Source organism: Gouania willdenowi, chromosome 10 (assembly GCF_900634775.1).
Source record: "Gouania willdenowi chromosome 10, fGouWil2.1, whole genome shotgun sequence".
NCBI classification, from domain to species: domain Eukaryota; kingdom Metazoa; phylum Chordata; class Actinopteri; order Blenniiformes; family Gobiesocidae; genus Gouania; species Gouania willdenowi.
Window position 1 is genome coordinate 40337268 of NC_041053.1, and position 137218 is coordinate 40474485.

Here is a 137218-nt window from a genome sequence, read left to right on the forward strand (position 1 = left end):
TTAAGGGTTCTATTTTGGCTGTGATTTTTTTGGAACCCCCGATCCACCAATCAGCAGCAGCAGCTTAAGTCATGTGACCAACCCTGAAGCAAACTTTAACCTATGCTTACAGACACACATTGAGTATATAGAAGCATAGTGAGTGTGAGTGTTTTTGAGAAAAACTCTTCTGTTGAGTTTACATACTCCAGTACAGTAGGTGGTGATATGCACCAGTTAAGGTTGGTTGCAACACGCCAATAATCAAGAAAGAAGATGAATACACACTGGGGCTCATGGGGGGTGTCTGGGTGCTTCTACCTGGGCGTGCTGTGCTTCTGGATACACTTGTGGTCCTCGGACTGCTTGGTGTGGGGGGGGGGCTGTACTACACTTCCTGTAAGTTGAGGAAGTGTAGTACAGCCCTCTGCTGCAGCCGTCTCACTGTAGCGGGAGGGAGGGGCTGCCTCCTCGGGTCTGTAGACAGTGACGGCGTCATGGGGGGCATTCGCGGGCAGTGCTCCCCCACTACAGGGGGAGCTTTTAGTCAATCAAATGTATCTGATTGGCTATCGCAATTGACTGTGTCCATCCACTGACAGCGGATGGGAGTCTGCTCCATAAATATAATGTACTGTGGTGTAATTGTTTTACATTTGTGCTATTGAACATACCCTAGAGCTGTTGTTAGGATCAGCCAATAGAATGTGTATATGTCTATGCTCTGTTGATTCACATGACGTCACTCACATTGCTGCATCACGACAAAGCGAGAGCGCGAAATTCAGGGCAGGAAGTAAAGCTTGAGAATCTGGCATCTGAAATCATCAAAATGCCCATATTTTGTCGTTTACGGCTGCTACTCTCGTTCTAACCGAGAAAAAGAAAAGAGATTTTATAGAGTATCGAAGATTGTCGTTCACAAAGGGGAGAAATGTAAAAAACCTACGTCTGGTGTCAGGAGGAGCAGAGTCTACTGATCTCTGTGCCTGTAGCGACCACATGGTCAGAGGTGTGTTAGCTTAGCAAGTTAACTTTGTTTTTGTGGCTGTTTACATAGCATTAGGTTGCTGTTAAATAGTCATTTATTTACCTTCTTTCTTTCACCCCTGCTGCACACTGTGCACATAAAGCTGAACACCCTAATGCTATTTCACTACATGTCATCAAGTACTATTCAGTAGTAGTATATATCTATATATATGTATGTATGTGACAAACACACCTCATGTATCATCAACTGTCAGGCTGACGTCGTTGTTAAAATTATAGCCGTTACTGCTGAGGAGGTTGTGGACCCACCCACTCACTAAACAGTTATATGCCTCCATACTATATGCTGTAGGGTGTAGTAGGATCATGTTTAAATAAATGGTGTTTTATTTATCTATTTTTAAATGTTGGTGCGCAGATTTTGGTAATCTAATTGTTTCAGTCGCATTTGCTGTGAACGCACTGTAAGCCTTTTATGCTAGTCAGCTTTTCAGCTTTCAAGTAACACACAATTGCATCACTATTTCACTAGAGACCTTAATCAAGGTCCTGGAGAAGACATTGCAAAAAGTGAACTTTTGTGTCTGTCAGAGAGAATAAAGGTGATTAACTCCAAGTTGAGTCGTGTCTTCAATTAACGGTTTGCCGAAGAGTTCGCAGCCATTACGCAAGCACACGCTTTTTGTACTGCTCATTTAAAATATATAAATACAACATTCAGAAAACATGAGGAGTTTAATTTCAGGCAAACATCACTCCTCGTGCTTTTCATGTTTCTGCAACAATCTTGTCAACCTGAGCGTGCAAATCATAAGGAATGAAAATCATACCAATCCATTATTGTAAAACGTTAGTGATTTTTCTGCATCTCGTTTTGCTCCAATGGAAAAACGACACAGGCGTTAAATTCCCTGCTTGCATGTTTGACCTTTCTTACTGTAATACCTCAATAAACGCAAAGCTTGGCACTGCTTATGGAAATCTAATGCTTTATAAATACGTGGAAATCTACGCAAACAGCTTTTTCAGAGTAAAGAAGGTTTCATGGTCGTGAGCTTGTGAAGTGTGGCTCTGTGGAGCTTTGAATAAATGCCTGGGGGGCACAGTTCACACTGCACATGATCACGTATGTTTCAGAGGGGATCTTTCCATAAGGGGACGCTGATCACAGCTGGAAATCTGGAGAATTACAATGGAAAACGAACCTGCTGAGATGGACAAATCAAAGCTGAAAAGTGTTGTTTCGTGCAGCTACGTCATACCTGTCAAGTTTTGGATTCAAAAATATGGGAAATTTTCTGGCTACGAGACGTCCTACCCCCCAATAAAGCTCCAGTATTACTTATATTTTAAGATAAGTGTACAGGAAATCTAAAGTAGCCACTTATCAACCACTTATTGAATACAATTATGTGATTAGAATCTGGTAGGTCGACATTTATTAACATTAAAATGCTGTGAACATTCCTACTAGGGCTGGTGATATGGACCAAAACTCATATCTCAATATTTCTTATCAAAATGATGATCTATGATATAAATCTCAATAATTTTATTTCAAATAAAGTCTGACCAGAAAGACAATTCTGGGTTAAATTAGCTGATACAAAATGCTACACAGGCTCATTTATTGATCAATATGTGCCACTTTTGGCTTTTTCACCTGTAAGGGACAGCATGTGTGAGTGAGTTCTGTAGTGTGGCTTGTTATGGGGAAGGTCTGGGTTAGAACACACTCATTAATCATCTAACTGAGCTTTACATGTTGTTCTGAGAAGTAAAAGCAGTGACTCCTAAAACTAGTATTTTTATGCAAAATACGATACACATCGATAAATGCAATATTGTAGTTTTTTATATCGCCAAAATAAAAAACTTGAGAAATCTAGAATCCCGATATATCACCCAGCCCTAATTCCTAAATTATAAAACAGCCTAAATTAAAACATAAATGTGTATATGAAGCACATGTGTTTATATAATATACTTACAGTTTATATACAACACCTTGCATATTTACTGTTAATTTCACATTGTCTTTAAGTTAGACATTAACATTTTATTTTATTATATATTTTATTATAATTTCTCATGATCACTCATATGGTTCTCTGGTATTCACTAATGACTTATTAGACACATTTATTACAGACTTTACATTATTTAACACTTTATAAACAGTGTATATTTGTGGAGCTTGTGATTGGATGATTTTTCATGGTGACTTACGTGGTTCCTTCTGCTGTGGTAGATGTTATAATATCAGTTATTAATCTAACAGAACGTGTAACTGTGTCACATCCTGATGGTCTTTATGAAGATAAACTCTATGTTATATTTTACAACGTATTTACACCAGTTCTTTGTTTTTTTTCATCAGAACGTCTTCATTCATCATCTCTGTTCTGAGTTGTTTCCGGGTTTGTTGCTGATGTCAGCACTAATCTCGCGAGAACTGTCACTCAGACCATTTCAGGTGTATTTTTGCTCCTATTTTGTGTGTTTTTGTGTGTTTTTTGTTGATTTGGCTTAGACCTTTTGTGTATTTTCATTTCATGTCTTCTTTCTTTCGTCTTCTTTCGTATCTTTCTGTCATTTTCTATAAATGTTTTTGTCATTTTTGTTGTCGTTTCAGATTTTTGAGTAAGTTTTATGCACTTTTTTTTAGGGTTAGGGTCATTTTGTGTGGTTTTGGAGGCATTTTTGTGTATATTTGTTACACACAGAAATGACCTGAAATGCACAAAAATGAAAATAAAAAAGCCTTTGTTAATGCTCAGATTGGTCAATGTTATTCTAAATGCTGACGTGAATGTTGATCATGTGACCCTCAGATTAGACACAATCACACGTTTGCTAGGGAGACACTTGTGGTGGAATAGTTGATATCTACAATGGAGATAATATGTTTTTCATTCATATCACATGGTCGTAATAAAGAAGAGCTGATGTTGAAGTGTGACACGTGTCTGAAACATGAATTTAAATTGAAAAGTGAACTGAAAAGGCTGATTGTGTTTGGCTGTGTTATCAGAGCACAGTGAGCCTCTCTACTCCTCCCATTGGACGGTCTGGCTCTGTGAGATAAAGAAACTCTGCCACCTATGATCCCGTGCAGAGGAATAATAATAATAATAATCTAATAAAGTCAGCTTTCAATCATCATCAGGCAGGAATGTCACTTTTAAACTCTAACAAACAAGCAAAGCCTTATTTCCTGAGCTACTGCTTGCATAAATAATAATAAAAAAAAACATGTTTTATTTGCTTTCTGTACATTTCATCCTTTCATTCATCTCATTCACCCTCCTATCCTTTGAAAACACATGTATTCTTGTTAAAACACCTGCTATGATTTTCCCAGAGTAGATATTATTAATACCTGGGTGTAAACGTAACACGTACCGATGAGAACAAACTCAAAGTCCAAACAGTCTCTTCTATTCACATGGAAGCCCCTCGTCTGATTCATCCATAAAAACACATCGCTCAAAAAATGACACAAAAGGAGATAATGATGACAAAATAATTTAAAAAAGACACAAAAAATACTAAAAATAAACACAAAACTTCCAAACATTTACAAAATTACTCAAAAATTGATTTTATAATGGTTTAGCTACACTGATATACATTCATTAGCCTCATTCAGAGGGTCAAAGTGTAAAAAGTTATGTTTCCTCCTCCATTGTTATTCCACATTTTGTAAAAAAATCAGCTCCAAATGGGAGAGTTGGATTTTTCTCACCTTGTGATGTCACAATGCGGAAACTCCTCCTCCTGACAAATCTGACCCTTCCTACACTATAAGAATGTGTGAGCTCCTCCCTCTCAAACTACCTCACAGATAAAACAAACACTGCAGTTTAATATAGAATATATATTATGTTTTATTGTCATATTTGTAAAGCTACATACACTAAATGTGTTCTCTGTATTTAACCCCTCCCTGAGGAGCAGTGGGCAGCAACGGTGTAACAGTTACAATCAGTTCCATTTTTAGTATCCGTTATACTGCCTCGTATCACCTTTAACATGATCAGACATGTTTGTGACCCAATGCGACGCAGCAGTTGAACAAAACAGTGAACTATCGTCTTAAATGCACTATTACTGTAGTTAATAGAGATGAGGAGGAGAAGAAAGTGACGTAGCAGCTTAACACTGTGTGAGTGTTTGAAACAGCTGACTGACCCCGCTGCTGCTGCTGCTGTGATAAACACACCCTGAAGCAGCGCTGAGACGGACTCACAATAACAATAGCCTCTTAAATGTCCATGTGTTTTACTGTAATGTTCAGTTTTTTGGCTGAAAACAATAACAAGAGTGTGTGGATAGCAAAAGAAAATCGTTTTGGTGATCACTGATTTCCCTCGCGATGGACACACCCACCCATGCATATGCACAATGGCCCCAAAACAGCCTGTTTATAGAAGCGTCATTAAAAGGACTTTTCAGAGGCTGAAATCCAGAAAACAGGCGAGTTTGGGAAAATAAACCTTGAATACTGTGTTGTTGGGATTCTTAGAACAAATGGAGATGGGAGAAAAATAGCAGAATACTGTACCGTTAAGAAAACTACGCAAAACACCAAAAAAGGTAAATAAAAGGACAACAAAAATGCACAAAATCACTTAAAACACATGAAAACATTATTTAAAAAAGACCTTTGTCTGTTGCTTCATGTTTTCTTTTTTGTTGTTTTCATTTTTAGTGTGTTTTCAGAGTTGTTTTGTGCATTTTTGTTGAAGTTTTTGTTTTTGGAATAATTTTTGATGTATGTTTGTTGTTTTTTGTTGTTGTCCTTCTGTGTATTTTTCTGTCGTTTCATGGTCGAGTGAGTTAGTTGCCCCTTGAAGTCTTTCTTACATTTTTTAAATGATGGTAACTGTGGAAACAAAATGTATGAATGTACAGTAAATGTAAAGCACAAGCCATATTTATAAAGCACAAAGTGTGCTGAATCATTTTCTTCCTCGTTCCCAGAACTGATGACGTGATTTAATAAAATCAATACAGAGCACAAAAGTTATTCCCTGGGCTGTAAAAAGTTTTCAAATAAAAAGTGAGAGACGTTTCATATCCTGTCTGTGGTGACTTCCACGCTCGGGGTCTCATAGAAACTTTCTTTCTCATTACAAATGATTTTAAAGTGATGAAGAGGGAAAAAGCTGCAAATGTTTCATCCAGTGTCTAATAAAGACACTATGACAGGGGTTCTCAACCTTGGGGTCAGTACCCCATTTGGGGTCACAAGACACTGGGAACTAGGAATATTTTTTGAACAATTTGAGCCATTTTTTGCTTATTTTTCCCCTTTTTTTGCAGCTACTCCCATTCCAATGAGTTTCCTACAAATTCTGTCCTTTTTCAGCACTTATAAACCCTTTTCACCACTTTTCCACCTAATGTCACATATGTTGACCCATTATTGTCACTTTTAACCTCTTTTCACCATATTTCATGCTTATTTTTGTCAATTCAACCACATTCACAATTTATCACAACCAATATTTGCCAGTTTCAACTAATTGTTCCTACTTTTTTTGACTTTTAACCCATTTATTTTCTGATTAAAACAACAACAATAATAATGGCTTATATTTATACAGCGCTTTTTTCGAGGAGACTCCAAGCGCGTTACAGAAACCATTATTTATTCACACCAGTCACTCACATCAATCATACTGATGGTGGTAAGCTACAATGTAGCCACAGCTGCCCTGGGGCTGTCATTTTGTGCCTACGGCCCAACATGAATTATACACAATTCATACGCAGCTATGTGGCCAAAGCGCCTTGCCCAAGGACACAACGACAGTGACTCGAATAGAGTGGGATTCAAACCTCCAACCCTTCAGTTATTGGACGAGCCAGTCAAACACTGAGCCACGGTCGCCCCAAACCAGGATTTCCATCTTTAAGATGACATAATAATAATAAGTGGATATTATTCAGATGAATAAATAAATGTGGTTTTTCTCGCTCTCTTTATTTTGGGGGTCGTGGCTAAAGCTGCAACAATGAATCGATAAAAAGCGTTGGTGATAAATTTCATTATTGATTTGTTGCGTCGTGGGATTAATGTCACTGACCGTGACACAGAGACGTTTGATTCACCTGCAGAGCTTTGTGTGTGTGCGTGTGTGTGTGTGTGTGTGCACAAGTGTCATTGTGTGTGTGCGCACGAGTGTTTGTGTTCATTTGTGTGTGAGAGAAACTTTTTATTTCAGTTTAATCAGCTTAAGCAGGGTTTAAATTTAAATGTGCTTTATAAATAAACTGTTTATAAAAAAAAAATCTGATTCATCGATTCATCTATTAATTTAGTGACCGATTAATTGATTATGAAAATAATCGTTAGCGGCAGCTCGAGTCACAGCCTTAAAAAGGTTGAGAACCACTTGCTCTATGAGACATTTTCTAGATTTATGCACTGAGATTGAGCATTTACACACACACACACACACACACACACACACACACACACACACACACACACACACACACACACACACACACACACACACACACACACACACACACACACACAGGTCTGTAGTTCAGCGCTGCACATTGCTCAGATGACTGTGGTTGAGTGAAGAACATGAACATGATGGATCGGTTTCTTTCTGGGGAAGACTGGTGTGTGTGTGTGTGTGTGTGTGTGTGTGTGTGTGTGTGTGTGTGTGTGTGTGTGTGTGTGTGTGTGTGTGTGTGTGTGTGTGTGTGTGTGTGTGTGTGTGTGTGTGTGTGTAGCACAGTCACACATGCTGAACACTCCATATTTCCCAGATGAGACGTTTACCTTTTATCTCAAGCTTTTCTTTTCTTTTTTCCAGCGTTGTGTGTGTGTGTGTGTGTGTGTGTGTGTGTGTGTGTGTGTGTGTGTGTGTGTGTGTGTGTGTGTGTGTGTGTGTGTGTGTGTGTGTGTGTGTGTGTGTGTGTGTGTGTGTGTGTGCGTGCGTGCGTGCGTGCGTGCGTGCGTGCGTGCGTGTGTGTGTGTGTGTGTGTGTGTGTGAACATCCTCAGGTAACACCTGGGGGACGTTCCACGCCCATCGTTCTTAAAGCGTTGGAACAGAAGAAGAACTGTGTAAGAAAAGCAGAAAAGAGAAGCTGAGGTTAAATCAGAGGTTCTCAAGCTAAATTTGTGGGTTCCCCACTTTGAACGACGGTGAACTTTAAAGCCCATTGGCCCTCAAATAATTCTGACACATTTTCTAATTAATTGAACTAACAAATAACGTCACATTTAATGAATAACTTAAAACTCAAAAACTAAAGTAAACTAATCACCTGCATGAAAAACACATTTAAAAGTGTCAAAAATACAGGAAATAAAGAACATTGTTTGCAATCTGTGGCAAAAAGCTTAAGGAAATTAATTTTAAAACATTATATTTCACACTTTAATTCCACATTACATTTTGTTCCCGGTCCATATCTAAAGCAGCCTCATAATTTAATTCTTTTAATTTCTACTACATTTTTATGCTTCTCATTATTAATTTCTTTGTGTGTTGTAGAGCTGGGCAATATATCATGATTGAAGATATATCGAGTTTTCTATTTTGGCGATTTATGAATTTATATATATATATAGCTTTTAGTTAGGAACCAGCTCATAGCTCATAATTAAGATGCAATAGGCATAGACTGCCGGTGGGGGGGGGTCTGGCATGCTCGGTTGGAGAGAGGTTGGAGAGGGCATTAAGAGAGAGGTCATTTAGGTTAGAGAGGGACCGGAGAGGGTCCCATTCCTCTCTCAAACACTCCCTCTATGTCTGCTTCTTCCCTTGTGTGTTTGCTCCTGTTCTCCTTCTGGCTTTTGTCTTGCAGGTCCGTGGGATCCTCAGTGTGGAGTTACAGAGTCTCAACAACTCTGTCTCCACCCTTTCCTCTGCACACACCCAACACAGCATAACGTGGATGGCTGTTCATCATAGGAATGGGATCCACACAAGGTTCCTGCTGCTTAACAGAAGGTTTTCCTTGCCGCCATGATGAATTCATGTTGGGTGTGGGATACATATGTATGTGTATATACGTATATATGCATATGTGTGTATCCATAAAATGAAGAGTCGTCCTTAAGACTGCTCTACTGTAAAGTGTCTTGAGATACCATTGGTTATGATTTGGCACTATACAAATAAAAGATTGATTGATTGATTGATATCTATGTTTTTTACTTGTTTTTATTCATATAATCACAAGTATTTGATATCATTCATAGAGTACAGTCAAACAGAGTCCTTCTTTACAAGTTTAACATATTTCTGAGATATATATTTTTATAGCTTATTTTGTATCAAAATGCAGTTTTTTGCTCGTCTCCGCTTTAGTTACTTCACAGAACTGTATGAAAAGCACAGTTTGATGATCACTGAGTACGTTCTAACCCAGACCTTTATCTAAACAAGCCACACTGCAGAACTCACTCACACATGCTGTCCCTCAGAGGAGAAAGAGCTAAAAGTGGCACATATTGATCAGCTGTTTGTTAATAAATGTGTCTGTGTGGCCTTTTGCATCAGCAAATTTAACCCAGAATTGTTTTTCTGATGAGATTTTATTGACTTAAAAATGTTGAGATTAATATTGTATATCAGCATTTTAAGAAAAAATATCAAGATATGAGATTTGGTCCTCATCGCCCAGCCCTAGTGTGTAGGCGTTTTGTTTAGTGTTATTTATCTCAGAAAGGAATTTGGCACAAAATTGAATAGTTTGTCGCGCCCTACCTGTCGTACCTCTATTGCCCACCAGGGGGGCGCATCCCACACTTTGAGAAGCACTGGGTTAAAGGCAGCAGGCGTAGCGTTTACAGTAACAGTCCATGTTTATTAATTAACCAGAATCCAATTCCAACCAAACCTAAAGGAGGAAAAGTGGAAAAGTGGGATCAGGCGACGAAACGCAGCAGCAAACGAGGAGAGAAACATTCCCGATGAACCAGCCAATCATTCTGTGTCCAAACACTGATGAAATAGTGAGAGAGGCTTGATTGGGAATGAGCCACACATGGTTGCAAAACAGGAGGGAGCAAATGACAACCCACACACACTGGCTGTGTTCAATTAGACATTCTAACGTACGACTCATACGTCTAAATGAGTTTGTAGTGTGTTCACTACACGAGAAATACCCATGTGTATACTAGGGTTAGGGTTCAAACAAAAGCATCTCTTCTTGTTTTAATCAGAAATAAAATGCGTTAAAAGTGACCAAAAATGATGAAAAAAGTGGTGAAATGGGATTTCATAAACAAATAGAAATTAGTTAAAAGTTGTAAATTACAGTGGCTAAAAAGTGGTAAAAAAAAGGGTTAAAAGTTTCTAAAACGACTAAAAAAAATAGGAACAATTAAATAAAACTGACAGATAATGGGTGTGACAAACCATGAATGTGGTTAAATTGGCAAAAATAAACATGAAATATGGTGAAAAGAGGTTAAAAGTGACAATAATGTGTCAACATATGTGACATTAGGTAGAAAAGTGGTGGAAAGGGTTTATAAGTGCTGAAAATGTCTTGAAATTAGAAAAAAATTATTGAAAATGCATTGAAATTTGATGTAAAAGTATCAGAAATGGGAATATTGTAGCGAAAATACATTAAAAGGAGCAAAAATATAATAAGAAAAAATGATGAAAACAGGTTAAAATCTGGAAAGTTTTGTGTAGTTGCAGAAAAAGGGTAAAAACAGACAAAAATGGGCTGAAATTGTTAATAAAATATTGTTAGTTTCTTGAAAGCATCTGGTGACCCCCTCCTAGTGTCTCATGACCCCAAATGGGGTCCTGAACCCAAGGTTGAGAGCCACTGCCTTAATAAAGTGAAACTCATCAGTGTCCGTTTATTCTCCCATCAATTCATATTGTATAATCTCACTAATTTAATCATTAACACTCATCAATTCCTGCATTTCTTCCTGTTTTTTATGCAGCAACAGAATTATGATTTTAATTCTTTATATTAGCAAAAAAAAAACGATTCCTAAATTGTGACGTAAATCTGCACGGTTTCTTTGTGTTTGGTGTGATGCTGCTAACTCCGCCCATTTCACAGGAGCGCACACGTAGCCAGGCTGAAATCACCTGGGTTAGTGAACGTGTTTATATCCTGCTTCATAGTACAGGCCCTAGATGACCTGTTTTTATTACATAACCAAACACATGAGTGTAGAAATATGAAAAGGTGTTTAAAATGGTAGCAAATCCTGGTTCTTTTGATGCTCGCTGTGTGCGCAGCAGAAGGTTTGATGCTGCCACGAAAATGTGATGAAAACAGGTTAAAATAAGTTTGGTGCAGTTGCAGAAAAAGGGTAAAAATTAGCAAAAATGGGTTGAAATTCTTCAGAAAATATTCTGTCTCTTGAAGGCATCCCAGTGTCTCGCAACCCTAAGGTTGAGAACCTGTGATCTAACGTACACTTGGATGAAACACACACACACACACACATGCAAACTCTGCACAGAAACCTTCTTGCTGTGAGACAGACACACAAACACATCCTGTAGAAACCTTGAGGGAAAACACATCATTTAAAGGAAATGAAGCATTTGTCGTACAAAAGAACAGTTTGAATGTGTAAATATAATGGGAACCGTTCAAAGGTCATTTAGTAAAAGTATGAATAAAACATTCCAGTCGTTTACTTCTCCAGATGATGCACAAAACAAAGACAATGATTACGAAATATATAGGATGAACTCAAACTATTGTTTCACTTATAAAAGCTTTTTATAAAACTCTTTCAAATGATTCCAACATTTTATTCAAGGGTTAATTAATGGCATTAATCATAGCGTTTAGGTTTGTTACACTTCATTCTACACTAAATACTTTAGACTCCCATGCTGCGCTCCGTTAAACAGTCAGACATCATTACACACACAAAGACTGCAGAAATGACATAGAAATACACAAAATGTCTGTAGAAAAACACAAAGTGACAGAAAAATAAACAAAATGATTCCAGGCGTGCAAGAAAATAACTGAAAAAAACCCACAAAATAACTTCAGACAAGAAAAGAAATGACTAGAAACACACGACATGATAACAAACATCAACAAAGACTCTTCTCTCCTCTATTAACGTGGGCACTGGGATCATGTTTGGATTTTAGGAATTATATTATCTTTTATTTGGAACTGTATTGGTTTTTTTTTAGTTTTTTGGTCATTTTAATACTTTTCCTTTTAATGTTAACTGTTGTTTTTTTTTTCCTTTTCATTGAGTCTCGTGTGTTTTCTGTTGTTGGCCTTTTAGTGGAAAGTTATGTAACGGTTTTGTTGAGAACATTTGTAAAATGTGTTTCTCTCTGAGCTGAAAACATAACAGCTCTCCACTTTGTTTCTTTACTGTATTTATTGTTCCATGTGTCAGTCGACAGCTCAGAGCTCAAATGGAACGCAGCGGCCTGTGCGACCTCTATTATTGGAGCTTCATATACAGCAGCTGAGTGCTGTCAATCACTCTACACACTGCTGTGTTTACACCAGTGCAAATACTTTTACTTTCACTCACAGAAATAAAGAAAAAAGCTAAAGGTTACGTTATACACAATCTGCCTAACCCTAATCCGTTACTACAGTATTCATTTTACATTTATATGCTTCAGATTATTTAAAAAATCGTGATAGTTACGCTGAAATCACACTTGATTACGTCATAAGAGTAGCGTTAGCCGCACTGCTAACCCTAAGCCAACTTTTAGCGGGAAAAATCCCATGGAAATGTGTGATTTGATCCCAAAATATTATTTATGAAACCTTTATTTACCTCCAAGTGGAGAATCACCACACAGAGGTGTGATCGATTAAATGTTGCAAATTAAAGTGGCCAAAAAACAGACAGAAAAAGTGGTAAAAAGTGTGAATATTGGAGCAATCTGTAGGAACAATTAGTTTAAACTGGCAGTTAATGTGGGTAAATTGGCAAAAAAAAATAAACAGGAAATATAGTGAAAAGAGGTTAAAAGGTACAATAATGGGTCAATATATGTGACATTAGGTGGAAAAGTGGTGTAAAGTGTTTATAAATGCTGAAAATGTCTAGAAAGTGGAAAAAATGTGAAGAAAAGGCATGAAATGTGATGTAGAAGTGTCACAAATAGGAGTAATGTAGCAAAATATACTAAAAGGAGCAAAAATATGGCAAGAAAAAGTGATGAAAATAGGTTCAAATAGACCTGAACCCAAGGTTGAGAACCACTGCCTTAAAAAAGTGAAACTCATCAGTGTCCGTTTATTCTCCCATTAATCTCACTAATTTAATCATGAACACTCATCAATTCCTGCATTTCTTCCTTCCTGTTTTTTCTGCAGCGACAAAATTACGGATTTTAATTCTTTATATTAAAAAAAAAGAAAATTCCGAAATCTGCACGGTTTCTCCGTGTTTGTGATTGGTGTGATGGTGCTAACTCCGCCCATTTCACAGGAGCGCACAAGTAGCCAGGCTGAAATCACCTGGGTTGGTGAATGTGTTTATATCCTGCTTCATAGTACAGGCCCTAGATGACCTGTTTTTATTACATAACCAAACACATGAGTGTAGAAATATGAAAAGGTGTTTAAAATGGTAACAAATCCTGGTTCATTTGATGCTCGCTGTGTGCGCAGCAGAAGGTTTGATGCTGCCACGTCTCCCATGTGACGCTCATCAGCAGCGTTTTTATGGAAATGCCTGGTTTAGTTTTGCTGCAGACCAGTGGCCTGCAGGGAAACACTGGAGTGTTTCTGTTTTCTGCCTCACAGAGAAGCTGAGCCACTGAATGAAGGCTCGATGCAGGATTAGCTTCATCCTCAGGAATAAAACATCCATGTTTTCTCTGTTTGATGGACACAAAACAAACATGATGTATAGGATTATTAACTATTGTTGGGACGTGTTCGAATATTTCTAAATATTTAACCCTTTAATACGTCCACCAAGAGCGAAGCACAGAAGCGACGCTTCGCACGAAGCAAAGAGCGGTAAGGTTATGTTTTACCCTCTGTCTGTTTGTCATTCTGTCTGTCTGTCTGTCTGTCTGTCTGTCAGTTAGCAAGAAAACTTGAAATGTTATGAACGGATTTCTCAGATTCAACAGCTCAATGTTGTCAGGGTAGTCATGGTAATCCTGAGTTTCCCATGTTACCGTGACCGAAGCTTATTAACATTTATTTTCTTAACGAAAAGTACAGACAAATACAACCAAATGCTCTACAGACTTTGGTCTTGTTCCCACATTATTCAATAAACACACGGTCAAAATATAGCTCCACCTACTCTCTCAAAATATAGAAAAAGATCTGCTATACATCATATCTGGTGGACATGATAGACCCTCAAAAATGCGGAAAAAAGAGGGAAATTAAAATAGTTTAAGAAAAAAATATATATGATTTTTTTTTTTTTTTTTTTTCCAGAGTGTTTCACCCTAGAACCAATGCATATCTGTAACTAATCATTAGTGATGTGAACAGTCTATGTTCATAGCTCTAAGCTGATCACATTACAGGGAGCTGAGACATATGCTAAGTAGTTTACTGAAGACCCAAACATGTTCCAGACCCAAACACACACTGACTTAGTGACTATTTAGAGGAGCTGACATGTCCACCAGATAGAATGTATAGCAGATCTATTTCTATATTCTGACAGAGTAGGTGGAGCTTATTACTATACCATATTTACCTTTATATGTGATGGAGTCTCTGACATATTGGAAGATGAAAATAGAAATATAGAGTGTGACGATTGAATAATCACAGAACAATTGGTAAAAAAAATTCAGAAAAGTGCATGTCCTGAAAATATTTATCATATTTATCAGACTATTGATAGCAAACTTGTTGACCTTTTGCTGAGTTTTGATCGAACCATCAGAATCAAGTGTTTGATGGAATAAAAATCAGGTCACATTCACACGTGGAAGGAGATTTTTTTCCAGTTATGGATGAAGAGACAAACTGTCTTCACAGAGTGTTGGAAAGAATGAGTGTGAACGTTCTGCTCTTACTTTAAGACACTTTCAGACCTTTCTGTCACGTTGTTAAACTCACGGAGGACGACGTGCTGTCTGGAGACGCCTCGCTGACTCGCTGAGTCGCTGCGATGCCAAACATTACGCATGAGTTTTGTCACTTGTCAGCGACGCAGAAAATTTTAGTATCAGAAAAGAGAGAAAAAGTTGAAATATTGAATATTTTTCCCTCGTTGTGCCACTGTGACAAGCTGTTTCACTGACAGGATGTGCAAAAAATAAATCATTTCATTTGGTAAAATATTCCAAAATTCCCCATAGTTTTGACCTTAGTGTATATTTGGATTATTCACAGTAGCTTTTTAACTTCGGTTTAAAGCAGAGATTAATTCACAAATAACTGCAACAAAAATGTGATGCCTGACAGCCCCCGACCCCCAAAATAAACGTCCCCGAAATGTGCAGAAAAGGCATTGAAATGTGATGTAGAAGTGTCAGAAATGTGAGTAATGTAGCAAAAATACATTAATGGGAGCAAAAATATGTCAAGAAAAAGTGGTGAAAATAGGTCAAAATATGGTGAGTTTGGTGGAGTTGCAGGAAAAGGGAAAAATAAACAAAAATTGGCTCCAATTGTTTGTTTTTGTTGATGTTTTGTGTGTTTTTAGAAGCATTTTTTATGTTTTCATCCTCATTTTGTTTATTTTTGTGTGTTTTCTGTTTCATTTGTACATTCTATCTTATTTTTTCTGTTTCTTTATGTGGTTTGTGTGTTTTTGTTGTTGTTTTGTATATATTTTTTTCTCATTCTATATATTTCCTTCATCATTTATTATTGTATTATTTTGGTGTATTTTTAGATTTATCCTGGTCATTTTGTGTATTTTTTGGAGTCAAGATGTTGTCTACTAGTAGACAATTTTGTGGTACGTGGTGTCCTTGGAGTAATTTTAATTTTGTCAGTTTGTGGTTATTGTGTGTTTTATTTGTGTAATCATTTTGTAAATATTATTATTATTATTATTATTATTATTATTATTATTATTATTATTATTATTATTATTATTATTAAGGTAATGGAGTTGGTGTTGCAGTAGCTACAGCCTGAATCACTTCCTGTTTGCACTTTTCTTCAGCAGCTGAAACGCTAAAGTTTATCTCACACTTTATGCACTGCTCCTATAAATATAAATATAAATATAAATATAAATATAGATTCATTTATGACGGACACATCCCACCTGTTTGTGTTTATTTACCCTGAAGCAGAGGCACAAGCTGTAGTCATTGTGTGTGTGTGCGTGTGTGTGTGTGTGTGCGTGTGTGTGTGTGTGTGTGGGGGTGTGTGTGTGCGTGTGTGCGTGTGTGTGTGTGTGTGTGTGTGTGTGTGTGCACTCTGTCTTACCTACTGTTGCTAGGTAACGGAGAACTTTCACATAAACTCTGTCTCTGAGGTTTTATGAAAGTTTTTGGTTTTATTTTCCATAGATGTGACAGGTTTAAAGTGTTTTTTTTTATTTCATTATACACTGTGTGTGTGTGTGTGTATGCGTGTGTGCGTGTGTGCGTGTGTGCGTGTGTGTGTGTGTGTGTGTGTGTGTGTGTGTGTGTGTGTGTGTGTGTGTGTGTGTGTGTGTGTGTGTTCTCGCTCTAACTACGAACAACAACATTGTGTTTTTTTAATCTGTTCTTAACCCTTATCAAGAAAAAAAGCCTTGAGATTAAAGTCATAATATTTCAAGATTAAAATTGTAATATTTTGAGAATAAAGTCACAAAATTTTGAGATTACAGTAGCATTTTTTGAGATTAAAGTCATAATTTTATGAGAATACATTTGTATCTTAATAAAATTGTGATTTTATGAGATTAAAGTCACAATATTTGGAAATTAAAGTCATAATATTTTGGGATTAAAGTCGTAATATTTTGAGATTAAAAATCATAATTTTATGAGAATAAAGTTGTAATATTTCTAAATTAAAGTAGTAATAATTCGAGAATAGAGTCGTAATTTTATGAGAATGAAATTGTATCTTAATAAAATCGTGATTTTATGAGATTAAAGTCACAATATTTCTAGATTAAAGTCACAATATTTTTAGATTAAAGTGGTAATATTTCTAGATTAAAGTGGTAATATTTCTAGATTAAAGTGGTAATATTTCTAGATTAAAGTGGTAATATTTTTAGATTAAAGTGGTAATATTTTTAGATTAAAGTGGTAATATTTCTAGATTAAAGTGGTAATATTTCTAGATTAAAGTGGTAATATTTTTAGATTAAAGTGGTAATATTTTTAGATTAAAGTGGTAATATTTCTAGATTAAAGAGGTAATATTTCTAGATTAAAGTGGTAATATTTCTAGATTAAAGAGGTAATATTTCTAGATTAAAGTGGTAATATTTCTAGATTAAAGTTGTAATATTTCTAGATTAAAGTTGTAATATTTCTAGATTAAAGTTGTAATATTTCTAGATTAAAGTTGTAATATTTCTAGATTAAAGAGGTAATATTTCTAGATTAAAGTGGTAATATTTCTAGATTAAAGTGGTAATATTTCTAGATTAAAGAGGTAATTTTTCTAGATTAAAGTGGTAATATTTCTAGATTAAAGAGGTAATATTTCTAGATTAAAGTTGTAATATTTCTAGATTAAAGTTGTAATATTTCTAGATTAAAGTTGTAATATTTCTAGATTAAAGAGGTAATATTTCTAGATTAAAGAGGTAATATTTCTAGATTAAAGTGGTAATATTTCTAGATTAAAGAGGTAATATTTCTAGATTAAAGTGGTAATATTTCTAGATTAAAGTGGTAATATTTCTAGATTAAAGTGGTAATATTTCTAGATTAAAGTGGTAATATTTTTAGATTAAAGTTGTAATATTTCTAGATTAAAGTTGTAATATTTCTAGATTAAAGAGGTAATATTTCTAGATTAAAGAGGTAATATTTCTAGATTAAAGTGGTAATATTTCTAGATTAAAGAGGTAATATTCTAGATTAAAGTGGTAATATTTCTAGATTAAAGTGGTAATATTTCTAGATTAAAGAGGTAATATTTCTAGATTAAAGTGGTAATATTTCTAGATTAAAGTGGTAATATTTCTAGATTAAAGTGGTAATATTTCTAGATTAAAGTGGTAATATTTTTAGATTAAAGTGGTAATATTTCTAGATTAAAGTGGTAATATTTCTAGATTAAAGTGGTAATATTTCTAGATTAAAGTGGTAATATTCCTAGATTAAAGTGGTAATATTTCTAGATTAAAGTGGTAATATTTCTAGATTAAAGTGGTAATATTTCTAGATTAAAGTGGTAATATTTTTAGATTAAAGAGGTAATATTTCTAGATTAAAGTTGTAATATTTCTAGATTAAAGTGGTAATATTTCTAGATTAAAGTGGTAATATTTCTAGATTAAAGAGGTAATATTTCTAGATTAAAGTGGTAATATTTTTAGATTAAAGTGGTAATATTTCTAGATTAAAGAGGTAATTTTTCTAGATTAAAGTGGTAATATTTCTAGATTAAAGAGGTAATATTTCTAGATTAAAGTGGTAATATTTCTAGATTAAAGAGGTAATATTTCTAGATTAAAGTGGTAATATTTCTAGATTAAAGAGGTAATATTTCTAGATTAAAGTGGTAATATTTCTAGATTAAAGTGGTAATATTTCTAGATTAAAGTGGTAATATTTCTAGATTAAAGTGGTAATATTTTTAGATTAAAGTTGTAATATTTCTAGATTAAAGTTGTAATATTTCTAGATTAAAGAGGTAATATTTCTAGATTAAAGAGGTAATATTTCTAGATTAAAGTGGTAATATTTCTAGATTAAAGAGGTAATATTTCTAGATTAAAGTGGTAATATTTCTAGATTAAAGTGGTAATATTTCTAGATTAAAGAGGTAATATTTCTAGATTAAAGTGGTAATATTTCTAGATTAAAGTGGTAATATTTCTAGATTAAAGTGGTAATATTTCTAGATTAAAGTGGTAATATTTTTAGATTAAAGTGGTAATATTTCTAGATTAAAGTGGTAATATTTCTAGATTAAAGTGGTAATATTTCTAGATTAAAGTGGTAATATTTTTAGATTAAAGAGGTAATATTTCTAGATTAAAGTTGTAATATTTCTAGATTAAAGTGGTAATATTTCTAGATTAAAGTGGTAATATTTCTAGATTAAAGAGGTAATATTTCTAGATTAAAGTGGTAATATTTTTAGATTAAAGTGGTAATATTTCTAGATTAAAGAGGTAATTTTTCTAGATTAAAGTGGTAATATTTCTAGATTAAAGAGGTAATATTTCTAGATTAAAGTGGTAATATTTCTAGATTAAAGTGGTAATATTTCTAGATTAAAGTGGTCTCAGTTGTAACTGATTACAGGTTGATTAATGCTCCTGCATATTAATGAGCTACAGCCTCATTAATGACTGATGAGGTGTCTTATACTCACTGGGAAACAGGCTGTGGACAGTCTTCACCCATGGGTGCTGCTGACTGTAAACACTCTATGAAAATAAATCTATCATCACAACATGTTTGTCACCTTTATTTCACTGAATATCTTTATTCCTCACACGTTATAATTACAGCTGACTTTATGTTCGTGAGACTTTTTATGTATTTTTCTTTCACTGTGTGTCATTTTTTACCATATCTTTTTATTGTCAGTTTGTGTGTGATTTTGTGATAAATTGTGTTTTATTTGAGTAAAAATAGACGTTGTCGTGCTGTGAACGTGCACACGCTCAGGCATGTGCACGTTAATCATCCGCCCCCACTGCCATGTAAGCTAATGATGCTGGTTTTTATTCACGCTTCCTGACATTTTAATGTTTTTACGTCTTGGATTCAACATGAAGACTTTTATCAACCTTTAATCTGTAGAAAAATCCCTAAAAAAACTGCGAATTATCCTCGACTCCAGAGGTAGAAATAGTGGGATTACACTAAATGAGTACTAGTAAAGTTGTGTTGTGTGTTTTTCTGTGTGTGCGTATTTTTGTTTTTGTCTTGTATATTTGTAGTTATGTTTTTGGGGTCATTTTGTGTATTTTTGTTGTCGTTTAATTTATTTTTCTCGTATTCTTTTGTTGTCGTGTTGTTGTGTGTTTTTGAATTTATTCTTGTTTTCATTTTGTTTGTTTTTTTTTTCTATATTTCTGTGTTTTGTGAGTAAGTTTTTCCCTTTGGCTTTTTTTGTTTATGTTTTGTATATGTGTGGTTGTATTGTGTGTTTTTGAGTAATTTTAAGTATGTTTTTGTAAATATTGGTTTTTTGGGGATTATTTTGGTAATTCTTGTTTTTATTTTGTGTATTTTTTTTTCTGTATTTCTGTGTATTTTTTTTTTTTAATGTTTTGTATATTTGTTGTCGTGTTGTGTTTAAGTATTTTTCTATAAATATGGGTATTTTGGGGATTATTTTGGCTGTTTTTTGTATAATTGTAGTTGTGTTGTGTGTTATTGAGAATAGACGTTTGGCTCTATATGTGAGTGCACTTGTTGTAGAACTAATAGAGTGATTTTCTAGGGTCTTCTTTTTGATTTATCACACCGTGTTGTGCTGCAGGCTGGTTTGTGATTTAATGTGTGAAGCTTGTTGTTAGCGTGTTTTGTGAGCGTGTTGTTAGCGTGTCGTTAGCGTGTTGTTAGCGTGTCGTTAGCGTGTCGTTAGCGTGTTGTTAGCGTAGAGTCGATGGACAGCCCAGCAGCATCGTGGAGGTCTTCTAAGCCGACTGTAAACATGTGACAAATGGCTCCCTAACCCCGTGGGGGAGCCGGGGCCAGCCCCTGATTGCTTTCATCACTCGTTCCCAAATGAAAATGTCAGCCAGCGTGAAGGAAGCGGCCCACTGTGTTCACTGGTAATTAGAGGATCACTTTTCCCGCGCTGCAGCAAACATTCCCAGCAAGCTTCTTCACTGCCTTGAACCCTTTTTGTTTGTTTTCTTTTCCCCTAAAAACAACGTTTTATACGAGAACGTCTTTTTTCAAATGAAGAAAGTGGGTTCATGCACGACAGCAGCAGATGGCGATGATTGGCTGTGGGCTGAACGTTGTCCCTGAAGGGGTGGGGGGGGTCACATAATTATAATGCAAGCTACGACTGAGACATCCACCTGTAAATACATAACCTGATTATTATTAACAAAGGAGTTTATATTTGTTTTTGGATTTAGAAATTCATGATATACATGAGTATAAGAAGTGGCATACTCGGCAAAATACAATATAATCAATAAATAAGTTGTTATTGTCAATAAGGTTTAAAAAATAATTTATTTCTTCATAACAAAGACTCTCTTCAAAAAAAATCTGAAATCAGTGGCGAATTAATTCAATCACATTTATTATATTGTATAATAACGGTAATTGAATTAAGTAGCCACTGTATAATTTATACACTATATAATAATCTCATAAACCTTTTTAAAAACTCTCAGTTATTGAAACAATGAGAAACATTGTCTCCTACACATTAAAACTAGAAGAACAAACTCTAGGCTTACAGAACATTAAATAATCAATATACACTTCAATGAAACACCTTTTTGATTAAATCAATTGATTTTTTTCTCTTGGACTTTATAATTTCTCTTTTCTTTTCCTCGTGTTTGATCATTTTGTCCAAACAAAGCGATATCTTTAATGATTCCGTCACGTGTGAATGAAATGACTGTAATAACACCATGTTGGCTGTAAAGAGCAACTTCTTAGCTTTCACAAACTGAAATATTTACAAATATTACAGAATTAAATGAACGTGTTCCTGAGATGCGTTCAGGGTCCCTTAGAAACAATTCATTCAACAATTTCATTAATTTGTATAATATCCCTTGACAGCCCGCTGTCACGTACTGAGTGTGCATCGTACTGAGATTGTATATGCGCATGCGCACCACCGGATAATGTATTTTTGCTAAAAGAAAAATAATTCATTTTTGTTTTTAAAGTGAACGTACACGTGTTTTATTTGTTTATTGGATTATGTTAGGGTTAGAGTTATAATCAGACAATTATAAGACATTAAAATAGGACATGTACGGGTAAAACCAGACATATGATGACATAGATATTGGGGGTTTGACTGACTTTATACTTAAGTATTGTTTTCTTCTTTTCTGACTCTAAATTCTTCCTTTGCTGAATTTCTGTTTTGCCATTTCTGAGTTTTGAGCGTGTGAAGATTAAATATTATTATTTATTTTTGATGAGGAATCTCCAATGAATGCAACGAAATGAGAGATTACTAGCAGAGAAATCCACTTTTAAATCATCAAATAGGGTGACCAAAAGTCCGGTTTTACCCAGCCGGACTTTAAAAACTCATGAAAATGTCCGAGTTTCCCTGGGACCCTGAACACATCTCAGGAATAGTTCATTTAAAAGACAGTAACTCTGCTAATATTTGCTCTATCTGAGAAATTCCAGCACAATAACAACTTATTTATCTACTTTATTGTTGTTTTCCATTAAAATGTAGATTTTTGCCGCGGTTGGCCCAAGTCTCCTCTTTTATGATCATCTAAATATGGTCACTTTACGTCAAATGAAACAGCCATCAGCAGTCAGGGTTAAATCTTCTTCATCCAATCAGATGTCAGCTATTTAAGCCCCGCCTTCAAAGGCCCGGGCTGCAGAATGAATGTAAAACAGATTTCTCTTTTTCATTGATATTCATTAACTTCCTGCTCTCAGAGAGAAGTGGATCTGATCATTGTTTCTTTCATTGTAACCGTGCTGCCTTCACAGCACTTTGAAATCATCCCCGTTTGTTTGACTCGCTAAACATCTCTGCATAGTTCATCCAACCAATTGTCTCATTTGGCTGAAATCCAATCCTGTGCCTTTAAATGTGAAACCGTGGCTTGTTTCCACGCTTCCGTTGAGAAGCAGGTGCACAAACTCATATTTAGTCATGGACCAATCAGGATGCAGCTCCTCTGGCAGCCGCTGCTCTCTCACACAGCAGCGTAATGACCTGTTGTTTTCTGAAATCAAGCGCTCAGATTCCCACGTCTGTGCCCAGCTGTAGCCGTAGAGCTAAAACTGTCACAATAAACGGCCATTAGATGATGTCACATCCAATTACGTGGAACATCCCTGTCTCTAATTGCATTCTGCCTGGCAACACGATGCTGAGGGAGGTTCCTTTTTGATTCTGTTAATGCTGTGCAGCTGAAGGACGACGTTGGAGATGAATCCAGACTCTAAAGCACGATGCAGGTCCTGAGGGAAAGGTGAGAGTCAATCTGAGCAGAAGCTTTTCACAGCAGGCCTGGAGCGGCCGCCATTTTACCAGCAGCAGCTCCTTCCTCTGAGAATGACCAGTCAATCACATGAAACAACCATTCAGACATTTAAAAGTGACGTGGGAAAATAAGTCCATATTCCTGAGATCCAGAGGTGAGGAGCAGAGCGGCAGGGATGGATTGGCCATCTGGGTTTTTTGTCGAGTTAGTGGAGGCAAACTTGTGAACAGGAGGCCAAAAATTGCCTAAAAGTGGCAAAAAAAAGAGTGTAAAGTCACTAAAATGGGCCAAAAGCAGTCAAAGTGGGTAAATAAAGAGGAACCAGGCTGTATGGAATGGGTAATGGTAGCTTAAATGGGCAAAACGTGGCAAACAATAGCGAAAAAAAGCAAAAATGTGGAACAAAAAAAGGCAAAATGTTGGGTAAAAAGGAAACAAGTGGTATTTATTGGGCAAAAGTTAGCTTATTTGGATGAAAAGTGGCCAAAAAATGAAAGGAAGGACAAAAATTGGATATATGTGTCAAAAGGAACTCGCTAAAATGGAGAAAAAGGGATATTTATACTTAGTACATTCCAAAAATTTAATTCTCCCTGTAGTGAAATCGAATTTGAGAAGCAGAAATATTTTTAATTCTTGGAATGTACTAATGTACTAATGTACTAATGTACAATTTCAAGTTACTAATTCAGTTTCAAAACAGTAAATTCACTACCAAGTTTCTATAGTGGCACAAATCTCAGCCCAAAGAGGAAGAAACAAATGATGAAGGAGCCCCAGGACTGAGCCCTGGGGGACACCGGTAGTGGGGGGGAGGGGTTTGATTTCAAATATTTGAGCTGCATGAACTGAATGCAGCCTGGGAGGTGGATTTAAACCAGTCAATGGGAGAATGAGTAATGCTAATGGAAGCTAATCTGATCAGAGGGTGATGTGAGACATGGTAGCGAATAGCGGATGCAGCACTCAAGTAAAGGAGGATGAAGATGGTGAAGATGAGGATGGTGAGGAGTCCAGAATCAGCTGCTGATTTCTGTGATCGCTGTTTCTGTTTGATGTAAAGGGGAGGAAACGGTTCATACTGGTATTTTACTGTTAAAGGACAAACTGGAGATGGGACACAAGTTATTGCAATTATGACAAATATCAGCTGTTAAAGCTGCAGTATGTACGTTTTTTTTGGGCGTCCTTTGATCAAAAATCTCTAATCATCTTTAAGCATACTGTAATCCAAAGTGTTCTGAGTGGACAGTGAATCTCATTTCCTTTTCCTGTCTGTAAACGAGCTATAGAAATCATGACACTGAACTTCAGCCAACCAGAGATCTTTCTACCAACAGAGCGATCCATGAGCTGTAGGAGCGGCTGTGAGCCTCTAGTTACTGTCCTCACTGCAGCGAGTGATACATGCTTTCATGTCTCTAAAACATCAGAAAACTCTTCAATAACACAAGACAAAGTCCCTACATTTGTCACTCGTCTCTATGGAAAAAAAAGTCGCAAAGAGTTCCATAGTGTGTGCGTTCGTGCAAGCATTCACAAGAAGACCAGTAAGTTTTGTTTAGGAGGAGAGGGGGGAGAGTGGACCGTCTTACGATATTACATACTGCAGCTTTAATATCGCTCATTCTGGAACGTGTGCTCCACGCAAAAGCTTCCGCAGGATCGAAAAAAAAACGTTTTCCCCATATTCGCTTCATATGAGCGTCTAAAGCGAATATGAAAGCGCCGCCAACCCGACTCACCATCAACTATGGAGGACACCAGTAAAATCGAGGCTCTTTAACTTCTCTGGAAACAGAAGTGTCGTCAAAACGCTTGACTCTGGCGTTCCTGGATTCACCAGGTTAACCCGCATCCAAATCGGTGACTTTCACTACTTTCTTCGGGAGCTGCAACAAATCTTTCCTGGTCCGGTCTGTGTTAAAAACTGTTTGTGTCGTAGAGCTCTGGGTGGTTACACACCATCACCATTATTTTATCCTCCGAGAAAAAGCCGGTGTCCGTGTTGACGGCCTGACGTCATTGTCAACAAGGACTCTGATTGGCTTTCGCGCCTGCACGTCACACAAAACATTCGCTGGAGTTCAATATTTTCAACTCAATCGAATGACAAATGTCATGCAAACTTGGGGGCGCGCATGCCGCGGCCAACGCTCTTGCCGCGCGAATCAAACCACGCCGCCCAACAGGAGAAGAATTTGCCTCTTATCGCGTTTATGCTGCTTTCACGAAATGTCCGTACGTCCACATTACATACAAAGTCAATAGATAAACGCGGCCCAGAAGCGAAATCTTTCCTGTGTGAGGGTGCGGTCCGATCCGCGTGTCAAGAGCGTTGGCCGTGCGAGCGCACTCCTGATTTTTGGTTATATTCGCACATTCGCAAGAGTTGAAAATATTAAATTCCTGTGACTGTTTCGCATGACGAAAGCCAATCAGAGTCTTTGTTGACGATGACGTCAGGCCATCAACACGGACAGCAGTCTGTTCACCCATTCAACCATGGAGGAGGTGGTAGTAGCAGGTAAAAGCTCTCTCTGTAGCACTGCGCTAGCATAGCATTAGCTGTTAATCACACCGGCTTTTTTCACTGGTGGTTTATGTTTATGAGAGCAGAAAAAGGAGCACAACTCTTCGCTTCAGCAGGAAGTGAAACTCAGAGTTGGACGTGTCGCTGGTGGGCGGGGCTTCGCTTCAAACGTGCGTATGAAGCGAATGGATGCATGAAACCTTTCATGCGGCAGACGCGTCCGGTGCCGCAGAAGACGCATTCAGTGCAAACGCAGCATACCCCATTGATTTGTATGTAATCTGGTCGCGTAAACATTTTGTGACGCGTCCGATGTGAACGCAGCGTCATGTTTGTGTTTTTGGCAGAATTTCATCACTTAAATTGACGGCATTTTTACTCCAGTTCAAATCTAAATGCGTTTCCAATGTTCTCGCTCAGAAGTTGGAGGACAGTTGCTACACAACCGTTGAAAGTATCTGAGTGTCAGAAAACAACAATCTGGTCGTCGTCTCCTCCATAAAGCTCTGTGCTCCCTGCAGATGCCCGTGGGATTTTAGAGGCTTTTATTCGATGCGTTTAGTGCTCACAGCTCTCTAAAGTCTGAGAGCAGCACACACACACACACACACACACACACAGGGCTTTGTTGTTGAGGGGATGCTCAGAGCCACAGAGGAAAACAAAGATAAAAGCCTTGGAAACCGAGACGTGGTCATGGATTAGTGGTGACGATGAGGGTCAGGAGATGCTTTTGCTTACAGCTCTCTGTATCTCAACAATAACTCCTTAGAAAATACACGAAAAACTGCTAAAAATCTGATCTAAGCCGTGCTTCTCTTCCCTGTTCTGCTTCATTAAAACCAAAAACGTACATTTCTCCCTACGCAGACCTTTTATTGGTTCTTTAATACGTCACCTTTAGCACTTGTTTGTGGGTTTTTTCTCTTCACACTCACTGTTATTATGAGAATTCAGGAGCCAAACGACTCCAACGCATTCGCTCCAAATAGAGCGCGTCGGATTGCCATCTGCAGCACACGCCCACCCACAGCCATTGGGGGCGGGGCTTGATTAATGAAGCAGCCACCACATCATGCATGACGGATACTTCATATCGTCAGGCTTGGCCAATCCCTGCAGCTGCTTTAATAAAACCAGACTGTGTTTAAACATGGACACACACACACACACGTGTTTCACTGCAGCCGTGCTGTGGGTTGCCAGGTTGGCAGGTTGGCAGCCAGCGTAGACTCCACTTCCCAACTATCCATGCTTCATGTTTTCATTTTTCATTTGGATCACTTTGATCTGAGGAGTCACAACAACAATCCAACGTTACACAACGTGTTGATTTAGCTAGTTTGCATGTTCTCTCTGTGCTTGTGTGAGTCCTCTGCAGGTAGTCCCTCCCACAATCTGAGTCTGTGAATGTAACACATCTCCACCACCATCACCACTCCTTCTAGTTCAGTGGTTCTCAACATTTAAAGGCCGCGACCCCTAAAATAAAGGTCCCAGAGAGCGGGGACCCCCACTGTAGCTGAAGGTGGTTGAACACAGACATGAACATTACAGTCATGAGGAGACAGGACCATCTATAAGGGGCAATAAAGGGGGGAGATTTTTGGGGTTCATCCATAAAATTGGCTAAAAGTTGCAAATTAGAGTGGGAAATAATAGACAGAAAAAAAAAGGTTCAAATTGTCAATATTGGCTTAAAAGTGGCAGAAATGGGGAGTTGAGGTAATGTAATTTATGCAGTGGGAACAATGAGTTTAAACTGGCAAATAATGGGCGGGACAGATTGTGAATGTCATTAAATTGGCAAATGAAATATTGTGAAAAGAGGTTAAAAGTGACAATAATGGGTCAACATATGTGACATGAGGTGTAAAAGTGGTGGAAAGGGTTTATTAGTGCTGAACAAGTCTTGAAAGAGAAAACATTTTACAGAAAATGAATCAAAATTTGATGTAAAAGTGTCAGAAATGGGAGTAATGTAGCAAAAATGCATTAAAAGGAGCAAAAACATGGCAAGAAAATGTGATGAAAATAGGTTTAAATATAGAAAGTTTAGTGTCGTTGCAGAAAAAGGGTAAAAAATAAGTTCAAATTGTTTAAAAAACATTCTTAGTTTTTTAAGGCATCTGGCGACACTTTCCCAGTCTCGTGACCCCAAATGGGGTGCTCACCCCAAGGTTGAGAACCCCTAGTCTTGTCCCAATTGGCTGAAGGAAATGTGCCCCTGGTGGCCAAAGGGAGAGGTACACGGACAGCTGGAGAAATCATGTGATAAATTGTTTATATAATGACGGCCTCCACCATGACACAATAAATAAAGTACAGGAAAGAAAAAAAGGTCATTTTGTGTGTGTTTTTTATTCATTTTATATATTTTCATCTCGTTTATTTTCGTCCTTCAGTCGTTGTTCTTGCTTTTGTGTATTTTTGTATATTTGTATATTTCTATGTTGTCCTGTGTATATTTGTTCTTGTTTTTGTGTATTTTTGTATATTTGTATATTTCTATGTTGTCCTGTGTACATTTGTTCTTGTTTTTGTGTATTTTTGTATATTTGTATATTTCTATGTTGTCCTGTGTATATTTCTTCTTGTTTTTGTGTATTTTTGTTGACAGTTTCTTTTCCAATGCTCATGCGTTCTGTGGGTAAACACAGCTACAGTTTCCTATTTCCTCTCCTATTGTCTCATTAATCATTGAAATGAGACGTTGGGATTAAACATATTCATGGAAAAACCGCAACATGAATTATTAGGAAAGCATGCGGCTGTGTCACATGTAATAAGCAAACATAGTGTTTAGTGTGCACATGTGCAGCAAATTGATTTCTATTTGTCAGAGGGTCGAGTCACACAAAGCAATGCAGCAAAACCATTGAATGAAATAGTGACAGAAAATATAAGGAAAGACCAATAAATACACAATTTAAAACCATCAAAGTCACATTAGCAATGACTGAAATAAAGTCAAATGTTGGACTCTAAAAGCACTTTACAGGTTGTCATTAATGTTACATTTTATGTGACTATTCTGTCCATTTTTATTACTTTTTTCTATTAATCTATCTTCCATACATTTTTCTGCAGATAATAATAATGAGATTAAAAGTGGACTGAACCATTCACACTACAAACTGTATCTTCCTTTGGTAAAGATGAATGCAGTAACTAAGAGAAAAGTCTTTAAATAACATTTTAAATTATATTACATTTCCCCATTTTTTCCTAACAATGTTGAACTCAGCTGTTGCTATGGTAACCGTTCAACCCACATCACCGTGTGATATTGAAATCTGCTCGAACCCTCGATGGAAATAAATGAAAAATTATGTTTAAGGATGTGAAAAACAATATCAGCATTTGTGTATTTTTGTTGTTTTTTTGCTGTATTTTCTGTCATTTTCTGTTTTCTTGGAGTAATTTCTTCATTTTCAGGGGCTCCACAAAATTAGACCAGGGGCCATGTGTCTTCTATCTCATAATTATGACTTCACTAACTCATAATTATGACTTATTATCTCATAAATCCGACTTTCTTTCTCGTATAACTATGACTTTCAATCTCATAATTATGACTTTACTAACTCGTAACTATGACTTGCATTTTTTCAGTGGTGGAAACAGGCTCTGTAGTGCGAAGCTCAAATTTTAGGAACGCGTGGCCTCCGTTCCATCTTCGTTCCGTCTTTGTTCCCCCTCCGTTCTACTTCATTCCCCCAACTTTCCATCTTTGTTCCCCTCCATTACCCCTCCGATCCACCACAGTTCCCTCTACGTTCCACCTTTGTTTCCCCTTCGTTCCACCTATGTTCCACTTCTGTTCCACCGAGGTATGTTTGGGCCTTAAAGACTGTCCCCGTGTTGTTTCTCACCACTGAGGTCAGCTGACCTCCTGTAGAACAATTGTGTTTAGCAAGAAAAGCTATAATGAGAGGGAAACTCGCTCCGTGTGGAAATAAACACACGACTGGGGAATTTAGACACAAATTTGCAGCGAAACCACAGGTGTCACAGCTTCATTGATATCTGCAGCTTTTCATCCATTCTCTGCTTTCTGCTGAGTCATTTACCTGTGAGGCCTAATTATGTGTCTGACATGCTTCCTCTGAGCTGGATCAGAACACATCCACCAACGCCCGGCGCTCATTACAGCTGCAGGACAAGAGTCATGACAGGACTCACGTCCTCCAGACTCTTTTATTCACATCACTAAAGTCATTATCCTCGGCCTGTGTGGCTCCTCTCAGTGGAAGCAGGGCCACAAATAATAAGAGGATCATCATCAAGGTGAGACGAGTTCATTCTCCAACAAGACGTTTGCCTTTTCAAACAGAGAGGGTTCAACACGTCAGAGAGACATTAGTTAAAGGACATATCATGTTAAATCCACTTTTTTAGCCCTTAAATGCATTTTGTTGTATATTTATAGTGCTTAGAAGTACAGAAAAGTTCAAATTAGTCTCTTCAGGTGCTCCGTAGATATCTTTATATTCTGTTTTGGTCATATTTTTCAATCTGTTTTGATTTTTCTATTCTCTATTACGTTTTTTGAACAATAACGTCACCGTATTTTCAGCGGAACTGCCAGATTAAGACATCGACTCCAGGCCCAACACGTCGAGCAATCCGCCATTTTTATTTCTGGCTTTTATTTTGTAGTCCAAGCTCAAGGATGACGAAGTTACGAGAGGATAAGTCAAAATGTTTGGTTGTTGGATGTAGTAACCCACACGCTTCATTACAACATCTCCCAGCATCAGAACCTTTTCAAAGTGTTTGGTTGAGTTTTATTTTTCACGTTAATGTACCCACATCTGTGGATAAGGTCATTTTGTGATTTAATTTAAGTCTAAAGTTTTCATTAGTCATTTCATTTTGCTGTTTTTGTCTCCGAAAAGACTGTATTCAGATGCATTTCGTGACGTTAGCTTGGCGCTAGCGTTTTCCTTGAAGTGCTTTGCCCACAAAAATGACCTTATATATACAATATACAACAAAATGCATTTAAGGGCTAAAAAAGTGGATTTAACATGATATGTCCCCTTAAAGGAGAGGACCACAATTGGGATTGTAATGGAATCATTAGTTGAGGAGATCCTTCCACCCCCACCTACTGTACATGCTTGTGGTAAAAGTTGATCAGTGGAACCCTTGGATTGAGACTGAAGCCTTTGATCCATCCAGCCTGTCACGGTTTGACTGGGATCCAAACAGGCTACAGAGAACAATGGGACGTGAGCCCAGCTGATCACACCATCTGGCCTCCTTCAACGTGCTCCTTGAAACACAGTCAGAGTGTCTGCAGAGGAGAGGGGGGACATGAACGCATCACACTAACATGCAGCTACTATTCAGGGATCCTGGGATACAGTTCTGAAGCTTGTCTTTTAGCTTATTGACCCATAATGAGCCACAACTCTAAAGTCTTCCTTCAACCTTCAAAAGGATGATGGGCCATAAACATGTGACTGTATGTGATCATTAAAAACCATACAGTAGGTCCAAATTAATGGAAATATGGGGTACTGTAAATCTAAATATAAATGTTAAATTGGTTGGTAAGAGCGTAGCGAAATGTTTAGAAATTACTGTATGCAAAGTGGGCAGGTCAGTGCCTGTCGATCACGAGACCCCATTTAGCTTTACACTTGGCTACCGATTTAACATTTAGATTTAGATTTAAAATTTAGATTTAACATTTAGATTTTGATTTAAAATTTAGATTTAACATTTATATTTAGATTTAGCATTTAGATTTAGATTTAGCATTTAGATTTAGATTTAACATTTACATTTAGATTTAGATTTACATTTAGATTTATTTTGTGTACACATTTTTAACAATTTTATCAAATATGCTGTTTTACATGACTTTGTCTCAAATTAAAGAAAAATTAGCTAAATGTTTAAAATATGTCTGCAATGAAACAGTGATTAAGTTTTTACAATTGGCACCCCGTATGAACACACCCATTTTCTAGAAAAACCGCAATAAAACACACAATCAAATCAGATGTGGATGAAATTTACAAACAAAATCTAAAAATTGTACTCAAATTATTACAAGTTTTTTCCTTAATTAAATATAAATTTGTAACAAAATCTAGGACATTTAAAGTGTAGACCCTGTTAGGACTGATATCTGTCACTTATTGCTTAAATGTTCTTGGTTTTTTACATATTTTGTATTTTATGTATACGTACAAGTGTAAACTATAAGGACACAATAATGTTGAAATTACTTGTTTTCCTGCATAAAATCTGTGCACCTGGCAACAAGTTGCAAGTTCAAATATAAATGTTGTGAAAACTTCATCCCAGTTGTTTTTACTTTTAGGTATAATCTTAATATGAACAGTTATGCTAAATGTAAAGGAATCTTCCATGGCCTTTAAGGTCTATCTTTAGTGACAATGTTCTCTGTGAAGTACTTTTAACATAATCCTGTTAACAAACAAACAAATCTCATGGATTGTCCAAAAAAAAAGAAAATGGAAGAAGCTAGACTTCAGTTTGTCTCTGAACAGGTAAAATTGTGAAGTGATGGAGAGACATCTTCAAAAGAACTTTAGAGGGGATCCAGGACGAGCCCCCGTGTGGTTAAGTATAACAACAGAGGACTGTTTCAGACAAAGCTGTCAGTGGAGGTAATAACAGAAAAGCTCTTTGGTTTCAGACGGTCTCAGATGTCTGAGCTTCTCAAAACTTTTTTATTGCTTCTCCTGCTGTGTCGAAACAATGTGTCACCTGTGATGTCACGAGACAAAATGCATCAACACTATATTTATCAGGTGACAGAGGAACCCTGGCCAGGTTGTAGTTCATCAAGATCAGTGGTTCTCAACCTATTCAGCCCCCAACCTCCAAAATAAAGGTTCCAGAGAGCAGGGACCCCCACTGTAGCTGAAGGTGGTTGAACACAGACATGAACATTGAAGAACAGTCATGTGGAGACAGGACCATCTATAAGGGGGAATAAAGGAGAGAGATTTTTGGGGTCCATCCATAAAGTCAGTAAAATGATGGTCCATTGTTCTATGAATCTGTGATAACCACATTTATTTATTCATCTGAATAATATCCACTGTAATCCAGGAATGTTTATTATTATTATTATAGTCATCTTAAAGATGGAAATCCTGGTTTTAATCAGAAATAAAATGGGTTCAAAGTGAATAAAAATGGTGGAAAAGGTGATGAAACCATAGAAATTGGTTAAAAGTTGTGAATTAGAGTGGCCAAAAATGGACAGAAAAAGTGGTAAAAAGGGTTCAAAGCGTCATTATTGGAATAACTAGTTTAAAAGAGTTGACAATAATGGATCAACATATGTGACATTAGGTGGAAAAGTGGTGGAAAGGGTTTATAAGTGCTGAAAATGTCTTAAAAGTGGGGGGGAAATGTGCATTTAAATGTGATGTAGAAGTGTCAGAAATGGGAGGAATGTAGCAAAAATACATGAAAAGGAGCAAAAATGTTATGAAAATAGGTTAAAATATGGAAAGGTTTGGTATAGTTGCAGAAAAAGGATAAAAATAAGGAAAAATTGGTCCCAGTGTCTTGCAAACCTAAGGTTTTAGAACCACTGGTAAAGAATCTGTCGCTGGGGAGTTGATCTGCATGTATGAATGTGTTGGGAGTGGACAGAGACGGTCCTGTTGGAGAAAGGAAACATCAGTGAACATATCAGTGAAGCGTCGGTGCTGCCGTGCTTTGTTTTCAGTCAGACTAACAGTGTTTGATGTTTCTCTCAGAGCGTGGGCGTGCGCTGCAGGCGGGAACACAGCATCCAAACCCAGCATGAAAGAAGAGTGGAATTACCCAGATCTATTGATCATCAAGGAGACGTCTCTGCACTGTTTGAAGGACCTCATTTTGCTTTGTCTTTAGTAGACGAGCCCACTCAAAAAGAAGCTGATGATATTCCTGATTCTTCTTCAGTGAAGATACCATCCTCCAAGAGGGTCAAACTTAAAAACAGTTTGCTTCAAACGTGCTCCGTTAACATTTGAGAACATCACACGTCAGGGCCGGTCACACAGTTTTTGCAGCTCAAGGCAAAAATCCATGTATTTGCAGCGTATCATGATAGCAACACCACAACAAAAACCAATATGTCAGACAAATGAAGCAAAAGCCAGACACACATTCACAACAATAAGCCACACACACACAACGCAGTGTTCTTAAAGTGTCAACAATACACAATATGCTACATTTTAGCATTTCTCAAAGAAAGTACTCATATCACTCATGCCAGGTTAACGTCATCCTAATCAGATCACGGCATCTGATCTTAAACACACCTCCAATCAACCAACAGCCCACATGATTCCCTTCTTGGCTCCCTATTGGCCAAAGCTTACAGGATACACTATTTAAACCCTGACAGCTGCCTCTTCATGCCTCCTCAGCAAACATCCTGCAACCCACCTCCACCCCACCTCCCCCAGGTCAGTATCATGTATCTAACTACGGTAACTGGGTGCTCTGCTCTGTTCCAGGGGTTTCTGCTGACCGCTCTCCTTGCTTCAGCCTCTTCATGAGGGCTCACAGAAGGTCAGGGAGGACCGTCGTGGGACAGTTAGTTTTACCCTACTGATGATGTGTTGTTCCAATAGTAATCCTATTGCAGACAGAGAAGAGGAGTGGGCTCCTGGCCTCTGGCTTTCCACGTAATTACGTGGAAAGGCCAAGGAGGTCCTGGAACAGACCAATACTGCCAAATATAAGATTGTATTCAATAAATCATTTATTTATTACTAAAGCGGTCCTAACTAAACTAGAATTACCTCAATGAATCCCAATAAATTGAGCACGTTTGTCACAAGTTCAGGAAGTTTGGTACATCATAATTACATTTAATTTTAAAAACACTGATTAACGATAAAGATAAGCTAATTAGCAGCTAGACTTTTTGCAGAGCTAATGGTGGAGAGGTTGAATATTGTTTGTGTTCTAATCTTGGCAGTAAAAAGTAGTTCAGTACTAAAAAGATTAAGAAGAAAAGGAATAAACTTTTTTACGCCGCGTCACAAACTTTCCAATGTTACTAAGAAGCGACTCATTTTAGCTTCATACAGCTCATGTAAAGACAAAAACTCTGGAGTCCTTTGGTGAATCTTTGTTGCTTTTTGTGTGTTTTTGTCATTGTTTTGTATATTTTTGCTGCTGTTCAGTGAAAATATTCATCTATCCATCCATTTTCTGACCCGCTTGCTGCTTTATTTTAGGGTCGTGGGGGTCTGCTGGTGCCTATCTCCAGCTCTCATTGGGCGTTAGGCGGGGGTACACCCTGGACAAGGCGCCAGTCCATTAACTGCCTTATATAATATGTAGATGTTAAATGAACTTCTTGAATTACAATTTTTATGGGATTTGTTTTGAGGGCTGCACAAAATGATCTGTGTATAATATCTGTGTATATACTGTATACAATATGTAGGATTATAAATCAGGATTTTGACAGCCCATTCATTCTGTCACATGGTTGATATTTTCTGCCACTCAAAGTTCCATCCACTTCATTCCTGTTCTCCTCTGGATGAGAAGCTGATCTGTGTGCACAGAGAAATGAATCTGGTCCCAGATCAGATCATGGTTTTCTATAAACAAATGAAGGATTTCTGCTCGTTCTGATGCCATTGTTCTTTATCCACGTTTCTCCATTAAACACTGAATAAAATGAGCTCTCAGTGATATGAAGCATTGCTGGTGTGAAGCTGAAATGAGTCCATCCATCAATCCTCAGCTTCCTGTGGGATACTGGACAGGTTGCTATGGTAACCACACTGTGGACAGAGCCGTCCAAGCCTCCGAGGAACCCAAAAGCGAATTTAGACTCATCTAATATTTGTTATTTACATTTAAACACACTAAACCAGACATGGACAACTGGCAGAACTCGGACAAATATTGCACAGCCCCCACAGTAAACGCACAAACTGACAGAGAAATACATAAAGCACAACAATAAATTCCAGAAAAATTTGCAAAACAACAACAAAAATACAGAAAATGACCCAAATACACGAAATTACTCAAAAAATACACAGCACGACGACAAATATAGAGAAAAATAACAGAAAAATATACAAAACAATAACAAACAATACACAAAATAACCCCAAAAAATACACAACACAACTACAAATATAATAAACAAAAATAGCCTAAATTACCCCAAACATACCTATATTTACTCAAAAACAAACATGATGAAAAGTATCAAGAAAAATAAACAAAACAGCAACAAAAAATACACAAATGAATCCCTGAAAATACCCAGAGAAAACTCAAAAAACACACAACACAATGACAAATATAGAGAAAAATAGCAAAAATGACCACAAAAATACCCATATTTACAAAAAAGTACTCAAAATTTTCTCCAAAAACACACAATACGACAACAAATGTAGGAAAAAATAACTGAAAAAAAAAACAGCAAAAAAAAAAATTATTGGTAGATGCCTCTGAGGAAGACTGACAGTTAGGAGATCAAAGTAAATTTCAAAGTAAATTTCTTGAAAAAAGTTTGTCTGAATAAATGATATCATAACAAATCGCCATAACAGTTTGGGGGCTTGTCCGGGATCTAAATAATACATGGAATAACTGGGTGAAAGCTCTTGATTTTTGATTTCATTTAAGTTTTAATCTGCTGAAATTAATGATGTCTGTTTTCTGAGCGTAATTAGCCTGAATCAAACTGATCTAAGTGATAATTGATCACCTTAAATATTCCTCAGAGTTGAAGTGAAGTCGTGCTGCTTAGTAACAAGGACGTTTACATGGTAGTGATGGAAGATGTGGGAGGAGAGGAGCTCATTTATGCTAATCATCATGCAGTGTTTCTCACACACACACACACACACGTGAGCAGATAGTAGAAAGCGTCTGTGGGGAGGATCAATAAATAAACAGCCCAGAGGAGGTGAGCAATGACCTGCTTTACTTTAACACATCAAAGAGTGACAGCTGACATCACATGACCCGCCTGAGGGACCTGAGCTAATGCTAACCGTTAGCTCAACCCTTGTTAATTGTGAAACCCAGTTATGACGAAGCCAGCGTGAAATCCTCCCCAGGGTTATTTGTCATCGTCTCAGTGAAATATGAAAATATTGATGAGACGATGTAATAAACCCACCAGCATTGAAATCCCTTTGATTAGTTCATTTAAAATCTGGGTTTAATAAAAAAAAATGCTGGAAGCACCAAAGAGTCGGACACGTTGATCACAGCCAGGCCACAAACATCTGAACATTATTACCTCCGCTAAGCGCTAAGCGCTAAGTGGAAGGTTATGTTTCACCCTCTGGTTATTACTGTTATGAACACATTTTTATGAGATTGAGGTGATTAGATTTTGGTGATGCTCTGGCTAACAAAAGAAAATACATATATCCATTCATTTTCCTCTCCACACTGTGGAACTTCTTGTTGATGATGTCATAGGTTCTCTCAGAGTTACAGCTCAATGTTGTCATGGTAATCCTGAGTTTACGTAGCGTGTTAGCTTAGCTTGAGCTGCTTGGCGGAGGTCTGCGCTTTACAAGTGCCTTTCTAGTTATTGTATGTTTTTGTTGTTGTTTGTGTGTTTTTAGTCTCAATGATTATGTTTTTCTCCACCTCTGTTTGTTTCTAATGTCATTTTTGCACATTTTCTGTATGATTTTCATATTGTTATCTCTCCGTTCGCTTCACCTATCCAAACATTCACCATCACAGAGCAGCTGTCCTACAAAGCAGGTTAACTTAAGCCTGGGTTTTCCAATCTGGATCAATGTGTGCTCACATAAAAGGGGAGGAGTTTGCAGCGTTTGACCAATTGCAAAACACAGAGAAACCGTGCACGGCAGCCGACGTTACCGTGGAGAAACAGACAAGTATTAATAAAATATGAAGAATTAAAATCCAAAATCCAGGTCAAAAGCAACAGTGTTGCTGCAGCAGAAACAGGAACGATAAATAAAGGTGGTTTAAAGACACAAAACCACCGTTGTTGCCAGGCAACACAAACAGTTTCTAACCAAGGGATGCTTTCAGGGTTCATCTCCGTGTGTGTGTGTGTGTGTGTGTGTGTGTGTGTGTGCAGTGACACGTACAGGTGATCACAGAGATGAGTTACAGGTCACCAGTCAGGTGGAAACTGCTGGGTGTGTTTCTCATTCAGAGGTCAGAGGTCACATAAAGATACACACTGATCTGATGTTAGCATAGCAGCGCTAACTGAAGCCCAGACATGCACATGTGACTTCAAGAACACACAACATGACAGAGATACACAAAACCACAGCAGAAATACATGAAGAAAATGAAGAAAATGAAAGAAAAATACACAAAATGAAGTCAAATTAACAAAATGACACTAAAATATGCAAAACAAAAATACACAAAAGAAATTATAATTAAATACCAAAAACCCACACAATAACTGCAAAAATACACAAAATGACTACTATAATACAAACAAAAAGAAAAATTGTGTAAAGAAAATTACACAAAATGAAAAAAAACATGTCCAAAATGACAAGTAAAATACTAAAACTTACCACAAAACACACACAAAATAGCAATAATACTTCGATAACAAGCACAATAATACACAAAACAACCACTGAAATACACAAAAATCACTACAAAAATACACAATAATTACTACAAAAATACATAAAATGACTCCATAAAACAAAAAATGACAACAAATACAGAAAATTACACAAAATGAAAGAAACGTGTCCAAAATGACAAGTAAAATACAAAATATTACCCAAAAACACACAATAAAACTTACAAAACAACCACTGAAATACACAAATTACAAAAAAAATACACAAAATGACAACATTTTACACAAAATGAAAGAAACGTAAACAAAGAAATGACCCTGAAAATAACAACAACAATTCACAAATCTACCAAAAAAATACCCAAAGTTAACAAAAGATACAAAATGAGTACAAAAACACACAAAAAGTAAATTACAAAAAATCCAGAAAAATGACAAGAAAATTACACAAAAATGAAAGAGTCCAAAATGAGAACTAAAAAACTAAAAATTATTACACACACAAAATGACACTAAACAACCACGGAAATACACAAAAATTACCAAAAAATATACAGAACAACTGCAAAAACACACAAAATGACTCCAAAACCACAAAATTAAAGAAATGTATGTAAAATTACAACTAAAACACAAAGAAATGACCACAAAAAAACAACAATGCACAACATGACTGTATTTTGAATGCGTGTGTGTTTATTGCAGCTGAATGCTGATTGGTCTCACACACACACACACACACACACGCAGTGTGAGCTTTCTCTGATTAGTTTTGTCCCTCCTCTCGACTTCACTGCAGAGGCTGTTTGTGCGTCTCATTCTCTTAAATTGTAGAGTCGGAGAAAAAAGCAGCAACAGCGACTGAAGGAAAGCGTTTAATCAAAACCTCCAACGACGTGTTCCAAAAGGCCACGGCACTGAGACTAATGGCCCTCAGGAACCGCAGACGGATCCATTCAAAGGTCATTTTATTGTTGTTCAACGTTAGCATTTGCATTCAACGCACGTGCAATGTGCAACAGAGCGACCTGACAGTACGTTTCCTAATGTTCTCAACTGAAGGTCTCCAGGGCCACATGTGGCCCTCAAAGCAAATGAAAAATAATGACACACAATATCAGAGAAATACACTAAATAACTCAAAACTAAACTAGAGGTTTTCAACCTTTGGGTCAGGACCCTATTTGTGGTTGTGAGACATAGGAGAGGGTCACCAGATGCCTTCAAGAAACTAAGACGAATATTTTCTGAACAATTTCAGCCCATTTTTGCTTATTTTTACCATTTTTCTGCAACTACACCAAACTTTCCATATTTTAACCTATTTTCATCACTTTTTCTTGCCATATTTTTGCTCTTTTAATGTATTTTTGCTACATTTCTCCCATTTCTGACACTTCTACATCACATTTCAATGACTTTTCTGCACATTTTTTCCACTTTCCAGACATGTTCAGCACTTATAAACCATTTCCACCACTTTTACACCTAATGTCACATATATTGACCCATTATTGTCACTTTTTTACCTCTTTTAACCATATTTCTTGCTTATTTGCCAATTTAAACACATTCATCATTTGTCATGCCCATTATTTGCTAGTTTCAACTAATTGTTCATACTTTACTTATAGTATGTATAATTTTTGTCATTTATTTGAGTTTTTTGGAGTGATTTTGTGAAATTATCTGTTATTTTATGTATTTTTTGTTGTCATTTTGCCTTTTTTGTATCATTTTACGTATTTTCTTATTGTTTTATGTCTTTTTATATACATTTTGTGTGTTTTTCTGTGATTTTGTGGGTTTTGTTGGTCATTCTGTCGATAAGTGGGTACATAATCTCCTTCCGTCTGTGTTGTCGTCTCACTTCACACTCGACAGTGAACACACACTGAGGACCTTTTGTGTCCCCGGGGCCACACGTTGTCAACACAAACACAAACAGAGGAAAAAATGCAGCCGTCATCGTCATGGGAACAATTAGCAGCATCTCAGGAGTCTCTGAGGATGATTTAAGATCACTGTGTGTGGACTGCTGTGTTTACTATCACCTGTGGCTACATGTTAGCATTGTTGCTATATATCAGATGTTTATTTATGTGTACTAGTGTCCCCATCAAAAAACTTCCTGGCTCAAATTAGTCGACGTTAAGTTATATTAATGTATAAACCTACTGCTTTAAAGCAGACATGGCAACCAGCAGCTGGGGGGGCCACATGTGGCCCTACACATGTGGCCCTACACATGTGGCCCTACACATGTGGCCCTACACATGTACACAAAGTGACTTTAAAAACACACAAAATCAAAGAAATATAAAGAAAATAAGAATAATTTGCAGAATTACAAAAACAAATCAACAACAAAAAACACACAAAGTAATAAGTACTTTAAATGAAAAAAGTAAAGTCAAATAAGTACTTAAAGGAACAAAAAAGTAACCAAAGTGATTAAAATAAATATTTTAATGATAGAAGTAAATACAATTAAAAAAAAAAAAAAAGTTTATGGAACAAAAAAGTAACTTAAAAAAATGAAATTAGTAATTTAAATAGAACTATTGTGTTAAAAAAGTGCTTTAAATGAAAAAGTAACAAATGAGTCAAATAAATACTTTAAGGAATGAGACGAGTCAAACACAGGAGAGCAGCATCACCATAGTAACGCCATTTCAAAATAAAACAATAAATTAATGACAATTTAAAGGCTTTAGTTTCTTCTTCTTCTTCTTCTTCTTCTTCTTCTTCTTCTTCTTCTTCTTCTTCTTCTTCTTCTTCTTCTTCTTCTTCTTCTTCTTCTTCTTCTTCTTCTTCTTCTTCTTCTTCTTCTTCTTCTTCTTCTTCTTCTTCTTCTTCTTCTTCTTCGCTACAGATTGAACAATCGTGCTTTTCCTCATTTCACACATGTAAGCTCCACCCACTCACTGAGACTGAAATAGATGCTTCTATTGGTCCTGAGAAAACAAACTGCTCACTGTATGAAACCTGTTGTCCTCTCACATCTCCTACATCACATTTCAGAACCTTCAAAATAAAGCTGTGTTTATTAATTGTCCTAAAACCTTAAAACTAAAGCTGTAAAAAGGATGAAATCATTCATGGATTTTACAAAAACAAGCAATTGATGATAATGTATCTTTTAAATCAAATAAATGTATTTAAATCTCTATTAATGATCAGTTCTGTACGTTTATGATGCGACCGTTAAACTAAAAACAACTGGTTGTTGTTTTATAATGCTAAAGCAAAGATAGAAAACAAACTGTGGTTGTATCTGATCTGAAGACATTAGAATAATGACAAAATCTGAGCATTTATTAAAGGCTTTTGTATATTTCTGTCGTCATTTTGTATATTTCTCAGTATTCTGTAGTCTTCTTGTGTGTTTTTGGAGTAATTTGGTGAATTTAAGATGTCAATCATATATTTCTGTCCAACTATTTCTTTTTGAGGTGATATTGTGTTTTTTGTTTCATCTCTATGTATTTTTGTTGCCATTTTGTATATTTTCCTGTATTTTATGCAGCCTTCTTGTGTGTTTTTGGAATAATTTTGCATATTTATGTACATTTTTGAATTTCTGCTATCTTTTGTTTTTGGGGTCATTTTTATGTTTTTTTCTTACCATTTTGTACATTTTTGTTTGTTTAGTCTTTTCCTGAGTGTATTTGTGTGCTATGAGCCAACATGGATATTTTTTGCATTTTTCTGTAATTTTGTTGTGTTTTTATAAATCATTTTGTGATTTTGAGTCATTCGTGTCTTTTCTGTTGTCATTTTGTGTGTTTTTGGAGAAATTTTGTGTATTTCTATTGTTATATGTGTGATGATGAGTCACTTTGTGTATATTTCTGTTGTTATTTTGTATATTTCTCAGTATTTTGTAGACTCTTGTGTTTTTTTGGAGTAATTTGATGTATTTAAGTTGTCAGTTTGTATATATTTCTGTCTTTTAGAGGTCATTTAGTTTGGTTTTTTTTTTTTGTCAATTATATGTATTTTTGTTGGCATTTTGTATATTTTCCTGTCCTGGAGTAATTTTACATATTTATGTCAATTTGTGAATTTTTGTTTTTATATTTTGTTTTTGGCATCATTTCAAATTTGCAATTTTGTATATTTTTCTGTATTTTTGTCAGTGTTTAGTTCTTTTCCTGAGTGTATTTTTGTATTTTCCTGTAATTTTGTTGTGTTATAAATCATTTTGGATTTTGGAGTCCAAAATTTTTTTCAAAAATCACAGAATTTGGTTAAAAGTAACAAACTAGAGTAGCCAAAAAACGAAGAGGAAAAATCCCTAACAATTAATTTAAACTGGCAAATAATGGGCATGACAAATAGAGAATGTGGTTAAATTTGCCAAAATAAGCATGAAATATGATGAAAAGAGGTTACAATAGGTCAACATATGTGAGAATGGGTGTAAAAGTGGTGAAAGGGTTTGTTTATAAGTGCTGGAAATGTCTTAAACGTGGAAAAAATGTGTAGAAAAGTGTTAGAAATGGGAGTAACATCATAAAAAGGCATTAATGGAGCAAAAATATGGAAAAAGTGATGAAAAAAGGTTTAAATATGACAAGTTTGGTGTAGTTTCAGAAAAAAGGTAAAAATAAGTAAAAAATTACTAAAATTGTTCAGAAAATATTATTCTCCATTTCTTAAAGACATCTGGGGACCCCCTCCCAGTGGGTCCCTAGATGACCCCAAGGTTGAAAACCCCTGCTGTAGACGAATGAATGGAAGTGTTTTTTCCTTCATTAATCATGTGATCAAACACAGTCGACACCAGTAACACTTTCAAAGGCATTTATTGATGAAATACACACTTTGTAGGTTTTGTAAGAAATTCCAGCTCAACTCCAAGACCTTTAAAAATTCAACGTGAATGATAATGGAAACCAGTTTAAATCCATGTGTAATAAATAATAACACAAACGCACCTGAAATGAAAAAAAGGAGTTTTGTTTTTAATGCCTGAGGACTTTGTGAAAAGCAAACACTGTAAAATAACTGCAGTGGTTTGTAGGTTTTTAATTTTTTTACTCACTCGGGACCAGAAGGCATTTAGTGACCTGAGGAAGTGTCTGGAAACTATTAAAAAAAAGTAAAAACACCAAAAGTGGACAAATGTGGATCATGGAAAGCTGCTTATTGCACACGTCCTCACACATACTCGCATTCACACAGAATATTGACGGGAAATCAAGCCTGGTTTGTGTTTCAGGCACAGAAAATCTCACTCTGATCCCCTTTTTTTAGATTTTGACTTTTTGGGGGAAAACCTCTCAACAATGGAGGAGAAAACAGCAGGTTGAGGAGATGTTCACCATGTGACGAGTTAAAAATGAGCAGATTTTTAGCACCAAAGAAGCACCAGAATGATAAAAAGAGACCACGCCCCCCTAACATCACCTTTAGTCGCAGTTAATGACAAAGTGTGAAACAAACCATAACAAATTCAGATATTTTGCAGTTTACGTGTAAAATATTCCAAGTTTCAGATTTGTTTCAAAGTTTCCTTTTGCCCCCAGAAATGTATTCATTCATATTACTAACAGGAACATTTTTTTATTACTAAAAAGAATCATCAAAAGCCGTTTTTTAGCATTTTAGCAATTTGTTCATCGGACAAAAGATTTTGTTTAAAGGGATCCTCCACTGTTTAAACAAATGTGGCCTGAAACCTTTGAAATGTACTAATTAGATGATCCATGTCTAACACATTATTATGCACCATATTCATTGTATTAAAGGGGACATATTATAAACAAAATCCAGTTTTGCAGTTTTGTTTTTATCACATATGAGGTAACTTGAGTGTCACTAAATATGAAATAAATCCATCCAGTCGTTTGTTTATGGCTTGTTTAAGTCTAACAACACAGACAAAATTGCTCCATTTCAAATTTTCTCAGTTTGTGACATCACAAGTTAAATTGGGAAAGAAAATACCCTCCCCTCAGCTGGTAACTCCACCCCCAATCTGATGAAAACTTTTGCACTAGCGAAGGAGTGAAGGTACGTTCTAGTCACTTCAATCACCTTTAGTGTGCCACCCCACGGAAGAGAGGGGAGGGGGAGGTCTATGCAAATCCAGGGACACGCCCCCCAAAACAGAGTGCTCTCACAGAACTCGATAATACAGGGTCTTAAACCTGTTCTGATGCTTAATTCGTGTTATGTTTTGACCAACACCAGCACAGATATGTCATTTAAACCATAGGGAACAGTTTTAAAAGCTGAAAAATTGGTATAATATGTCTCCTTTAACTTTTAAAAATAGGACTACTTTACAGTTTTAGAGCCTGTGTTCCTCCATCTTGAAATCATGTGATTGATGATGTCACACGACCCCACTGCCTGTAAACATCCCATTGTTTTCTATTGGAGTGAAACATTCAGCCTGATTTTTAGATCATTTAGTAGTTTTTTTAGATTATTTAGTTGCGTAGTTGCTCTAAATAATCAGGAAAATTTAAAAATGTCGATTTAAAGTTCTTTTGTTTGCAAAAAGAGGATTAAACAGTTTTATAAATATACAGTAGTTTTTTTTCTCCCTTAAACAGTACGCTGACACGCTCTGGTTGCTGAAGTTAGAAAAGTAGAAAAATCATGGACTGTTGAAAAACTCCCACCCAAAAGGACTTTTTTGGGAAGGTGTTCGTCTTCAACAGTCCGTGATTTACTCACTAACTTCAGTCACCGGAGCGTGTCAGCGCACTGTTTAAGCGAAAGTAAAGGCCCCTGAATAGAGCTCTTCTTCTCTGCTTCATTGTCTCCGACTAAACTACAGAGTTGGAACTGTCGCCCCCTGCGGTTATAGATAATTTTTAAGCTCACAACTGTTTTCATCGACTTTCTGCAACAAAAAAGTGGTTTACATCAACATCTTTAACTTCTCCTGACTGAAAAAGCTGCTAAATAATCTAAAAATCAATCAATCAATCTTTATTTATATAGTGCAAATTACAACAAAGGTCATCTAATAGCACTATCAAAATATAAAATTCATAATAATAAGGAAAAAACCCAACAAAAGCTACTAAATGATGTAAAAATCAGGCTGAATGTTTCACTCCAATAGAAAACAATGGGATGTTTACAGGCAGTGGAGCCGTGTGACATCATCAATCACATGATTTCAAGATGGAGGAACACAGGCTCTAAAACTGTAAAGTAGTCCTATTTTTAAAAGTTCATAAAACAAATACGGTGCAAAATAATATGTTTTGTTAGACATAGATCTACTAATAAGGACATTTCAAGATTTTAGACCACATTATTAAAACAGTGGAGGATCCATTTTAGAGCTTTACGGTCCAAAATAAAGGAAAAGACAAACAAACAGCATAGCAAGCATCCAAATGGAATTTCTATTGCCACACCAGTCATTCCCAGTCATTCCCAGTCATTCCCAGTCTCTAAGGGCGGTTTGTGCAGAATTTTAAACATTTCTTGTGTCTGTAGTCTGAATAAAAAGAGCACCGTGTTGTGAATAAAAGGTCAGACGCCAAGGTCTTACTTTAGCTGAGGAACGATGGCGTCCAACGTCTTTAAAAGGTAAATTTAAGGTTCGGGGGGAGGAGGGGGGGGGATACTGATGGTCTCAAAGAGCCCAGGTTAGTTTTAGCACCATGAAACGCCCAGAACGTTAAGCTCCTCCCACAGGAAACACGGGTTGAGCTGGTTTTGTGGATCTTTAGACAGAAGCTAGCAAACACGTCATGAACACGTGGTCCGATGTGTCAACCGGGGCCAAATGGTCCAACGGGGGGGGGGAGCACCAAACCAGACAACGAGCAGTTGATAAATAAATATCATTGAATGTTTTGTTGAAGGTTTGAGTCGAGTAGCACCATGATGTCACAGTCAGCATGTGATTGGTTAATTCCCCGTGTGTAATTACGTCTCCGTCTGAACTCACGACACCGTCTAGTGTTAGAAGCTGGTATTGCAAGAAAAAAACTCGTCGAAATGAGCTGAAGATGATTCTGAGATGTCGCTCCTTCTTCACAAGACTTTAGAGTTTATTTTGAATAAAATGCTCATATTTTAAACTGTTAAATATTTGTAATAAACGATTCGTTAGCGCACGGATCAACGTTTGTGTGTTTATCTCGAGGTTCGGAAGCTGAAATAAAGACTTAAGTTCTGTGTATTTCTCACATATTTGCACCTCTTTACTTGGATATATCGGATATTCTCAAACAACATAAAGAAGCTTTGATATAATTTGATAGCGATAGCGGATCCTTTCTCTCATCGTTAACAGTCTAAAGTCTCTCTTCAATCTCTGTGTAATGACATTTTATGTACAATATTGGTATATAGAACATAAATTACTACACGGGAAAAAATGTCGCCTATTCACAAATAACAATCATCAAAGGAGAGCTCATGAGCAACGTAAACAGAAGCTGGAAAATAAACCATTCACAGATGATTTATTGGATCATAAAGAGCCTGAATGTGAGGCCTGGTGTGGTCACTTCCTGTTTCTGCTCTCAGCGTTTCCTCCCGCGCTGTGGAGTGTGTGCTGAGTCGGAAAAACAAAACTTTTATATATAAAAAAAAAAAACAAAAAAAATGGTGTCTCGGGGAAGTCTGCGCGCGGCTCGTAAAAGACGGCCACGCCCCCCGTGGAGACGTGGTGTAAACAGAGCACCGGTCAGCGTCTTAATTTCTCCTCTCGTCTGTACAAAAGTATAAATATATGTTCTCTCTCCATCACTTCCTGTTTCCTCCCAGTGTTGGTTCACATATGCAGGATGTCTCCAGCGTTTCTCCGTCTACTGCTGGCGTTGTGTGACTTTGCACCGTCGGCTGTTTGCTCGGCGTCGGCAGATCGTCTTTGCATAAATACCAACGTTTTTTTTAGGGTGGGGCGCCGTCCGTCGGCCTGTGGGGGCGCCCACGGAGGAATACGCACTGGGAAAGAAACGGCACCAACAAAGACCAGCGTCCGTGTGCGTCGCAGCTACAGCAGATCCATCTTAGGTCTGTAGTGGAGCAGGAGCGGAGATTTCTGTAGAAGAAGCAACGAGAGAAAACAACTACTCAGCTCAGCACGCATCACACAAGCACACAACAGACGCACACGAGAGGATGGAAAACACACAAGACGGAAAAAAAAAACACAAACGGGACAAAAAAAACCCACGACAGATGCACAAAATATGATGGAAAACACACAACAGAACAGAAAAACACACAAAATGACAGGAAAACAAACACAACATGAGAGAAAGACAAAAAAACACACAGCGACAACATAAGCACACAATACGACACGAAACGACACACAAATAAACAAAACTAGCACAAAAATACTCAAGATAATAACAAAAACACACAATGCGACAATAAAACACACACAAAATGATTCCAAAAACACATGAATGTTGATCATGTGACCTTTAGATCAGATACAATCACGTTTGTGGCCCCGCCCCTTGTGATGAAAACTAACCAAGACTGATTGATCTATTAAACACAAGCTCTACCACCGCACTGTATCTGACATAGATCTAGAAAAATAGATGGCACACGTTTAAATACCATGAATGTTTAATGATAATTTATTATGAAACTATTAATCACTCAAACCACCGCAGTGACATTCAGACATGTGACTTATACTGGGGTGAGACTTCAGCTGCTGTGACATACATTTTGATAGGAAACTGATGATGACTGTGCTGGACTACCTTAAATCTCCATCTCGTCACAACAACAAATTTCAACGTGTGGTCCTTCCCCAGGATTTCCTCGTTGCATAAAATGTCGAGCTGTGGAGAAGAAGCAGAAGGACAGAGTGTTTATTATTATCTTTTTATTGATATTCAGCTGAGCTGCAGCTGCCAATCAATACTGAAAGAAAAGGGAAAAAAACACAGCGCCCCCCGCTGGACCGCATCAGAACAACCTGAGGTTTGATCCCTCAGTGATGGAGAGGAAGCACACGCACACACGGCCCGCAAGTAATCGTACAAACCCACTCCAAAAACACACATAATGGCTTGAAAAACACACAAAACAACACAAGAAATGCACAAAAATAAGACAAAAAGAAAAAATTACAACAATTATATAAAAATTATAACAATACTACAACAAAAAAGACAGAAAACAACAAAAATGCACAAAAGTGACAGAAAAAACACAAAATGACCTCAAAAACAACAAGAAAAATGTACGAAAATAACTGGAAAAGAAAGAAAACGTGAGAACAAATAAATAAAAGAACAAAAATAGACAAATTACAAAAAACTTAACTGAACGACAACAAAACGCAAACAAAATGGCTCGAAAAACACACAACATTGCAACAAAATACACAAAACAAAATGGTTGGAAAAAACTGCAAAAAAAACAAAGTTACTCCAAAGATCACACAAATAAATAACAAAACCTTTTTTTGTTTTTTAAATGTCAACAAAATCCACAAACCTTTAAATCACACAAAAATGTACACAACGACTTCAAAAATCACCCCCAAAAAAAACAAGATGGAAAACAACAAAAATGCACAAAAGTAACAGAAAACACACAAAATGACCTAAAAAAAACACACAAAATAACAACAAACATGTACAAAAATGACATGTTTTTCAATATTTTTACTTCGGAATTTTCATAAAACCTCTTTCTAATTTTCAAAGATTCCTGATGTAACGATAAACAGAAAGAAACACGTGTGTTATTGAGTCTGTCCATATGGAGGAATGAGATTCAACCTTAAGGTGATTTATATCATTCCCCTGGACCCAATGTCATCCTACGATGGGCCAGATTTGGCCCACGCGCCTCCAGTTGAACAAGCCTGTCTTTCTTTACGGTTTCTTTGAGGACGAACTTCCCACGGATGCGACCGCCCTGACAGCTTCCAAAACGGAGCGATGACTCAGCAACGCCACATTCTGCCTGTGAAAGACAGCTGATTGGACGACAATAGGGGGCGTCGCCGACGATACGACGGAGCCCAGCCACTCGTCAAAAAGGAAAGGACACCCGGCTGCTCCCGAAGGAGGCGGGAAGCGGAATATGTGGGCTCGTTTTCTGCTAAATATGAAAAACAAAAGCCTGGAATGAGTCAGAGTGGAAGAAGAAAGAAGAAGAAGAAGAAGAAGAAGAAGAATGTTTGAAGCTGAAGGGGAGGGGCTTACGGCAGCACAATGGCCTATTTGCAGACAATAATTAATTAGTTTTTTTTTTATGTTTTTAGACTAATTAGAGGATTTGACAGCATGTTCTCCAAGACACAGCTGACACTTACCTGCAGAGTCTGATTGGCTGAAAACATGTCACATGACCTGATAATGAATGAATGTGTGAATACGCTACTGATGTTCATATTTATAAAACCTCTGATAGGTCATGAACAAGCTTAGAATGTTTCTTACCTCGTTAAACGACGTCAGGTTGAGCTTTTTGGCGATGAACTTCTTGAGGTGGAGCACTGTGGCTTGTGCCGAGCAGCGAATCCATTTACGCTTCAGACCTCGTAGTTTGCTACTGTTGCATTCTAAGCAGATGCTAACCTGAGGAGGACACGCAGGAGATGGAGATGTTTAAATGTTAAGAGGAGGATAAGAATGTTTAACATGCTAGAGTGGATGCTACAGGCTAAGCTAACGAGAACATGTGGAACTAGTCGCTACGGGCTAAGCTAACCAGAACATGTGGGACTAGTCGCTACGTGGAAAGCTAACCAGAACCTGGGGGACGGGTCGCTACGTGCTAAGCTAATCAGGACATGTGGAACTGATTGCTACGTGCTAAGCTAACCAGATCATGTGGGACTGATTGCTACATGCTTAGCTAACCGGAACATGTGGGACTGGACATTCTATGCAAGGCTAATTAGGACATGTGGGAATGGTTGCTACATGCTAAGCTAACTAGAAAATATCGGACTGGACATCATGTGCTAAGTTAAATAGGATATGTGGGACCTGACACTACGGGCTAAGCTAACCAGAATATGCGGGACTGGTTGCTACAAGCAAAGCTAACCAGAACATGTGGAACTAGTCGCTACGGGCTAAGCTAACCAGAACATGTGGGACTAGTCGCTACGTGCTAAGCTAACCAGATCATGTGGGACTGATTGCTACATGCTAAGCTAACCAGAACATGTGGCACTGGACATTCTATGCTAAGCTAATCAGGACATGTGGGAATGGTTGCTACATGCTAAGCTAACCAGTACATGCAAGACTGGTTGCTACGTGCTAAGCTAACCAAAACATGTGGGACTGGACTATGTGCTAAGCTGACCAGAACATGTGGGGATGGCCGCTACATGCCAAGCTAACCAGAACAAGTGGGACTGGTTGCTACGGGCTATGATAATCAGAACATGTACAACTGGTCGCTACGTGCTAAGCTAACCAGAACATGTGAGACTGGTTGCTACAAGCTAAGCTAACCAGGACATGTGGGACTGGTTGCTACAAGCTAAGCTAACCAGAACATGTGGGACTGGTTGCTACATCTTAAGCTCATCAGGATATGTGGGAATTGTTGCTATGTGCTAAGGTAACCGCCAATATGTGGGACAAGTGGACACGTACCAATACACACACTACACAAAAATAGCTCCGAAAACACAAAACAAAAAATACACAAAAAAAACACAAAGACAACAAAAACACAGGAAAGGACAACAAAAAAATCCAAAAAACATACGAAATAACAGAAAAATACCCAAAACAACCACAAAAACACACAAACTGTTGTTTATTGTGTTAATGCTCAGATTGGTCATTATTCTAAATGCTGAAATGAATGTTGATAATCAGATCAGATTCAATCACATTTTTGTGATAAAAGTTGCTCATCTCTGCTTTAAGGCAATGAGGGCAACTTGTTTGGTGTAAAAATGGTTTACATTCAGACTCTGGTTTTGGCAGCTGCCTCTGTGTGTGTTACACCAGGAGGTCAGTGTGCATTTCATCTCCCCTGGTTCCAGTTTTGGAGGCTGAAACCATTGCTGCTCTCCAACAAACCCTGGCAGCTGCTCTGTGCACAGCCTGGTGCTCCATCACCAAAGCCCAACACCGTAACGGAGAGGCTGGCGGCGAGGGAAGAACCCGTAATGTGAAATGAACACCTTGGCGGTGATCTGGACGTCACGGCTAGACGGCCTCGGTTCATGAAAGGCATTAGTGATGTGTGATGTGGAGCCAAGGCTTCCTTTTTGCTGACTTAGCATCAGAAGCCGATGCTGATAAAGTCTGTGTCCGGCGATGAGTAAAGTGTAAGTAAAGTAACAAAAAAATTGTAAATGGAGGCAAAAAATTTACCAGAAGTGGCAAAAATGTGACAAGAAAACAGTGAATATTGACTAAAATGGGCCAAAAGCAGTCAAGAGTGGCAAAAATGGGCAAAAAAGAGGAAATAGGTGATATGTATTGGCAAAAGGTGTCTTAAATGAGCACAATGTGAAACAATCGTGAAAAATGTAGGAAAAATGAAAGCCGTATTTATTGGGCAAAAAAGGTAGCTTATTTTGATGAAAAAAAGAACTTGCAAAAATTGAAAAGAATAAAGATGAAAGGGATAATTATTGGCAACAGGAGCTAAAATTGGAAAAAAGTGTCAAAAATGTTGAAAAGGGGCAAAAATGGAGAAAAAGTAAAAAAGTAAAAAAAAGGTTTCGAAAATTTCCCCTTTTAAGGTTTTCTGGTGGAATAATAACTAGCAATGAGCATTACTGGCTCAATAACAGATTTGTCATGGTTTTATTAAACATATGCAAATCTAATTATGGTTTCTTCAGAGCAGAAACAGCCCTTACCAAAGACCCCTGAACACAAGCCTTCAAAAAATCCCGTCCACAGCCTCTCACATGATGAGGATTGGTGGATTATTTCTGTCTTTCTATACTTTTTTCTCCTGGTCTCATTAGTGCTCTCTGGCCCCGCCTCGCAGCTCAATGTCACGCTGTGAAAGGTCGTCCAGAAGGGGGTGGGGGGTGGGGGGTGTATGTGGTGCAGGTCAGCCTCGCCTGTCACTTCCTCCTGTGAGTGATGGAGGCTTCGCTGCTCATTTCTGGTGTTGGTCTATGTAACACTCTCTGTGTTCTCCTTGTTCCTTTATTAAATCACGCTTCAATCGCCCTTTATGTCATAAAAAAGAATCAAAATGTAATCTAATCAAATAAAGGAAAATCAAATACAACAAAAAGACATAATCATCAACATCCCCCGCCAAAAAAAAAGGGCAATAACTAATTTCAAACTCCATCAAGATATTGATATCCTGAAGCCACACCCCAAATTTGGTGATCCTATCAACAGTTTCTGAGAAAAGCTGTCCCTTTAACTCAGACGGACGGACGCAGGGACGTAGCTCAGACCTACAGTATATCCCCCTTCCACACTGTGTCGGGGGATAAAAATACCACTATACAAAAAGTCTGCTAGCTTCATGCTAACATCTATGGGACAACCCATGTATACGCTCATGCTAACATTTACCGCGATCAGCGGTGATTTATTTAACTCACCGTTTATGCTTAACTTTCACAAACACAGTCTTAGGACAGTACATATAAACATACTCACAAACAATGTTTTTTCAAGCCCAAAATACAAGAACTTAGTTAGTAGAGACCAGTAGGCCATGGGCTTTCAAGACAGCGACTTCCGACTACTACGGCAACAGGGTTAGGTCAAAACACACAAACCCACCCAGAGTAAAGAAAAACGGAACAAGGGCAATAACTGCAGAAAAAAATAATTGTGCGCTTCTCATTTTCGAACTCCATCAAGGTATTGACACACTGAAGCCTGTGCACATGACTTGGTGGGCGTGGCCTATGAGTCATCTCACAGCAGAAGGGGACAGTGGTCAACTTTTAGACCTTTGCAGAGGTGGAAAAGATCAGTGGAAAAAATTTGTTTTATATGCAAGAATCGGCCGATCGGCCAAAATTAGGGAAATCTGCAGCGATCGATCGGTGCATCCGTAATTCTGACAGATTTTTGTCAAAGTCCTTAAAGAGATTACAACGTCGTGTTCATGAGCTAAAAGATAAAGGATCTCTCTGTTATTAAACCCAACTTTAACACATCGATACACTGCCACTATCAGCGTTTGTTGTCATGGTGAATTGGCCCTCGTCAGTTTCCGTAGATTTGACTTTATTGGCAAACCTTCGACTTTTATCACTATATATTTCAACCTTTCTTCTCGAAATTTCAAGAAACTTGCTGGAATTATTACGCGGAAGTCAAGGACACATCAAAGCGACAAGCAGATGCCTCTGAAGAAGACTGACAGTTGATAGTCGAAACATGTCAGGAGATCAAAGTGGATTTCCTGAGAAAAAGATTGTCTGAATAAATGAAACTTTGACATATCGACATTTCCGCTTTATTCTATTTTCTCCATCAAAATGAATAATCCTCTTCCATATTGCAACGATTCAACAAAGTATTTTAATGACATCAATTACGAAAAACGACAGATAATAGTTCACTAGCCTGTAATGACATGTAGTTAGTGAAAGACGGTGAAATGGAAATGAAAATAAACTCTGAATTGGAATAAAAGGAAGGTTAAAGCGTAAAAACTCTACTGGTTTATTTTGTTGGTGTTTTGTGTGGATCTGATTTGATTTCTTGCGTCTGGAGAAGAAAGATAATTAAAAAAGGAAAATAATAAAAATGAAAAGAACTATGAACAAAAAACTAAATTATATTTTTAAAAGGAGCATTGCAAATAAAAAAAACAGAATTCAAAAACAAATAAGAAAAAGAAAAATAATTCAAAAGAAAACAATAATAAAAAAAGAAAGAAAGAAAGAAATAATAAAAAAGGTAAATATTTTTTTCATAAGAGGGAGAAAAACATTTTAAAAAGGAAAATGAAAAATAAATACAGAATTTAAAAAAACTAAAAAAAAGTCCAAAAGTAATAAAAAAATAGAGAATTAAGAAATAGAAAATAATTTTAAAAAGAAAACAAAAAGAATAATAAAAAGGAAAATATTGAAAAAGGAAAAAAACATTCTAAAAGAGGGAGAATTTTTTTATTTTCTTTGAAGGAAGGAAAATAAAAAAATGCTTTATAAAAAACTTTAAAGATGAATAAACAGGCAGCAAAATAAGAAAAAAGGAGCAGAAATCGAGAAACGGTAAAAAAGGAGAAAAAAAAGATGATGGAGCCCATCCATGGTCAGACATATGAAGGCCTACCTGTTCGTCACTTCGATGGTAATCGTTGTCCTCCTCTGGTTTCTCCTCCCCTGCCTCCTTATTGGCTGTTTCTTCTGATTTGGCGTCGCCTGTTTGGGGAAAAGAGACTCAGTGAGTCCGTTAGCTGATTGGTTGTGATGTCACGGTCTGATTGGAGTTACATTGGACACATTTGCGTGTGAGATTCATCAATGGAATGATTAGTTAGTTTCACACGTTACTGAAAAGTGAAACCTTCAACTGAGGCCATGTTTACACAACAACGTTTTGCTTTAGTTTCCATTGATCTCAGTTTTTTATGCTTCCTGTTGTCTCATGTAAACAATGTAGTAAACATTCCAGGCCAATAGATGGAGGTGTGGTTTTACAATCAACCAAAGAAAGCGCATGTGCAGAACAGTTTTGTTTTTGGCAGCCTTTTTAGTTTTAGTCTTTGTCTTATGGACAAAAATGCTTGTTTGTTTTAGTCACATTTTAGTCATTTCAAAATGTGATAGTTTTAGTCGACGTAAATGTAAATTTTAAAGTACATTTCCTGAAAAAAGTTGTCTGAAGAGAACCCTAACATATTATTTCAGTTTGGGTTATCAGTTAGCTTTAAAACAAGTTCTGATGAACTACGGCCTGGTCTGTGGAACGTCTCCACACCGAATAGCACGTACCACGTTAACGAGAATTCAGTCAAATGACTCCGTTCCACCGAGTAAAACAAATTAAATTGTGCAATGTAAAATCGTAATCTACGTTGAATTGCTTTTGAAACGATATATCACACGATTATGTTCCAATAAATGTAAAAATTACCGGAAAAACTCTCAAAAAGGTCCCTGATAGACTCTTGACATCCAGTCATAGAATATACATACATACAGCCTAATTCAACGAGCATTAACGGAGGAGTAGTCATTTGAAAAAATGGGGCCCCCTGGCGCTCCCTGTGGCTCATATGGAGTAATGGGCCTCATTCATATATTGGTATGTGTCAATGATTCGGTACCAATTGTCGCAATATTTGACTCACAAATAAATGACCAAATTACTTCAATGGGAATTGGTGAAAAAAGGACTCCTAACTCAAATTGTGCGAGTCATAATCGTAATTTAAGTTGAATTATCTTTGAAACAATATATCACATGACTATGTTCCCATAAATTTGGAAATTACCAGAGATGGGGGGTCATTTTTTTTTAAAAAAAAAAAAAAGGGCACCCGGCGTCTTATCTAGGAGTGTGACGATGTCTCGATATGGTGATATATCGATTAACAATATGTTCACGGTAAGTATCGATTTAAAAAAAAAAATTTATTAGTTAATTTATTTTCAAAACCTTTTCTGTTTTTTCACTAAAATGTACAGGTACGTCTTCACAGAAATGTTGTCTCTGTTTGTTGAAGGAACCAATATATTGTTTACTAGAATATTTCACTATAATAAAAATTGTATTTTTTCACTTAATCTTTTTTTTTCTTGTTATGTCATAAATTATCATAGATTGATTTCTGACCAATATATCGATAATCGCAGTATCGTCACATGGTGAGATTATCGTGAGCTTTGTATCGCGTATCGTATCGTGAGGTTCCCACCCCTCGTCTATCATAGAGTATTCATACCAAACTGCATTCCGATCTAACGAGAACTAACGGAGGAGGAGTCATTTGAAAAAGTGAAGCTTTCAGGGGTTTGAAATTAGGAGGAATGTGGGCGGTACCATTACGCTGGTCTAGATGAGTCTTTAGGTTACATAGTTCTCCTTTCATGTCTCCAGGAACCTCCATTCCCAACTTCTGGTAGAATTCCCTCTGCTTCTTTAATTCCGCTGGAACAACAAAAACACACCAGAGAGAGACTGAAATAGAATATAGAATAGAATGAATAGAACAGAAGAATAGAATGCTTTTATTATTTCTTCTATATAAATAAATGTGCCTTGCCTTGTGTGTTCTTATTGTAATTTAAAAATTATTTTAAGTCGTTTTGTGTATTTCTGTTGTGTTTTTTGTTTTTGTCAAAACCTGAATATGTTTTGTTGTAATTTCGGAGTCGTTTTGTATACATTTGTCATTTTGTGTATTTGTGTGTGAGGAATAATTCAATCTAAGGTGATACTTTACCTTCCTGAAGCCCCGGAACCAACTTATAAACGATGTCCTGCATTGTTCGGTCATGACTGCAAAACAACAAAAAGTTCAGCTTATTTCAATCAGCTCATCGTATTCTAAAATAAATGTCATTTTTCAAAGTAAAAACCAGTTTATTAAAATCCAATATAAAGCAGCAATGTGCAATAATTAAGATGAATATCGTAAATTGGATTATATAAAGGATGAAACTGATGCTTGGACAGGATGTTAACATGATGGAACTACTTATTACATTCATTTAGACTGAATAATAGGACAACACTGACACCTGGTGGACAACACAGGAAGTGATTCAGAAACCAACGTTTACTCCTCGTCTTGTTACAGACATCATTATTAATCTACATTGTCAATTTTTAAAATTGGTTTGATTATCTGGAATATTTAAGTTTGATAATTATTAGGGGTGTCCCGATCTGATATTAATATTGGTCCGATATCAGCCAGAAAACAAATATCGGATTTTATCAGACTGCATCTCAAATCTCTGTTATAAGCAGGTCATCTATAGATGACTCTGGTTCACTTATACACCTGTACATCCTGTGCACTGCCTTCAAATTTGTAAATAGAATCAAAAAAATAACTTCATAAAAAATAATCATGGACCTGGTTAGTGAATGGTGGGAACTCATACTGTGCTTTTCACACTCGGAATTATCTATCTTATCCCATCAATAATAATAATACATTTTATCTAAACTCAAAAACACTTTACAGTTGTTAAAACAATTACACAAGTCATAAAAAGAAACCAACAACAACAATAAAGTAAATAGAGAAAATACATAACAATGAAAAGTTAAAAGCTTGTAGAAGCGTGTGGAAGCAGAAGAGGTCTGTCACCTTGATACGACTTCTACCATCAGTTTTAATAAAGTGCGTCATTCACAGGTAGAGTCTGAATCCGCCCGCTGGAGACCCAGGTAGTCGGTGTTCATCATAAAAGTACGTATCGGATGGGATCGTATTGGCCAATACTCAAAGCTGCAATATCGGTATCGTATCGGAAGTGAAAAAGTTGTATCGGGACATCTCTAATAAATATGCAAAAATAACCATGAATAAGGAAGGGGGCAAATACACGGCACTGTATATCTGTAACAGATCTATTCTGTATAAGTCTGTAACAAATGCCAGGAACAGATCTATTCTCTATACGTCTGTAACAAAGGCCAGGAAGTGATCTATTCTGTATACGTCTGTAACAAAGGACAGTAACAGATATATTCTGCATATGTCTGTAAAAAGGAGAGGAACAGATCTATTCTGTATACAACTGTAACATGAGAGGAACATATCTATTCTGTGTATGTCTGTAACATGAGAGGAACAGATCTATTCTGTATACATCTGTAACATGAGAGAAACAATCTATTCTGCATACGTCTGTAACATGAAAGGAACAGATCTATTCTGTATACGTCTGTAACAAGGAACAGGAACAAATCTGTTCCTATCCTTTGTTACAGATCTATTCTGTATACATCTGTAACATGAGAGGAACAGATCTATTCTGTATACGTCTGCAACATGAGAGAAACAGATCTATTCTGTATAAGTCTGTAACAAAGAACAGGAACAGATCTATTCTGTATACGTCTGTAACAAGGGACAGGGACAGATCTATTCCATATATGTCTGTAACATGAGAGGAACAGATCTATTCTGTATATGACTGTAATATGAGAGGAACAGATCTATTCTGTGTATGTCTGTAACATGAGAGAAACAGATCTATTCTGCATACGTCTGTAACATGAAAGGAACAGATCTATTCTGTATACGTCTGTAACAAGGAACAGGAACAAATCTGTTCCCATCATTTGTTACAGATCTATTCTGGATACGTCTGTAACATGAGAGGAACAGATCTAATCTGTATACTTCTGTAACATGAGAAGAACAGATCTAATCTGTATACATCTGTAACATGAGAGGAAGAGATCTATTCTGTATATGTCCTCTGTAACAAATGCCAGGAACAGATCTATTCTGTATACATCTGTAACAAATGCCAGGAACAGATCTATTCTGCATATGTCTGTAACAAAAGCTAGGAACAGATCTATTCTGTATACATCTGTAACAAAGGACAGGAACAGATCTATTCTGTATACATCTGGAACAAAGGCCAGGAACAGATCTATTCTGTATTCGTCTGTAACAAAAGCTAGGAACAGATCTATTCTGTATACATCTGTAACAAAGGACAGGAACAGATCTATTCTGTATAAAGAATATATCTGTTCCTGTCCTCGTAGCCACATTAACATGCAGCTGTTTAACTGGAAAGATGAAAAACGTCTCCTCCACATCTTTCAGGGTGTGTGTGTGTGTGTGTGTGTGTGTGTGTGTGTGTGTGTGTGTGTGTGTGTGTGTGTGTGTGTGTGTGTGTGTGTGTGTGTGTGTCTCACCCGATGTACTGCAGTGGATGGCTCTGGTGAATAACAATCCTACACGTTGGACACGTGTTGTTTTCCTCCAAATATTTCACTAAACAGCTCCTGCAGACTGAAACACACACAGGGGGACACACGTCAACACATCTGTATACATACATCTATAGTGTGTGTTTGTTGTGGCATCAGTGATCAGATTTAAAGACAAAAGCTGGACTAAACTACTAGTGTGTGTGTGTGTGTGTGTGTGTGTGTGTGTGTGTGTGGTAAAGTAGTGACCTCTGGTGGCCACTGCTGGTATTACAGTGTCAGTGTAAATGTGGATCAATAAGGTTTGTAATCAATACCAGCCACAGCTTTGTGTCTGATGTCATGTAACAGACACACAGGTGACAGACAGGTGACAGACAGGTGACAGACAGGTGACAGACAGGTGACAGACAGGAGACAGACAGGAGACAGACAGGTGACAGACAGGTGACAGACATGTGACAGACAGGTGACAGACATGTGACAGACATGTGACAGACATTTGACAGACAGGTGACAGACAGGTGACAGACAGGTGACAGACAGGTGACAGACATGTGACAGACAGGTGACAGACAGGTGACAGACAGGTGACAGACAGGTGACAGACAGGTGACAGACAGGTGACAGACATGTGACAGACAGAGGGACGTACAGGTGTGTAAGCACTCGGTGACGGTGGTGGCGTCGATCAGGTATCCCTCGCACAGACGACAGGTGATGTGGGCGTTGATGTGACACAGTTTGATCTTCCTGGTCAGCATGTCGGGGTTCTAAAGGACAGCCAATCAACAACCACGTAAACACCACCGTGCAGCGCATGTTCTCCTCAGACACTGTGTTAGAAACACTACATTTAACTCTTTTTTTTTTTACTGTTATCTGCGCTTTCCCAGCATGCTTTGCAGTATTTATTGGTGGTGCAGAGAGAAGCACATCTCACCCCTAACACCGCCATGCGTGGACTGTGGATGGCCCAGTGGCCACGCCTCTTCCTGTGGGTGTGAGGCCGGCGGCGTTAGCGTCTCATCGTGGAAAAGCCTCTCATTGAAGCCTGTGGACAGAGAGGGAGAACATAGATATTATTATTAGTCCTGATTACATATACAGTATGTTAACATATTATCACTTTTCACCTCTTTTCACAATATTTCATCACTTTTAACTCATTTTTATTTCTGATTAAAACAGAGATTCACATCTTTAATGTGACTATATATGGAGCAAATAATAATAAACTTCCTGGATAACAGTAGTTATTATTCAGATTAATAAATAAATGACCATCAATGAACCACGTTCTAGTACAGTGGGGGGCCATAGTCGGTGGAACCTTTATTTTGGGGGTTGTGGGCTGAAAAGTTTGAGAACCACTGGATTATTGTGATTTTATGTCCCAGAAACTAAAGTACATTCAGCTCATAGACTGGTGGTCTGATGCTACAAACTGGGACTAATGTAATGTAATGTGATGTAATGTAATGTAATGTAATGTAATGGCTACTCTCGTTCAGTTTAAACCACAGACTGCAGAAATAACGCCGGCGTTTCCAGCAGTCCTTGAATGACCCTGAATGCAGCACTGAGCTCAGGGAAGTGAAGCTGCTGCATCCGGGATCATCCCAGGACACGGGCTGGATTGGGAACGCTGGGAATTTATTGATAAGTATTGAACGCAGAATGAGCTGCATCTTTGTTGACAGGTTAACATGTGAACAGACTTATTTAAATGTCCCTCAACATCGTCCGTTAGTGAACAAACAACAACAAACAAGACTGACTGAGTCTCTTTGTTACACAATCTTTGGCTGAATGTCAGTTATTACGTTTTACTCTCATATCAACACTGGGTTACCAAACTGGGTCAGTGGCACAGCTGGAGAACGACAACACCACCCAGCACTGTACACACACACACACACACACACACACACACACACACACACACACACACACACACACACACACACACACACACACACACACACACACACACACACACACACACACACACACACACACACACACACACACACACACACACACACGGCCCATTTTGAGCAGATTTTTGACTTGTGCGACTATTTTGTGGAATCGTGCGAGTCTCTGCTAGATCGTGTGTCGTGCATCGTGTAGTATACATGGGGTCACGAGAAGCGATTAACACCTCACAACCAGCTCCCGATCAGCAATCGTAGGTCGTAAGGACTTCAAACATGTTTAAAATCCAGTCGCTCCTCGTGAGGGTATCTCACAGACCGGTTTACCGTAAACGCTCACACTGCGAATGCGCGAACACCGCAGGACCGCTGTAAAATTGACGGACTGTTGTGCCCACGTCTGTCCATCCAGTTCCTGGTGCATCATATTGCTGTCTTTTCTTTTTTAAAGCTCTTTTTGCTGTGATTTGCGAGCGTCTCTCCACTTCTTGGTTTTTCTTCTTCGTGTGTTTTAATGGCGATACTTCAGTGTTCTTCTTCTTTTTGTTTTTTTTTTGTTTTTTTATAAAAAGGAGGAGAAACTCAAGACAGGAAATAGAAAAGGTGGGGAAGAATAAAAGAATAGCATATGTGCAAAAAAAAAAAAAAAAAACGCTACTGCAAGCCCAGGAACTGCCCGCAGATGCAGCCAGGCCAGCAGGAAGAGCGGAGGCCAGGGAGCCCCAGGCAACCCCCCCACGGCCGAGCAACCCCCCAGATGCCCCCAAGATCCCAGGCCGAGAGGCAGCCACCGCCCCCCACACACACATCCGAGGAAGCCCCAAGCAGCCGAGCACCCAGCGCATCCCCCCACCGACCCCAACCCCCAACCCCGAGGCCCCCCGCCAGCATCCAGCCCCCCCCACCCACCCACCCACACCCGGTGGGCCCAGAGCCAGCAGGGTCTGGACCCCAGGCCAGAAGGACCCGGAACGGAAGCAGCACCGAGAGCAGCGCCCCCAGGGCGACAACCACGCCCATAGTCGCCGAGGGCACCAAGGGGATGCTGCAAGCCGCCCCGCCGGCCCCCAGGCGCACCGACCAAGCACCCCAGAGCGCGCCAGATCGCCTTTCCTTGATGCCGCCCGCGCGATGCGCCCCACCCCCCACACCGGCACAGCAAGCCGCCCCGGACCCACACGCCGCGAGGCACGCCCCCAAGGCAACCAGGAAACAAGACAAACGCCAAGCCCCACCCGCAGGGGAGGGGCACCCCCACGCCCCACCAGGCCGGCACCGCCCGGAGAGACCCCGCAAAGGGAGCCCCCAGCAACACCCCTCCACACCCCCCAGAGACCCACCGCCCCGCCATGCCCGACCGCACCCCCCGATCCCCACACGATAGCCCAGCCATCAACAGACGGGCCGGGCCCCCACCCGACAGGCCCAGATGTGTGAATTTACCCACCACCTTGTAATGGTGCCTCTCCATTCCCCAATGGAGAGGCACTTCCCTATCCCCTGAGTGAATGTATGTGTTTAGTGAATGTATGAAGTGCTATTAAAAAAGGGTGGATGGAGGGGAGCGGTGCTCCCCATCCAGCCTATGTGTATATATGTGTATGTGGTGCAATAGCTCCGGAGGGTGGAAGTGGTGGTCCCACCCTCCGGGGGGTGGTGTGTTGAGGTGTAATTAAAATTGGAGGGATTAGTAGGGCAGCCAGAGGTGGGAGTGCCGCCCCCGCGCCACTACTTAGTAGCGCAGGCGGCGGCCCCCTCCACCCCCAGCCCCACCATCCAGCCCCCCCAACAAGTGGGTGAGCCAGACCAGCTGGGAGTGAGTGATGTGAAGTGTCCATGTAGGAGGCCTGTCTGGTAGGAGCCCGGCCCGTCCGCACGGCGGGCCACCGGAGAGGGCAGACGGGCACACGGCACCGCGGGCCCCAGAGACGCGCCGAGCAGCACAACCGGAGACCCCCCGTGGCACCCCCCCCCCCCCCCAGGCGGAGCCAGGCACCAGCCACATCCCCCAGCAGTCCAGGAGGCGACCCCCGCCGCCAGCCGGCCCAGAGCGGCACGCCCCGCCAAAGCAGGCGGCGACCGCGCAGGAGAGAGGCCAGCTCCCACACCAGGGCCAGCACAGGCCCGCACGACACCAAGACATAGCACCCTCCACAGGTGGGCGGCCCCGTCCCCCCCGACGAGAGAGGACGCCACCAACCACCCAAGCAGGGCCACCCCGCCAGCCACGGACCAATAGGTAGGCGAACCCATGCTCCCCCAGCCAGGCACCGCAACCCCACATCAATGTCGCCAGCAGAGCCCCCCCCCCTCTTCTTCTTCTTCTAATTTGTACGTTGCATTTCCGGAAACAAAACCCCGACGTGTCGTGTATGAACGTAGAGTGTGAGCAGTCAGATCGTGTCAGAGTGTCGGTCTGTACAGTGTGAGAACATGAATCGTGAGCTGAGAACATTCAGGATCTGTGTCTGAGTCGCACAGTCTGAGCTGGAGCTGAGTACAACGATTAGGGTTCAGTGTCTTGCCCAAAGACACTTTGACACCCCCAACCTCTTGATCAGAAGACAACCCTTCTACCACCTGAGCCACGGTGGCCCACAGTCATCTACTACACAACCAAACCCAGTACGCTTTGGACCACAAACATCATCAACATGTCAATATTGAGAATAGTGATCGACCGATTTAATCGGCCGATTTTTGAGTGTTTTACGTTTATCGGCATTGGTCGACGCGCGCTGCTGCGTTCGTTGATCCACTTTATAAACAGAGCAACTGCTCCGTGTTGCTGCAGAAAGAGTGCAGAGCCCCTCCCCCACTAGCAGAGCATGAAAGAAGTTCTTCAATCCCAACGGCAAGTTTTAAACTTCAAAGCATCTTTTAACTGTTTAATTCAGTGGTTCCGTGTTGTGTCGTACTTCTAGTGTGTGTGTGTGTGTGTGTGTGTGTGTATGTGTGTGTTGGGGAAAAAACTAGAAAAAAACTGTACTATTTTCCTTTTATTTTTCATTGTCAAAATAATCCCTTGATAAACTATTCAAAACAACGCAATTTAACTAAAAATTTATCCTGAATGAATAAAGTAATAATACAAATAAAGAATAAGCCTATTCATTTAAATCCTGGTTCTACAGTAAACAATGCAAAACTGCATAATAGTTATTTTTCTTTTTAAAAGTGCAACTGAAAATGTATTTTGTGCCTTAACACAAAAAACAGTCATTGCACTGTATTTACATCAGATATTTGTTTGGACCAGCAGAGGGCGCTGGTAACCCAGTGGTCGGTTGGCATGCAGTTATTCTTGCAGTGAAGAAGAGATGCTATGCTAGCAGACAGAGCTAATAGAAAAACATGACTTTTACAGATATTCACGTAATACTACAGATATTCTTTCGGTGCTAAAGGGGTAATGAATAATTTATGAACATGTTTAAGAGTAGAAGGCGATTCCGCCCTCCGCTTATGCTTCTGGACAAGAGAAGGATGAATATATAGCGCCCTCTGCTGTTTAAAAAAAAGTACTGCGATTCAATTTTCAGAGTTTCGATATGAACTGTGATACCTATGAGTCAATTTTTAACTGCCTGACGATTAATCGTTACATCTCTAATAATTATATATATTTATACTCAATAATCCTGTTAATAAAATATATCTAGTCAGGCCAACTATTTTCAGGACAAGGACGAACAGTTATATTTCATAAGATGTCTCACTTTATTTTTTACTTGTTCTTGTTCTATATCCCCCGTTTTTATTATTTGTTAAATATGTTTTACTTGTTGTCGTTCTACCGCACCTTTTTCAATAAATTTTCCTTTTTTTAAATTGACACTTGTATTTATGATGTAAATTGAGGGAGCAAAAGTAGTATCGGCCTCAAATACTAGGAAATAGGAATAAAAATATACATACACATACATACAGTAGTCATTATATATATTTTGTTGTCGTTTTGTGTGTTTATGGAGTCATCTTGTGTATCGTTTGCCATTTTGCATGGTTTTAGTAGTCATTATGTATGTTTTATTGTCATTTTTGAGCATTTAGAGGTTTTTGGGGAAACATTTGCCATTTTGAGATGAGTTTTTTGTATTAATAAATTAATCATTCAGTGCAGCATCATTGAATACTGCTAATAAATAACTAACTTCTGCGGTGCTTTTTATACACATGCACAGTAGCAAAATATGTTAATAAATTAAATTAAAAAAACACGCACCAAAAACAGGGTGGTCACGGAAAATGGACAGAAATCACGTCAGTATTTACGTTAAATGAAGGAAAGTGGAAGAAACTGAAAGAAAATGATGTACTTATTAAATGAACAATGTGAAAAACTGTATATAATATTTATTTTACAAAAATCTGAAGATTCTGAGATTTCCACCTACAGCTGTAGTTTCAGGTTCTCGTCAGACGAAAACCTGCTGAACGTTCCACGCTCACTCAACCTGTCGCTCTGGTTTATTAACTGCCACAACCCGACCACAGCAGCATGTGTGTGTGTGTGTGTGTGTGTGTGTGTGTGTGTGTGTGTGTGTGTCATTAAACAGTAGATGTATCATAATCAATTATCTAACGCAGGGGTTTTCAACCTTGGGTGTCAGGACCCTATTTGGGGCCACGAGACACTGGAAGGGGGTCGCCAGATGCCTTCAAGAAACTGAGAATATTTTCTGAACAACTTGAGCCCATTTTTGCTTATTTTTACCATTTTTCTGCAACTCCATCAAACTCATATTTTAAACTATTTTCATCACTTTTTCCTGACATATTTTTGCTCCTTTTAATGTATTTTTGCTACATTATTCCCATTTCTGACACTTTTACATCACATTTCAATGCTTTTTCTGCACATTTTTTCCACTTTCCAGACATATTCAGCACTTATAAACCCTTTCCATCACTTTTACATTTGTTGACCCATTATTGTACCTTTTAACCTCTTTTCACCGTATTTCATGCTTATTTTCACCAATTTAATCACATTCACGATTTGTCATGTCCAATATTTTCCAGTTTAAACTAATTGTTCCTACATTTTAAATTACCCTATTTCTGCCACTTTTAAGTCAAAATTGACACTTCAAACCCTTTTTACCACTTTTTCTGTCCGTTTCTGGTCACTAAACTTTTTTTTTATGTGTGTGTGTGTATATATAATAATTTCATTATGTTATATATCATATGTTTTATTTAATTTTGAATTCTTTTGTTTTGTTTATGTTTATTTAGTTTTGATTTGTTTAATTTTTTTATATTTATATATTTTACTGTATTTATTTACTTGTTTTGATTTCTTTTCTTTTGTTATATGGTATTTATTTTATTCTATTTAGTTGAGAATAATTTAATTATGTTATATATAATATTGCATATTGTTGTGTTGTATTTCATTTTGAATAATTTAGTTTCGTTATTTTGGATTTATGTTTTTGTTTATTATGTTTTAATTTATTTATGTTTTTCTTTTTTTTTTTTAAATTGAATTTTTTTTTGATAACTTTTCATCAAATACAATATTTCATTGTTTGTCTTGTGTGATAACGACGTTCACATGTTTTCTAATAAGTTACTATTCATCATTGAAGCATTTTAAAAGGTTTAGAACACAAACGTCCCAAAGGTCCCTGACGTCTCCCGTGAGCAAACACTGGTTTGTTTTGATGGTTCACAACACAAGGCGACCCCAAGGATCCACGGTCCCTGAAGGAGGGGGGGGTAACAGGGTCTGTGTGGAGAGCATGTCAATGGGTGCACAGAGCAAGAAATCTGGATTGTTACCGAGTTATTTTAAATGTTTTATTTGTATGTATTGTACTGTATTGAGTGCAACTTGATGGCCAATAAGTTCTCCCACTGGGGATTAATAAAGTTTTTCTAATCTAATCCAAACGTGATTGAACATTATTCCCGTTTTATTAGCTTTCCATAATTGTGAATCAAACATTAGAATGTTAGAAGTCTCGTCAGATTTGAGCAACATATTTGACATTCCTGTGTGTTTATCTCTTACAAACACTCACTAACTTTTGAAACACGCTGAAAATGTGTGATTTTCTCTCAAATATTCATGTATGTGAGGATGTGTCCATACTATGCACTACAAACTCAATGAGTATTATAGTATATACTGTCTACTATACAGGTATACTATAGTATGATTAGGATGATGAGCGTTCCCACTGAAGTAGACTTCCAAGTTTCCCAAGGTGCATCTGGAGCATTAAAAACCTTAGATATTGGAAGCCTCACCCACTAAATTAGCCACGTCTCAAAAAATATTAATCTGATCAAACTACTAATTTACAGAATCTCTTTAGACAGAAGTGTGTGGACCATTTGGGAAATGACATGGAAGGACCCTATTGTTATTTATGATTCAGGAAGTCAATTCCGTATTTTTGGTGATAACTGAAAATTAGTGACGTTACGATTCACTCAACTCCCGATACGATTCACGATACTGGGTTTGCGATACGATTATCTCACAAATTATTTTACAAAATGGGACTGTAGACAAATGATGACTGAAAAATATTCCTTTATTTTTTTGGGGGAAAAAACTAGAAAATATAAATTTTCCTTTTATTTTTCATTGTCAAAAGAATTCCTTGATAAACTATTCAAAACAATGCATTTAAACGAAAAATAAATCTTGAATGAAATAAATAAAGGAATAATACAAAAGAAGAGGAAGCCTATTAATTTAAATTCTGGTTCTATAGTAAATAATACAAAACTGCATAATAGTTCTTTTTCTTTTTAAAAGTGCAACTGAAAATGTATTTTGTGCCTTAACAATTGGACTTTAACAAAAAAAACAGTCATTTCACTGTATTTACGTCATATATTTGTTTGAACCAGCAGAGGGCGCTGGTAACTCAGTGGTCGGTTGGCATGCAGATATCTTGCAGTGAAGAAGAGATGCTATGCTAGCAGACAGAGCTAATAGAAAAACGTGACTTTTACAGATATTCATGTAATATTACAGATATATTTTGGTGCTAAAGGGGTAAGGAATCATTTGTGAACATGTTTAAAAGTAGAAGGAGGCCAGAAAGAAAGTAGTAGCAGATTCCGCCCGCCGCCAACACTTCTGTACTGCGATGCAATTTTCACAGTATTGATGTGAATCATGATACCTATGAATCGATTTTTAACTGCCTTACGATTAATCGTTACATCCCTACTGAAAATCCATTTGTTGATGAAATGAACTCAGGTGTCGCGTTGCATCGACGAGAGCAGGAAACACAATGTGGTTAATTAAGTGGACCATTACCCTTTGAAATGCGCAAAATCTAAACAGCGCAATAAAAACGGGTAATGGAAACACCTAAATAAAAAAAAAAACACTCAAATATCGCTAAAAAGTTTTTACACTTTCATGAGGACGTCAGATGTTTCAATATTATAATGTGTCATGGAAACACATTTTCTGCAAATACACGTCACGGGACGTGACGTACCTGGTCACATGACCACTTCTCTCAGAGAAAACATGACGCGGTACATGTAAACAGAAGAGGAGACATTTCTTAGCGTTATTACTGCCACATTAGAAACAACAAAGGAATACTGAGTGTTCTAAGGAAGTTTGGAGCATCCGTCTTCCTGCAGCCAAGTCTCACGGGATGAGATTTCACATGAGTTACGACGCTCCAATACAACCTTCAATGGAAACACGCTCAAAGCGCAATTATACTTTGTCCACATTTAGAAATATCTCTTTTATTTTGCAGAAATCTGTAATGGAAACCCAGCTACTGGTGAAGGATAACCCACGTCTTTGGAAACATCAGACCACCACGCTGACGAGTGCCTCAGTGGGTGATGAGTGCGACTCAAACCCAGCCAGAGCAGCAGACCAATCCCATCAAACTAAAGTCTGAGCGTCACAGAGCGGCCGCACAACGAGCCTCTGTTGGTCCTGGAGAGGATTCGGCTTCAAGATGGAGAGACACACACTGAAAGCCTGCAGCAAGACCTCTGGCTTCAGTTCAAAACTGACACACACACCCTGACCCTCGCCAAATGTGCTCCAAAAGTCCCGTGCACAGAGACAGCCAACAGAATGTCCAGGTTCAATGACACATGCATACAGACATAATGGATTACACACAGACAACTCTGTTTACAAGTCATAATTCTACACACGCGGATCAAGGTACAGACACACAGATTGTATTACACACGCAAACAAATACCATTATTCATTCACACCAGTCACTCACACAGTCATACCAGTGGTGGTAAGCTACAATGTAGCCACAGCTGCCCTAGGGCAGACTGACAGAGGCGTGGCTGCAATTTCGAGCCTACGGCCCCTCTGACCACCACCAACATTCATGCACAATTCATACAAGGCAATGTGGGTAAAGTGCCTTGCCCAAGGACACAACGACAGTGACTGTTAGAGCAGGATTTGAACCTCCAAATCTTCGGTTACTGGACAACCCACTCCACCACTGAGCCACGGTCGCCTGTTTTAAACAGGTTATCTATAAAGCACATTTAAATCTGCTTAAGTTGATTAAACTGAAATAAAAGTGTCTCTCACGCACAAACACTTGCGCGCGCACACAGACGTTTGTTGTAGCGCACACGCAAACACTTGTACGCGCACACACAAACACTTGTACGCGCGCACACACAAACACGTGTACGCGCGCACACACAAACACGTGTACGCGCACACACAAACACAGAGCTCTGCAGGTGAATCAAACGGCTCTGCATCAGTCAGTGAAATATAAATCACACAACGCAACAAATCGATAATGAAATTTCTTGCCAACGCTTTTAATAGTCGATTTTTATTGATTTTATCGATTCGTTGTTCGGGGCTCGAGACTGCGACCAAATTGGTCGCATATGTGACTATTTTTTCAGTGTGTGCAAATGAAAATTTCATGTGGTCGCATCTGTGCGAGTGAAAATCCAAAAGGAGGAAACTTCCTCGTCCTCTGAGTCTTCCTCCTGTAAATCAGGGTCCGACATGGACATTACACGTGCTGCCATGTCCCCAAACACACGCTGCTGCTGCTGCACCAACACTGGGTAGAGACACGGTCTGTGCTGCGTTCACGGACACTGGGACAAACACACACTGGGGAAAAGCGTCCGGGCAAGCGGAGCAACAGAGCACATGGGGGGTACGATGAGCAGACGTGTGGCGGGCGTACGGGGGGAGATGGCGGTAGAGCGCGCTGAGCTCACCGGGCATAGTGACGCAGTGCATGTGGGGCACCGAGCATAGAATGTACCAAAGAGGAGGACCTCATCAGAACCATCATGGAGGGACCAGAACTGATGGACTATGATGCCAGGCCAGATGTTCAGCTGTGGTTCTGCCAGGGCAGGGGTCTGCAACCTGTGGCTCTGGGGCCTAATGTGGCCCTTTGACTCTTATTTTTTTTACAGAGGCTACAGTATTAATGATTAATGACAAAAAAAATCAAGATATAACAATTTATTAACCTAAAATAAATCACGTTGTGCAATGACTCAGCACATTCCTACTTCACCTCCTGCAACATCTACAGACCATCAACTTTCCTGCAACTGTGACTAACCTTAAGTTTTAAATCCCTGGTAAGATAATTAAACCAACAAAAACACTATTCTGGAAGAAAATACAGATTTTAATAATATGTAACCTGTTGTTATGATTTACTGTTATTTAAAACATTTTTGTTACGTCGTCCTCACTAGAACACACACACTCCTCACCTGAACACACACACACTCCTCACCAGAACACACACACACTCCTCACCAGAACACACACACTCCTCACCTGAACACACACACACTCCTCACCAGAACACACACACACTCCTCACCAGAACACACACACACTCCTCACCAGAACACACACACACTCCTCACCAGAACACACACACTCCTCACCTGAACACACACACACTCCTCACCAGAACACACACACACTCCTCACTAGAACACACACACTCCTCACTAGAACACACACACAGCCATTGTCTGCTTTTAAAGCTGCTCCATGGTTCTCAATCCTCAGACCAGGAATCGGTGTCCGGGGAAATCAGTGAGACAATGAGAGGATGGTTGCGGCGAGCCAGCCAGGAGGAACTCATCCGACAGTCTCACGTAAATAGAGATCGTTTTGAAAACGTTGCTGTGTGAACGCGGAACTTTATGGAAACAAAAATGGAAACAGAAGCAAAACGTCAGTATAGAGGACATGAGAGCTTTCTTCCTCCAATCCTTCATTAGTCAGAAATAACACAAATTAAGTCTGGATGATTTCATTAAATCCACGGGTCGGTTCTATAGGACGTCAAAAAAACTGAATTCATGTTCTGAAACGGAATATTCAACTTAACCCGTTTCCTTTATTTAAAATCAAGACACAGAAATGCCTCACATGCATGTTTTAGGACAAAATCTCACATTTACACAATGTTTTTTCACCAGAAAACGAGTGATTGATGATCTAGAAAGTTTGAAAAACTGACAAATATGATAAATATGATTTCTGCTCAAAATCTCCCTTTAACTGTTATCGTACGACTAGTGACTGGTATTTTAAAAAATACTTGGTAGGGGCGATATTGACAAAAAAAAAAAGTATCCCGATAATTTATCAAGATAACGACAAAAATCATGATAAATAAAAAATAATAATAAAAAAATGCACAACTTAGTGTAAACAGGTTCTTTACTGATTCAGGAAAAGTATCTGTTCTCATTCTGTTGGATCTAAGTGCTGCATTTGACACTGTAGATCATACAATTTTGTTGCACAGATTGCAAACATGGGTTGGACTAAATGGAAAAGTAATGCAATGGTTTAAGTCATACTTGGAGGAGCGAAGCTATTTTGTAAGCATTGGAAACTTTGAATCTGACAGATTACCAATGTCCTGTGGGGTTCCTCAGGGATCTGTTCTTGGACCCCTTCTGTTTAACCTTTACATGCTTCCTTTAGGACAAATTTTACAGAACTGTAAGGTTGATTATCAGAGCTACGCAGATGACACACAACTATATCTATCACTGAACCCAGATGACCATGGTCCCATTGAGGTGTTGTGTGACTGTTTAGAAAAAGTAAACTGCTGGATGAGTGAAAACTTCCTTCAACTAAACCATGACAAGACGGAGGTGATTGTCTTTGGTAACAAGGAAAAGAGGACTTGCTGTCAGCAATTATCTTGAGTCTCGATCTTTAAAAGCTAAAGAACAAGTCAAAAACCTTGGTGTTCTGATTGACTCAGATCTTACATTCAGCAGTCAGATCAAATCTATCACAAAAACATCTTCTACCACCTAAAGAACATCTCCAGAGTGAAAGGTTTAATGGCTCAGAAAGATCAGGAGAAACTGGTCCATGCTTTTATCTCCAGCAGACTGGACTATTGTAATGGTCTTCTGACAGGAATCCCCCAAAAGAGCATCAAACAGCTACAGCTGGTTCAGAACGCTGCAGCTCGGGTCTTAACCAGAACAAAGAGGTCAGAGCACATTACTCCAGTTTTAAAGTCTTTACACTGGCTCCCAGTCAGCCTCAGAATAGACTTTAAAGTTCTGCTGCTGGTGTATAAATCTGTGAATGGGTTTGGTCCAGAATACATCAGTGACATGTTAGTCAGGTATGAACCCAGCAGGTCTCTCAGATCTATGGACACAGATCAGATAGTGGAGCCCAGAGTTCACAGTAAACATGGTGATGCTGCTTTTAGTTGTTATGCTGCAAAGAACTGGAACAAACTGCCAGCAGAGCTGAAGTCAGCATCCAATGTGAACATTTTTAAATCAAAGTTAAAGGCACTTTTTTTCTCTACTGCATATGATTGAGAGAGAGATTTTTTGTCATGTTGTTGATGTAATGATGATTTTACTGATGATTTTAATTGATTTTACTGATGATTTTAAATGTTCTTATTGATTTAAATGTTCTTATTGATTTTAAACAATTGAATGTTTTATCATGTAAAGCACATTGAGTTGCCTTGAGTATGAAATGCGCTATATAAATAAATTTGCCTTGCCTTGCCTTTGCCTTACAAACACAAATAAATGTTCATTTCATTTTGGTCTGTGGGGGCATTCTTAGCTAAATTGAGGGACAAATGGCCTTCGCTAATTTCCAACATGGGAATTTATCGTTTATATCGTGGGATGACAAATTCTTACTGGTGAGAATGTTTTTGACAATAAATCATAAACGATAACATATCGCACTTTTCTAATATTTGGGGGGGTTTCTCTCTCTCTCTCTTTTTATTTAAAAAATCGGGAAATGACTTAAAAATGCCTTTTGCAACAATATCACACATTTACACAATATTTTTCCATCGGAAAATGGGTGATTAAATGTGACATCTGTAATATAATTAATTTCCCACTGGGATAAAGTATTTCTGATTGATACGCAGATAAACCCGTTGAAAATCTCCGGCTATGTGTAACAGATGGAGCAGTGATCATGTTATCACTGAACACATCTGAAGTGTGTTTTTAATGTTTTATTTCTAAGGCCTCACAGTGACATGTTTGATGGATGTTAAACAGTTTGTGTTGACATCACGCTGAGCTAACACTCACTGGTTTTACTGGTCGCGTCGCTTGCTTTGCTTCAAACAGGATGAACAACCCTCCATGTTTTCTGTTTTCATAAATAAAATAAATCTCATCCTTCAGGAGGAGATGTATAAATCACGTCGTGTTTATATCCACATTGACTGTTATCCAATCTGGATTTCCTCAAACAAAAATAAACCTTCATTTAGCATTTTCAGTATCTCCCTGTAGTTTGATAATCAACACCAAGAATGAGAATATGAAGAACAATATCATTTTTAAAGACAAACAACAAAAAGACAAATACAAAAAAATCACACGACAAAATATGAGAAAGAATACGACCGATACGAAGAAGAAAAATACAAAAAATACGACAAAGAATATTAATACCACAAATACAAATAATGTCAATATAAAAAAATATCAATATGACAAAGACGAATACAACAATTAAAAAGAGCACAAAAACAAAACAACAAAATACAATAAAGAACAAGAAGAGTATGACCAATATGAAGGAAAAATATAACAATGAATATGAAATATGAATACAATGAAGACTTCATCTAAAAATACGTATGAGACGGAGAATACGAATGCAATGAACGAGATGACGATAAATAAAGATGAGGAATACAAATAACTAGAGAACAATAGAGAACAATATTTAACCAATTGTTACATACATTTTAACCTTCAACATAATATATCTACAGTATTCTACAATTTAATAAAATAAATAAAAAAATTAATTATAAGATCCTGAAAAATAACCTGAATAAATCCAATAAAAACAAATTATACTTTTAAAGTGCAAACAATTCAAGTCACTTCAGTTAAATTTTACTGTCAATTAGGGATGTAACGATTCACTCAACTCCCGATACGATTCAATTCACGATACTGGGTTCACAATTTATTTTGCATAATGGGACTGTAGACAAATGATGACTGAAAAATGTTCCTTTATTTTTTGGGGGGAAAAAACTAGAAAATATAAATTTTCCTTTTATTTTTCATTGTCAAAAGAATTCCTTGATAAACTATTCAAAACAATGCATTTTAACGAAAAATAAATCTTGACTGAAATAAATAAAAGAATAATACAATTGAAGAAGAAGCCTATTCATTTACATTCTGGTTCTAAAATAAACAATGAAAAACTACATAATAGTTCTTTTTCTTTTTAAAAGTGCAACTGAAAATGTATTTTGTGCCTTAATAATTGGACTTTAAAAAAAAAAAAAAAACAGTCATTGCACTGTATTTACATCAGATATTTGTTCGGACCAGCAGAGGGCGCTGGTAACCCAGTTGTCGGTTGGGATGCAGATATTCTGTGCAGTGAAGAAGAGATGCTATGCTAGCAGACAGAGCTAATAGAAAAACGTGACTTTTACAGATATTCACGTAATATTACAGATATTCTTTCGGTGCTAAAGGGGTAATGAATCATTTATGAACATGTTTAAGAGTAGAAAGCGACCAGCAAGAAAGTAGTAGCAGATTCCAAATTGTCAAAAAAGACAAATATGTCAAATATGAAGAAGATTTTTCGTGATTATGCAAAATGGAAAGAAATCACAGACCACTTCCTGAAAGGGAAATGTCACGGAATACACCCTCACACACGTTTTGATTAATGAATGGAAAATGAATAAATAGCAGAAAGATGGAATCATGGAATTCACTTCCTGAAATGGAAATATGACGTAGAACATTAAAGATTAAATGAGAGCTTTGGCCTTTAATGGTCGTATATGTTTTTACATATATGAAATCAGTCCTCTGTATTTAACCCGTCCCTGTGGAGCAGAGGGCAGCCATGTTGCGGCGCTCGGGGAGCAGTTAGGGGTTAGGGACGTGCTCAACATCCCACAGCGATGGCCCGTGTGAGATTTGAACTGGCAACCCTCACTCACACATGTACACACTACTTCTCCTGAAAAACATGAGGTTAAACTCCTGAAATGTAAATATCTATATGACACAGATTAAACCCTCACCAACATGTTTTGGAACAATGTCACAAATTTCCAGAATTTTCTTTTTTTTTTTTTAATATAAATACAAAATAAAACAAAATAAATGTGTTAAATTTACATTATAAATGGAAATTGATCTACTATTTATACCAAATAGTCACATTATTTTAAATGAACTGTAAAATAATATCAATTAATTAATTAAAAAACACAAATATATCAAAGAAACCATTACTTTCACTTACTTCTCTAAAACTAAAACTCCAGTCCTGTGACACTGACCTAACGCCTGTTATTTTTCTATTTTTGTTGTATTTTTCATGTGCTTTAGGAGTCATTTGGTGTGTTTTTGTGTATCATTTTGCTATTTTGTACAATTTTCTTTCAATTTGTGTATTTATAAAGTCATTTTAATTATTTTAGTTGTAATTTTGTATGACTTTTTAGTCATTTTGGGTTTTTGAAATCATTCTATATATTTATGATGTGATTTTATAGGGGTTTGTTGTCATTGTGTAAGATTTTTCATTATTTTGTAGTCATTTTGTGTATCCATGTTGTGATTTTGTATGTTTTAGACTGGAGTCCATCCCTTCATGGTGGTTTTCAAAGTGATGGTCATCGTGCCGAGGCTGTCAACAGGTTAAAGCGCTAATGCTAACACCTTCCTAGCTTCATCAAATTGCCTGCAGTAATGAGGGAGTCTGCAGTCAGACTTTAAAAATGTTACTGCAGTATTTTGTGTTTTGTGTTTAATGTTATGGTGTAACTTTTGATACAGGTATTATTAAATGCAGATTTTATTCTGGAGGGAATTAATTTGTTCAGCTGAATATCTCATCTTTAAATGATTTCTGGTCAAACAATATTGTTTTTCTTTTGAAAGTAAATGCACTTAGTTTAAAAATGTGTTAAAATGAATAGTAAAAGATTTATGTATTGAATAAGTTGCACTGATACAGTATCCCCTGATTAGTCGCTCTGGGCGTTAAGTGACACTTGTTATAAACTAATGCACCAACACACGTTAAACATCACAGAAGTGTTGTATGTCCATTACCATGACGACAACTTCACAGAGTTTATTTCAGCCTGTCAAATAAAAGCAGAAGCATCAACAAAGAGGAGAAAACACTAAATCAAACCGGCCACGAGCGTCATCTGTGAGCTTTGTTTTGACTACACGTTAAAAAATCCACGTTAACGGAATTGCGGACATTATCGACCAATGAAAACGGTTAAACACTAGAAACGGAGAGAATCGGCATGAAACGCCGTCAACGTGAGGTAATGAACATTAATTTATAGGGAAAAGTTTCCGGGACGTGTTCATTAGGTGTACCACCCGCCCCCTCCTGCCCTAAACCCCCCAAACACCCTCTAAACTGCCTAAAAACTACGCAAATCATCACTGACTCCTAATTACAGAGCCACCAGTGCCTGCTTAACTGTCAAATATTCTGACCCCTAGTGGTGAAATAACATCCTTGTGTCCATTTGTTTTTGTTTAATGTTATGGTCTGGAATGATGTCATCAGGGGCATTTAAATTAGGTTAATTTAAATTAAGTTGATCAAACCTTTAAAGTAAACCAGTAAACCATCGATCCCTGAGGGGAAGTATGGTAACATTAATGCTGTTCTCATACATCTTTACATTACATATAATAATTAAAAAGGAGGAGTCAGAATAATCCATCTACCATTTAATTGCATCTTACTTTATTTTGAGGATCTCCTCCTCCTCCTCCTCCTCCTCCTCCTCCTCCATCATCTCATCACAACTACAAACACATTTCAGGAGTCAGAGAGAAACTTTACTTTAGTCCGTTAGAACGTAAACGTCCTCCATAAACACCTTCTGATTGATTATTAATCAATATAAACACCAAGCCACGACTCTGACTCACTTCCTGAAACAGAAAAGACAATATTGTTATTAGGAGCTCGTAGGAGTTCTTATTATTATTATTCCACAACTCCTTTGTCCTAGAACTCCTCCTAGGCTATTAACACTAGCATGCCCAAGGTTTTCTTACTCCTGTTGCCCTGCCCAGAGGCCGCCAAATGACACTCATTTGCAACTCAGTGGGGCCACCTCTCTTATGTAAATGCAGCCATTCGATCGGAATGTGCAGCTGGGCAGTGACAAACTTTGGGGGTTGGTGTAAATGATGGCCAGTGTTGAGAAACCAGTTTCTCCCAGGTAGATGTTTGTTAATCCAAATAACATTATATGGAATTATTGGATAAGAATGGCCAAATTAATATGAGCCATGTGTGTTGTGATCAATTAATAAACCACAATAAATAAAATTAGAAAAAGAAAAACAGTAATAAAGCAACCAAGCTCCTGTTTCCTACTCCTGTATTTTCACTATTTACCTTTATTGTTTTTGTGCTTATAAATCAAATGTATTGTTGCTATTTATGGTAAAGCAAGATTTCCGAGTGTGAAAAGGACTGTTTGAGTTTTCACTTTAAAAAGGTAAATTCACGAGGTCCACCATTCACTAACCTGGTCCATGAATTATTTTATTAAGCTATTATTTTACAAATTTGAAGAAAGTGCACAAGATGCACAAATAATCAATGCTTCAACAGGGAAAAACAAAAACCCAGGCAGGCACATCACCATAGATGAGCAACTTTTTCCAACTAAGACTCGCTGCTGTTTCTTGCAATACATTGCAACGAAGCCGGACAAGTTTGGTATCAAGTTCTGTGTGGCATGTGACCTTAAATCCAAGTATGTGTGCAAAATCATCCCATATCTTGGCAAAGACCCCAGTCGTCCACCTGGGGAGAGATTGTCTGAAAATGTGGTGATGAAGCTTATGGAACCGTTTATGGACGAAGGAAGAACTGTTATAACCGACAATTTTTTCACTTCATTGTCACTAGCACGTCGACTGCACAGCCGAAAGACCACCCTCCTTGGCACAGTCAATAAGATTCGCCGGGAGCTTCCAGATTCAGCTAAAAAGAATTTGGCCCGTGAGGAATTCAGCACACAAGTGTTTTCAACCTCTGGTGCCACACTGACTGTTTATGCGCCCAAACGGAAGAAGACTGTCTGCCTCCTCAGTAGCGTGCACAGCGTGGTGGAGACTGAGGCTACTCGGAAAAAAAAGCCGAACACAGTCACCGACTACAACAGCATGAAATGTGGTGTGGACGTCATGGACCACATGGTTCTAAAGTACACTGTGCGTTCAGGAACACGGCGTTGGCCAGTCGCTGTGTTTTACAACATGATTGACATTGCAGCGCTGAACGCACATGTGCTTTATCAGGCATGCACTGGGGTCAAGGAGAGAAGGGTGGACTTCTTGCTGGAGCTTGCAAATGAGTTTGCCCGGTCTCATATGGCAGCCAAGGAGGTGAATGAGCAAAACCTTCAGCAACAACCACCCACACCTGATGTGGGGAAAAGGGCAGTGTGCCAGGTGAAGTGTTGCTGCAGGAAAAACCGTGCCACCAAGCGTTGTATGTATTGTGACAAGTTTGCACGTGGCAAATGCATAAAGGAGGTGTGGCAGTGCCAGAATTGTTCACAAAATCTCTATTAAATAAATTTCACCAAGAATGCAAACAAACTGTTGCCGTCTCACTATTACTACTTACTACTTTCTGTTGCAAAAGTTGAAATATAAGTTGCAACCTCTATGTAGCTGCTGTATGGGAAACACAAAGGAGAATACAAAAGGTCTTTGTGTCCTGGAACCTACCTAGCCACCCCCCCACCCTAGTTGAGGGGGGAGTAGTGGCCTCAGTAACATAACAATGGTCACAAGCTGAGTTGTTCACACCCGCCAAATGACACCAGCTTGGACTTTAAAGGTATAGGTGTCAAATGACACCACTCTGGTCATGCTAGTGTTAATGCAGCACTAATGACACGCATGTCATCTCATAGAGACAATGATGTGCAGTCGACTTTTTTGGAGCCAAAATGTCAAGGTCAAGGTCATATCAATTGTCTCGGGATATGACGATACTGCGATTATCGATATATTGGTCAGAAATCAATCTACGATAATCTATGACATGACAAGAAAAAAAAAGATTAAGTGAAAAAATACAATTTTTATTTCATATCTCTGAAAGACAATAAATTGAAACCGTGTCCTATGAACAGTGACACTATTTTAGTGCAACATTTATGTAAATAAATGTCAACATACCAATGTAAACCAATAAGTATCTCCAACAGTGCTTTATGTAAACAATAAATAGAGTTTTTCTTACCAGTGACATCATTATAGTAAAATATTCCAGTAAACAATATATTGGTTCCTTCAACAAACAGTGACAACATTTCTGTGAAGACGGTACATTTTAGTGAGGAAAAAAAAATGTAAAAAAATTAAATAAAATCGATACTTAGCGCGAGCATATCAATAATCGATCGTGCGAAAAAATATTGCGATATATAACCGTATCGAGATATCGTCACACTCCTAAATCATTATACTTTTTTTTTTTAACTTATTTTCAGTGACGTGCAGTCAGGGTAGGAAAGGTAGGCAGTGCCTACCCAAGGGTGAATTGATATTTTGATTATTTGTTTTACTTATAATATAATTGTAAATTATTTATTTTTCAATTTCTGATAGCCTACAGTACCTATAAGTTGCCTATCCAACCCTGGTGCTCACGGCACGTCACTGCTTATTTTATAGTGTGGAACGTTAGAAAAGGTTTAATCATGTGATGTTACAACAGACAGAGAACAATATTTAACCAATTGTTACATACATTTTAACCTTCAACATAATATATCTACAGTATTCTACAATTTAATAAAATTAATAAAAAAAAAATAATTATAAGATCCTGAAAAATAACCTAAATAAATCCAATAAAAACAAATTATACTTTTAAAGTGCAAACAATTCAAGTCACTTCAGTTAAATTTTGTGTCAATTAGAGATATAAGGATTCACTCAACTCCCGATATGATTCGATTCACGATACTGGGTTCACGATACGATTCTCTCACAATTTATTTTACAAAATGGGACTGTAGACAAATGATGACTGAAAAATATTCCTTTATTTTTTTGGGGGAAAAAACTAGAAAATACTGTATTATTTTCCTTTTAGTTTTCATTGTCAAAAGAATCCCTTGATAAACTATTCAAAACAATACAATTTAACTAAAAATAAATCTTGAATGAAATAAATAAAGGAATAATACAAATGAAGAAGAAGCCTATTAATTTAAATTCTGGTTCTATAGTAAACAATGCAAAACTACATAATAGTTCTTTTTCTTTTTAAAAGTGCAACTGAAAATGTATTTTGTGTCTTAACAATTGGACTTTAACAAAAAAACAGTCATTGCACTGATTTACGTCAGATATTTGTTTGGACCAGCAGAGGGCGCTGGTAACCCAGAGGTCGGTTAGAATGCAGCTAATCTAGCAGTGAAGAAGAGATGCTATGCTAGCAGACAGAACTAATAGAAAAACGTGACTTTTACAGATATTCACGTAATATTACAGATATCATTTCGGTGCTAAAGGGGGTAAGGAATCATTTATGAACATGAAACATTAACATGTAAGAGTAGAATGCGGTCAGAAAGAAAATAGTAGCAGATTCCACCCGCCAGTACACTGCTGAACAAGGGATAAAATTTATAGCGCCCTCTGCTGTTTAAAAAAAGTACTGCGATTCAATTTTCAAAGTATTGATGTCAATCGTGATACCTATGAATCGATTTTTAACTGCCTTACAATTAATCGTTACATCCCTACTGTCAGTATATGGAGGGAACAACTGAGGGCGGGGCCAAAAACAACAAAAACAACAACACAATATCGTCCACTGCTCAAAGTTACGAGTTCACAACTCTAGCTTCACTGACTGTGGCCAAAACAATGTGATCATTGCTCTAGTGTAAACAATATAAACATGTCACTCTAATAACAAGAGCAGAAAATAAATATTAATCAGTCATTTAATTGAACTGCTAACTACCCTTTGTGCTGTCCGAGCAAAATCTGAGAGTATTTTAGGACAATATCACACATTTGTATTCTGTTTTTCACCACAAAACAGGTGATTAAGTAGCTAGAAAATGTACAGATGAACCTGTTTAAAATCTCTTGCCTTGGTTAAAGGATCAAGTAGTGATCAAATAAATAACCAGCTTTATCTAAAGTGTGTTTTTGGTTCAGATTATTCTGACTGAATTCAAATGTGAAAAGGCTCTGCTCCAAAAACAGGTTTAGCTGATGGTGTATTAGCTGAACTGGTGATCAGTTTACCTGGTGACACGTCTCTAATCATGACTGTGTGGGGTTTAGTCCAAAACGTGAGGGTTTTTCTCCAATTGGAGGTAATTATTGGTTTCACTAATGATGTTTTGTGATCATATCACACGTTTCCATGGGATTTTACCTGTTAGACGGGAGGCTAAGAGGCTAACAGTGTGGCTAACGTCGCTCTTGTGAATGATTTAAGCTTAACATTCTGTTTTTTGTAAATCATCTGAAGCGTATAAAATATAAAATCAATAATACGTATGATTTCAGAAAGTTTAATAGTCAGTGAAGTCATCTAAACAAAGAAAGTAACTTAAACAAAACGGAAAAGTGTCAATCCTGAAACGGCAATAATGCTAAATAATATTTATTATTATTTAGCTTTTAAAACCAAATAAAGCAGAAATTGCAATCTGATGCTGAAAGTAGGCTCACGTGCATGTTTTGGGAAAATATCACACATTAACGCATAATTTGTCTTCGTAAATGGGTGGTCAGAGAGACGGAAATGTCACGATTACACCAGATTAGATGTAATATAACCTTCTGAAAATGAAACATCTATAAAACACAGACTCAACCCTCACACACATATTTTTCACTGTAAAACCAGTGGTTTAATGTTAGCTTTAGCAAGTGGAACAAACGCTGGGCCTGAAATCTCACGCAAAATTTCATGTGTGTTTGTTTAAACGCCTTTACTTCATTCTTACTGGTTTCTTTTCTGAACAATTTGAGCCCATTTTTGCTTATTTTTACCCTTTTTCTGCAACTACACCAAACTCACCATATTTTAACCTTTTTTCATCACTTTTTCTTGCCATATACGTTGACCAATTATTGTCACTTTTAACCTCTTTTTACCAAATTTCATACTTTTTTTTGCCACATTCACTAGCTGTCATGCCCATTATTTGCCAGTTCAAACTAATTGTTCCAATATTGACAATTTGAACCATTTTGGTCACTCTAACTTGCACATTGGCTTTTAACAAATTTATGTTTAATTCAGAATAACTACTTCCAATTTAAAAAACGTCATTTAAACGTGGCCAATGACAGCAGCGAGGACTGAGACATGCGGACATTTTCACACCACTCATCCAGGATGACGACTTCCTTCTCAAAGTCGTCCCACCAGCTGGCAGCGCGTCCAGTTCTGACCCAAAATCACCGAGCACAATGTCTTCAAGGTGAAAGGAAGAGAAATATTTGCTCCTCAAGAAGAAGCAATAGTTGGACTCCTAACAACAAGCAACCAAAGAGCGCCTGTTAGAAGTAGCACGGTAACCACCTGGCCACTGGCCGACATAAACGAATGCGCAAATATGACGTTCATTCACTCGATGTCACAGGTAGTGACATTTGGAAACTTAAAACTCAGGTTATCTGCGTCTGCACTCAAACACAAAACTGGAGTTTTCCAAAATCTTCACTTTGGTCAGAGTTTTCCAAAACTCCGTTTTTAATGACCTGCATATTTGTGTGGACGACAGGCCAAACCAAGGAAAAATATATTTGTTTTAGTGGCTACGACTACGTGTGGACAGAACCCCAGTGTTTAGTCAGATAACAAAAGCCCACAGATACAGTATATGACCTCAATCATAACAGTAGCACAATGGAGGGTCTCTGAAAATCTCTGAAATGTGGATCAAATGAGCACATGTTGATATTCTACTTGGTCACTTTCTCACTTCAAATGTTTTCAGAACTTTCAAAGTAAAGGTGGAGAATCCGTCCATCCATTTTCAAACCCACTTGCTCCTGTTTGTCAGGGTCGCGGGGGTCTGCCGGTGCCAATCTCCGGCTCTCATTGGGTGCTGACACTTTCACTCTCATTGACTCCTATGGACTATTTTAGACACCAATCAACCTTACAGTCATGTTTTTGGATTGTGGGAGGAAGCCGGAGGAACCCACGCAGCACGGGGAGAACATGCAAACTCCACTCCAGGTGTCCACCCCAGGGCTTGAACCCAGAACCTTCTTGCTGTGAGGTGGACGTGCTAACCACGGTAAGGTTTTTAACGCTGTAGGTTCCAAATGCATCTTGGGAAACTTGGAAGTCTACTTCAGTGGGAACGCTCAGCATTCTCATCATCCATCCATCCATTTTCAGACCCGTTTGCTCCAGTTTTCAGGGTGGTGGGGGTCTGCTGGTGCCTATCTCCAACTCTAGACGGGAGCACACCCTGCACAGGGCGCCAGTTCATTGCAGGGCAACACATACACAGACAAACAATTACTTGCACCAACAGTCATTCCAACGGGCAATTTAGAGACTCCAGTCAACCAATGTTTATGGATTGTGGGACGAAGCCGGTGTACCTGGAGGAAACCTCCACCTTAGTGTGAGGCGGACGTGCTAACCATGACGCCATCGAAATTAAATTACGATTATTACACCCAACGATTACAAAAATAACATCATAGAGAAAAAACAATTATTAAAAACAATAAATAAATTTAAAATTGTTTTATTCTCCAAATAAAACAAACCCACTATTTCTGACATCTACAAATAATAAAGCTTGGCACACATGCAAGCTCCTCCCCTCCGCCCCGCCCCTCTCAAAGCCGAAGCTAGCCTGCAGGCTAACATGAGGAAAGTTGTTGCTAGTGGTGTTGAAACATGAGGAGGAACGCAGCAAAAACACTGGTAAACAAGTGGTGAGTTAAATTATCTTCTATGGGACATTTTGTGTTTGATGATGAAGATCTAGAACAAAGACACATCATGTGCAACAAGTGTTTTGTTTTGTGCAAAATTGAACATACTTGGGATTTTATTTATGTTTAAAGAATGTATTTTATGTTTTTTTGTACAAAAAATAAATAACTTTTTGGTTGATAAATAACCGTGATTTCAATTTTGACAAAAATAATTGTGATTATAGTTTTTTTCTATAATCAAGCAGCCCTACGCCATGGTGCACCATCCTAATCATAATTAGTGTATATTAAATAGAGCTGCACAATTAATCGAATTTTGATCAGGATCACGATTTTGGTTGTCACGCTTAAATCAACCTGACCGTCGGCAAAATTTACATTTAAAATGTGGGCTCTGCTGCATTTCTAATCAGGCACTTTCTCAACCTTTAGTCAGAGGGGGCTTTGAGTCATTTGGTGGGTTGATGGGAGCTGGGAGCTGTAATTGTTTCCTATGAGTTGTGTTTTGTGAAAGCACTCTGTAATGATGTATTTATTCAGTTATCCTAACATAATATATAATTGTGATTATAATAATGATTACAATATTGATTAAAACAATCATGATAATCATTTCGGCCATAATCGTGCAGCCCTAATACTAAACAGTATGTACTCATTGATTTCTTAGCATATAGAGGGTTTTCATGGCACGTCATCAACCCGGAAGTCGCCATTTTGGCGATAAGCAGCAGCAAAACAAACCGCACGCACACGGCAAATCTCGAATTTTGAGAGGAAACAGTGAATTATTGCGATGGATAAACCACAGAAAAGCTCCTCAAAATGCGTTATTGATACAAAGGCGTACAGAGAAGGAAAGGTCACAATATTTGGAAAAGTTAGGCTTCATTGATGGTGCAGATCAATACGGGTTGATCTATTACGTATCCTGATATCGTCAACTATCTGGTTCTCTCTCCAAGCCCATACACAGCAGAAGACCTTAAATCTGATCAAAGTTTGGAGTTCTATAACCAGATGTTGAGTGGATGTGTCGTCAAGGCCACAGTAATTAACGCAATAACAGTAAAAGTTCAGACTTTTTACCTGGAATCCAATGATTAATACAGCTCTACATGTTAGCATCTGTGTTGCTACTGTAGCAGGCTATTACATGTGATTATATTGAGTCAATAATGTACACATGAAGTAGCTTAATATGAATTATATTATCATCATCACACTAGAAAATGAGTTCATATCCGCTGCTATCAACAATTTACTGACCTGACAAGAAACGGGCCGAACACATTCGGACGTTGTCCAGACGTTTGCCTCGTAGATCCTGGTTGAGCTACGCTAACCACTAGCGTCTCCTTTCCTCTGATAACTGTTGAAATTGTTCTAACTTTTGACAGTCAATAAAACAATACAATAATTCACCATTGCCTCTCAAAATTCATGATTTGCGTGCGTGCGTTGGCTTTGTTTTGCTGCTGCAATATCTCCAAAATGGCGACTTCTGGGTTGACGACGCGATTGATGACGTGCAGTGAAACCATCTATAGTAGGTTAGTGACATTTACTACTCAGCCTTTGTTTTTGTTTGCTTCTCCCAACTGTCAGTAGATGACTGTGACCTACAGCCTCTTCTTCATGTGTTTAAATATTGTTGTAGTAATTTATCAACAACACAACAGTGTGTGTGTGTGTGTGTGTGTGTGTGTGTGTGTGTGTGTGTATTGTTCAGACATTTGGTAAACTTGTATGAATCCATGCTGTTTCTCTTTAATCCTGTCACAGGTGAAAATGAACTTTTTTTTTTGGCACAAACAGAAGAAGTTTGAGGAATGACAACATCTACCAGTGGAACCAGTAAACAGTCTGATGGGTCTCGTTCCACAATGTCACACACTGTGCATCTGCAGCATGTGGAGAACCGTGTGTGTGTGTGTGTGTGTGTGTGTGTGTGTGTGTGTGTGTGTGTGTGTGTATGTGTGTGTGTGTACCCCACACACACACACACACACACACACACAAAGCCCAGAGGACGGGCTCCCCCAGGGACCAGGACCAGGGTCTGCGGGACTTCCATCAGACCCAGGCGGCTGCAGCAGCCTCCAGTCCGGGTGTGACCCGCTCCTCAACCCGCACGGATCCGCACCCACGCCCGGTGTTAAACCGCAGGGCCGCCATGCACACACACACACACGGACGGACTCACACACACCATCCGCACGCCCGTGTAGCACCGAGGCAGGAAACAGACATGGACCGGAGTCACCGACCGGGACCGTGAACCGGCCGCTCTGAGCCCGGTGTTGGTGTGTCGGAGCCCGGGGGAGAGTTAAAGCCCACTAACCTGTCCTGGAGCAGCTCGGTCCGCTCGGTCCGGGGCTCGAATCCGAGTTAAATCCACTACCAGTAAAACAAAGAGGCGAAAATGTCCGAGCGCACACGGAACAGGCCGAAGCAGCGCTCATCGGGGCGCATGCGCGGAGCCGAGTCGGAGGGGGAGGGGGAGCAGAGGGTGGACGAGGACAAGGAGCGAGTGTAGGGTCCTCAAACAGTGGGTCGCGGCCCAAGTGTGGGCAATACGGACCAGGGTTGGGGTCAGTTACAATTACATTTTCAATTACTCATGTTCAATTACAATTGAGTTGTGATTACAGTGACCAGCATCTTTTCCGATTACAATTAAATTATTTTTTATCCTCAGAAAGTCAATTACAATTAATCACAATTACTGAACCTGACATAAATAACCTAATAAAAGTTAACCTTCCTTATGTGTTAGCTTTCTGTTAGCATCTCTTATGCTAACAGGTCCTAAATCACCTGTAAAATACACTAAAAACATTTATTTATCATTTTATTTAGTTTCTTAGGCTTCCTAATCAATGAAAATATAGGTTTTAATTTTTTAATAGTAAAATGTGGGAAAGCTTGATATGAAACTTACTTTAATAATTGTTAACTACATTTGTGTAGAACTGTAACATTGTTTCCCAGTATTCGTTCAATTGTAATTAACTATTTTTATTTAATTTTCACGGAAATTACAATCACGAAGTAAATTTGCTGAACTCAATTACAATGTAATTATGACAATTATAATTACACCATAATTGTAATTATTTATCAATTACGTGATTACAGATCAGTTTTAAATATATAAAGACAAACAGGAAATACAGTGCTCTTATTTTGAAGTTGTCAACAGGTGGCAACATGACAACAAAAATACACAAAATGACTCAAAAAACACATACATCAGCAAATATCATATTACAAAAAAAACAAGATAAAATCAACAAAATGACAGTAAAATGCAGAAAATCACTGTAAAATTAATGAAAGGACAAGAAAAATATTAAAAAAACACACAAACAACAACAAAACACACAACAATTAATCTACACAGAAAAAAAGCGAGTTCTTGGAAAAATAAAGAAATCTTAAATCTTAAAAGACTGAACGCTTGTAGAAATTCACAAACCTTGAGGTGCACAGGCTGTCGTCATACAATGAAATGGTTGAGAATGACAGATCTGTCTATATTCATCAACCGCTAACACTGAATAAGAAAAAGTGTTGTTTAACATGATCCATTCTCTGGTATGTCCTGCTGCTCAGTTACACCTGTTTTTACTGATAAAATGAAGATGATTAAAGATAAAATCTCACCCCTGCCATGTGGTTCCTCTGCTGTCTCTGAGCCTGTCTCCACCATGTGGTCCTCATAGAACCGTGACTTTATCAAAAAGTGTTTGATGTAATTGGCCCTTGAGTCACTAAAATGGTGAACCTCTGTCTGTCTACTGGTGTGTTTCCCAACGGACCTCAATAGTTTCAGGCCTCGTTCCTGTCTAAGATCCTTGAGAAGGTGGTCTGTGACCAGCTGACATTTTTCCTGAATCAAAATAACATCCATGAGACGTTTCAGTCCGGTTTCTGTAAACAACGCTCTATGGAGACGGCCTTACTGAAAGTGTCTGGAGACATTTGGGGAAAATGCACTGTTCTGGTTCTTCTGGATCTGTCCTCAGCCTTCCACACCGTTGACCACCAGGTCCTGCTGAGAAGATTGAGGGATCAAGTAGGACTGTCAGGGTCAGTTCTTCAGTGGTTCTGCTCATAGTTATGTGGGTGAAGTTTTAGTGTTTCAGCAAATCAAATAAGGTCTGAGTCAGCAGATTTGTTGTGTGGAGTCCCTCAAGGTTCCGTTTTGGGTCCTGTCTTATTTTTGTTGTATTTGACCCCCTTGGTTCAGTGATGTTTGTTACCACCTATCCACTGATGATATCCAGCTTTACTGCTTCGTTAAGCCATCAGAGATCCAGAAGCTAAACTCCTTACTCCACTGTTTAGTGGAAATAAAACGATGACTAAGCGATAACGCTCTGCAGCTCAATGCAGACTAAACAGAAACGCTGGTGATTGCCACTGATGACTCAGTTCCAGGGATTAAACAGTTTTTAGGTGACTTAGGTCAGTCTGCTAAACCCAGCCTAAGAAAGTTGGGCGTTATCTTTGTCATTAGTGCAGCACTGTGAGCAGCTGAAGATCAACTACTTCTTCCATCTAAGGAACATCTCTAAACTGAGGAAAATGATGTCTCAGAATGTTCTGGAGCTCATCATCCATGCCTTTGCGTCTTGTCGTTTAGACTATTGTAATAGTTTATTCTCATGTCTGAACAAGAAGGAACTGTCTCGTCTGCAACTAGTGCAAAACTCTGCAGCGAGAATCCTGACCCGTACAAATAGGAGGACTCACATATCTCCTGTTCTAAAAGAACTCCATTGGCTGCCAGTGTCTTATAGGATAATTGTTCAAATTCTGGTTCTGGCGTTCAGAACCTTGCAGGGTCAGGATCCTTCTTACATCAGTATCTGATACAGCCTTACACCCCTTCCTGGGCTCTGAGGTTCATGGATCAGAATCTGCTGATGGTTCCTTGCACTGGTTTCTGGACCAGAGGAGACGGATCTTTCCAGGCTTTAGAACCACCATCTGCTCTCTGCGTTCAGTTGACTCTGTCGACAACTTCAAAAGCCAGTTTAAGACTTATTTATTTGTTCAAGCTTTTAACGAGCTATTCTTGGGCTGCTATGATTCTATGTTGTCTTGATCTTTTATAATGTCTGTACATTTGGATTTTAAACAGTGTTGTGAAGCACTTTGTGTCTTTTTGTCTGTGAAAGATGCTATAGAAATAAATATTATTTACTTTAATTCTGAACTAAGAGTCAATGGTGATGAACACATAAAATAACAACAAAAGTGAACAAAATGAGAGGAAAAATACACAATATAGACAATTGAAGGACAAATATAGAAAACAATTCCTAAATTTAGGGGCTCAGTTCATAGGAACATGGGTTGGGAACCGGAGGGTTGCCAGCTCAAGTCCCGGTGTGGACTGCTCTAGTAGCTGGAGAGGGCACCCCCAGAGCATTGCCGAGGTGCCCTTGAGTAAGGCATTGAATTCCAACACTGCTCCCTTTGTTGCAAAGCAACTTTGAGTTCCCAGAAAAGCGCTATACAAAACTGATGCATAATATTGATAATAAACAAAAAAAAATACACAAAACAACAACAAAAACATATAAAATGAGAGAAAAATAGGCAAAATGACAACAATAGTAAACAAAAATGACAATAATAATGTTCAGATCATTATTCTAAATGTGACTACATTATTTACTATATTATTATTCAGCTTGCTGTGATAAAAGTTGCCCATCTCTACTTTAGGAAGCTGTAAATACTTTTATTTTTAATGTTACTTTTCTTTTCTTAAATTTACACTTCTTAGTATATAATGATAAAACAAAATTTAAAAAAAAAAGATAATTTTTTTGTGTGACTTGAGTTTGTGGATAAAAGTTGACTTTAATGCTGACAGACAGAAAAAAGTTGAACATGGTCCAGTTTTCCCACAGGTTTCACTTCCTGAAAACTTCCCATGAAGGGTTAAAAAGAGGGAGGAGTTAGGTGTCATGTGCAGCCAAAGATTGTCAAGTGCAGAGCTCTCACTCTGTCCCATTAGCTCCCTCATTCCTGGGAGCGCTACTGTAGACTTCACCATGTGTTTGTGAGTCCTGCCATTAAAACATTGGGGGAAAGTCATATTTAAAATATTGTGTAAAGTTATTGTGAATGAATGCAAATGTCCGAACTATTAGTAAGTAATAAAAATAAAGTAAGTAAAAGAAAATAATTTGATAAATAAATGATTAAGTAAAGAGACAAATAATAATAATAATAATAATAATAATAAATAAGTAAATAAGTAAAAAGATAAATAATTGAGTAAATATAAATGAGCTGAAATAGAAATAAGAGCACACGCTCTGTTTTCTCAACTTTACTTGTGACTAGAAGCTAAAATGATGATGATGATGATGATGATGATGATGATGATGATGATGATGATGATGAAAACAATAACAATCATCATAATTATAATTATAATCATAATAATGAATAGTTTCATAAATTGATAAATAAAAAAGATAACAAATTGAATAAATAGTAATACAATAAATTAGCTGAAATAGAAATAACAGTGTTCTGGGCTTTACTTGTTACCAGAAGTTATAATCATAATAGTAATAATCATAATAATAATAATAATAATAATAATAATAATAATAATAATAATAATTATTATAATTATTATTATTATTATTATTATTATTATTATTATTATTATTATTATTATTATTATTATTATCATCTGACCGAGCAGCTTGTTCATGAAGATGAGAAAACCTGTGGATGATTTTGTACTGTGTCAAACTCATGGTTCGGTGGCCAAATTCAGCCCTTTGGAGTATCTAATTTGGACCGCAGGAGAAAGTCAAAATGATAGGGACAAATACAATTTTTTTCCTCAAATTATTACATAATATTTCCCTTAATTAAATAGAAACTGGTCACAAATCTAGAAAATATAACGTGTAGATCCTGTTGGGACTGATATCTGTCACTTATTGCTGGTATATTGTCATTTTCTTACATATTTAGTATTTTATGTATACGTAGAAGTGTAAACTAGAACACATTCATGTTGAAATTACTCATTTTCCTACAAAAAGTCTGTGACCCTCAAGATGCTCCTTATTTGGCCCCTGAACTAAAATGAATGATGTAGTGGCTCATCTCACTGTAGAAGATCTTTGTGTCCAGTTTTCCAGTAGTTGTTTCCGGTCCTCATCAGCTGTGAAAGTGTGTGTGTGAACATTTCACACACACACACACACACACACATTCTGCGCTGAGCCGGACCTCAGTGTGTGTAGTGTGTGTAGTGTGTGTGTGAGGATGGGTGAGGATGATGATGATGATGGTGAGCAGCAGAGGAAGGTTCTACACTTTAAGGTCTACCAGAGGCGCTGGTTTGTTCTACTGCTGCTGTGTCTGTTAAACTGTTCTAACGCTACTGTGAGTCACACACACACACACACACACACACACACACACACACACACACACACACACACACACACTGAGACAGATATACACACTAATACACACACTGAGACAGACATATACACACACACACACACACACAGACAGACACACTGAGACAGATATACACACACAGAGACAGACATACACACACACACTGAGACACACACAGAGACAGACACACACACACACACTGATACACACACTGAGACAGATATACACACTGATACACACACTGAGACAGACATATACACACACACACACAGACAGACACACTGAGACAGATATATACACACACACACACTGATACAGATATACACGCTGATACACACACACACACACACACATACTGAGGCAAACACACACACTGAGACAGATATACACACTGATACACACACTGAGACAGACACACACACACACTGATACACACACTGAGACAGACATACACACTGATACACACACTGAGACAGACATACACACACACACACACTGAGACAGACAGACACACTGAGACAGATATACACACACAGAGACAGACATACACACACACACACACACTGAGACAGACAGACACACACACACTGATACACACACTGAGACAGACATACACACTGATACACACACACACAGAGACAGACATACACACACACACAGAGACAGACACACACACACACACACACTGATACACACACTGAGACAGAGACACACACACAGTGATACACACAAATACACACGTGTGTCCTTTATTGTGTTTTTTTAATAGTTTTTCTATTTTTATTGTCTTTTGTATATTTTACTGTAGTGTGTATGTTTTTGAAGTACTTTTATATATTTTAATTTAGTCACTTTTTCATATTTTTGTGTCTTTTATGGAGTATTTTTATCTATAAATATTGTCTCAGTCATTATTTATTACAATTACAATTGTTTTTCATGGAGTCATTTTGTGTATTTTTCTGTTCTTTTCTATATTTTTACATAGATATATGTAATACTAGACTCCAGGGCCATAGAAGAGAAACAATATTATTTGAATATGTTGGTAATACATAGCGTTGTTATGTGTTTATTTTCTCCCACAGTTATGGATCACCTTTGCACCAGTAGCTAACCAGTCTGCCCAGTATCTGAGCGTCAGTCTGGATCAGATCAACTATCTGTCACTGGTTTTCATGGTGGTGGCCATTCCTCTCAGCTTTGGGACCAGTTTGATGCTGGACACGCTGGGACTACGGGTCACGGTAGGAAAGCGTTTTAGTGGTTAGTTCTCGACCAATCAGAGCCCCATATTTATCACAGCAGGGTCACATGATCAACGTTCATGTCAGCATTTAGAATAATGACACAGGAAACAACAAAGGACTGTTTTTGTTTGTTTATGTTTATCTTCTGCATGTTATGTCATTGCTATCGTTTTGTTGTCATTTTGTACATTTTTAGTTATTTTTGTCAGTATTTGCTAATGTTTTATGTGTTTTTTTAGTGATTTTGTGCATTTTACTGTCATTTTGTGTATGTTGTTGGATTCATTTTGTGTAGTTTTTTTGGTCATTTTCTGTTTTTTCGTTGTCATTATGTATTTTTGAGTAATTTTGTGTTTCTTTCTGTCATTTTCTGTATTTTTGTTGTCATTTTGTGCATTTTTCAGTGATTTTGTGTATTTTTGTGCATTTTACTGTCATTTTGTGCATTTTTCAGTGATTTTGTGTATTTTTGTGCATTTTACTGTCATTTTGTGTATTTTTGTTTTGTTGTGTATTTTTATTTTTTGTGTTTTTTTGCCATTTTCAGTGTTTTTGTGTCATTTTGTGTATATGTCGTTGTAGTCTTGTGTGTTTTTGATGTAAGTTTAGGTGTTTCTGATGGTTTTGTGTGTTTTTGGAGTCATTTTGTGTGTTTATTTTGGGGCCACCCTGTTGCAGTGTCTGACGTAGCTTCACTTTGACCTTTTCACAATAAAAGCTCAGTCTATGTCTCTGAGATCAGTTCACTGCTTACATTATTTTGTAATGAATAGCTGGTTTACTTATGTTTGTGTGTAGTTGATTTCGGGGGCGTGGCTCAACATGCTGGGTGCAGTGATCCGGCTCCTGGGGGCCCCACTGACTGACGCTATGAAGGCCCACTACTGGGTGGTGATGCTGGGTCAGACTCTGTGTGCCATGGCTCAGCCTCTCATGGTTTTTGCTCCCACTAAACTCGCAGCTCTGTGGTTTCCTGATCATCAGAGAGCTACGGCTAACACCATCGCCTCCATGGGTCAGACATTACTCTGCTTTATTTACATTTATAGGATTTATTCTTGTGTTATTGGAGTCATTCTGTGTGTTCTTGTTATAATATGGGGTATTTTTCTGTATTCTTGTTGTTGTTTTTACCATTTTTCTCCAACTACACCAAACTCACCATATTTTAACCTATTTTATCACTTTTTCTTGTCATATTTTTGCTCCTTTTAAAGTATTTTTGCTACATTTCTCCCATTTCTGACACTTCTACATCACATTTCAATGCCTTTTCTGCACATTTTTTCCCCTTTTAAGACACGTTCATCACTAACAATCCTTTTCCACCACTTTTCACATATGTTGACCCATTATTGACACTTTTAACCTCTTTTCACCATATTTCATGTTTGTTTTTGCCAATTTAACCACATTCATGACATGTCATGTCCATTATTTGCCAGTTTAAACTAATTGTTCCTACTTTTTAAATTAACCCCACCTTCACTCAAGGTCATATTTAAGGTCAAGGTCAGTCTTCTGTTTTTCCTGCATTATATAACTTGTCAACAAATCCAGATACAGGTTGACATTTTTGCCAATTTTCAATTTCCAAATTTGTATTTGCCTTGTGAATACAGTTTTTAAAGCAGCTTCATTGTTAATTAAAATCTAATAATTCCAAGATTCTTTTTGAATAATATAGGTTTCATTTATTCTGATGACTGTACCTCAGGAAATCCACTTTGACTGAAAACTGTCAGTCTTCGTCAGAGGCATCTGCTGATCACTTTGTTTCCTTTGAAGTGGATTTCTTGTGGAACAGTTGTCTGAATAAATTAAACTTTAACACATTATTAAAATCTAGTTTAATCCTTTGTTTTAAGTTAAATAATGTAATGCATTTTTAAAAATTAATTCTAAATTAGATTTTTAATGTTTGCTTCAGCATCAATTTTTGATATTTTTTCAAACACCCAGTGTCACATGAACCTTTTCAAAAGCTACAAATGACTCATTGATATTACAAAGATGTTTCTTCCTGTATCCTGTGAATATCAATGTTCTTCTTTCATATATTTCATTCATCTGCTGATTTATCGACTGATATTCTGTTGTTTTGGGATCTTTTTGTTTTTTCTTTGTGTACTTTTGTTCACATTTTGTGTTTTTTATGTATTATTTTTCTGTCTTTCCGTCCTCAGCCAATCCTCTGGGAATCCTCCTGGGGAACGTCGTCTCACCTGTTCTGGTGAAAACGTCCTCTGAGATTCCCGTCCTGGTGAGTCCATCACAGTCCACTCGTTACATCACCATCTCATTGGTCTCTCCTACTTCCAGATGCTCTCCTACGCAGTCCCACCATGCATCATCTGTTTCCTAGCAACAGTGGGACTGAGAAGCAATGCCCCGCCCACTCCACCATCAGCCAGTGCTGAGTCATCAGGGTCGGAACCGTACGTACAGGGCATCAAACTGGTGAGGACACAGAGTGAACCTATACTCAGTGGGCAAAAACAGCTTGGGCTTTTATTTTGAAGGGATGAAATTCTGTATTATTACATTGTAAGTTGTAACACTTTCTCAAGTCATGGGTCTATGCCTATTCTCAATGCAAAAACATATAGGGCTTTTATTTTGAAGGGAGTTTTTTTTTCTTTCTTGTAGCATTTGTAACACTGTTTCCCGTCAAGGGTCGTGACCCCAAAATAGGTGGGTGTCGGATCTGTTCTCGATGAGCATTAACTTGGGGAAAAAACTTTATTCTGAAAGGGAATCAACTTGACTTCCTGTTTCCGTAGCTGCTGAAGAACAAAGCCTACCTCGTCCTGCTGCTGAGCTTTGGCTCCGGGATCGCAGTTTTCACCTGTTTCTCTACGCTGCTCGAACAAGTGCTGTGTGTGAGAGGATACGACAATGTGAGTGATCTACAGCCCTATAGAGAATAGATCTGTTCATGACCTTTGCTATAGACATATGATACATAGAGTACATGTGGGAAAGCTTGTTAAACGTGTCGATGGAACTAAATGATGACATCGTGATGATCTCGAGGCAGGATTTCGCCGGCATGTGCGGCGCCCTCTTCATTGTCTTCGGCATCGTCGGCGCCGGTATCTTCGGCGTCTACGTGGACAGAACCAAGAAGTTCATCGAAGTCACAAAGTTGAACATGAGCCTCTCGGCTCTGGCTGGCATCGCCTTCTCAGTGGTGAGACGCTCTTTACTGGGTTCCAGGCCTTTATGCATTAGGTGTAATGTATTCATCAGACCACAAGGTGGTGCTGCCGCGGTCCTAGATCAGTTTTCCTTTCTCGTCGTCTCCCAGGTGTCTCTGATGCCTGCTCAGAAAGCAGCTGTAGCAGCCGTTTCGTCTGTCTTTGGCTTCTTCGGCTTCTCCATCTACCCCATCGCCATGGAGCTGTCTGTGGAGTGTTCCTACCCAGTCGGAGAGGCCACGTCGGCCGGACTCATCTTCATATCGGGGTAGGAACGCTCCTACATTGGTGTTTTCTTAGTGTATAAGACGTGTTTCTACCCACAGGCAGGTCCAGTCTGTGCTCTACATCCTCCTCCTCCAGGCTCTGACTCAACCACTGACTGAAGCTCCTCTGGAGACGTGTGGGGACGACGTCCTGAGCTGGAGAGGTGCGACACAGTATTCAGCTTTATCCACGCTACACTTAGCTTACAACCAGGGGAGGTATTTAATCAAAGTGTTCCTAAAAGAACAGGCCTATGGTTTAAACCTGGGCTGTGTTGTAAATGTCCCACTAACGTACTATACTGTACGCTACAAACTCAATGAGTATACACTGTCTACTAATGCTGGGCGATGTATCGATATTTTAATTTATAACAATATATTTATGAGCACGATATCACACGGGACAATAATATTTATATCAATATGGTTTATTTTGCTTTAAAATAGCAATACATTTATTTTCATTGGCCTCAAGTCAAGTCCGCACCTATTTTTCCTCCCCCTCCCCCATGTCCAACACAGCCACTATGCTCCGCCCCCCTCGCGCTGATGAACCACCCCTCCTCCTCCACTTATTCACCTCTGCAGCTGCAACATGTAGAAAGAGTCCGCCACTTAGTTGGTTAGTAAAAAAAAAAAAAAAGTGTCTATTCGTACGGTTGCCGTAGAGACATCCCCCGGTGCTATTGTTACGTTTACCGAAGTAAACGTACGTAACGTGGTTTAGTCTTAGTCCGTGAGGGGTGCTGTGTATGGATAGAATGTCGGTAACTGTACGGATAGCCACTCTGACCTTACGTTACCATGGCTCCCTTAAAGGGACAGTCCTCAGAAGGCAGCGTGTGTGTCTATGTGTGCATGTGTTGGTAGGGGTAACTGTTATTTTATAATACTTTGGATAATAGTATCTGATGAATTCACAATTGTCAGTAATAATAAATAAATAATTGATAGTTAATTATAATGATAATTGAAAAAAACTGTACAGCACTTTGGTCAGCTGAAGTTGTTTTTAAAATGTGCATAATTGCTTAGTTTTCTAAATGTTGATATTGTTTTCTACACTTATGTTAATAAAGGTCCCTGTGTTACATTAGACTTACCTTGTTTTAAGGGTTTGCCTCCGAAAAAATAAACTAACAGGTACGTTATGCTATAATAATTGGGGGGAAACCCCAATTACATCACAGAGGAAACATCAATATATATATTGAGTAATGACATTCTGGTTTGATTGTATAAATCAAAGCATCATCTCAAAGCAAGGGCAAAATATTGAGATATATATTGTCTTATAGCTTGAAAATATCGAGATATTAAAAAAAGGCCATATCGCCCAGCCCTAGTATCTAATATATACTATAGTATGATTATTATGGTGAGCGTTCCCACTGAAGTATACTTCCAAGTTTCCCAAGATGCATTTGGAAACCACAGCGTTAAAAACCTTGCTCACACTGAGGCTAAATATCTCTGTTGATTCTCCACCTTTATTTTGAAAGTTCTGAAAACATTTTAAGTGAGAAAGTGACCAAGTAGAATATCAACATGTGCTCATTTCATCCATAAAACTCACGTTTCAGAGATTTTCGGAGCCCCTCAATTGTGCTACTGACTAAACTTCCTGTTAACTTCAAAACAAGAGCCCCATTTACAAAAAAGATATAAAAAAAAAAAACTAATGGAAGACAAGAAGAGATGCTTTTATTTTGAAAAGAGGATGTTTGCTCACAATGCATCATGGGACGGTTGAGTATGACTCGTGTGCTCACCGTGCATAATTAAAATATGTCCCCATATCGTATACACTAACTGGACAGATTTGGTGGTTTTTCAGTGTAAATGTGTCTACGTTATTGTGGTAAACATACATTAATAATGATTAATGTCCTCAGTGCCTATGATGGTGATGGCAGGCCTCTGCAGCTTCTTCACCTGCGCCTTCGTCCTCATCTTCCACACACGCTACAGACGTCTGGAGGCTGAGGAGGAGGCCGTCCATCACAGAGACTGTTCTAGTGTCAGCCAGAGACCACCAGAGGAACCAGAGGAACAAGTTCATCCCACTGTATAACACTTTTCATTCATAGCTTTTCAAATTAAAAGTCCACATTACCATCACATCAAACAAACATGCCCTAATCCAACCTTACAGCCCTTTCAAAATAAAACCATGTCTTCTGGAAATGCTACATTCAGAGTTTTTTCAAGTGTGTCTCGGTTGAGTCAGAGGACTCGTCTGTGGGGCCCCCTGGTGGCTCCTGGGGCCCTTTGCAATTCCATAGAACAGTAAATATGTTTTAGTGTTTAGTTGTAAATAAACCAGGGTTTCTCAAATGGGGGTACATGTACCCCTAGGGGTACGTAATGACACTAAAGGGGGTACTTGAGAGAGAGAGGGCGTGAGTTGACTCGAAAAACTATAGTAATCAATCTAATCAGGGTTTGTCAACCTTGGGGTCGGGACGTCATGTGGGGTCGCCTGAAATTTCAATTTAATTTCATAAATGTTTCATATTTAAACAATTGTGTGTGTGTGTGTTTTATTTATGTATCTATATATATCAATGCAAATGCAAGGAGAACATGCAAACTCCCCAGAAAGGCCCGAACCCAGGCTTTTTTCATTCATTCTTAATGACAGTTTTCAACAGATCGAACGCACCATAACAATAAAATAAATGTATTTATTTTATATGCAATAACAACATGCGTTTCTGTCTCATAATGATTGCACTTCTTGTAGTGTTGACCTTTGACAGCATGTGCAGACGTAGAAAAAAAAAAAAAATTTAAATGTTACTTTATATTTGAAATGAATCTTCTTGCTTCTCTCGACGAGGACAGTCTTATCTCTCTCTGCTGCTGCTTTGTCTGGTCTTGTGAGTCTAACAAGAGCCTCTCTCTGCAACTCATCCAAAACCGTAATAATGGAATTAATTAGTTGGTCTCTCAGTGCTATCGACCAGATTTTTCAACGAAAAGAACCAGGGGTGGTGAACCCGCATGTCCAAGCGGGATGTTTGTGGCTGGATACGCACTTGACCCTTGGAACAAGTGGCGAGTTGTATGTTTGTCCATCCTTTCCATGAAAGACGTGGAGGACATCTACATGATTGGAATAATGATAGTATTATGCTGCTGATCGGAGCTGATGGTTTCCTTATCTATCGAAAAGTCCGTACTACGCTAGCGACCGTTTTGGAAAAGCTGCCAGTGATTTCTGAAGGATGTAGCAGGGCTCTGAACACTCAGACTCATGTGTTGATCGATATCAAAAGCAAGCAGGAGCTGCTTATGGATTGTCTACGCGTTATGGATAACAATTGGGAGAAGTTGGAGGCCTGGCTTGGAAGTAGTAGTTAGGCCACTCATTGGATTACAGCAGAGAGACTATTGGAAATAGACACAGCCTGTATCTCCCTTTCAGCTCCCCAGCCAAGGCCAAGGCCAAAGTTGTCTCATCTCTTATCACCAGGAAGTTTCTGCAGACGGCAGCTCTCCTCCTGTTGTTTATCCCTTTTTCACCTAAATGTGTGTTGATGTGTATTCTCTCACTGCGACTACCAAGTCAAATTCCTCATATTGTTCTAAACTGTACCTGGTCAATAAAGCTCTTCTGATTCTGATTCTGATTCGGACCCTGAATCTGCCTTGTTGGGCTTTTCTGGTCCATTAGAAAATGTGCAAATCAGACGCCCCACCTGTATATGAAGCTTGGCAGTGAAAATCTGTACTTTTTGAGTAATCCTCTGTCACAATCATGTATCACAAATTTAAAGATATTTTAACCAACTTTGACATAAAATTAAAAAAAAATAATAATAATCTTTTCCATAAGTAATCCATGATTCATATTAAGCTTAACTTAGTACTTCCTAGACCAGTGATTCTCAACTGGTGGGTCGGGGCCCAAAGGTGGGTCGTGGACCTGGACTGGGTGGGTCACAGACAGCTGATCAAATCAAATGAATACTTAATGTTTATTGTGTTTGGCTTTTCTTTTATCTTGAAATAAACTTTTCTGTGCATGTTGCACAGGATAATATATAGATTTATATTTAAAAGATGATTATATACGTGTGTTTTCAACAGCCATTTTTGAAAAACTAACTTTGGTTGGTTGAATTCTGAAAAAAGTGGGTCGCGATTTAATGACCCTGGCAAAATATGGGTCCCGGGGTGAGACCAGTTGAGAACCCCTGTCCTAGACTACTTACATGCATAATATTAAGTATTTGTGTACTTTTTGAGAAATCTGGTGTCAAAATCATGCACAGATCACAAAATTTAGGGTATTTCACTTAACTTTGTAATAAAATTATTATTTTTTTCCATATGCCACTAAATAATTTTATTATTATTATTATTATTTTTACTTTTTTTTAAATTAATATTCTTTTTCAAATGAACACCTCAAACACAGTGAATATAAACCATATTATCAAAAGTTTTCTATACAACAGGAAGAAATTATAATAATCAATGTAAAAGAAATAATTTCTTTAAAACGTTTTATGGACCTGAGAATAAAAAGAAAATTGTTTTTTTTTTTTATCATGATGTAGGAAGTTCCAGAGGATTCCACCTCCTATTTGATCCATAAATAATGACATTGCTTTGACCATCTTAGAGGAAGGAGGAGGATTGTACAATTAAGGACTGATGTCTGTCACTTATTGTTTGGATGTTGTCACTGCTTTGGATCATTAATATAATCTATATACGTGGAAGTGCAAACTCGTCACATGAATGTTAGTTTCACACCCCTGCGTTTTCACTAATCCTGTGAAAGTATTGGGTTTAATATCTATTGGGGTTTTGAGTTCTAAGAACAGAACTGTTGATTTTTATAGAGTGGTTGTACTTAGGTTGTAATAGAGTTATTAATGATACCATATCTTTCAAATACTGGACACATGGGTTTGTTTATTTATTTATTTATTTTTTTAACTTTGCAACACACAAGATAATGATGAAGACAGTGTAAGAAACAACTTTTACAAATATTTACAAATCCTTCACTTTACAATAAAGTGTGTGAGGAAGACATAGTGAGAGAGATGAGGAAATAACTGGAAGGGGGAGGAGAAGAATAATTCATAATAATAAAAAACAGATAAAGATAAATATATGAACAGTGAAATGTTTACACACATAAATGTAATAAATGTAATAATATATATATCACTGGTGCTCAGAGAGACAGTATAATGTCCGTAACAGAGTTTTATTTTCAATTTTTTAACTGGGACCAGATGCAGCTGAAGAGCCTCTTCTGCATCCACCTGATGGAGCGACGCATCCGACTCTTCTTCTTTTTAGGAGATTTATCGTCCATTACTGCTGACTCTCCAAGAGAACCATGACCCTCCACATCACAGCTGACGTGGGCCTCTGGGTCTTCAGGGGGACACGTGGAATCTGGAACTGAGCTGATGGCTTGAGAATCAGGAACGGAATCAGACATGACTTCCTCAGGTCCCTCAGAATCAGCAACAGGAGCTCCATCAGAAGACATCACAGATGTAGGTGAAAGATGAAGAGGCTGGAACACCTGTTCAGTCATGGATCCATCTGATTCTTCCTGTGGGTGGAGCTCTGAGTGCTGGCTGATCGCAGGAGGATCCAAGAGTACTTTTGGGTTTTCCTCTGGTTCCACCTTTTCATCAGCAGTCATTGGAGGTGTGGGTGTGGTAGACTGGCTCACGTCTTCACTGGGCCCAGCATCGGTGTCACTCTCAACACTGACATTAGCATCTTGTTTATGCTGAAACAATGCAGTGATTTGTTTGGCTGCAACTTGAGTGATGTGGCGCAGCAACTGGGGTGGAAATGTGTCCCACATGTCCTGAAGGTAGACTTCATCAACTGTCTCAATGATGGAAGCGATCAGCTCGTCCCTGGCTGAGCGTGACATGGTGATTTCCTGTTGAGTGGAGCCAAGGGAAGCTAGAACACTCTCCTCTACTGCTTTGGTCACACCCACTGCCACCTTGTCCAGCTCCTGGGAAGGCATGGTGAGGACTTGCCTTTGCTTAGGCACCCACAAGACCTGCACAACTTTTGGAACAACTTCCAAAACCACATCCCGTGGCTGTTGGAGACGTTCAGTGGAGGAGGCTTGTTGATGTCTCTCAGTGAGCGTCTCCCAAATCTCCTGTGCCTTTTTGGTAATCTTTGGAAACCTGTGAAATGGAATCATAAAGTTGGTTTCAAAACACCCCAAAACAGCAGAAAAGCAGCACAACCACAAGTCTTTAAACTTTAACTTTGTACTATGAAGCTGGATAAGTATATCCGGGATATGTCTCCGTTAGCAGCGTTCACCTAAGACAGGTGATTTGAGCCTGGCTATGTGTGCATTATCCACCAAGGGGTGGAGATTGCAGCATTAGACCAATATTAAAAAAATATGAAGAATTAAAATCATAATTTAGACCAAAAACAACACTGTTGCTGCAGTAAAAGCAGTAAAGGTATAAATGCAGGAATTAATGACTGTTAATGCTTAAATTAGTGAGATTATACAATATTCATGCTGATCAGTTTCACTTAGGCACAGACCCTGTCTGGAGGGAATCCAGCTTCGTAGTACAGGCCCTAAATGTCTGTCAAATGTAACTCACCTAAATGAAGGAGGCAGGAGCTCTGGAGCGCTGAGTAGGCTTTGGGCATCTCTCTGAATGTCCCTCATCCTCAAACTGTTGTTCACAACCCTCGCCAAGCTTAGAAGCAGCTTAACCTCATCGTCGTCATCAAATTTTTCCAGCTGGAAGTCCAGGAGCTTCACGCTCGGGGTGTTTTTGCTCTTTTCATGGAGGTGTTGAGCCATGAGTTCTGGAGTAATGTCACACATCACTTGGTTCTGGTTTTGCAACCTCATGAGTTCAACCATAATTGCCACTTCATTTTTGTACGTCAACAGATTCCATATGTTCTTGAAAATCATCTCATAAACCGGAGTGTTGAACAACACTGAGATGGGACCATGGGTGCCTTCCAAAAAATGCTCCATTGAAACAAACTAAATACACAGACTAATTGTCAGTCAAATAATAAGTGATAATAAAGTAACACAAGTAAAGTTAAAGGCTGATAAGCTGCTGATCTGATAACACCAGTGGACACTGTGAACTATGAGAAGCTGAAAGATGAAAGCAAATGATGAAAGCAACCTTTGAAACTTCTGAGTGCAGGAGAGAACGCTTTCCTATTGGCTGCTACGTCGTCATGACAACGCAGCCCTGAGTTTTTGTTTATGTATTTACCAACTGTTTTCTGCATACCTGTAGATCATTCTGTCACAATGACTCTTATGTGTCCTATCAGTTGCCGTACTTGTTATCAGTGCGCATGCTCCACTTGTCTGTTTATCTTTCTCTTTTTAAAGTAGTTCCACGGATACAGCCACGTGTGAAATTATGATTATTGTCATTAAACCAACTAAATATTTACCATGGACTCCTCACACATTTCTACAATAACATTGAAAAAAATAAGAAAGACTCCTTAAAACTACTACAGTCATGGCGCAGCCGTGGTTAGCGTTTGCCTGGTCAAATCAGCCGCACGTTGTTTTCTAGTGCGTGAGTATACTAACACTTATGGTAATGATAATGAGACCACTCTGAAGAGCTGCTGGTAGAGACTGTGTTTCACAATCAGACCCATGAACATTACCATACTTTTACAGTAATAATTATTATTATCTTCAGTAATAAACTGAATATATCACTAAGGTTTGCGTCCAGATTTCAAAGTAAAGGACGACTTGAGAGAGAAAAAAAAAAGTTCCCATAAAGTAGTCCATGATTCATATACAAATTTAAGGATATTTCACCCAACTTTGACGTAAAATAAAAAGATTATTTTCAATAAATAGTCCATGTTTCATATTTCGCTGAACTTAGTACTTCTTATACGACTTGCATGCACAATATTGAGTATTTTTACTGTGTACTTTTTGAGTAATCCTCTGTCACAATCATGTACTGATCACAAATTTAAAGATATTTTAACCAAATTTGACTTAAAATAAAAAAAATAATAATAATCTTTTCCATAAGTAATCTATGATTCATATTAAGCTTAACTTAGTACATCCTAGACCAGTGATTCTCAACTGGTGGGTCGGGGCCCAAAGGTGGGTCGTGGACCTGGACTGGGTGGGTCACAGACAGCTGATCAAATCAAATGAATACTTAATGTTTATTGTGTTTGGCTTTTCTTTTATCTTGAAATAAACGTTTCTGTGCATGTTGCACAGGATAATATATAGATTTATATTTAAAAGATGATTATATACGTGTGTTTTCAACAGCCATTTTTGAAAAACTAACTTTGGTTGGTTGAATTCTGAAAAAAGTGGGTCGCGATTTAATGACCCTGGCAAAATATGGGTCCCGGGGTGAGACCAGTTGAGAACCCCTGTCCTAGACTACTTACATGTATAATATTAAGTATTTGTGTACTTTTTGAGAAATCTGGTGTCAATTCATGCACAGATCACAAAATTTAGGGTATTTCACTTAACTTTGTAATAAAATTATTATTTTTTTCCATACGCCACTAAATAATTTTAATATTATTATTATTATTTTTACTTTTTTTTAAATTAATATTCTTTTTCAAATGAACACCTCAAACACAGTGAATATAAACCATATTATCAAAAGTTTTCTATACAACAGGAAGAAATTATAATAATCAATGTAAAAGAAATAATTTCTTTAAAACGTTTTATGGACCTGGGAATAAAAAGAAAATTGTTTTTTTTTTTTATCATGATGTAGGAAGTTCCAGAGGATTCCACCTCCTATTTGATCCATAAATAATGACATTGCTTTGACCATCTTAGAGGAAGGAGGAGGATTGTACAATTAAGGACTGATGTCTGTCACTTATTGTTTGGATGTTGTCACTGCTTTGGATCATTAATATAATTTATATACGTGGAAGTGCAAACTCGTCACATGAATGTTAGTTTCACACCCCTGCGTTTTCACTAATCCTGTGAAAGTATTGGGTTTAATATCTATTGGGGTTTTGAGTTCTAAGAACAGAACTGTTGATTTTTATAGAGTGGTTGTACTTAGGTTGTAATAGAGTTATTAATGATACCATATCTTTCAAATACTGGACACATGGGTTTATTTATTTATTCATTTATTTTTTAACTTTGCAACATACAAGATAATGATGAAGACAGTGTAAGAAACAACTTTTACAAATATTTACAAATCCTTCACTTTACAATAAAGTGTGTGAGGAAGACATAGTGAGAGAGATGAGGAAATAACTGGAAGGGGGAGGAGAAGAATAATTCATAATAATAATAAACAGATAAAGATAAATATATGAACAGTGAAATGTTTACACACATAAATGTAATAAATGTAATAATATATATATCACTGGTGCTCAGAGAGACAGTATAATGTCCGTAACAGAGTTTTATTTTCAATTTTTTAACTGGGACCAGATGCAGCTGAAGAGCCTCTTCTGCATCCACCTGATGGAGCGACGCATCCGACTCTTCTTCTTTTTAGGAGATTTATCGTCCATTACTGCTGACTCTCCAAGAGAACCATGACCCTCCACATCACAGCTGACGTGGGCCTCTGGGTCTTCAGGGGGACACGTGGAGTCTGGAACTGAGCTGATGGCTTGAGAATCAGGAACGGAATCAGACATGACTTCCTCAGGTCCCTCAGAATCAGCAACAGGAGCTCCATCAGAAGACATCACAGATGCAGGTGAAAGATGAAGAGGCTGGAACACCTGTTCAGTCATGGATCCATCTGATTCTTCCTGTGGGTGGAGCTCTGAGTGCTGGCTGATCGCAGGAGGATCCAAGAGTACTTTTGGGTTTTCCTCTGGTTCCACCTTTTCATCAGCAGTCATTGGAGGTGTGGGTGTGGTAGACTGGCTCACGTCTTCACTGGGCCCAGCATCGGTGTCACTCTCAACACTGACATTAGCATATTGTTTATGCTGAAACAATGCAGTGATTTGTTTGGCTGCAACTTGAGTGATGTGGCGCAGCAACTGGGGTGGAAATGTGTCCCACATGTCCTGAAGGTAGACTTCATCAACTGTCTCAATGATGGAAGCGATCAGCTCGTCCCTGGCTGAGCGTGACATGGTGATTTCCTGTAGAGTGGAGCCAAGGGAAGCTAGAACACTCTCCTCTACTGCTTTGGTCACACCCACTGCCACCTTGTCCAGCTCCTGGGAGGGCATGGTGAGGACTTGCCTTTGCTTAGGCACCCACAAGACCTGCACAACTTTTGGAACAACTTCCAAAACCACATCCCGTGGCTGTTGGAGACGTTCAGTGGAGGAGGCTTGTTGATGTCTCTCAGTGAGCGTCTCCCAAATCTCCTGTGCCTTTTTGGTAATCTTTGGAAACCTGTGAAATGGAATCATAAAGTTGGTTTCAAAACACCCCAAAACAGCAGAAAAGCAGCACAACCACAAGTCTTTAAACTTTAACTTTGTACTATGAAGCTGGATAAGTATATCCAGGATATCTCTCCGTTAGCAGCGTTCACCTAAGACAGGTGATTTGAGCCTGGCTATGTGTGCATTATCCACCAAGGGGTGGAGATTGCAGCATTAGACCAATATTAAAAAAATATATGAAGAATTAAAATCATAATTCAGACCAAAAACAACACTGTTGCTGCAGTAAAAGCAGTAAAGGTATAAATGCAGGAATTAATGACTGTTAATGCTTAAATTAGTGAGATTATACAATATTCATGCTGATCAGTTTCACTTAGGCACAGACCCTGTCTGGAGGGAATCCAGCTTCGTAGTACAGGCCCTAAATGTCTGACAAATGTAACTCACCTAAATGAAGGAGGCAGGAGCTCTGGAGCGCTGAGTAGGCTTTGGACATCTCTCTGAATGTCCCTCATCCTCAAACTGTTGTTCACAACCCTCGCCAAGCTTAGAAGCAGCTTAACCTCATGGTCGTCATCGAATTTTTCCAGCTGGAAGTCCAGGAGCTTCACGCTCGGGGTGTTTTTGCTCTTTTCATGGAGGTGTTGAGCCATGAGTTCTGGAGTAATGTCACACATTACTTGGTTCTGGTTTTGCAACCTCATGAGTTCAACCATAATTGCCACTTCATTTTTGTAAGTCACCAGATTCCATATGTTCTTGAAAATCATCTCATAAACCGGAGTGTTGAACAACACTGAGATGGGACCATGGGTGCCTTCCAAAAAATGCTCCATTGAAACAAACTAAATCCACAGACCAATTGTCAGTCAAATAATAAGTGATAATAAAGTAACACAAGTAAAGTTAAAGGCTGATAAGCTGCTGATCTGATAACACCAGTGGACACTGTGAACTATGAGAAGCTGAAAGATGAAAGCAAATGATGAAAGCAACCTTAGGAACTTCTGAGTGCAGGAGAGAACGCTTTCCTATTGGCTGCTACGTCGTCATGACAACGCAGCCCTGAGTTTTTGTTTACGTATTTACCAACTGTTTTCTGCACACCTGTAGATCATTCTGTCACAATGACTGTTATGTGTCCTATCAGTTGCCGTACTTGTTATCAGTGCGCATGCTCCACTTGTCTGTTTATCTTTCTCTTTTTAAAGTAGTTCCACGGATACAGCCACGTGTGAAATTGTGATTATTGTCATTAAACCAACTAAATATTTACCATGGACTCCTCACACATTTCTACAATAACAATGAAAAAAATAAAAAAGACTCTTTAAAACTACTACAGTCATGGCGCAGCCGTTGTTAGCGTTTGCCTGGTCAAATCAGCCGCACGTTGTTTTCTAGTGCGTGAGTATACTAACACTTATGGTAATGATAATGAGACCACTCTGAAGAGCTGCTGGTAGAGACTGTGTTTCACAATCAGACCCATGAAAATTACCATACTTTTACAGTAATAATTATTATTATCTTCAGTAATAAACTGAATATATCACTAAGGTTTACGTCCAGATTTCAAAGTAAAGGACGACTTGAGAGAAAAAAAAAAGTTCCCATAAAGTAGTCCATGATTCATATACAAATTTAAGGATATTTCACCCATATTGACGTAAAATAAAAAGATTATTTTCAATAAATAGTCCATGTTTCATATTTCGCTGAACTTAGTACTTCTTATACGACTTGCATGCACAATATTGAGTATTTTTACTGTGTACTTTTTGAGTAATCCTCTGTCACAATCATGTACAGATCACAAATTTAAAGATATTTTAACCAACTTTGATGTAAAATTAAAAAAAATAATAATAATCTTTTCCATAAGTAATCCGTGATTCATATTAAGCTTAACTTAGTACATCCTAGACCAGTGATTCTCAACTGGTGGGTCGGGGCCCAAAGGTGGGTCGTGGACCTGGACTGGGTGGGTCACAGACAGCTGATCAAAACCAAATGAATACTTAATGTTTATTGTGTTTGGCTTTTCTTTTATCTTGAAATAAACTTTTCTGTGCATGTTGCACAGGATAATATATAGATTTATATTTAAAAGATGATTATATACGTGTGTTTTCAACAGCCATTTTTGAAAAACTAACTTTGGTTGGTTGAATTCTGAAAAAAGTGGGTCGCGATTTAATGACCCTGGCAAAATATGGGTCCCGGGGTGAGACCAGTTGAGAACCCCTGTCCTAGACTACTTGCATGCATAAAATTAAGTATTTGTGTACTTTTTGAGAAATCTGGTGTCAAAATCATGCACAGATCACAAAATTTAGGGTATTTCACTTAACTTTGTAATAAAATTGTTTTTTTTTTCCATATGCCACTAAATAATTTATTATTATTATTATTATTTCTGGACCTGAGAATAAAAAGAAAATTGTTTTTTTTTTTTATCATGATGTAGGAAGTTCCAGAGGATTCCACCTCCTATTTGATCCATAAATAATGACATTGCTTTGACCATCTTAGAGGAAGGAGGAGGATTGTACAATTAAGGACTGATGTCTGTCACTTATTGTTTGGATGTTGTCACTGCTTTGGATCATTAATATAATCTATATACGTGGAAGTGCAAACTCGTCACATGAATGTTAGTTTCACACCCCTGCGTTTTCACTAATCCTGTGAAAGTATTGGGTTTAATATCTATTGGGGTTTTGAGTTCTAAGAACAGAACTGTTGATTTTTATAGAGTGGTTGTACTTAGGTTGTAATAGAGTTATTAATGATACCATATCTTTCAAATACTGGACACATGGGTTTGTTTATTTATTCATTTATTTTTTAACTTTGCAACATACAAGATAATGATGAAGACAGTGTAAGAAACAACATTTACAAATATTTACAAATCCTTCACTTTACAATAAAGTGTGTGAGGAAGACATAGTGAGAGAGATGAGGAAATAACTGGAAGGGGGAGGAGAAGAATAATTCATAATAATAATAAACAGATAAAGATAAATATATGAACAGTGAAATGTTTACACACATAAATGTAATAAATGTAATACTATATATATCCCTGGTGCTCAGAGAGACAGTATAATGTCCGTAACAGAGTTTTATTTTCAATTTTTTAACTGGGACCAGATGCAGCTGAAGAGCCTCTTCTGCATCCACCTGATGGAGCGACGCATCCGACTCTTCTTCTTTTTAGGAGATTTATCGTCCATTACTGCTGACTCTCCAAGAGAACCATGACCCTCCACATCACAGCTGACGTGGGCCTCTGGGTCTTCAGGGGGACACGTGGAATCTGGAACTGAGCTGATGGCTTGAGAATCAGGAACGGAATCAGACATGACTTCCTCAGGTCCCTCAGAATCAGCAACAGGAGCTCCATCAGAAGACATCACAGATGCAGGTGAAAGATGAAGAGGCTGGAACACCTGTTCAGTCATGGATCCATCTGATTCTTCCTGTGGGTGGAGCTCTGAGTGCTGGCTGATCGCAGGAGGATCCAAGAGTACTTTTGGGTTTTCCTCTGGTTCCACCTTTTCATCAGCAGTCATTGGAGGTGTGGGTGTGGTAGACTGGCTCACGTCTTCACTGGGCCCAGCATCGGTGTCACTCTCAACACTGACATTAGCATCTTGTTTATGCTGAAACAATGCAGTGATTTGTTTGGCTGCAACTTGAGTGATGTGGCGCAGCAACTGGGGTGGAAATGTGTCCCACATGTCCTGAAGGTAGACTTCATCAACTGTCTCAATGATGGAAGCGATCAGCTCGTCCCTGGCTGAGCGTGACATGGTGATTTCCTGTAGAGTGGAGCCAAGGGAAGCTAGAACACTCTCCTCTACTGCTTTGGTCACACCCACTGCCACCTTGTCCAGCTCCTGGGAGGGCATGGTGAGGACTTGCCTTTGCTTAGGCACCCACAAGACCTGCACAACTTTTGGAACAACTTCCAAAACCACATCCCGTGGCTGTTGGAGACGTTCAGTGGAGGAGGCTTGTTGATGTCTCTCAGTGAGCGTCTCCCAAATCTCCTGTGCCTTTTTGGTAATCTTTGGAAACCTGTGAAATGGAATCATAAAGTTGGTTTCAAAACACCCCAAAACAGCAGAAAAGCAGCACAACCACAAGTCTTTAAACTTTAACTTTGTACTATGAAGCTGGATAAGTATATATCTCTCCGTTAGCAGCGTTCACCTAAGACAGGTGATTTGAGCCTGGCTATGTGCACACTATCCACCAAGGGGTGGAGATTGCAGCACTAGACCAATATTAAAAAAATATGAAGAATTAAAATCATAATTCAGACCAAAAACAACACTGTTGCTGCAGTAAAAGCAGTAAAGGTATAAATGCAGGAATTAATGACTGTTAATGCTTAAATTAGTGAGATTATACAATATTCATGCTGATCAGTTTCACTTAGGCACAGACCCTGTCTGGAGGGAATCCAGCTTCGTAGTACAGGCCCTAAATGTCTGTCAAATGTAACTCACCTAAATGAAGGAGGCAGGAGCTCTGGAGCGCTGAGTAGGCTTTGGGCATCTCTCTGAATGTCCCTCATCCTCAAACTGTTGTTCACAACCCTCGCCAAGCTTAGAAGCAGCTTAACCTCATGGTCGTCATCAAATTTTTCCAGCTGGAAGTCCAGGAGCTTCACGCTCGGGGTGTTTTTGCTCTTTTCATGGAGGTGTTGAGCCATGAGTTCTGGAGTAATGTCACACATTACTTGGTTCTGGTTTTGCAACCTCATGAGTTCAACCATAATTGCCACTTCATTTTTGTAAGTCACCAGATTCCATATGTTCTTGAAAATCATCTCATAAACCGGAGTGTTGAACAACACTGAGATGGGACCATGGGTGCCTTCCAAAAAATGCTCCATTGAAACAAACTAAATACACAGACTAATTGTCAGTCAAATAATAAGTGATAATAAAGTAACACAAGTAAAGTTAAAGGCTGATAAGCTGCTGATCTGATAACACCAGTGGACACTGTGAACTATGAGAAGCTGAAAGATGAAAGCAAATGATGAAAGCAACCTTTGAAACTTCTGAGTGCAGGAGAGAACGCTTTCCTATTGGCTGCTACGTCGTCATGACAACGCAGCCCTGAGTTTTTGTTTACGTATTTACTAACTGTTTTCTGCACACCTGTAGATCATTCTGTCACAATGACTGTTATGTGTCCTATCAGTTGCCGTACTTGTTATCAGTGCGCATGCTCCACTTGTCTGTTTATCTTTCTCTTTTTAAAGTAGTTCCACTGATACAGCCACGTGTGAAATTATGATTATTGTCATTAAACCAACTAAATATTTACCATGGACTCCTCACACATTTCTACAATAACATTGAAAAAAATAAAAAAGACTCTTTAAAACTACTACGGTCATGGCGCAGCCGTTGTTAGCGTTTGCCTGGTCAAATCAGCCGCACGTTGTTTTCTAGTGCGTGAGTATACTAACACTTATGGTAATGATAATGAGACCACTCTGAAGAGCTGCTGGTAGAGACTGTGTTTCACAATCAGACCCATGAACATAACCATACTTTTACAGTAATAATTATTATTATCTTCAGTAATAAACTGAATATATCACTAAGGTTTGCGTCCAGATTTCAAAGTAAAGGACGACTTGAGAGAAAAAAAAAAGTTCCCATAAAGTAGTCCATGATTCATATACAAATTTAAGGATATTTCACCCAACTTTGACGTAAAATAAAAAGATTATTTTCAATAAATAGTCCATGTTTCATATTTCACTGAACTTAGTACTTCTTATACGACTTGCATGCACAATATTGAGTATTTTTACTCTGTACTTTTTGAGTAATCCTCTGTCACAATCATGTATCACAAATTTAAGGATATTTTAACCAACTTTGATGTAAAATTAAAAAAAATAATAATAATCTTTTCCATAAGTAATCCATGATTCATATTGAGCTTAATTTAGTACATCCTAGACCAGTGATTCTCAACTGGTGGGTCGGGGCCCAAAGGTGGGTCGTGGACCTGGACTGGGTGGGTCACAGACAGCTGATCAAAACCAAATGAATACTTAATGTTTATTGAGTTTGGCTTTTCTTTTATCTTGAAATAAACTTTTCTGTGCATGTTGCACAGGATAATATATAGATTTATATTTAAAAGATGATTATATACGTGTGTTTTCAACAGCCATTTTTGAAAAACTAACTTTGGTTGGTTGAATTCTGAAAAAAGTGGGTCGCGATTTAATGACCCTGGCAAAATATGGGTCCCGGGGTGAGACCAGTTGAGAACCCCTGTCCTAGACGACTTGCATGCATAAAATTAAGTATTTGTGAACTTTTTGAGAAATCTGGTGTCAAAATCATGCACAGATCACAAAATTTAGGGTATTTCACTTAACTTTGTAATAAAATTGTTTTTTTTTTCCATATGCCACTTAATATTTTATTATTATTATTATTATTTCTGGACCTGAGAATAAAAAGAAAATTGTTTTTTTTTTTATCATGATGTAGGAAGTTCCAGAGGATTCCACCTCCTATTTGATCCATAAATAATGACATTGCTTTGACCATCTTAGAGGAAGGAGGAGGATTGTACAATTAAGGACTGATGTCTGTCACTTATTGTTTGGATGTTGTCACTGCTTTGGATCATTAATATAATCTATATACGTGGAAGTGCAAACTCGTCACATGAATGTTAGTTTCACACCCCTGCGTTTTCACTAATCCTGTGAAAGTATTGGGTTTAATATCTATTGGGGTTTTGAGTTCTAAGAACAGAACTGTTGATTTTTATAGAGTGGTTGTACTTAGGTTGTAATAGAGTTATTAATGATACCATATCTTTCAAATACTGGACACATGGGTTTGTTTATTTATTTATTTATTTTTTAACTTTGCAACACACAAGATAATGATGAAGACAGTGTAAGAAACAACTTTTACAAATATTTACAAATCCTTCACTTTACAATAAAGTGTGTGAGGAAGACATAGTGAGAGAGATGAGGAAATAACTGGAAGGGGGAGGAGAAGAATAATTCATAATAATAAAAAACAGATAAAGATAAATACATGAACAGTGAAATGTTTACACACATAAATGTAATAAATGTAATAATATATATATCACTGGTGCTCAGAGAGACAGTATAATGTCCATAACAGAGTTTTATTTTCAATCTTTTAACTGGGACCAGATGCAGCTGAAGAGCCTCTTCTGCATCCACCTGATGGAGCGACGCATCCGACTCTTCTTCTTTTTAGGAGATTTATCGTCCATTACTGCTGACTCTCCAAGAGAACCATGACCCTCCACATCACAGCTGACGTGGGCCTCTGGGTCTTCAGGGGGACACGTGGAATCTGGAACTGAGCTGATGGCTTGAGAATCAGGAACGGAATCAGACATGACTTCCTCAGGTCCCTCAGAATCAGCAACAGGAGCTCCATCGGAAGACATCACAGATGCAGGTGAAAGATGAAGAGGCTGGAACACCTGTTCAGTCATGGATCCACCTGATTCTTCCTGTGGGTGGAGCTCTGAGTGCTGGCTGATCGCAGGAGGATCCAAGAGTACTTTTGGGTTTTCCTCTGGTTCCACCTTTTCATCAGCAGTCATTGGAGGTGTGGGTGTGGTAGACTGGCTCACGTCTTCACTGGGCCCAGCATCGGTGTCACTCTCAACACTGACATTAGCATCTGGTTTATGCTGAAACAATGCAGTGATTTGTTTGGCTGCAACTTGAGTGATGTGGCGCAGCAACTGGGGTGGAAATGTGTCCCACATGTCCTGAAGGTAGACTTCATCAACTGTCTCAATGATGGAAGCGATCAGCTCGTCCCTGGCTGAGCGTGACATGGTGATTTCCTGTAGAGTGGAGCCAAGGGAAGCTAGAACACTCTCCTCTACTGCTTTGGTCACACCCACTGCCACCTTGTCCAGCTCCTGGGAGGGCATGGTGAGGACTTGCCTTTGCTTAGGCACCCACAAGACCTGCACAACTTTTGGAACAACTTCCAAAACCACATCCCGTGGCTGTTGGAGACGTTCAGTGGAGGAGGCTTGTTGATGTCTCTCAGTGAGCGTCTCCCAAATCACCTGTGCCTTTTTGGTAATCTTTGGAAACCTGTGAAATGGAATCATAAAGTTGGTTTCAAAACAGCAGAAAAGCAGCACAACCACAAGTCTTTAAACTTTAACTTTGTACTATGAAGCTGGATAAGTATATATCTCTCCGTTAGCAGCGTTCACCTAAGACAGGTGATTTGATCCTGGCTATGTGCGCACTATCCACCAAGGGGTGGAGATTGCAGCATTAGACCAATATTAAAAAAATATATGAAGAATTAAAATCATAATTCAGACCAAAAACAACACTGTTGCTGCAGTAAAAGCAGTAAAGGTATAAATGCAGGAATTAATGACTGTTAATGCTTAAATTAGTGAGATTATACAATATTCATGCTGATCAGTTTCACTTAGGCACAGACTCTGTCTGGAGGGAATCCAGCTTCGTAGTACAGGCCCTAAATGTCTGTCAAATGTAACTCACCTAAATGAAGGAGGCAGGAGCTCTGGAGCGCTGAGTAGGCTCTGGGCATCTCTCTGAATGTCCCTCATCCTCAAACTGTTGTTCACAACCCTCGCCAAGCTTAGAAGCAGCTTAACCTCATGGTCGTCATCAAATTTTTCCAGCTGGAAGTCCAGGAGCTTCACGCTCGGGGTGTTTTTGCTCTTTTCATGGAGGTGTTGAGCCATGAGTTCTGGAGTAATGTCACACATTACTTGGTTCTGGTTTTGCAACCTCATGAGTTCAACCATAATTGCCACTTCATCTTTGTAAGTCAAAAGATTCCATATGTTCTTGAAAATCATCTCATAAACCGGAGTGTTGAACAACACTGAGATGGGACCATGGGTGCCTTCCAAAAAATGCTCCATTGAAACAAACTAAATACACAGACCAATTGTCAATCAAATAATAAGTGATAATAAAGTAACACAAGTACAGTTAAAGGCTGATAAGCTGCTGATCTGATAACACCAGTGGACACTGTGAACTATGAGAAGCTGAAAGATGAAAGCAAATGATGAAAGCAACCTTTGAAACTTCTGAGTGCAGGGGAGAACGCTTTCCTATTGGCTGCTACGTCGTCATGACAACGCAGCCCTGAGTTTTTGTTTACGTATTTACTAACTGTTTTCTGCACACCTGTAGATCATTCTGTCACAATGACTCTTATGTGTCCTATCAGTTGCCGTACTTGTTATCAGTGCGCATGCTCCACTTGTCTGTTTATCTTTCTCTTTTTAAAGTAGTTCCACGGATACAGCCACGTGTGAAATTGTGATTATTGTCATTAAACCAACTAAATATTTACCATGGACTCCTCACACATTTCTACAATAACAATGAAAAAAATAAGAAAGACTCCTTAAAACTACTACGGTCATGGCGCAGCCGTTGTTAGCGTTTGCCTGGTCAAATCAGCCACACGTTGTTTTCTAGTGCGTGAGTATACTAACACTTATGGTAATGATAATGAGACCACTCTGAAGAGCTGCTGGTAGAGACTGTGTTTCACAATCAGACCCATGAACATTACCATACTTTTACAGTAATAATTATTATTATCTTCAGTAATAAACTGAATATATCACTAAGGTTTGCGTCCAGATTTCAAAGTAAAGGACGACTTGAGAGAAAAAAAAAAGTTCCCATAAAGTAGTCCATGATTCATATACAAATTTAAGGATATTTCCCCCAACTTTGACGTAAAATAAAAAGATTATTTTCAATAAATAGTCCATGTTTCATATTTCGCTGAACTTAGTACTTCTTATACGACTTGCATGCACAATATTGAGTATTTTTACTGTGTACTTTTTGAGTAATCCTCTGTCACAATCATGTACTGATCACAAATTTAAAGATATTTTAACCAACTTGTGTAGATGCATTCTTTTAGCAAGGTAACACTCACAGCGTACCGTGACTTGTGCATTGGTGACACCTCCTGCCAAGTGTGTGTGTCTAGATTTAACATAGTCACTCTGTTAAACTGGTGATCTTCACCTAACAAAAGCTTAAGGGACTAATGAAATCATCCAGGCATGAAGGATATTGATTTGTGACACAGTTGTTAGTGACATAGTCAAAGGCCTCTATGGTCTCAGCAGAACATCTAACCATCAGTAAGACGGAGTTTGGCAAGCGAGGGCGAAACAAGGTGGTGTTGATCCCAGGGTCAGAGCAGAGAAACAAAGCTTGAGACAGGGTATTAAAGACCAAAAGGTGGGACTCAGGGTTTGTTTTTACCAGATCATTGCCAAGCACATTGTCTTCAATGTAACTTTCGTCCATCAGACACAGTCGTACCTTTGGTAACAGAGTAGCAATGGCTCCCTGTCAGTCCTGCAGCATGTGGTTTATCCACCTTAAAACACTTTGATAAACTGTGCTCTCCTGCATCGCGTTAAGCCTATCTTGAGTCAGGATATCAGCCAGCTCCTGCACCCTAAGCTGCAAGAATTCCTCACAGAGTGCAACCTCCTCAAAGTTCTGACAGATAAAGCGTAAGGCCTCATACAAGGCATATTATTGCATTGGTAACGTACATGATCTCCGTCTCTTGTCGGTCATTGTGATTTTCCGTGAGCTGGCTCCCAGTCAGCCTCAGAGGAGACTGTAAAGTTCTGCTGCTGGTTATAAATGTGTAAATGGGTTTGGTCCAGAATACATCAGTGAGATGTTAGTCAGGTATGAACCCAGCAGGTCTCTGAGATCTATGGACACAGGTCAGATAGTGGAGCCCAGAGCTCACAGTAACCATGGTGATGCTGCTTTTAGTTGTTATGCTGCAAAGAAGTGGAACAAACTGCAGCAGAGCTGAAGTCAGCATCACATGTGAACATTTTGAAATCAAAGTTAAAGGCTTTTCTTTTTATTCTTCTGTATAAAACGCACTGGTGTGTGTGTGTGTGTGTGTGTGTGTGTGTGTGTGTGTGTGTGTGTGTGTGTGTGTGTGTGTGTGTGTGTGTGTGTGTGTGTGTGTGTGTGTGTGTATGGTGTGTGTGTGTGTGTGTGTGTGTGTGTGTGCGTGTGCGTGTGTGTGTGTGTGTGGAATGCAGCTCGATGATTAGCATCCTTTGTGTCAGTCACTTCCTGTCATTGTTTAACAGGAAGCTCCATCAACTGCAACTTCCTCCTAACCTCTGCTCAAGTTCTACAAAACCATCACAACTATTCATTGATGAATGAATTGTTATTCATGTAATCATTCATTCATCCATTTATGGATATTCATTCATTAATATTATATTACTCTTCATGTTTCCGTAGATAATCTTATTGTGTTGTGTTTCCCAACCTTTTTATTTCACAAATTTCTGGCGACCCCAGAGACTTTCTTTCTCTAAAATTAGTTTTTATATTTATATTTGAGAAAGTGTAAGTATATATAGAGTATGTATAGCTGATGTTTTAGTTTGAAAAAGAATAATAATTATTTAAGCTCTTTCAGCTTATATATATATATATATATATATATATATATATATATATATATATATATATATATATATATATTTCTGTGATATTATTGTCACTTGTGTTTTATAAATGTTATGTTATTTTGTATGTATTCTACTTATATTACTGGTGTTTTTCTGTTTTTATTATTTTATAATATTTTTTTTTACTCTATTCTTTAAGGACTTAACAGGGAACTAATAAAAAATAAAATAATAAAAATAAATACATATTTTAAAAAAATATATAAAAATGTATTTTTAATGAGAAATTATTCATATTTTATTATTACTAGACATTTGAGGCGACCCCATTTTATTCCCAGGCGAACCAATATGGGGTCATGACCCCAAGATTGAAAAACACTGGGTTAGGGTTAGGCTGGTGGCTCCGCCTCCATTGTCATTCAATTCAATAAAAAAAAAAAAAACATTTTTAATGAAAAAAATTATTCAATCAAAAAGTAAAACATTTCAATCAAAGAAAAAAATGTCACTGAAAATATATATATTTTTAATCAGAGAACAAAAGTGTTCAAATGCAAATATTTGGCTCTCAAATATTTTTTTGCATTTGAACACTTTTTTTCTTTGATTGAAAATATAAATATTTAATTGAAAAGTTGTTTTTTTTTGTTTTTGTTTTTTTAATTATTGAATAATAAAGTCATAAATCTACCTCCTCTTCTGATGTGTTATTATTTTGTAGATTTATTTATTGTTGCTTTTTTTACTGTGTGTGTTTTCCTGTTGTTTATGTGTGTTGTTTACTATTTCAATGGTGTTTGTTATTTTATATTGTTTGTTTGCTTCTGTTAAGTCTGAACTCCTCAACGTTTCTTCTCTGCGCGCTTTTATTTTGAAGCAGGGCGGAAGCTGCACTGGGGCTGTTATTGTGTAGCTTTCCTTCCCACTGAAGTTCTTCCAGTTCTCCCAGTTAGTTTTCTCAGAGCTTTGGAGCTGGTCTGACTCAGAGGTGAGTGTCTGTCCAGTTTGACTCTGGTCTTTGGTTCAAACTCAGTTATAGTTAGTTAGTCCTGGTTAAACAGTTAGTTACTAGGATCATAATAATAATAATAATAATAATAATAATAATAATAATAATAATAATAATAATAATAATAATAATAATAATAATAATAATAATAATAATAATAATAATAATAATAATACAGAGTAGTAAGTATTAGTGCACAAAGTGACAGTATGCACAAGCTCAGATATTTTTATACTACATTTTATCTAAACTAGATTTATATTTGAGAAAGTGAAAATACAACTGTTTGAGATTGTGTGGTGTTTTAATTTGAAAAAGAATAATAATTACTTAAGTTCTTTGATTTTTCTGCCTCTTCCTGCTCTGTATATCTATTTTTGTGATATTATGTATTGTTTTTTTTTTTTTTTTTTGTTTTTTTACTGTGCAAAATAGACAAATGAAAATAAATAACTAAAATTAAAAATTTAATTAGTATTATTGTTTAATTTTACTATTGTTAGACATTTAAATGGAGACTCTGAGAACGTCTCCATGTGATATCTGTCAGTTTATTTAATTAACAGTCTTTTACTTAATTATTATGTATGTTATCTTTCTTTTTTCTTTCTTTTTTCTTGTTTAGTGTTTTTATATATATTTTATCTATTCTTTTCATTTTTGATATTTCTCAAGCCTCTGTGACGCAAGTAGTTTCCCCCTGGGATAAATAAACTATTTCTGATTCAATTATTATTATTATTATTATTATTATTATTATTATTATTATTATTATTATTATTATTATTATTATTATATTAACATGTTATATCAGCAAACAAACCAGTATCAGATTATAAAGGCCTGCGTCTAAAATCTCTGATGTAATCTATATTGTTTTTATTTATTTATCAATTGATTATAAAGGCTTATTTATTTTACTCAATGGTAGAATCTTCTGCTGTTTAAGGTTCTTCATATTTTTCATAGAATTATTCCTCAGTTGTGTACGGTGGATCAGTATATCCTGATATCGCTACGTTATCTCTCTGTCACAGAGCAGCTGTACTACGAAGCAGGATATAAATACGTTCATTTAAGACAGTGTCTGACCAATCACAATCACAGAGCAACGTACGTCACAATTGAGGAGTAGGGATACATCAAAGCAATTACTAGATGCCTCTGAGGAAGACTGACAGTTGGCAGTTGAAACATGTCAGGAGAAAGTTTGTCTGTATAAATGAAACTTTAACATAAAATTTCTAAAAAGAAGACACATTGAACTTGCTGGACCTATGACTGTAGATCTATCAGATATACATCTATACCTTTCCTAAAGAATGAGAGGACATCCAGTTTCGTAGTACTGGTCCCAAAACTCATAATAATGAAATAATTAATTAAAAACATTTGAATGATTTCAGAGTGATGTAGTTTAATGTCTTTGATTATTAGTGGGCTATGATAACCACTGTTATCACGGTTAAACTGGTTATAGGACATGAGTCGCACACTGGGAGCTCAGACTGGGTGAACTGGGAAGGATGGGAGCGTCTCTTCCTCTGTTTCCTCTTCTCACATCCTGCTCTGCCACAGCACAGCACTCTCTTACTGGGTTTACTGGTGTTCACTGGTTGGACTGTGGTTGATCAAAGCTTTGTGTTATTGTATTTGGTCATTGAAAATTGCCAAATACAATGTTCTCGTTGGAGTTCTTATTATTTTTATTCTTCCGCATCTCCTTTGTCGTAGAACTCTTCCTAGTCTATTAATGTAGCTCTAATGACACATCTCATATAGACAATGTCAAGGATGTGCAGTCGACCGTTTTTGGCACCAAATGTCAAGATTTCCATATCTCTGTGAATATTTATCATACAAGTTAAAAGCTCATCTCAAGTGGAGTATTTTATTGGACCGAAGCTGTACGACCTGCCAGTAAAACGATGAGTAGGGGTCAAAGTTCATGATCATTAGGGCTGCACAGCGCTGTTAGTAGAAGCCAGATGACATCAGAGAAGGACATGAAACGCTCATGAGCGCTGAAAATATTAAAATGAGCACCACATCCATGTGTGTTAGTGCAAATTTGAGTAGCTAACATTTTACAGTGCAGACATTATTGCTATTCGTGTTTTTTGTTCTTAGGGATACAAATATTGTCTGGGGAAATGATTTTAGATGCTGCTACTGTTAAAATGATGAAAAAATATAACCAGTATTGTTAACAGCAGTAATGTTATCGTGAAACTTGTGGGTTTTTTTCTTTTTCATTTTATAAAGTCAGATGTTATCTGTAGGTTTTATTTAACTGCCGTGTTTCTATTGAATCTTATTTTATCAGAAATAATATCTGACCCATGACTCAGACATTAAAAATGAGCACCACCAAGAAGGTTATTATGACATAAGAGCCTTATGTCATAACTGGGGGTGTACACAATGTTCAGAAGTGTGATGTGTTATCCTTAAGTGTACAATACAAATGTCTAAAGGACTGTATAGTGAAGTACATTAGGATACCAGACAGGTAGTGTTTGATCAAACAATAACGTTGTTAAAGCAGATTCCGTATAAATTATCCTGTGTTTAATAATTTTTACTTTTAAAATACTTTTTACTTTTAAAAGTACTTTTGAGTACATTCCAGAGCCTGTACTTTCTACTTTTACTTGTTTTTTTTACAGAGGTATTTTACTTCTATAGGAATCTGGGTAGTGAAAACATCTGCAGGTGTTTCATCAAACCCAGTTCAGGGTTATTTACAGGTTTAACCTGAGAGTCTGGCTCAGTTAATCCAGGATCTAACTGGAACGTCTGTTTCATCACAGAGAAAACGCTTCAGTTGCCATGGAAACACAGTCTGTTTAAGCAGCAGGCTTGGATTACCTGATGCAGCCAGACGCACTCACATGATACCACGTCATTTAACATAATACAATCCTAAATCAACAAAGATCTACAAACGGGAAAAGATTTGATATGTTTCAAAAGGAAATCAAACAGAATATGTGTTGGTTACAGACGTCAGACATGGAGGTAAAACAAGAAGAACCAGGAAACATTATTCAGCTCTTTATTTACATGTTAGCTTGGATTATTATCAGAACAAAAATAATCATTTAGATCTAATTTAACGTCCTCATAATTAAAATATCATGAAATGATAAAATGACAAAACAATAAAACTAAGAAAATCAAACTCTTCCCCAAACATTTTCAGTAAAGTCATGGAGCTTTTATTTTGAAGTAACCATTGTTTAGACTTCCTTCCTTCACCACATCCTGTCCATGTTGTCCTGCAGGAAGCAGTTTTCACACGCACGCACACACACACACACACACACTCACACTGGTCATTAGTTGAGACTCCCTAAGATGAGTTCTTGCCTGATCCCATTTTCTCTGTCAGTTTTCAGAGTTTCCATTATTTTGAAGAGTTTCCTTTATTTTGAAAGTCAGCAGTAGTTGTGTTTCCTGTGCTGCTTCATGGGTGTGCTCATGTCTGTCCCCTGATGGTTTTCTGTCTCCTATCAGTAGGTCTGTGATGGCCTTGTCCTGCTGGTCGTCATGGGAACACTGGATCAAAACACACCAGTGGAGACACTTTTAGCAGCGATTCACCTGGACAGGTGAGGCAAGGGGAGGGGCTTAACCAGCACTAACCACTGTCTACCTTTAGATCATCTTCAGGAAACATGTCTTTAGGTGGTCTTTATGTTTTCTATAGGCAGTCTTTAGGTGGTCTTTATGTTTTCTATAGACAGTCTTTATGTTTTTTATAGACAGTCTATAGGTGGTCTTTATGTTTTCTATAGACAGTCTTTAGGTGGTCTTTATGTTTTCTATAGGCAGTCTATAGGTGGTCTTTATGTTTTCTATAGGCAGTCTATAGGTGGTCTTTATGTTTTCTATAGACAGTCTATAGGTGGTCTTTATGTTTTCTATAGACAATCTTTAGGCGGTCTTTATGTTTTCTATAGACAGTCTATAGGTGGTCTTTATGTTTTCTATAGGCAGTCTTTAGGTGGTCTTTATGTTTTCTATAGACAGTCTATAGGTGGTCTTTATGTTTTCTATAGGCAGTCTTTAGGTGGTCTTTATGTTTTCTATAGACAGTCTATAGGTGGTCTTTATGTTTTCTATAGGCAGTCTTTAGGTGGTCTTTATGTTTTCTATAGGCAGTCTTTAGGCGGTCTTTATGTTTTCTATAGGCAGTCTTTAGGCGGTCTTTATGTTTTCTATAGGCAGTCTTTAGGCGGTCTTTATGTTTTCTATAGGCAGTCTTTAGGCGGTCTTTATGTCCTTTACTGGTGGTCATCATGGTAACCGTCTGTCCTCAGATATCTGGACACTTTTCGAGGGGCGGGACTTCTTCTTGCCAGTGATATCACTCACCTGGATCACGAGGCGTTGGTCAGTCTGGGATTAACTGCCACCGGGCACCGGAAGAGGATCCTACGATTGGTCAGTTTTCTGCAGAAGGCGGAGAGTTCCAAAGCCAATCAGAGAGCAGAACTCCCCTGTGACCGAGTTGCCTTCGAGGTGTTCAGGAACAGCTCGTCGCCAAATCTCAGCTCCATGATGAGCTCTAACGACATCACCGCGCCGCTAAAGCCGGTCCCCAAACCCAGAACTGTGTTCAACCGTCGACGGACCGTCCCAGTCCACTTCAGTCCTGGCCCGGCTCCACAGATAACATCCCAGGATTCCTCTGTGCTGGGGGGTCAAAGGTCAGAGGACACGTCCCCCTCTAAGGCTGCACCAGGACCAACCAGAACCGCTCGCAGCTTCTCGCTGTCCAACATCAGAAGGTCTGAACCTCCACTTCCTCCAAGGCTCTGCTCTCCATCATCGCTGACCGCTCCCCCTCCACCTTCACCTAACTCCTCCCACCAACACACAGACAGTTCAGAATCCTCATTGGTCAGAGCTGATGCTGTGGAGATGGTGCCCAATCAGATCTACTGGGGAACCTCCCAGAGTCTCTACAACCAAGAAGCCCCGCCCACTCCACCTCGAGGGTCCTTCACCAGGAATTATCAGAGGAACAGGTCAGTTCAAAACTTTCAGTGGGCGGAGTCCCACAACTGTCACTCATCTTTGTGCGTGTGTGTGTTTTAGTAACAGCACTTTGAGCAACACTTCTTCTGGATCAGCTCGTGGTGAGTTCAAGTCCTTTCAATTACAGTTTTACTCTTAGATATTTCCTAAACACAAACCAAGCGCTCTGATAGGTCAGAAGGATCTCCAACCTCTGGTATGGAGTTCCTTCCCAAACATGTGGGACTGATTGCTACGAGCTAAGCTAACCCAAACATGTGAGACTGATTGCTAGGTGCTAAGCTAACCCAAACATGTGGGACGGAATGCTACGAGCAAAGCTAGCCCAAACAAATGGGGCTGATTGCAACATGCTAAGCTAACCTAAATATATTAAATTGATCGCTACTTTCTAAGCTAACCCAAACATGTGGGATTGATTGCTACATGCTAACCCAAATGTGTGGGACTAATCGCTACGTGCTAAGCTAACCCAAATATATGGGACTGATCGCTACATGCTAAGCAAATCTTAAACATGTGGGACTGATTGCTACGTGCTAAGCTAATCCTAAACATGTGGGACTGATAGCTGCATGCTAAGCTAACTCTAAACATGTGCAACTGATCGCTACGTGCTAAGCTAACCCAAATATGTGGGACTGATTGCTTGGTGCTAAGCTAATCCTAACATGTGGGATTGATTGCAACATGCTAAGCTAACCCAAACATGTGGGACTGATTGCTACATGCCAAGCAAAATTATTTATTAGTTTCTTCCGGAAATGTCAATCATCTCGTTGTTGTTGTTCTTGTGTTCAGAGTCTACAGACGATCCCGAGGACGATGTCAGTCCATACTGTGAGAGTGTCTTTCACACCAGACTACAGCCAATCAGCAGTGAGGTGAGGTGGGACATCAGCTGATGATGTCATCGCTCAGAGCCGCTGTTCACCGCCTTGTTTGTTTGTTTGTTTGTCCTGCAGAGCGACAGAATACGATTGGATGGAGGAGAGTGGAGCAGCGTGGAGAACACAGAGTAAAACATAAACAAATACACAATAATGTCAACATATTATTCAACTCTACAAAATAAATAACACACTGAGTATAACCACAGACACACTGCGGGACATTGAGTCTGAGACACTCATTATTTCACTCTGTGCTCAGGAGTCCCACCCAGTCCACAACAGGTCTGTGGACCACAACAGACCATCATCACCATCACTGCAGCGAAGACGAGCCCAGCATCTCTCCGTACGCCAGCTACACCTCAGAGCAAGCTCCTCCCCTCCTCAGCGGCTGGATGGACAAGCTGTCCCCCCAGGGGTGTGTTTGATTTTTACAGCTGTCCTACCCCCACCCAGGGTGCGTTTGATTTTTACAGCTCTGTGTGTTTTTTAGGAATTATGTTTTCCAGAAACGATTTGTGAAGTTCGACGGTAAAAATCTGATGTACTTTGGAGCAGAAAAGGTAAGAAAGTGCGAAACAAACACACTGACACGCAACCTGTCTCTCACCTGTCTGTCTCTCATCTGTCTGTCTCTCACCTGTCTGTCTCTCACCTGTCTGTCTCTCAGGATGTTTATCCTAAAGGAGTAATCCCATTGGCTGCCATCCAGATGGCTCGTTTGTCGAAAGACAACAAGTTTGAAATTGTGACAAGCCGACGCATTTTTGTGTTCAGGACGGACAACAAAGGTACACACACACACACACACACACACACACACTAGTGATGGGCAGATGAGATCTTGTGAAATGTTGGGACAAATTACCCAAAACTGTATTGATACTGTATTGATACTGTATCACTGCGGCTCAACACTGACACCTGCTGGATATTTAACACGTCATCACAGGCAATCTACTTCATTTGGCTTTTTAAAAAATAAATAAATAAAAAAATTCTACGACACATTTTTATTCAAAAACAAGGTGTTCCAACTTCTGTTGACATTTTCTAAACCGTTCTGGCGACACATACAGTGTGTTTGTTAATAATAACACTACTTGTTTATCCAAGGCCTGCTTTGTGGAAGCTTGATGGTTGAAAACTAAAAAATGAAAAATAATATGCATTGATTATGAATAAAGCCACTATAAAGAAGGTACAGCATGTCTGTATATGTGTGCTTGTTTGTGACCTGAGGCTCTTCAGGATGATGACGTGCATGTTAATGCCTCAGCATCAAGGGTGTTTTTACTAATATATGACAGTTCTAAATAACAAATGTGGAATTTAACCTGCCAAACATAAGTGATTAATTTAAACTAAGCGTTGTTATGAAATAGATTTGAATTCTGAGTGATCAAGCTGAAACTGAGATGAATTTCAAACAAGGAAATTAGGACTAATATCTTATTTACTGATATAAGGTCAAAATGGTCCCAAACCCTGTTGATGGGTGGTAGATGTTTGTGTAAATTTGTTATTTTAACAGTTAATGCCTCTTTTAGTCCTGTCTTTTAATATATGTTGTGTTTTATTTATTTATTTATTGTTTTTTTTAATCCTGTAGCACTTTGAGATTTGGTATCAAAGGTAAAGTGCATTACAAATAAAATGTATTATTATTATTATTATTATTATTAAACCATCAGGTCCTGAAACACAGGCCGCATTTTGTTCCAGCAGTATGAGAGAGACAAAAATGTCACGGAATACATTTTTTAAAGCACCTTTTGCTAACTAATATCAATATGGACCAATAATATCACATGAACACAAACAACCAACTAATGTAAATGTTTAATAAAAGAATGATGAGTCAGCGTTAAAGAAGCACAGACAATCACCAGTTACGGAGCATCCGTCTCTCTCTCTCTCTGAGTGACAGTTGTTAAAACTATTTCAGCACCAAGGACAGCGCAAAATCACAGCTAATTTAGCCACAAAGATCACCAAAATTTCAGAACACAAAAACCCACAAATACTAAATATTTACAATCTTTTAACACCAATAAAGGTGCGTTCACACTAAACGCAACTTCAAGTGACGCGACTTGCGTGATTTTATAGTTTAACTTTTCAAACAACAACTCTATCACTGTCTATAGAGCAGAGGCAGCTGCCCCTCCCCCGCTGCAGCGAGAGGGCTGTACACTTCCTCAACTTACTGGCACAAAATTAAAGCGGTTAACTTCTTGAATAAGCCTATAGTCAGAGTGAACTAATCTTTTAGTAACTTTAAAGTTTCGTTTAAACCGTAAAAGCGCTGTAAATGTTTTGCTCCAATTTTGTGTGAAAATGAAATTTCCAGTGATTTCAACTCATGAAAGACACAGCTGTCCAAATTTAATCAAAACACCTAAAAGCAAATAAGATACTGAATCCAATCAAAGAAGTGCCGGTCAAATTCTGGGAGGTGCTGGATCTTGCTCTGGTCCAAATTAAGCTCTGGTCGACGGGCAAAACAGAGGCTGTGTCGGTCACGTGACTTTTTCTAAAAGCGATAAATGCACCAACACAGGGTTTTGCACGATGAGGTCGACGCATGTGGCGATGTATCGGTGTTGCCGAATCCATCACTAACACACACACACACGTAGTCTTGTGTGGGTACTGATGTTGTTGCCGTGGCGACGTCCCTCCCTGTCTCCAGCTGTGAGGCGTCAGTGGGTGTCGGTCCTCCAGGACCACGTCAGAGAGCAGCTGGTATTTGGACGCAGACGTCTGGGTCCAGGTTCTCACTGTCAGAGACACGGAGTCCTGGAGCTGAAGGGACACAAGTCTAAAGTATATGTCTCCATCAACACCGACCAGATCTGGATCTACAAGAGTCAGCAGGTAAGCACAGGTGGGCAGGGACAGCTGAGGGTGCGTCTTTCCTCCGGGCCTCACTCTGTGTGTCCCTGCAGAGCTTCCGTAGTGGCATCGGGATGACGGTGATTGAAGCTCGAGGGTCGACCATCAGAGACGGGAAACATCGCAGCTTTGAACTAATCACCCCATACAAGATCTTCAGGTGAATCTGACATCAAAGCATGAGAACCTTGTGAACACTTCAGGTGTAATAGTAATAGGCTAGGCCTAATGGTTTCCATGGTAATGTCAGCTGAACTAACTGTGGCTTCTCCGTCAGCTTCACGGCCGAGTCGGAGCAAGAGAAACGTCATTGGACTGAAGCTCTGCAGGAATCCATCGCTGAGACGCTCTCTGACTACGAGGTGGCCGAGAAGATCTGGTCCAACCGATCCAACCGGGCCTGTGCCGACTGCAGGGCCGCCAACCCAGATTGGGCCTCCATCAACCTGTGTGTGGTGATCTGCAAGAACTGTGCAGGGCAGCACAGAGGTTTAGGAACCATGGTATCCAAAGTCCAGAGTCTTAAACTGGACACCAGTGTTTGGAGCAACGAGATAGTTCAGGTGAGCTAGTTAGCTAATGCTAACGTGCTGTTAATGCTTATGCTCTGCTAATAGTAAATGGACTTGATTTCACCCATTCACTTTCACCACTGGGAACAACTTGGGTTCAGTGTTTTGCCCAAGGACACTTTGTCACATTGACAAGTATAGACTGGGATCTAACCCCAACCTCTGGATCAGAAGAAGACCCCTCTACCACCTGAGCCACAATCACTAATGCTCACACCCTGCTAATACTGATGCCCCGCTAATGCTGAAATCCTGCTTATGCTGATACCCTGCTAATGCTCACATCCTGCCAATGCTCACGCCCTGCTAACGCTGACACCTTGCTAATGCTAATATCTTGCTAATGTTCATGTCCTGTTTATGCTGACAGCTTGCTAATGCTAATGCTCACATCCAGCAAATGCCCAGGCCTGCTAATGCTGACTCCTTTTAAATACTAATGCTCAGATCTTGTTAATGTTCATGCCTGCTAATGCTGACACCTTGCTAATGCCAATGCTAACATCCCGCTAATGCTGACACCTTATTAATTACTAATGCTCAAGCCCGGCTGATGCTTATGCCCTGATAATACAAATGCTCTCATCTTGCTAATGCTCACATCCTGTTAATGCTAATGCTCACATTCCGCTAATGCTGACACCTTGCTAATGTGTGTGTGTGTGTGTGTGTGTGTGTGTGTGTGTGTGTGTGTGTGTGTGTGTGTGTGTGTGTGTGTGTGTGTGTGTGTGTGTTTGTGTGCGTGTGTGTGTGTGTGTGTGTGTGTGTGTGTGTGTGTGTGTGTGTGTGTGTCTGTGTGTGTGTGTTCATCAGCTCTTCATCATGCTGGGTAACGACCGTGCTAATGACTTCTGGGCAGCTCGTCTGCCTACGTCTGAGGAGCTGGACTGTGACGCCTCACCAGAGCAGAGACGAGAGTTCATCACCCAAAAGTACCAGCAGGGTCTGTATCGGTACCCTCACCCAGCATTCAGCACCCAAGAGCAGCTGCTGAAGGTCAGCTTTCCCTCATTAAAGTCCCTTCTCCACAGCCCAGATGTTTCTGGTGTTAGAGCAGATAAGGCTGGTTAAACTAAACTAGTTTCTGTTAATCTCTACAGGTCCTGTGCTCGGCCGTCTCTGAGCAAACTCTTCTAAAAACTGTGACACACATTTTTATGGAAGCAGATTCAGCTCGTCTACCACAGTTTGACCCATTGGACTTATCAGGTAACAGTGACTTAAACCATAACTAACCTCTAATTAGGAAGCACTAACATTATAATAACTAAGGAACTTTTAACCAACATGTTTCTGATGTTACATTTAGTTACTGGACAATTTACCTCATGAACTTAAACGTCACATGTTTAAAACAGACACAAAGTAGAACCTTTAACTGATATTTGTCTGTCTGTGAAATTTTAGATCCTGGTGTGTATGATGAGATCTTCCAGTCGGTCCTTCATTCTGGTTTCCTGTTTAAGTCCAGCTCCACTCACCGAGGGACTCTGAGCAGGAAGAGCCGAGAAGGTAAAAGAACCACAGCAACTGTCTATTGGAAAAGAGGGTGAAATGGAATTTTAAAAACCACAGAAATTGGTTAGAAGTTGCAAATCAGAGTGGCCAAAAACAGACAAAGAAAGTGGTAAAAAGGGTTCAGAGTAGAAAAAAGTAGGAACAATTAGTTTAAACTGGCAATTAATGGGTGTGAGAAATCGTGAATGTGGTTAAATTGGCAAAAATAACCATGAAACATGGTGAAAAAAAGGTTAAAAAGGACAAAAATCTGTCTACATATGAGACATTAGGTGGACAAAGTGGCGGGAAGGGTTTATAAGTGCCGAAAATGTCTTAAAAGTGGAATAATAATTTGATGGAGAAGCGGCAGAAATGGGAGTGATGTAGCAAAAATACATTTAAAGGAGCAAAGATATGGCAAGAAAAAGGGATGACAATAGGTAAAAATGTGGCAAGTTTGGTGTAGTTGCAGAAAAATGGTAAAAATGAGGAAAAATGGGCTCAAATTGTTCAAAAAAGCTTCTTGAAGGCATTTAGTGACCCCCTCCCAGTGTCTCACAATCCCAAATGGGGTCCCAATCCCAAGGTTGAGATTGAGAAACCAACTAAAGCTCCACTGTTATATATGATGTTTACATTGATTCGCTTTTAAGTGAATCTATGTTCTCTTGTTGTTGTTCTCTTTCCTGGTCTCAAATGGTCCCTGGTGTGTTTGATGTGAACCGATCTAGACTATCAGAGGTTCTGGTGCTCGGTGGACCGCTCTCTGCTGCTGTACGAGTCAGAGTGTTCGTCTGAGCCCAGCCTGCAGATCAACCTGTCAGAGGTGGTTTGTTTGGGTGTGAGCCGGCCCGAGGCCAGCGGTAGCAGCATCTCTAACCACGGCGCGGTGGACAGGTCAGACCATGCCCACACTCACCCATCAAGGCGTGGGGGCGTGGCTCATGTGGGCTTCATCTGCCACAGGTTTTGTTACACCTTCGAGTTGTATCTGACATCAGCCAAGGTTCATCACTTTGGAGTGGAAACAGCCGACGCTCTACAGAGCTGGACCAAAGCCATCGGGAAGGTTAGGAAACATCTGTAAACTCTGTAATGTCTATAACATCTGTAAACTCTGTAACATCTGTAACTTCTATAACATCTGTAAACTCTGTAACATCTGTAAACTCTGTAACGTCTATAACATCTGTAAACTCTGTAACATCTGTAAACTCTGTAACGTCTATAACATCTGTAACATCTGTAAACTCTGTAACATTTGTAACGTCTACAACATCCATAATATCTGTAACGTCTAACATCTGTTACGTCTGCAACACCCATAACATCTATAACTCTGAGAACATCCGTAACCTCTACAAAAATCCATAACATCTGTAAAGTCTGCAAAATCTGTACCACCTGTATCATCCATAAAATCTGTAACATCTGAAAAACCCAGAACATCTGTTACGTCTGCAACACCCGTAACACCTGTAGCATCTATAATGCCTGTAACCTCTGTAAAATCCAAAACATTTGTAAAGTTTATAACATCTGTAATGTCTGTAAAGTCTGTAACATCTATAAAACCTATGAAGTCTATAACATGTATAATATCTGTAACATCTGTAAAACCCAGAACATCTGTTACGTCTGCAACACCTGTTACATCCGTAAGCTCTGCAACATCCATAACATCTGTAAAGTCTGTAACATATGTAAAGCAAACACCTGTAACATCTATAATGCCTGTAACATTTTGTAAACGTCTGTAACCTCTAAAACATCTGTAAAGCGTGCATCCCAGTATGTCTGTTATGAATCTGAAGCTCTCGGTCCTCAGTGAAGCAGAATCACATTGGAATTGTTGAAAGTTCAGTAGAAGAACGAGTAACAGCGATGGAGGTCTTTGTAAAGCTGTTGGGAGTTATAATGGTTCCTAGTGGTGAGCTGGTTCCTCCCTCTGGTCACACCATGCAGTACAGTGCCCTCCAGGAAGCAGATGTGGACATTATAGAGTCACAGACAAGGCTTTGCTGTGTTTGAAGCTTCAGACTGGATTCTGGACACTGAACTGGTTTGTCCTGGTTTTTCAGGCTGTGACTCCGCTCAGCTGCCACTGTCTGCTGACTCGGGAGTTCGAACGGGTTGGACGTCTCCGGTACCGAGCCATGTTGGACCCTCAGCGGTGGAAGGAGGCGTACTTTGTCCTTCAGAAGTCCAACCTCTTTGTGTGTCCTCAGAGCGACGGAGCAGCAGAAGACATCATCAATCTGAAGCGCCTCCAGGAGCTGAGTCAGTAATACCTGCTTAGACCACTATGGTCTACAAAGGTCTAAGAAGGTGCTTGTTTTATTTTGAAGGTGTCTCCTCAGAGAATGAGGACCATGAGAAGAAGGACACCCTGGTGCTGGTGGAGAAAGGAAGGTGAGACTAGTCTCAATCACAGATTTTATTTCCTGTTTTAATTTTTTACATTAATTATTCATTCTAATGGTTTTACTTTGAAATTACACTGCCAGCTCTTCCTGTCATTATTCATTTTATTTTGTCGTCCTACTAATGGTGACCTTCACTTTTTCTGATGAACACGAGTCACTTTGACCAAAGCTTTCAGCTTTTTCTGTACGTTCTAGGTTTGTTTGATTGTTTCCTATTTGACGTTGTTTCCCGTTTGAAGTTGTTTCCTATTTGATGTTGTTTCCTGTTTGATTGAGTGCTGTTTGATGTTTTCTATTCAATGTTGTTTCTTGTGCAAAGTTGTTTCCTGTCTGAAGTTGTTTCCTATTCAATGTGGTTTAATGTTTGACTTTGTTTTCTGTTTGATGTTGTTTCCTGTTCAAAGTTGTTTCCTGTTTGAGGAATGTTCCTGTTGATCCATAGGACTCTCCATCTTCAAGGTGTGAGTCGGACAGATTTTTCTCTGTGGTTGTCTGACATCCAGCGAGCGGCCGGTGGTAAAGGAAACTCTCTGAGAGAACAACAGCTGAGCAGGAACGACATTCCCATCATCGTGGACAGCTGCATCGCCTTCATCACTCAGTATGGTGAGTGCCAGGGTCTTCCTCTCCATGAGGGTCAGTTGGAGAACCTCAAAGAACGTCAGAGCAGAGAGCCGTTCTCTCTGCCCTGAGGTTCCAAAGGTTGTTCCTGTCCATCTTTATCCTTCTTCTCATGGTTATCGTTGTCCTGAAGGTTCTCATCAGTCTAGGATTGTGGTTCTCTGCAGGTCTTGGTCATGAAGGGATCTACCGAAAGAATGGAGCCAAATCCAGAATAAAGCTTCTGATGGAAGAGTTTCGGAAAGACGCCCGAAATGTCAAACTGCGAATTGGAGACCACTTCATCGAAGATGTGACGGATGTGTTGAAAAGGTTTTTCAGAGAGATTGAAGACCCCGTTTTCATGGCCGATCTTCATCCGCTGTGGCAGGAAGCAGCCAGTGAGTCCACTTCAGTCCAGATCACACCATAGTCTGCGGAACACAAACACAGGTCCTGGTCCTCATGGTACTGAGGTTGTGGATGGCCCTGAAAGTATACTGGAGGATTTAGAATTTGATACTGAAATTTATGGGGAGCCAGTGGAGCTGTTGAAGGACAGGGGGCGATGTGGTGAGAGGAGGGGGTTCTGGTGATGATAGTGGGTGCAGAGTTCTGGATCAGTTGGAGTTCTTAGAGGTATTTGTGAGGGACACCGAAAAGGAGTGATTTGCAAAAATTGAACCTAGAAGTGAAAAAGCTATGAACCAACATCCAACTTTATGCTGATGACACCGTGATTTATTCTGCAAAATCTAATATCTCTGATATTAATCACTCTATTCAGCATGACTTCAATGCAGTTCAATCCTGGCTACAATCTAATAAACTATTACTCAATAACTCTAAATAAAATTTTATGTTGTTCCAGAAGCGGGTTCACCCAGTCTCAGCCAATGAGATTAAACTTACTTTTTCTGATTTGTCACCAGTCCCAGTTGTTGATCAGTTCAAATATCTTGGTTTATGGCTAGACTCCTCACTGTCATTTAAAACTCATATACAAACTATTACAAACAAAATTTATTATCACTTAAAATTGCTTTATCAATCAGTTAATTTTTTTAGTTACTCAGTTAGAAAAAGGATAATTTTACAATTGATTCTTCCCATTATTGATTACAGTGATATTATTTATCAAAACACCACTGCCATGATTCTCCAACCACTTAATGCCACTGACAATAGTCTGTGTAGATTTATCCTCCGCTGTCCCTTCAGAACTCACCACTGACAAATGTATGAACATTTGTCATGATTCTCTCTGGCATCTAGACGACAGCTTCACTGGCTATTATTTATATTTAAATGTATTAATTTAAGTTTTCCTGATTATTTAAAACAATATATAATTCCTTTCAGATCGTCATACAGTTTGCGTCATGCTGATCAACCATATCTTGTAGTCCCTAGAGTCAAAAAAGTAGTCGGTAAATTTTCATTCAAATATAAACCTCCATTTGACTGGAACATTCTCCCATTATCGATCCGCTCTCTAACCAATGTCTATGTTTAAAATGCTCTTATCCTCCATCTCCAGAATATCTGTCAGTGTTTTTGATTATAGGCTATGTAACCTAAACCTTTTTTATTCATTTAATCTAATGAAAGTTTTTACTATCATTAGATAGCTACTATTAATGATCACTATTATTACTTATTTATTTTTGTATAAAATATTTACTGTTTTGATCAACTGTTAAATGTATACTGTGTGTGTGTGGGTGTGTATGTGTGTGTCTATCTATATTTTGTTGTATTTATTATTTTTGAAATATTGAATTCTTGTATTGTCTGCTCTGCTGTATCTGTCATTTTATGTAAGTTGAGGACCCCCTCGAAAACGAGATGTTCCATCTCAAGGGGCATATCCTCCAATAAATAAATTAGAAATTTGAACCAGGATGGCAGTGGCGTGGGGAGTGAGAGAGGAGCGGAGATGGTTGATGTTACATTGATGAATGAACGCAGTGAAATGATAGGAAGCTGTAGAGGATGACACTCAGTCTCTTGACCTGAGGGGAGGGGGACACGGGGGAGCTGTCAATGGTGAGGGCGAAATAGTCAGCTTTGGAGAGGATGGAATTGGTGCCAATGAGGAGAAGTTCTGTCTTATTGCAATTAAGTTGAAGGAAGCAATGGAATTGAATGGCAAATTTCCAGAAGATATTGCCAAGTGGAAGGAGATAGATGATAAAGAAAGGGGGGTCCAGGACAGAACCCTGGGGAACACCAAAAGTGATGGGGGAGGGCTTTGAAGTAAAGGTTTTGAATTGGAGGAACTGAGAGGTAGGAGTGGAACCAGTGGAGGGGGGTGTGAGTGATGCCATTGGAGGAGAGTCTATTGAGGAGGATGGGGTGAGAAATGGTGTTGAAGGCCAAACTCAGATCAAGGAGGATGAGGATGGAGATTAAACGGGAGTCTTATGCCATGAGGTGATTTTAAGGAGTGCAGTTTCAGGACTGTGGCGGAGATGAAAGCTGGATATTAATTTTCCGTAGATGCTGTTTTGGGTGTGGTGGGAATGTTCAAAGCAGTCCAACAAATAAAGTGTTGGATGTAACAAGCAGCAGTTCCAGCTGTTAGGATGGAACATCTGGGCCTTACTCTGACTTTTCTCTCATGTTCTTCAGGAATCCCTGACAAACGGCATCGGTTGGATCGCTACAAAGAAATAATCCGCAGTCTTCCTCGAGTCAACCGCATGACTCTGGCTGCTCTCATCAGTCACCTGTACAGGTGAGCTGTGTTTGTCACTGTGTGTCTGTTTGTGTGTGTGCGGGTGTGTATTAGTGTATTTATGCACTGTGTGTGTGTTTCCGTCAGGGTGCAGAAATGTTCAGATTTAAACCAAATGTGCACGAAGAACCTGTCGCTGCTGTTCGCTCCCAGTCTGTTCCAGACCGACGGAAAAGGAGAGGCGGAGGTGAAGATCACGGAGGACCTGATCGACAACTACATCCACGTGTTTGACGTGAGTCGTACGCACGCGCGTGCACACACACACACCAACACAGTTACCTACATCTGATGCTGTTTCAGATTGACGAGGAGCATCAAGGTCAGATTGAACTGGAAATCAGTCTCATCACGTCCTGGAAGGATACACAGGTACACACACACACGCACTCTCTCACACACGTACAGATACACACACGTAACTCTGTGTCCAGCTGTCTCAGGCTGGCGATCTGATTATTGAGGTTTACCTGGAGATGAAGATCCCTGACTGCTGCGTTACACTCAAAGTAAGTCGGACTCTAATCGCAGTTATCACTGATTGTATTTGATGGTTTTGATGTTTGTTGATGGTAGTTGATGGTAATTGGTGTTACTGATGGAAGTTGATGGTTCTGATGGTGGTAATGTGATAGTAGTTGATGGTTCTTATGGTTGTTGATGGTTTGTTGATGGCACTTTGATAGTTTTTTGATGGTTTTGATGGTTCGTTGATGGCTCTGATAGTCCGTTGATGGTCATTTGTGGTTCTGATGGTAGTTGATGCTTTGCTGATGATTTGTTGATGGTTCTGATGGTTTGTTGATCGTAATTGATGATAATTGGTG

The 137218-nt window shown here is 38.5% G+C and overlaps 3 protein-coding genes across 4 annotated transcripts in view; 2 read left to right on the plus strand and 1 right to left on the minus strand.

Annotated features, from left to right (window-relative positions):
- Positions 1-45432: 45432 nt before the first annotated feature.
- Positions 45433-87048, minus strand: pcgf3 (polycomb group ring finger 3). 2 transcript variants are annotated; one of them, XM_028459546.1, is made up of 10 exons: positions 86915-87048; positions 60063-60173; positions 59775-59892; positions 59105-59201; positions 56658-56713; positions 56261-56362; positions 54542-54630; positions 49739-49876; positions 48044-48124; positions 45433-47361 (listed from the first exon to the last, which is right to left on the minus strand). In XM_028459546.1, the coding sequence occupies exons 2-10, from the start codon at positions 60075-60077 to the stop codon at positions 47314-47316; spliced, it is 744 nt and encodes a 247-aa protein (XP_028315347.1). In that variant the 5' UTR covers positions 60078-60173; positions 86915-87048; the 3' UTR covers positions 45433-47313. The 2 variants fall into 2 exon arrangements, with proteins under 2 accessions (XP_028315347.1, XP_028315346.1); XM_028459545.1 differs by having other exon boundaries at positions 56255-56362.
- A 4717-nt stretch (positions 87049-91765) lies between these two features.
- slc49a3 (solute carrier family 49 member 3) lies at positions 91766-98934 on the plus strand. Its single transcript, XM_028459864.1, has 10 exons — positions 91766-92004; positions 93114-93272; positions 94074-94290; positions 95462-95538; positions 95598-95735; positions 96059-96175; positions 96316-96468; positions 96586-96743; positions 96802-96905; positions 98640-98934. The coding sequence occupies exons 1-10, from the start codon at positions 91885-91887 to the stop codon at positions 98816-98818; spliced, it is 1422 nt and encodes a 473-aa protein (XP_028315665.1). The 5' UTR covers positions 91766-91884; the 3' UTR covers positions 98819-98934.
- A 20706-nt stretch (positions 98935-119640) lies between these two features.
- arap3 (ArfGAP with RhoGAP domain, ankyrin repeat and PH domain 3) overlaps positions 119641-137218 on the plus strand; it is a 21783-nt gene continuing 4205 nt past the window's right edge. The window contains exons 1-25 of the mRNA XM_028460206.1: positions 119641-119695; positions 123236-123330; positions 124042-124752; positions 124823-124863; positions 125564-125646; positions 125728-125780; positions 125915-126073; positions 126149-126218; positions 126326-126446; positions 128351-128535; positions 128607-128713; positions 128831-129116; positions 129939-130121; positions 130226-130334; positions 130533-130637; positions 131357-131522; positions 131592-131694; positions 132707-132905; positions 132974-133037; positions 133494-133657; positions 133840-134052; positions 136286-136391; positions 136479-136626; positions 136695-136763; positions 136826-136900. Coding sequence (XP_028316007.1) covers positions 123269-123330; positions 124042-124752; positions 124823-124863; positions 125564-125646; positions 125728-125780; positions 125915-126073; positions 126149-126218; positions 126326-126446; positions 128351-128535; positions 128607-128713; positions 128831-129116; positions 129939-130121; positions 130226-130334; positions 130533-130637; positions 131357-131522; positions 131592-131694; positions 132707-132905; positions 132974-133037; positions 133494-133657; positions 133840-134052; positions 136286-136391; positions 136479-136626; positions 136695-136763; positions 136826-136900 — 3582 coding nt within the window. The 5' untranslated portion in view covers positions 119641-119695; positions 123236-123268. The remainder of the gene's footprint in view (positions 119696-123235; positions 123331-124041; positions 124753-124822; positions 124864-125563; positions 125647-125727; positions 125781-125914; positions 126074-126148; positions 126219-126325; positions 126447-128350; positions 128536-128606; positions 128714-128830; positions 129117-129938; positions 130122-130225; positions 130335-130532; positions 130638-131356; positions 131523-131591; positions 131695-132706; positions 132906-132973; positions 133038-133493; positions 133658-133839; positions 134053-136285; positions 136392-136478; positions 136627-136694; positions 136764-136825; positions 136901-137218) is intronic.

Bases quoted from the DNA above. Each gene is read 5' to 3' on its own strand.
- pcgf3 (XM_028459545.1), bottom strand. The intron at 59,202-59,774 runs GTACGTCCCTCT...TGTGTGTTTCAG, and splicing joins CACCGAGTGCTTACACACCT to TCTGCAGGAGCTGTTTAGTG. The intron at 56,363-56,657 runs GTAAAGTATCAC...TTGTTGTTCCAG, and splicing joins GGTTCCGGGGCTTCAGGAAG to CGGAATTAAAGAAGCAGAGG.
- slc49a3 (XM_028459864.1), top strand. From the start codon at position 91,885: ATGGGTGAGGATGATGATGATGATGGTGAGCAGCAGAGGAAGGTTCTA. The intron at 92,005-93,113 runs GTGAGTCACACA...TTTCTCCCACAG, and splicing joins TAAACTGTTCTAACGCTACT to TTATGGATCACCTTTGCACC. The intron at 96,469-96,585 runs GTGAGACGCTCT...GTCGTCTCCCAG, and splicing joins CTGGCATCGCCTTCTCAGTG to GTGTCTCTGATGCCTGCTCA.